The 132,444-nt window shown below is 57.7% G+C and overlaps 11 protein-coding genes and 1 non-coding gene across 18 annotated transcripts in view; 10 read left to right on the forward strand and 2 right to left on the reverse strand.

Annotated features, from left to right (window-relative positions):
* The first annotated feature begins 291 nt into the window (after positions 1–291).
* NONO (non-POU domain containing octamer binding) lies at positions 292–6,406 on the forward strand. Its single transcript, XM_026684261.2, is given in 12 exon segments — positions 292–473; positions 798–969; positions 1,913–2,106; positions 2,572–2,873; positions 3,441–3,536; positions 3,816–4,012; positions 4,099–4,183; positions 4,466–4,568; positions 4,661–4,703; positions 4,911–4,942; positions 4,945–5,019; positions 5,517–6,406. Coding segments are annotated over 11 exon segments (1,410 nt in total). The 5' UTR covers positions 292–473; positions 798–824; the 3' UTR covers positions 5,655–6,406.
* A 634-nt stretch (positions 6,407–7,040) lies between these two features.
* ITGB1BP2 (integrin subunit beta 1 binding protein 2) lies at positions 7,041–11,415 on the forward strand. Of its 2 annotated transcripts, XM_026684262.2 has the most exons (11): positions 7,041–7,220; positions 7,589–7,638; positions 7,933–7,989; positions 8,342–8,475; positions 8,743–8,861; positions 9,218–9,273; positions 9,487–9,557; positions 9,932–10,034; positions 10,536–10,658; positions 10,788–10,850; positions 11,080–11,415. In XM_026684262.2, the coding sequence occupies exons 1-11, from the start codon at positions 7,157–7,159 to the stop codon at positions 11,299–11,301; spliced, it is 1,062 nt and encodes a 353-aa protein (XP_026540047.1). In that variant the 5' UTR covers positions 7,041–7,156; the 3' UTR covers positions 11,302–11,415. The 2 variants fall into 2 exon arrangements, with proteins under 2 accessions (XP_026540047.1, XP_087828433.1); XM_087972307.1 differs by lacking the exon at positions 7,933–7,989 and having other exon boundaries at positions 7,083–7,220.
* Positions 11,416–12,468: 1,053 nt separating this feature from the next.
* LOC113423045 (rho-related GTP-binding protein RhoG-like) lies at positions 12,469–16,721 on the forward strand. The gene is made up of 2 exons (XM_026684263.2): positions 12,469–12,695; positions 14,252–16,721. The coding sequence occupies exon 2, from the start codon at positions 14,273–14,275 to the stop codon at positions 14,846–14,848; it is 576 nt and encodes a 191-aa protein (XP_026540048.1). The 5' UTR covers positions 12,469–12,695; positions 14,252–14,272; the 3' UTR covers positions 14,849–16,721.
* An 877-nt stretch (positions 16,722–17,598) lies between these two features.
* TAF1 (TATA-box binding protein associated factor 1) lies at positions 17,599–36,562 on the forward strand. The gene is given in 41 exon segments (XM_087972309.1): positions 17,599–17,644; positions 17,647–17,747; positions 17,837–17,954; positions 18,300–18,416; positions 18,610–18,729; positions 19,123–19,364; positions 19,616–19,834; positions 19,929–20,126; positions 20,212–20,407; positions 20,490–20,606; positions 21,178–21,342; positions 22,036–22,163; positions 22,257–22,364; positions 22,792–22,965; positions 23,064–23,237; positions 23,317–23,421; positions 23,903–24,103; positions 24,442–24,583; positions 24,659–24,789; positions 25,103–25,183; positions 25,281–25,430; positions 25,608–25,730; positions 25,809–25,984; positions 26,395–26,630; positions 27,029–27,242; positions 27,803–27,968; positions 28,081–28,292; positions 28,461–28,569; positions 29,108–29,206; positions 29,546–29,723; positions 30,558–30,629; positions 31,198–31,316; positions 31,662–31,754; positions 32,044–32,128; positions 32,375–32,442; positions 32,533–32,649; positions 33,425–33,550; positions 34,547–34,645; positions 34,890–35,037; positions 35,794–35,971; positions 36,063–36,562. Coding segments are annotated over 41 exon segments (5,862 nt in total). The 5' UTR covers positions 17,599–17,613; the 3' UTR covers positions 36,289–36,562.
* Positions 36,563–36,854: 292 nt separating this feature from the next.
* On the forward strand, positions 36,855–53,044 carry OGT (O-linked N-acetylglucosamine (GlcNAc) transferase). Of its 2 annotated transcripts, none has more exons than XM_026684301.2 (22): positions 36,855–37,245; positions 39,692–39,872; positions 40,781–41,024; positions 41,685–41,753; positions 44,614–44,730; positions 45,493–45,572; positions 45,710–45,905; positions 46,036–46,176; positions 46,677–46,777; positions 46,878–47,031; positions 47,117–47,218; positions 47,305–47,484; positions 47,609–47,767; positions 48,197–48,286; positions 48,677–48,802; positions 49,293–49,463; positions 50,140–50,256; positions 50,431–50,598; positions 50,696–50,848; positions 50,962–51,214; positions 51,298–51,421; positions 51,595–53,044. In XM_026684301.2, exons 1-22 carry the CDS (start codon positions 37,209–37,211, stop codon positions 51,767–51,769), a joined length of 3,138 nt encoding a protein of 1,045 aa, XP_026540086.1. In that variant the 5' UTR covers positions 36,855–37,208; the 3' UTR covers positions 51,770–53,044. The 2 variants fall into 2 exon arrangements, with proteins under 2 accessions (XP_026540086.1, XP_026540087.1); XM_026684302.2 differs by having other exon boundaries at positions 36,873–37,245; positions 39,722–39,872.
* A 56-nt stretch (positions 53,045–53,100) lies between these two features.
* LOC113423085 (centrin-2-like) lies at positions 53,101–54,850 on the forward strand. 4 transcript variants are annotated; one of them, XM_026684326.2, is made up of 6 exons: positions 53,101–53,175; positions 53,267–53,422; positions 53,502–53,630; positions 53,794–53,931; positions 54,034–54,120; positions 54,438–54,850. In XM_026684326.2, the coding sequence occupies exons 1-5, from the start codon at positions 53,173–53,175 to the stop codon at positions 54,118–54,120; spliced, it is 513 nt and encodes a 170-aa protein (XP_026540111.1). In that variant the 5' UTR covers positions 53,101–53,172; the 3' UTR covers positions 54,438–54,850. The 4 variants fall into 4 exon arrangements, with proteins under 4 accessions (XP_026540111.1, XP_087828439.1, XP_087828437.1 ...); XM_087972311.1 differs by having other exon boundaries at positions 53,135–53,175; positions 54,034–54,116; positions 54,508–54,850; XM_087972313.1 differs by lacking the exon at positions 53,794–53,931 and having other exon boundaries at positions 53,123–53,175; positions 54,034–54,116; positions 54,508–54,850.
* Positions 54,851–56,876: 2,026 nt separating this feature from the next.
* LOC113423073 (BTB/POZ domain-containing protein KCTD12-like) lies at positions 56,877–61,516 on the forward strand. Its single transcript, XM_026684314.2, has 2 exons — positions 56,877–57,518; positions 59,618–61,516. The coding sequence occupies exon 2, from the start codon at positions 59,630–59,632 to the stop codon at positions 60,509–60,511; it is 882 nt and encodes a 293-aa protein (XP_026540099.1). The 5' UTR covers positions 56,877–57,518; positions 59,618–59,629; the 3' UTR covers positions 60,512–61,516.
* A 22,410-nt stretch (positions 61,517–83,926) lies between these two features.
* Positions 83,927–93,950, forward strand: LOC113423084 (Krueppel-like factor 5). The gene is given in 6 exon segments (XM_026684325.2): positions 83,927–84,229; positions 90,206–90,866; positions 90,869–90,922; positions 90,925–91,089; positions 91,505–91,564; positions 92,913–93,950. Coding segments are annotated over 6 exon segments (1,287 nt in total). The 5' UTR covers positions 83,927–84,061; the 3' UTR covers positions 93,092–93,950.
* Positions 93,951–98,209: 4,259 nt separating this feature from the next.
* Positions 98,210–120,321, reverse strand: KLF8 (KLF transcription factor 8). 2 transcript variants are annotated; one of them, XM_026684293.2, is made up of 5 exons: positions 119,754–120,321; positions 101,849–102,380; positions 101,133–101,235; positions 100,857–100,993; positions 98,210–99,365 (listed from the first exon to the last, which is right to left on the reverse strand). In XM_026684293.2, exons 2-5 carry the CDS (start codon positions 102,342–102,344, stop codon positions 99,184–99,186), a joined length of 918 nt encoding a protein of 305 aa, XP_026540078.1. In that variant the 5' UTR covers positions 102,345–102,380; positions 119,754–120,321; the 3' UTR covers positions 98,210–99,183. The 2 variants fall into 2 exon arrangements, with proteins under 2 accessions (XP_026540078.1, XP_087828440.1); XM_087972314.1 differs by lacking the exon at positions 119,754–120,321 and adding an exon at positions 105,501–105,832.
* A 5,861-nt stretch (positions 120,322–126,182) lies between these two features.
* On the reverse strand, positions 126,183–129,996 carry LOC113423056 (ras-related GTP-binding protein A). Its single transcript, XM_026684285.2, has 10 exons — positions 129,783–129,996; positions 129,568–129,604; positions 129,384–129,483; positions 129,162–129,228; positions 128,743–128,965; positions 128,214–128,309; positions 127,768–127,890; positions 127,285–127,376; positions 126,834–126,949; positions 126,183–126,653 (listed from the first exon to the last, which is right to left on the reverse strand). The coding sequence occupies exons 2-10, from the start codon at positions 129,595–129,597 to the stop codon at positions 126,556–126,558; spliced, it is 945 nt and encodes a 314-aa protein (XP_026540070.1). The 5' UTR covers positions 129,598–129,604; positions 129,783–129,996; the 3' UTR covers positions 126,183–126,555.
* A 354-nt stretch (positions 129,997–130,350) lies between these two features.
* Positions 130,351–130,422, forward strand: TRNAE-UUC (transfer RNA glutamic acid (anticodon UUC)). Its single transcript has one exon. It is a non-coding gene; the product is annotated as a tRNA-Glu (tRNA).
* Positions 130,423–130,455: 33 nt separating this feature from the next.
* LOC113423061 (uncharacterized) overlaps positions 130,456–132,444 on the forward strand; it is a 2,371-nt gene continuing 382 nt past the window's right edge. The window contains exons 1-5 of the mRNA XM_026684295.2: positions 130,456–130,661; positions 130,863–131,021; positions 131,375–131,464; positions 131,768–131,830; positions 132,129–132,444. The exon at positions 132,129–132,444 is cut by the window's right edge and continues 382 nt beyond it. Of these exons, the coding sequence (XP_026540080.1) occupies positions 130,640–130,661; positions 130,863–131,021; positions 131,375–131,464; positions 131,768–131,830; positions 132,129–132,136 (342 nt within the window). The 5' untranslated portion in view covers positions 130,456–130,639 and the 3' untranslated portion in view covers positions 132,137–132,444. The remainder of the gene's footprint in view (positions 130,662–130,862; positions 131,022–131,374; positions 131,465–131,767; positions 131,831–132,128) is intronic.

Here is a 132,444-nt window from a genome sequence, read left to right on the forward strand (position 1 = left end):
TACCCTAGCGGCCCCGCCGGCTGACCGCTATGCTTTCGACTCCGCCCGCGGTCCCTTTAAGAAGCGGTACGCTTCCTTGTGCGCCTGCGCGGACCTCGCGGAGCCTCACGTCACTCGCTCTTCGCCCCCTCCCTTTTCCTGCCCCTTTGTCCCTTTTTCACCACTCACTCAAACATGACTGGAAAGCGCCTCGAATGCCGATTGGCTAAGCTTTGCGCGGGCTGGGGGAGCAGAGCGCCTGACCAATCGGAAGCCCCGCCACCCGCTCGGTTTGCCTTCGCCTTTAGATCGGCAGGCATGGCGGCCATTTAGCGGAAGAATTGGAGCGGCCATTCAGCCAATTAGGCCCCCCAATACGCGAGAGGGCGGGACAGGGCCAGCACGCATCAGAGAACGGTTTCCGGCCTCGCGCGCCCCCATTTTTTCCTTCTTCCTTTTCCTCCCCTCCCCGCCTTCTCGTCGGCTCGCCTGAGGTGAGGAGGCCGCGGAAGGCCGGGCGGCGGGGGCGGGCGGGCGTCGCGAAGCGCCTCTTCTGGCGGAGGGGGGGAGCTCGAGGTTCCGACCCCGGCTCTGCCTCGCTCCGTTCGGCCGGCTTCTGGAGAGCGCGGCGGGGCCCGGACGCTCCCCGGGGAGCGTGGGGACTGCGGCTCCGCCGGCCGCGATCGCAGGGCGCGCTGGGAATTGTAGTCCCCCGGAAGCGCCGGGGGGGAGCGGCGGTCCCGGGGGGGTGGGGTTGCGGGGCAAGCATCCCTCCCTGAACGGCGCCCGCGTTCTCTCTCTCGGCTTGTCGCCCGCAGGGAGCCGGCCCTCCGCCCCGGCCAAGCATGCAGGGCAACAAGGGCTTCGCCATGGAGAAGCAGAATCACACTTCGCGGAAGCCGCCGCCGCCGCCGCAGCACCACCAGCCGCCGCCACAGCAGCAGCAGCAGCAGGCCGCCCCCGCCAACGGGCAGCAGCTCAACAGCCAGAGTGAGTGGCCCGCCGGCGTGGATGGGCCAGCCGGCGGCCCCTTTGCAGGGAAGGCGCTCGGCCCCGGGACGCACCCGAAGGCCGGCGAAGCAGCGGGAACGGCCGTTTGGCGGCTGAGCGTCTCCGGCAGCATCTGCACAGTCGAGGCAGGCGCTGCCCGGGCTGCTGGCCGGGCCCAGTGCGGGGAGTCCGAACCGCTGCGGACCAAGGTGGCTTAGATTTCCCTCGCCTCCCACCCCAACAAGAAACCAGAGGCCGGATTGGGAGTCGGTTCCTGCCAGGCGCAGTTTCGCTCCTGTCCCTGAACGCGGCCTGGAGGAGCCGCTGGCTGCAAAAAGAAATCACGCTTCCTTGGCTGCTACTGCAAGTTGCTTTCTCTGGCTCGTCCTTCCCTTGGACTGATTTTGTTTATTGAATTTATATTGCCGCCTTAATAGGCCCATGGCGACTGGAGATGTCTTGGATGCCCCTTTTCTCACATATTAGGATTAGAATCTTTATCTCCATTTCAAGAATATATAGACTCCTTAAAGCTTTTTCTGAATCTAGGGTGGCCCTTCAGATTAGTTTACGAGTCACAGAATGGGTTAGCTAGTTTTTAAGCGATTTTATTATTAAGACATGATCTACAGGAGAGAGCTGGAAAACCTTCTCACTCGCATCCCCTTGTAAATAAACGTAGCTGCTCGAGATCTGATCTTGCAGTTGTTGTGGTCTGCAGTTGTTGCATTTGTAATCTTCCAATACATAACATGAAGGTTGCAATGGGAATTCTCTTTCTGGTTGCATGGAGAAGCAGGCATGGGTAGTTTTGGGTGGCTCTTTCCTGTGGCTGTAACCTGGAGGTGCTGTTAAGGTCCAGCCCATGGTATTCTGCAGTATGTTAATAGTCATCATTTGTTGCTCAATTTTGTAGAATGAATTTATATCTCCTTCTCCTCAGATGAAGGCCTGACGATTGACTTGAAGAATTTCCGAAAACCTGGGGAAAAGACCTTCACCCAAAGGAGTCGCCTCTTTGTGGGAAACCTGCCACCTGATATCACCGAGGAGGAAATGAGAAAGATGTTTGAAAAATATGGGAAAGCCGGTGAAGTCTTCATTCACAAGGACAAAGGCTTTGGCTTCATCAGGCTGGTGAGTGACCAGAGCCATTTCTTCTTGCTTGTCCCGGGGCTTTCGGGGGAGCTAAGCTGAATGAGTTTGAAGAGGATAACTGTTATTCTTTGAGCAGCCTGCAACCCACGTGTCGTGTTTTTGATGCAAGCAAATTTCAGGCTGTTGGCCCTCCAGAAGGTATTTATCGCCTCTGTTGCTGTCATTTATCGCCACTGTTTCTGCACAAAAGGTCTGAAAACGCTGGAGAATAGCCTCGGCGATCTGGCTGCTTGGGTCTTCTTTCTTGTGGGAAGGAGGCATATGTTGGGGCTTTTTCTGCATCTGGTTACTTACAAAGCAAAATCTTACATATTCAATTTGTACCTTACTTTAATCCACCTAACAATTGTTGGCTACAATGCAAATACTCTTGAGACTACCGTAATGCAGTTCTTCCAGAAGCACCTTTTATTTAGCCTGCCTGCACGTCTGTCTTGCCCTCAGGAAACGCGGACCCTGGCTGAGATTGCAAAGGTGGAGCTGGACAACATGCCTCTGCGTGGGAAGCAGCTGCGTGTGCGCTTCGCTTGCCACAGCGCATCACTGACTGTCAGGAACCTGCCACAGTTCGTGTCTAATGAGCTCCTGGAAGAGGCCTTTTCCATGTTTGGCCAAGTCGAGAGGGCTGTGGTCATTGTGGACGACAGAGGCCGGCCTTCCGGGAAAGGCATCGTGGAGTTCTCGGGAAAACCAGCTGCCAGAAAAGCTCTGGACAGATGCAGCGAGGGGTCCTTCTTGCTGACTACGTAAGCACGGGGAGGGACCCTCTGGGTCAGTTGGGTGGGCTTGCGGCCAGAGGGCTGATCTTCTGTGTTTGTGTTCGCAGTTGTAAATGGGATTGTGCAACTTTGGTGGTCCCTGTTGGGGAATTATCTTTGCCTCTGGTGAGTAGGGCTGACAAAGCGGAGAGGACATGCACACAGCAACTGCGTCCTCCTCTTTTAGAGATGCTCGTTTTTGAAAGGCGTTGCGGCCTAGAAGTGTGTGTGTGTATGCTCAGATCAGCTCCCTGGGAAGCTGACTCCTCTTTCCACAGAGGCTGCTTCTGAGATAAACCTCTGAGCAGCTGAAGAGAACGGTTGGCAAAGCAGGATCTTAGGGTCTGTACTGGGTAACTCGATGCTTCGATCCAAAGAATCGATTTTTCTGGTTGCTCCGCTGGCTTCAAGAAGCACCAGTTGCTATTAACTGTCAAAGAAAAAACCCTCCATTCTGGAAAGGGAATCATTAAGGGAATGTCTGATGCTCACGGTTGTTGCTAACTTTCTGGCTTTTGCCCCTGAGGTTGGCCTGTTTTCAAATTGTTCTTCAAGGTTCCCTCGGCCTGTGACAGTGGAGCCCATGGACCAGTATGATGATGAGGAAGGACTGCCGGAAAAGCTGGTCATCAAAAACCAGCAATACCACAAGTAGGTGCTGGGGAGAGACCAAGTGGCACCTTTGTGATGGAAGCAGGTGTCCTTAATGCCCGGCATGCACTCACGGAGGGAAATCCTTTGGGTTACGCTTACATTTGTCAAAGCAAGTGTGGAAATGGAATGATTGTCCACACTGCAGTTCGGGTGCCTTTAGTTGATGATATCAGCAGGTTGGATGCTGTGGAGCTGCAGGCTCTGCCGGCTGAGGAGGCCTCTGCTAGAGGGCTTGCAGTTCCTGAACGAATGGCTCTCGGCCTTCTGTCCCCGCAGGGAGCGTGAGCAGCCTCCCCGCTTTGCACAGCCCGGCTCCTTCGAATACGAGTATGCCATGCGCTGGAAGGCCTTAATCGAAATGGAGAAGCAGCAGCAAGAGCAAGTGGACCGCAACATCAAGGAGGCCCGGGAGAAGCTGGAGATGGAGATGGAGGCGGCTCGTCACGAGCACCAGGTCATGCTCATGCGTCAAGGTGGGTGCTGGAACTTACTGATACTGGCTGTGGGGGTCGCTTCTGGCAGCCCAGCCTGGATCCCAAACTCCTCCTCCTCCTTCCAGATTTGATGAGGCGCCAGGAGGAGCTCAGGCGCATGGAAGAGCTGCACAACCAGGAGGTGCAGAAGCGCAAACAGCTGGAACTCAGGTGAGCAGCGAATTGACAAAGGCCGCTCTGGTACAGCGAGAAGGTTGAAGATGGATTCCTAAAGAGAGCTGAAAAACCACCGTCATTCTTTAGCCAGGGAAGCTTCCCATGGAGCCCTTGGCTAAAGGTCTCCCAGCTAACTGATCTCTTGGTTAATTAATGCCCCCCCATGGTCCTTTGGGGGCTTAGTGGATGCAGCCTGCAAGGCTGAGACGCGGCCGAGGGGCCCAATCCGCAGGGAGGCTGCTGAAGCTGGGAGACCACTCCGGGCTTCTCTGGCAGGCAAGAAGAGGAGCGCCGGCGCCGGGAGGAGGAGATGAGGCGGCAGCAGGAGGAGATGATGAGGCGGCAGCAGGAGGGGTTCAAGGGCGCCTTCCCTGATGGGGTAAGGGAGGCTTTACGGGCAGAAACGGGAGGGAGGGAGGGAGGGAGACTTCAGGGGCAGCCAGTCACCTTGGGCTTGTCTGTCTGTTTCAGAGAGAGCCTCCCGATATGCGCATGGGGCAGATGGGGATGGGAGGTAAGTGGCAGAGATGCCCAGGCACGTGCGCACGCACACACGGTCGAGAGAGGCTGCCGGTCGGGGTCTCTGCCTGTAGCTGAGCTGGTGGGAGATGTGGGCAATGGGGCCGGGCTTGGGGAGACAACTAGGGGGTTGCTATGGTGGATTCTGAAGGGGGAGGGGGCTGAGCTGGGTCTCAGGAGGGGTCCCTGCTTTGCCTTTCAGGTGCAATAGGAATGAACAACAGGGGGGCCATGGGGGCACCAGTGTCCCTGCAGGACCCCCGCCTGCGACTGGCCCTGGACCAATGATCCCTGATGGAGCCATGGGAATGGTGAGGTTAACTGAGCTCTCGTCCGCGGGGCGGGGGGTGCTGAAGAGCTGAGAGGGGACAGAATTATGAGTTCTATTCAAGTCAGCTTTTCTTAGCTGTTGGGGGCGGGAGGGGGGTTGTCTAGCTGCTGCAACATTCAGAGCAAGGTCCCTTTGATAGCTTCCCTTTCTTAAGGGCATTAACTGGCTTTGGGATCCCCTTCGGGCCTTTTGTTCTGACAAACTTAAGGAGGGCTGGCAGCATAAACCTCCGAGCTTGGAGGAGGTTGAATCTCTTTCAGGAGCTGCTACTCTTAGAGGTGGGATGGGTTTTAGGATCCCAGCTGGGTTTTCTGTTTTAGGCAGGTCCTTTGAGAACAGGGATTCCCCTGGGAAGCTTTGAGACCTGCTTGAGGCCCCCTTGTGGGTCTCCATAAAGCAGGAAAGAGACCCCCCCGCCTTGAATCTCTGGGCCTCCGGTTGTTTCTGACCAAGATCTTTCCTTTCTCTCTGCACAAGACCCCTCCACCACCACCCGATCGCTTTGGACAGAGCGGGGCCATGGAAGGCCTGGGCACCATGGGAGGAAGCACACCGGGATTCAACCGGGGGGCTCCTGGGGGAGATTTTGGCCCTAACAAGCGTCGCCGGTATTAAGAGGAAAGGGTCCAGGGCCTGGCTCTCCTCTCAAGAAGACCCCTAGCTCCTTCTTGAGCCCCAGGAGTTTGGCCAAGGCAAGAGGCGTCTGGTCCCGTTTCTAAACGGTGCAGCTGACACCAGGAGGGTTGCATTCCTGCAAGCACGCAATGTGAACCTGGATCCCAGGAGGCTTTGGTAGCTGTGTAGTGTATGGGCCGAGCTAGGACCCCTGGCCCTCTTCCTCCCTTCCCATCCCCAAGCCCCTTGCCACAGGCTGTCCCTGGAGGCCACCAGCTCTCCCCCAGGCCTCGAAAAGGCCCTTCCGAGCACTGGGGCAAGGCCCGTGGTCCTGTACGTGGCTCCTCCACAAACGGCAGATCATGTGGGGTGGGGGGAGGGAATAGTTTTTTTAAACTTGTAGCTTTTTATTTTTTCCTCTGGACCATTTTTTCCCTTTCCTGTAGTCTTCTGGGGCAGCCAAGAGGGCTCAATAGTGGTGATGGTGCTGGGATGAATTATTCAGTGTTGTACCATTCTTTCTTTTTTATTGGTAGAAAAGTACAATCTATTGGACATAGTAAAACGCAAAAGAGTTTCTTGTTAAAAAAAAACCTCAGCTGAAGCAATTGTTTGTATAACCCTAACTTTACCCGTCTTGTGTAGAAGTAAATGTGTGAACCTGAGCTGTAATCGTCCACTAACAGGTTGAGTTTGTCTCAAGATTGTTACAGGAATGCATTATTATTAAAAGCGATTTTAAGACTTTTTCACCTTGTGTCCATCTCTGGTGTCTCCTGGGGTTCTGATTACCGGGTGGGGAATCTGGGAAATGGCCACAGGCTGTTCCTCCTTCCGAGGAGGGTCTCAGTCCCGGGACCCCCAGCCTCTTCCTGCTGCTGCTGCTGGGAAGGTGGTGATGGGCCATTCCTGGAGCTGTGCACCTCCAGATTCCCAGGGTACCTTTGCCCCCGAGGGCAGCTGGGAATTCTGGGAGTTGGCTGTTCTAACACCTGGAGCAGCGTGAGCCAAGAGACGCGGAGACTGAGCTGGGCAGCTAAGGTCACTCACTTTCTGGGGAAACAGCCCCCTGGAAGCCCCTTGGCTGGAGCCCCTTGGAGCAGATGTCTGGGGAGCCCCGTATAAACGGGGGGAGTTGTGCTGCAGTCAAGACATGGAGGAAGAGGCAGGCTCAGCCCTCCCCTCCTTGGACAATGGACTGGCAGGGGATTCCTGGCTGCCCAGAATAAGGAATAAGGAGTCTGCCGGTTGGCTGCTTCTCTTCCTGTTTGTCATGGGGGTGGGGGCTGCACCAGGCAAGGGGGAACAAGTAGCTCCACATCTGAGCGACAGCTGGAGGCAGCTCTACCCAGGCAGAGAGCAGAGGAGCCCCCCGGCCTGCCCCTCCCTCTGGTGAGTGGTGGAGCAGCTGCTGCCCTTTTCTGGGCTGCCTGAGGCCCCCTTCGCGGCCCTCGCTCCTAAAGATAGCTGAGCCGCCTGGTCCCTCCCGCCCAGACTCCGCGATGGCCTTGCTGTGCTACCGGAAAGGCTGCGGGCAGAGCTTTGACCCGGAGAGGAACAGCCAGGGTACGGGGCAGGGAGGGTGGCTGGCCCAGGAACGGCTGCAGCTGGGCCTTGTCTGCTGGGATGCATGGGGGAGGGGGTACACTTGTGGAGGGCTCCCTGACTCCTGCCTGCCAGGCAGTCCCCCCGTTGCTGATGTTCGGGAGGGGAGGGAGCAAATCCCCATGCGGGGGAGAGCTCTAGAAGGGGAAGGAGCTGCAGGCCCACAACTGGGAGTGGGGCTTCCCCCCACCTGCCTTTGAGCCGGGAATTGATCAGGAGCGCCAGTCTTGGAAAAGGGAAGAGCCAGGGAATGGACAAGATGGAAGGATGGGGGGGCAAATGAAGCTGCTTGCTGGAAGAAAACCAACCTCCCTCCCTCCCTCCCTCAGATGCCTGCCTCCACCACCCAGGCTTCCCCATCTTCCATGATGCCTTGAAGGTGAGGGGTCCAACTGCACAGGGCAGGTGGGGGCTCAACCGGGTTTCCCTGCAGTCAGCCATGGATGGAACTGCAGCAGTGGGGCAGGGAGGGTCCAGAAGGACGAGGGCCGTTGTACAGGTTGACCTCCCCATTGAGTGGAGGATCTACTGCTCTGCCCCCCTCCCTCCATGTCAAGGCACCCGTTCTGCCCCTATTGCTCCTGCCCTCCCCCCACCCCCAGGCAGGAAGGCAGTGTGTAGATAGGAGGACGGCAACACCGCTGCGGATGGCACTTGCTCCCTCTTCTTCTAGGGCTGGTCTTGCTGCAAGAAACGGACGACCGACTTCTCTGAATTCCTCTCCATAAAGGTAGCTGGTGCTTAGGTGCTGGGGGGTGCCGGGTGCCCATCCTGTCAGATGGACGAGGGCTGCCATCCTCGTAGCTTTGGCTGCACAGCCACAGTTGCCTTTCTCAGCCGTTCTGCTTCCAGTGGCCTTTTGCCTAACATCACACCCTTCCCCATCTGGGAAAGGTGGAGTAAGGGGGGAGGGTGACAGCAGGGCATGGCAGGAGGGTCCCGTTGCCATCCAAACTCCAGCCTCCGCTAGAGGTCTGCAGTTCAGTGTCTCCCTTGCAAACTGCATCCTCCAAAGGCGCGTTTTGTAAGGCTGGCAGGCCAGGCAGGCCCTTGAAATAACGAAGAACCGTCTCCCTCCAAAGGGCTGCACAAAAGGCTACCACAGCCACGAGAAGCCCCCGGAGCCGGAGGAAGCCCCACCCAAGGCCAAGCCATGCACTGCAGACCTTGTTCCGGAGCCCAAGTCCGCTGAGGTGCTGCAGCGGGAGAGGCCCAGGTGAGGAGGTTCTTATCAAGGTCAGAAGCCTGACGGGGCCAACAGCTTTGGGCTGGGGTAAGGAAGCAGCCAAGACCTCCCTTTCACAGGTATATTTCCTCTGCACGAGGAGGCTCCATTTATCTGCTTCCCTTCCCATCTGTGCATCATGCGCTGTAGGAACTGGTCCATGTGGCGGGCATGGCAGAAGGAGTTACACCCCTTTTGCCTAACTTGACATAAACTGGCTCCTCCGCGCCCACATTCTGCCCTCTCTTTGGCCTCCAGTTCCGACGAGCCCAAGCAGCCATTGCTGGTGAAGGTGGCCCCGGCGCTGCAGCAAGTCCTGGAGAAGCTGGACACATCCACGGCCACGCAGCCTGCCCCGCACGGCTCGGCCAGCCCCGGTGGGAAACCCTATGGGGCTTGCTGGGGGGAAGACGAAGCCAGTGTGGGGGCAGGCAGCTGAGCTGCTAAGTGGCCACTCTCTTCCCACTGACTGGGGAGTACAAGTGCCCCAGGTGGCCCCACTGTGCCTCTGTGCGGCCGTGGGAAGCTGTGCGGGGAACCAGGGGAGACCGCTGGAAGCTGCAGCCCTCCAAACCTGCCTTGGGAAGGTCCCGAGCCTCTGGCCAGTCGGTAGAGGCTGTGGGGCAGGGCAGGGTCCCTCGCAAGCAGGGGTGGTTGATCCTGGGGGCAGCTGCAGTTCTGCGCTCCAGCAGACTTGCAAGGCCCCAATTGCTCTTTTCTGGTTGCCTCGCAGGGGGCAGCTCAGAGACAAGCACCGGCACGGCCTGCAAAAATGCTGGCTGCCATGTGGTGAGTTGCCATTGGGCTGCTTGGCTTCTAACCTCCCCTTTGGGCGCAGCCTTGGCTGGTGCGGAAACAGCCTGCCTGCCCACTGCAGGAGAGAGAGAGAAGTTGGGGAGCGCTGGGCCAAAAGAGCCGGGGGGAGGGGGCTGGCAGCTGCGGGCGGCCTCTTCCTGACCACTTGAACGATCCTTCCTTTCTCCTGCCCGGCTCCCCTTGCAGACTTTCCAGCAGGAGGAGAGCAAGACGGAAACCTGCCTGTTCCACCCAGGGGTGCCCGTCTTCCACGAGGGGTGAGCATCACGGGCCTCTAGGATGCCCTTCCTCCCCAAAGTCCCTGCCTTCGGCTGTGATGGCCACGGGGGTGTCTGCCATGGGACCCAGCCTCTTCCACCACCACCCTCCTGCCCCTCCATGTTGGCCCATCTGGACGGCTCCTCCAGCTGTAGCTCTCCCCCCAAGAGCTGCCTGCGACTCCCAGGGGGCAGAAGAGGCTGCCTGCAGTTCTTGCCGTCTTAATCACTGTCGCCGTCGAGGGGAGGCTTCTCCCGCCTATTGTGAGCCATCTGGAACCGCAGCGGGGGGGGAGGGATTCCTATCCTAACTACTCAAATAAGTAGCTGCCCCAGCTCTCTGCTTCTCTCCCCTCCGGCCGGGATCCATTCAGCATGAAATACTGGAGCTGCTGTGGAATCAAAACCACGGATTTTGCCGCATTCCTGGAGCAGAAGGGCTGCAGCAGAGGGAAGCACACCTGGGTGCCCAGGCAGGTGAGGGTCTTGTGCCCAGCCCCAGCCCTGTCTGTGGCCCGGTCTGCAGCCAGAGGGAAGCGGGAGGCCACTCTGCCCGGACAGCAAGGGGTGGGACCAGCCTTGCTGCCAAGTATGTTTGGCAGACCTGCAAAGTAGGGGCTTTAAAGTGTGTGTGGGGGGTGGGTGGGGACTTCTTGCCAGCAAAGCTCTTTTGGATCCCAGAAAAGCAGCCTCCTTCAGCATCCTCTGCTCTCCCTCCCTTGGCACCACCTTCTAGCAACGGGGTCTCCCTGGAGCAGAGCAGGAGGCACAGAGGAAAGGGGGTGCCCTTGGACAGCCTAGAAGGGGGGAAATGGGCTGATGCTCCCCCTGTCCCATTTGAGGTCCCCGCGGAGGCTTTCTGCCTGCTGGGGGTCCTGCAAGGGGGCTGCAGTCCGGAAGGCCCCCGTCCTCTGAATTGGGGCTTCCTGCACAAGAGGGGGCAGCAATGCTGACTGGCTGGTTTTCTGTGCCACACAGGAGGGCAAGAAGCTGGTCTCTTGTCGGCAGGACTGGCACCAGACCAGCAGCCAAGTGGTGGTGACGCTCTATGCCAGGACCCCCCTGCCCCACCTCAGCTCCATCCAGGCCAACCGCACTGGGGTAAGGAGGGGGGGCGAGGGCACAGCTGCTTCTCAGAGGCGGCCTGCTAGGCGCTGCGATCATCCCCCCTCTTGCAGGACAGGACGGGCAGAGGTCCTGGGGCTGAGGGGGTTTCCTCTTGTCTTGCAGCTGGACATCCAGGTAGCCTTTGAGGGAGAGAAGTTCTTCCAGGCCCAGCTGGATCTCTGGGGGGTAGGTTTGGCTCGCGTGGCTGGCTTTCTTCTTTTGAGAACACCCCCCCCCCCCGGACTCCCACTGATCTCTTCCTTCCATTGCTCGCATGAAAAGGCTGGGCGTGTGTATGAGGTCCTCCATTTGTGAGGCTCCAGGGCCCTTTCCCACCCTCATAGTGCCAGGACAGACATTGGGGGTGGGGGGCTGCCTGATCCAGCTGGCTTTCCTGCTGGCTCTCTCCTTCTAGGTCATCAGCATGGAGAAGAGCTTCGCCAGCCTGTTGCCTTCCAAGGTGGAAATCGCCCTGAGGAAAGCGAGCCCCGTTGCCTGGGCTAGGCTGGAGCAGCCGCAGAGCGGAGCCGAGGCCCTTCGGCCACTGCCCCGGGAGGAGGCCGCCACAGGCAGCTCCCCAGACGACCCCCTGCAGGAGTCAGACGACAGCCTGGGCTGGTCTGAGGACGAGGACTGAGGGGGCCGGGCTGGCTCTGGGCTGCAGGAGCAGGACCACCTTGGAGACCCCCCCGTCTTGTCCTGAAATAAAAGCAGCTTCTTTCAATGGGAGGAAGTCACAGGCCTCCGGCTAGTGAGTGTGCCCATGAGTGGTGTGTGTGTGTGTGTGTGTGTGTGCATGCGCAGGGAGATGTATACTGTGCAGACGCTACCTCCTGTCTTCTCTAGAGCTTTATGCAGCCATGCTCTTCATCAGACTTCTTTCCCAATACAAACTGGTGATGACTGGGGCCACAGCCAGCCATGGGCTGCCCTGCTGTGTGCAAGCCCTCCTCCAATGTGTGCAGCAGCCAGGTGGGAAGGGAACGCTTCCCCATCCCCTGGGCATCCAGGTATGCAAGCAAGGTCTCCACTGTCCATTAAGCCAAAGAACCAGAATAATTCTGCTGGCTGCTTTTCAAAGAAAGGCGTCTTCTGAAAAGGCACCAGCAGCCTGGAAGATGTATGCCCTTCTCTCCAAGTCGGGAAGGAAGAGGCTCAGCTGGAAACCAGCAAATTTCCTCCTCTTTGCAGGAATCTCCCGCTGCTGCTGCTGCTTGGGTACCGCTGGGGTCGCTTGGAACCCCAGCCCCACAGTCTGCCAGCCTCTCCTCGGGCACCAGGGGTTTCTGCCACTTTCCCGGCTCCGGTGCAGACGCTCTCGGAGCGGTCCTTGTGCCAGGAGGGCACAGCTGTCCCTGCTGCAAGGCGACACGAAGCCTGCGGCCGCTCCAGTACCGCTTGCAGGGCTGCCATGAGGGCGAGGAGCGGGGCTCCCTCACTGGGCAAGGGCACCGGGCGCAAATGCAGCCTCCCGGCCGTCTCCTTGGAATTCAACGCGGCCTTTGGGGCTTTGGCTGTCCTTTCGCTCGAACCCTCCTGCCCAAAGCAGCCTCGCCTGACACCCGCGAGAGGAGGGGGCGCCCGTCCGCCCCCGCGAGGCCGGCGATAGGCTCCAATCCGCCGGCGGGCAGGCAGGCAGGGCGACGTTTCTCTCTGCCAGAGGCCAAGGCGGCGGCATCGCAGGGACGCCGGGTCGGAGAGGGCCGCGCACGGAGCCCCCGAGCATCAACGCCGCGTGAGCCCAAACCTTCCGCAGCGGACAGGCCCCGCGGCCACCTGCAGGCGGGGCGCGCGAGCCCAGGAAGGGCAGGCTTAGCGGCCACCGTAGAGGAACTACGCTTCCCGGCAGGCCCGGGCGAGCCGCGCCATTGGCCTTTCCCCTCGAAGGGGCGGGGCGTGAGGCCGCATGCGCAGTGCCTGGGCCGGGAGCGGGGGCGCGGTTTCCCACAGCCGCTTCCAGCTCGACTTTGGCCGGCGGCGGCTGCGCGGGGGTGCCCGGAAGGCAGCGAGGGAGGCGCGCGCGGCACGCAGGTAAGCCCGGCGGGACCCCGGCCCTCCGCCGGCAGCCGCCTCTTCCGGGTCCGCGGCGGCTTTCAGGCAGGCGGCCGGCCGGCCGGAGGGCGCAGCTCGGCCTCGGCTCGCCTGGGACGGAGGGCCCTCCGCCCGCCCGCCTCCCGGAAGCGGCCTCGGCCCGGGCCAGCCTTTCGGGTGCCGGCGCTGCGTGGTGGATGAGCGTCCCGTCCGCGAGAGGGAAGCGGGGCCCCTCCCCGGACTGCGAGGCCCCCGGGGGCGGAAAGGGCGCCGGGCCCGTTGCCGAGAGGAGAAGGGAGGCTGCTTGGCGGAGGCCGGTCCTGCGGGGCTGACCTTCCCCGCCGGCTGCCGCTGGGCGGATGGGCGGCAGCTGCAAAGCGATAAGGAGCCCGGGGACCCGGGCCGGCTTCCTCCTCTAAGGACGCCCTCCTAGCCTCCTCGTCCGCTTGGAACCGGGCTGGGCGTGAGCCGTGGCTTCTGCTTCGGAGCCCCGAGCCGCTATTCGTCCCTCCACGGTTAGCAGAAGGGAGCGGAGTCGCCGCGGGTTTTCTCCGTCCCTCGAGGGGGAAATTAGCATTGGCGGGAGGATTGGGAAGGAAGGTCGCCAAGGGACTCCCTGCCCGGTTGGGCCATCCTGGCTCTTTGGGACCTGAGATCTTCGCCCCCGCTTTTGTGCCTGGCAAGAACCGGAGAGTTGAGAAGCAAGGGGCACCTCCTGAAGAAAGGCCCGGCAAGCCCTTGCTTGTTTGAGCTGCTTTGGCAACCCCCACTTGGAAGCGCAAAGGGGCCGGGTCCCCCTGGCGAGGAGGGAGGGCTTGGCTGTCTGCTGGGAAGAGCTGGGAGTCGGCTCCTTTCAGGGACTACAAGGGCCTCGCAAGGTAGACTTTCTGTCCACAAGCCCAATTGTGCAATAACTTGCGCTTAGCTTTTTGTGCTGGTTCTCTCTTTCTTAGCCGAAGGCCTCTGCGGGTAGCACCAAACGGTTCTGAGCTTCCACCATCCATGCTCTAAACCTTTCTTGCCTCCGGCTGCTGGAATAGATCATGCTGCATCATGCTGGAGCAGCAAACTGTCGAATGCCATCAAGTAGAAGGTTTTCGAGACTAGTTGTCTCTGTACCTCTTGGAAGGAGCCTGACCTGCTGCTCTCTAGTTCTGTAGGCCCAGCCTTCTTCGGGAAGAATTTTCTTTCCGGTGCCCCTGCAAATGCAAATGTTCCCTTTCTGATGGTGATGCTGCTGGCGGGAGACAGGTGAAGCCGCCCTTTTCTCCTGCCCCACAGCAAAGAAGCTGTCCAGCCCCAGTGACCCTTTCTGGCCGTCTCCAGGTGGTTCTTTGTTCAGAAAGGATCTCCTTCCATGAATTGCCTTCCCTCTAATTCAGTGGCCCCCAACCGTTTGGACACCGGGACCGCTTCTGCGGAGAGAGGCTTTTCCATGGACCCCAAGGGGCCTGCATCCCGTGGACAGGGCTTAATTGGTGTGCACGGCCCGGCTTTTGGCATGCCACAGACCAGGCTTTGGGGACCCCTGCTCTAATTTGTATCTCTGTTTGCAGGGGACTCTTGCAAGCCAAAGAATGCAGACCATAAAGTGCGTGGTGGTCGGAGACGGTGCCGTGGGGAAGACTTGCCTGCTCATCAGCTACACCACCAATGCCTTCCCGGAGGAGTACATCCCCACCGTCTTTGATAACTACAGTGCTCAGATGACGGTGGACGGGCGGATGGTCAGCCTTAACCTCTGGGACACGGCTGGACAAGAGGAATATGACCGTCTGCGCACCCTCTCCTACCCACAGACCAACGTCTTTGTGATCTGCTTTTCCATCGGCAGCCCCTCCTCTTATGCCAACGTGCGACACAAATGGCATCCTGAGGTCTCCCACCACTGTCCCAATGTGCCAATCCTTCTGGTGGGCACCAAGAGGGACCTGCGGAGTAATGCAGAGGCCGTGAAAAAGCTGAAGGAGCAAAGCCTGGGCCCTACCACCCCCCAGCAGGGTACTTCGCTAGCCAAACAAATCGGGGCAGTCAAATACTTGGAGTGTTCAGCATTGAACCAGGAAGGGGTAAGGGAAGTATTCGCAGAAGCCGTGCGCGCCGTTCTCTATCCAGTGACCAAGAAGAACTCCAAGAAGTGCCTGCTGTTGTAGTCGGCAAGGCGAGGGCAGCGCAGACTGAAGGCGTGGGGTGTTTGCGGTCCATCTCCTTAACTAATGGCCTCTTGCACTAATGGCTTTAAAGAGAACTTTCTTCCAGCAAGTCCTCTTGCAGTCCAGCTGCCACTTTGAGCCAACAGAAATGAACGTATTGGCTCTAGCCTTAAGAATCGGCCTCCGGGCGAACTCTCCGTGTGTCCCTACGTAACTCTCCTCCTCTTCTGTGGAGGAGTCCAAAGCGAGGGAGTGCCTTCAAAGCCAAGGGTTCTCTGCCCAAGAGAGAGAGTCTTTTCGGAAGGAGGCCTTGATCTGCTTTCCTTTGACACCAGCGTTGCTTCCTTTCCAGCCGCATGGAGAGCAGGGCTGTGCCTTTCCAGTAGCAGAATCGGTCTGTCACAGTTTTCAAAAGCACCATACAATTTTTAAAACCTCTCCATTATTGCAGGCAGGCAGACATGCCAACAGGCCTTGCAAACTGAGCGATGAGCAACCCCCGGAGGGTCTTTATGAAATCAAAGAATCAGGCTGGGTTCTTTGTGGAACAGCTCTGGGATCTGGCATTAGGTATTCGGCTTTCAAGGCTTGGAAAGCTGAGCTTCTGTTTCCACATTGTGCCCTTCCTTACACCCACACACCCACACAGGCCTAGATTAACTGTGCTGGCGGACATCAGGCACTCTGATGGTTTTTCTGCACTGGCATTTTTCTTGGCTTAAATGCCACAATTACCCTTCGGGATTATGATTGAGTTTCAGGGTAAGAAATTGCCTGCTATGCAGGATAAGGTCTTGGCCATCAAACCTTTTAAAAGCTGTGCTGCTTCAAAGCAGCCATTTTGTGTGCCTTCTGTTCTCCTTTTTCCCTTGCAGATAAAACTCAACTACTTTTAAACATTCAGGCGTGAGTGCTAATAAACTGATGCACTAATTTAGTAGAAGCTTAAATCTTTCTAGGCCACCTGGTCCCCATAGAGATGCATATGAGTCTAACATTGCCTGAAATACTAACTGCTTTCTTTAGAATGAATTATGCAACTTTTCTTCTTGAAACACACATTTCTTAGCATCATGCAATTTGTTTCTTTTTGCAACAGTAAGAAACTCTTGATTGTGTCCATCATTGGGCATCTTCAGCTGATTAAGGAAAGCCGGATGCTTGACAGCATCTCCTGGATAAAATGCTTTGAGCAGCCTCTCTTTAGGAAGAATGCTGAGATGTAATACTCTGTTCCCAACCCCTCTTCCAAATAACCACGTTCTTATTCTGCCTGCGATCCTGATCTGCACTGGTGACCAGGAAATTTTGCCTGAATGTGGAATGGTGATACTTGGGAGCTGTCCTCTTTGCATGGATGCTGATGTCGCAGCGAGATTGGTGATTTAGCCCAGGAGCAAATCCGGTGTAGTTCTCATTCTCGTCACGCAAATCTCACTCGATTGCTTTAACGTTGGCCATGCTGCAGTCTCCTTTTTCCCTTTGCCCAGCTGAGATTCTGGGCTGGAACTTTTGCCCTACATCTGACCATCCTCAGGGTATGTAGCAATAACTGTTTCCAACCAGGTTGTGATGTTACATGAGAGTTTGGTCTCCCTGGCACTGCCAAACGTCTTCTGAATGGTGTTCCAAGCTTCCTCCTGCCTGAGCCTGATGATGTGGGACCGGACTCTCCCTGGGGAAAGAGGCTTCTCCAGGCAGAGCTGGGCTGGTTCAAATGACGGTTGAGGTTCAGGGAGTGGACGGCCTCATCGTGGTACTTCCAACATACACTGGCAACTGATTTTATGGTTTAAAGTACATTTGTACGGCAACTAACAGAGTTATTTTTAAATTATGCTGAATGAAATTGTAATAAAGCAGTTTCTTGGTTCTTTTGCTGCTGCTCTTTATTATGGGAGAGGGCAGGATGAGTAGGGGTGCTCTTTTAGCGCAATCCTTCTGGAGCCCCGGGTTCTGGCTGGACTCTCAACCGTGGCTCTCAGCCTCTGGGTTCCGCAGCCGTGCTGGGGGGGGGTGGGGGTGGGGTGCTGGAGGGATCACGTCAGCCCCCATCAGTCCAGTGTGGGGTGTGGCTTACATTCAAGCGGAGGATCACTTGTATATGAGCCAGCCGTGTGCTGCAGCTGCCCCCAAAAGCCAAAGTAATCCTAGGCTGCGTTAACAGAGGGATAGAATCAACATCCTGTGAATTGTTAGTACCGCTTTATAATGCTTTGGAATTTGGTCGCCACAATAGTTGAGACTCTGGAAAGAGTGCAGAGAAGAGCCACAAAGAAGATCAGGGGACTGGAGCAGTGGGGGGATTCAGCCAGTTCGCACCACTTCGGGAGAACCGGTTGTTAACTTTCTGAGCAGTTTGGTGAATTGGTTGTTGGAAGAAATTAAGGCAGAGAACCTGTTGTTAAATTATTTGAATCCCACCACTGGACTGGAGGCTAAAACATGAAGAACGGTTGCGGGAACTGGGGATGTGTGGCTAGAGTTGAATAGAAAAGAACGAGTAGGGGTGACATGACAGCAGCGTTGCAATATTTGAAGGGGGTCAACCGATTCTCCAAAGCAGCAGAAAGCAAAGGAAGCAACGGGTGGAAACCAAGGAGAGAAGAAACAACCAGGGAGAACAATTAACCAGGAGACCGGAAGAGGAGGTGGAGGCGGCGCTTGCCGGCACGGGCCGCTCTAGGGACGTTCTGGGTGGCGGCTCCTGCGCCGGGAGAGAGGCTTCCGCTTCCGGCGGCGGGGCTGTCGGGGCAGCCGCGGCGATGTCGGACTCGGAGAGCGAGGAGGAGGCGGGGGCGGCGGCGGGCGGAGAGCGGCGCCCTTCTCGCTGGCCGGCTTCCTCTTCGGGAACATCAATGAGCAGGGCCAGCTGGAGGGCGAGGGGCTCCTGGACCAGGTGGGCGCCGGGCGGGGGCTCTTTCCCCGGCGGGGCTGCCAGGGAGGGAGGGAGCGGAGCCAACCCGCCTCTCTGCCCGCTTCCTCTAGGAGTCCAAGAAGCACCTGGCCGGGCTCGGGGCGCTGGGCCTGGGCAGCCTCATCACGGAGATCACCGCCAGCGAAGACGACGCTTCCGAGGCTGACGGAGCCCAGCTGGATGAGGAGGGTGAGGAGGAGGCTGCGCTCCACCGGAGGGTCGCGGCGGGAAAGGGCGCTTGATGGGACACGCACACTCCGCCCGCCTGGCCAGGGATTGGTATGAGGGGCACCCCCGGCCTCCGCCTCCGAGGCCCTCGCGGGGGGTCGGGTGGTGGGCTCTGGGGAGATCATCTTTCCCGTCCCTCGATCCTGCCCGCAGGGAGGGAGGCCAGAGGGGCTGCTCGCTCTTGCTTAAAGCGCTGGTGGGCAAAGGGCCCTTTGGGCAAGGGGGTTCGCGTGGGGGATCTTCTTCCACGGGGAAGGCACCAGGAAGAGGAGGGGCCTGTGGCTTCGAGCTCTTTTCCCCTTGCAGGCTGGGTCAAGAGCACGGAGGATGCTGTGGATTATTCTGATATCACTGAGGTGGCTGAAGACGAGAGCCGCAGATACCGGCAGGCCATGGGCAATCTGCACCCCGTTCGGAGAGCAGGTGGTTGATGGCAGCGATTTCATTTGCATGTTTATCTAGCCAGGGCTGAAGATTTTAAAATCCTTCCCCCCCCCCACCACCACCACCACCTACAGTGCTTCTTGCTTCAGAAGCAAGAGGATCACAGCACTTTCAGGATCGTGGGGAGGTGACAGAGGGGCGATCCAGTGACTTCCTTTGTTCTTCTCCTCAGATGACAACGAGGATGACTACGATGCCGACTCAGAAGACATTGATTCCAAGCTGATGCCTCCCCCTCCCCCCCCACCAGTGCCATTGAAGAAGGAAGATGAGAAGGAGGCAGAAGCCTCTGGTGCGTATATACTTTGGGGCAGGCGGGGGAGAGACTGGGCAGTCCAGGAAGGAGACTGTCCGGGAGGAAGCCCTCCCTGGTTTCTGGAGCTCAGGTACTTCTTTGGTGACATGAGCCTAGCAGGGTTGGCGAGGAAGGAACTTCCAAGCTGTAACTTACAAAGGTTTGCTTAAGGTTTGCATGTTTGTCCAGCCAGGGCTGAAGATTTTAAAATCATCCCCCCCGCCCACCTACAGTGCTTCTCTGTTGTGAACCCGCTTTGAGGGTTTCCCCCCATGGATCCCCACGATGTTAAATTCCGTTGGCTGCATGTGTGGCTGGGCTCTTTCAGTCACGGGGGCCTTGGCAAGCAGGGCTCCCTTTGGCTGCGATGGCTGTTCCTTCCCTTCTTAGGGCCAGAAGAGGGGGATGGAATCATCTTGCCCTCCATCATTGCTCCTTCCTCTGCCGCTTTGGAGAAAATGGATTTCAGCAGCTCTTCGGACTCGGAATCGGAGACGGGTTCCCAGGACTCGAGGAAGGCCGACTTGAAGGAAGGGAAGCTCACCCTGCCACTTGCCGGGATCATGCAGCGAGATGCCACCAAGCAGCTGCCCAGCGTGACTGCCCTTTTCCCTGAGTTCCGGCCTGGAAAGGTAGAGCCGGATCATCACCTAGAAAAGCCAGAGGAACTTTTCTTCTGGCAGAGCAACTGATTAAGGCTCTATGGCTGGCACCACCACGGCGCTTTCTCTCCCTGCCTCTGTCATCCAGCATGGTGTCGTGTCCCCACCCCCACCCCCCGAGATTCTGCCAGCCGACTGTCTCCTCTTTGTGTCTTTCCAACAGCTGAACTGCTGGCAGTCAGTTTCTTGCCAGTTCCACCCCTCCCTCCTCTCTCTCTCAGGTGCTTCGCTTTCTACGCCTCTTCGGCCCTGGAAAGAACGTCCCATCCGTCTGGCGAAGTGCACGGCGAAAGCGCAGGAAGAAACACCGGGAGCCAGTTCCTGAGGCACAACTCCCGGAGGGGGAAGCCAATGCTGAGCCGGGCTTGGAAGGCAAATCCCCCTGGGAGTATGAATTTGCCCCTCCCCCTCCCCCGGAGCAGTGTCTGTCAGATGATGAGGTGGGTCCGTGGAAAGGGAGGAGGCCTTCTGGCTGCCCGAGAATGTGCCCACTGGCTCCCTCCCTGAACCCTCTGACACCCACGTATCCTTCAGATCACCATGATGGCTCCTGTGGAGTCCAAGTTCTCCCAGGCGACTGGAGATGCGGACAAAGTAGCTGACACCAGGCCCAAAGTGTCAGAATGGCGCTACGGTCCTGCCCAACTCTGGTACGACATGTTGGGCATCCCTGAAGATGGCAGCGGCTTTGACTATGGCTTCAAGCTGAAGGAAGAGGAGGAGGAAGAGAAGGTGAGTTGCGAGGAAGAGCAGTGCCTCCTCGCTGGCAGCCAGGAGGCGAGTCGCTGCTCAATGAGCCTTTGTTTTCCCTTTGTAGAGCTCAGCAGCTGAGAAGGACGAGCTGCTGGCCGATGAGCACTTCCTGATGGTCACGCAGCTGCAGTGGGAGGACGACGTGATCTGGAATGGAGAGGACATCAAGCACAAAGGGACCAAGACCCAGCGAGCCAGCCTGGCGGGCTGGCTGCCTTCCAGCATGACGAGAAACGCCACGGCCTACAACGCCCAGCAAGGTATGGCAGCCTTCCTCCTGCCTGTCTCCGGCTCTGCTGCCTCCATGCCTGCTGATCCTTTCCTTGCTCCTTCTGTTGGCAGGGCTGAACCGGAGCGGTTCCCTGCTCAACTTGCCGGTTCCCTTGGTGCAGAAGCCCAGTGTGGCAGGAGTCTTGAGCATGGCCAAGGGCAAAGAGAAGCAGCTACCTGAACAGCAAGGTGAGGAGGGAGGGCCTCACGGCAGGAGGGGCTCTGTAGAAATCCGCAGGAGGAACCAGACAAGCCAAGATCTGCAAACAGAGCCTCTTCCCCAATCATCCCTGCCTTGGTTGGGTACTTCGCTTACTCGGGTGTTGAAAAAGCTCCTTTGGGACAACTGTGACTGGATGAGCGAGAGTCTCCGCGGGCGATCGGCTGCCAAGCGGCTTAGCCGGATAGTGGCAGTCTGACCATTCAGGGGTTGGCATGAAGAAGAATTTGGGCAGTGATCAGTCAGTAGGGGGTCTGGTCCTCCCATTGCCCCTCTCCTTTTTCACCATTCTGCTTTGCCCCATAATTGTTATTTGTGTGCTTGAAATGTGGGCAGGGGAGGCAGGAATACCTGCTTTTTCTCTTAAGTCCCAAAGTACCGTGTTGCACTGGGCCTGGAGCGCCCAGGCACTCTCTCTGCTCCAGGCGTCCTAGAGCTCATAAGTGGTAGGGATGGGATGGATGGAGGGTGGGGAGGGATGGAGACATTTGCCAGCATCCACTGTCATGTGTTCATTATCACACTTTGTTGCCCCGGCAGGCCTGGATGAAGACAAGCCATGGTTCTCCATTTTCCCCATTGACAATGAAGAGCTGGTCTATGGCCGCTGGGAAGACAACATCATCTGGGACGACAATGCGATGGACAGGATCTTGATGCCCCCGGTCCTGACCCTGGACCCCAACGATGAGAATATCATTCTAGGTAGCATCTACAAAAGTCCCTTCCTTGCCTTCTGGCTGGGGAGTTGTGGGGGTGCTGCTTTCTGGGGCCTTCTGGTTTCTTAAGGGGAAAGTGGGTAAACTGAGATGGGAGGCAGCCTTGGTCACCTTCCCAGAACATGGTTTTAGTTAACCTGGATCCCTCAAAGGGTTCTGGGAACTGGAGTGAGGGGAAGAGTCAGTGAGCCTCTTAACAGAATTCTCAGAGCAAATGCCAAGGTTCCTTGGTGGGGATGTGACAGTTAAACTGTCTTCGGTCTTTTCCGTAAGAAAACCTTTTCTTTAAGCATCTTGTGAACTGGGGCGACCTGGCAGGTGGCTGATTCTTAGCTTCAGGGCTTCAGGGTCTTCTTCACGTGATGGCCCAAGTGGGCCTTTGCATGGTCCATAAACGGGGGGTAATTGGGAAGCAGACATGATATTTTTCCGATTAAAATTGGAATTCTGATTTTTTTGGGAATCGCCCGGGCGGTGCGAGCAACGGGCGGGCAGCGCGAGCGGCGGGCGGGGCGGGCGGCGCGAGCGGGCGGGCGGCGCGAGCGGCGGGCGGGCGGGCGATTTCTCGGCGCGCGGTGGGGGGTCTCTTTTGGCCGGCCCCGATTTTTTTTTCAGAGGGGAATATCATGCCTGTTGGGAAGAGCGTTTCAGGTCCAGTTTTCTCCTCTGCTCCTCCTAGAAATTCCCGATGAAAAGGAAGAGATGACTCTCAATTCCCCATCCAAGGAGAACAAGAAAGAGTCTTCTCTGAAGAAAAGCCGGATCCTCTTGGGCAAAACAGGAGTTATTAAGGAAGAGCCCCAGCAGGTTCGAGAGGGGCTCCGTTTCCTCTGGATTAGTGAAGAAGAAATAAGAGCAGGAAGGGGAGGGAATTCTGACGTGGGTTTTTCCCCACTCCAGAATATGTCTCAGCCAGAAGTGAAGGATCCCTGGAATCTCTCCAATGATGAGTTTTACTACCCCAAGCAGCAGGGCCTTCGTGGGACCTTTGGCGGCAACATTATCCAGGTTGGAAACTGATGGTGTTGGGCTTTGCTTGTCCACTTTGCTTGGTTTGACGTAACCTAAACCCAGCCGTTGAGGTTACAAACTGGAGCTCTCAGCTTCACCTATTTGGCACACTTGCTAATTTTGATTTACCAAACAACCCGTAATTAAACCATGGGTTTGCACAATACTTTATGCAATCCAATTATTTGCCTTCTTGGGCTTAATGCAAGCCTAGCTTTCTGCCAAGGCTTCACGTGCGGCCACCATGGAGTCGGCTTCCACAACATGCCCGCAAGATTGCTTTGCAGAATTTGAGGCAACCAGAGCAGCTTCGTCCCCCTTTGGGGAGTGGAGGGAGGACCTTCCCTTGGCTGAGGGTGATTGACGGGGGCCCAGCCATTCTTCGGGACATGCCGAAATCGTGCCTCTCTCTGCTCTGGTGCAGCACTCGATCCCTGCGGTGGAGCTGCGCCAGCCCTTCTTCCCCACCCACATGGGCCCCATGAAGCTGCGGCAGTTCCACCGGCCTCCCCTGAAGAAGTACTCCTTTGGCACCTTGTCGCAGCCTGGGCCCCACGCAGTGCAGCCGTTGCTGAAGCACATCAAGAAGAAGGCCAAGGTAAGGGCCCGGTCTCGGTGGCCCTGCCCAGGGCCCACGCTCCTCTCTCTCGCTCGGCCCCCGCGGAGACGGCTGCTTGTGTATTGTGTTGCACCCAGATGAGAGAGCAGGAGCGCCAGGCCTCTGGCGGTGGGGAGATGTTCTTCATGCGCACCCCCCAGGACCTCACGGGCAAAGACGGCGACCTCATCCTGGCTGAGTACAGTGAGGAGAATGGGCCCTTGATGATGCAGGTTGGCATGGCCACCAAGATCAAGAACTACTACAAGCGGGTGAGTGCAGGGCTCGGGCTGCCAGCGCCAGGCTTTCCCGAGGAAGCCCTCACTCACTCAGCCGTCTTGTCCCTGGCAGAAACCGGGCAAGGATCCTGGCGCCCCGGACTGCAAGTACGGAGAGACGGTGTACTGCCACACTTCCCCCTTCCTGGGCTCCCTTCACCCTGGCCAGCTCCTCCAGGTGAGGCCTCTGGGCGGACCTGTGCTTTGAAACAGCAGCCACTGGCCCCATTTCAGCTGCAGCAGCAGCAGCAGCACCAAGCCAGGGGCTCCCGTGGGAAGAGCGCCTAGGAACTTCTAGTTCTTTAGAGACAGATGGCTTAAGGGCAACCAAGGACTGACCCACTTGCCCAATTCTATAGGGTGTGTGTGTGTGTGAGGGAGAGAGAGAGAGAGAGAAGCTGCTTGCTGTGAAATGCTACAACTAGTACACCAGGGTGTAAAGCCCAAGGATATTTGATTGACATAGTAGTCATTGATATGACAGTGTAGCATTCTCAAGTGGACAATTCCTTTACAAAGACCGGCCAAATGCAGCTAAGGAGAGGGAGAGCTTTTGAGTTTCTCCTTGGCAGGAAACTGAAGGAGTCCTGGAGCCACTAGTCTGCAGGGAGCTGCTGTTGCTGTTCTGGGTGGCTTAAACGGCGCCTTTTGTTTGTCAGGCGTTTGAAAACAATCTCTTCCGGGCTCCGATCTACCTCCACAAGATGCCTGAAACAGACTTTCTAATTATTCGGATGCGCCAGGGCTACTACATTCGGGAGCTGGTGGATATCTTTGTGGTGGGCCAGGAGTGCCCCCTCTTTGAAGTCCCCGGCCCCAACTCCAAGCGGGCCAATACGCACATCCGAGACTTCCTGCAGGTTTGTTGCTGGGGGGGGCTGCTAGGCCTCCTCAGCAGCTTTTGGGAGGAGTGGGAAAAATAACTTGGGAAGGGAGCCATGCCGCTAGCCGTGCCTGCAACTCTCACGCAGGCGCTAAAGAAGAAGAAGAGCCGGTAAGCGGACTGAGCCGGTTCTGAGCCGGTTGGCGAGAGGCTCTCCTCTGGCTTGCAGGGTGGCTCTTAGTTTGGGGCTGGATTCTGCCCTGACTCCTGTGGGCACTGGGACCCCCTGGGTGGGAGGGGGAGGTGTACCGCAGCAGGGGAGGGGAGGCCCCTCTCTCTCTGAGCGCTTGGCCACTTCACTGCAACCCTTGCCAGGTTTTCATCTACCGCCTCTTCTGGAAGAGCCGCGACCGGCCCCGGAGAATCCGCATGGAGGATATTAAGAAGGCCTTTCCTTCCCACTCCGAGAGCAGCATCCGGAAGCGGCTGAAGCTGTGTGCAGATTTCAAGCGCACTGGTAGGCAAGGACAGCCCACCCCCCGCCCCCCTCCTCTCTCCCGGCCAGGCTCACGGGGGGCTGTTGCTTCCTCAGGGCTGGACTCCAACTGGTGGGTCCTGAAACCCGACTTCCGGCTGCCAACCGAGGAGGAGATCCGAGCCATGGTGTCTCCGGAGCAGTGCTGTGCCTATTACAGCATGATTTCTGCTGAGCAGCGCCTGAAGGTGAGCCTGGTTCAGGGGTCCGGAGGCTGCCCGCCCTGCCCAGGACTTTGGGGGTCAGGCACCACTTTCATCTTCCCTGTGATTTGTTCCTTTGGCTCGTTTTGGTGTCTGTACTTGCCCATTTACAGTTGGATGCCATGTGTGAGTTTGTGGCTTTCTCCTGGCCTGGCTGCTGTTGGCTGCTTTGGGATGATGGCACCCCTCCCTCAGGGGAGGGGAGGGCAGGCACAGGTGGGGGACAAGGTGGGACCTCCTGGAGCTGCAGCCGCTGCGTGGAGAAAGGATGCATCCCCTTGATGGCTCTCTTTCCCAGGATGCAGGCTACGGAGAGAAATCCTTTTTTGCCCCCGAAGAAGAGAACGAGGAGGATTTCCAGATGAAGATTGATGACGAGGTAGGGCAAAGAACAGCTGGGCCCCCGAGGACTCTTAGAGGGGCCCTTCTTCCCCCTGCCGTGCCAAGCCTCTCTGCCCCGTGTTGGTTACGCTTAGGTGCGCACAGCTCCCTGGAACACCACCCGGGCTTTCATTGCGGCCATGAAAGGGAAATGCCTCCTGGAAGTCACCGGGGTAGCTGACCCGACTGGCTGTGGTGAAGGCTTCTCCTATGTCAAGATCCCGAACAAGCCGACACAGCAGAAGGTAAGGGGAGGGCCCAGGTGGCCGGCTGGGGCTGGCTGCTCCATCTGCCCGCAGGGGAGACCCGGGGTACCTCCTGGCTGGATCCTGAAGCGGCTGGGGTCCTGGTGTGGGGCCAAGTCTGGCGCCCTTGAAATAAAGGGCTGAGACGGGGATGGAAGCTCCTTGTTCCTTTTCCAGCAGGATGACAAGGAGCCACAACCGGTGAAGAAGACGGTCACAGGGACAGACGCCGATCTCCGGCGCTTATCCCTGAAAAATGCCAAGCAACTCTTGCGCAAGTTTGGAGTCCCTGAGGAGGAGGTGGGTGCGGGCAGGGGGCTTGCTCCTCTGGGTTGAGCTTCCGCGGGGCCTCCGCAGCCAACGACTCTCCTTCCTCAGATCAAGAAGCTTTCCCGCTGGGAGGTGATCGACGTCGTGCGGACAATGTCCACCGAGCAGGCCCGCTCAGGCGAGGGTCCCATGAGCAAGTTTGCCCGAGGGTCCCGCTTCTCTGTGGCAGAACACCAGGAGCGCTACAAGGAGGAATGCCAGCGCATCTTTGACTTGCAGAACAAGTGAGCCGTCTTCCTGCATGGTTTCCTTTGCCGGCATATCTGTGGGATTTGCTCAGGGACCCACTTCCACTCACCACCACAGCTGCAGAATTCCTTTCCCGCAGAGGTTCCCGGAAGGGCGAATTGAGGGGTTTAATGGATGGATACACAGATACTTTAGGCGGTTGGGAAGAGCTCTTGGAGGGCGGAGGTTACGGGGGCCGCTTTGTGCCCTGCACACGGGGAGGGGGCTGTTTTTAGGGTTTTCAGCACATGCCTTTCCCTGAACTAAGGGGAGGGTGGGGATCGGGGGGTTGGGCAGGAGTGAAGTTGGGGTGGGGGTGGGAGTCCCTGCCTTCTGTGCTTCTGCACCTGCACTCGGCCGCCTGGGAGCTTCAGGGACTGACCGGGGCAGAGATTTCCCGCTTCAGGGTCCTGGAGTCCACCGAGATCCTGTCGACAGACACAGACAGCAGCTCTGCCGAAGACAGCGACTTTGAGGAGATGGGGAAGAACATCGAGAACATGCTCCAGAACAAGAAGACCAGCTCCCAGCTGTCCCGGGAGAGGGAGGAGCAGGAAAGGAAGGAGCTGCAGCGGATGCTGATGGGGGAAGACAGCGGAAACGACCGGGCCAGGAAGGACCGCAGGGACAAGAAGGGGGCGGGTGAGGATCTGGCCCCCGCAGGGCGAAAGGGAGGCGTCGAGAGGAGACTTGGGGGTGGCGGGAAAGGGGCTTCCTGGCTCGGGCCGAGGGGGGGTCCACAGGAAGCCCCCAGAATTGAGGGACCAGAGTGCTTGCAAGACGCAAACAGGCAGACTTTAGAAATGGTTGTAGTTGTGGCCATAGGTGGGAGGACTTCACCAGAAATAGGATGGGCGTAGCAATTGAAGGGGCTGCTGTTTCTTTTTTTTTTTTTTTGGGGGCATTGCCTTCGGGCTGACCTCCTCGCCTGGGTTAAATGCGATCCTGGCCACTCAGGATCCCCCTCAGTTCAGCCTTCTGCACTGGGAAGGTGGCGAAATCACCATTTTACTCCTCCCCCTCCCTCCCTCCCCCGGCAGCTTCCACGCCTGGCAACCTGGGTGGTTCTCATAAAGACGACGACACGGCCTCCGTGACCAGCCTCAACTCCTCAGCCACCGGTCGCCGCTTGAAAATCTATCGCACTTTCCGTGACGAGGATGGGAAGGAGTACGTGAGGTGTGAAACTGTCCGCAAGGCCTCGGTCATCGACGCCTACAGCCGGATCCGGACCACCAAGGATGACGAGTTCATGTAAGGCCTCTGGAGGAGGGTCCCGACCTATTAGCGGGGCCTACTGATCTCTGGCTGTGGGAAGCAGAGGCTGAGATGGAAATGTTTATTTCAAACACTTCTACTCCGAGGCAGCCATTTTTGAAACAAGGGCCACTCGGAATAGAGGGGGGGAAGCCAGAGCCCTTCAGGGCAGAGAGGTCAACAGGGAGCTGGCTCTAAAGCGAAAAAGGGCCAGGGAAAGAGAAGGGCTGGGACTGAAGCCCGGGGGGAGGGAGGGCGACCAGACCTGCCCCATTTGCAGGGGAGGGCGCTGAGCTGCCACAGCCATGCCATGCCTTGAGGAGGCTCCAAGCTGAGCCTCAGGCCCCTCCAGCTTTGACCAACCAACCCAAAATCAAGCGGGGCCTGGATGCTGCCGGGAGGCGTTCCCTCTTGGGGCCGGACGGGGCCCAAAGGCTTGGCAGAGGGTGCTGGAGTTTGGCTGTGCCCGGGGGGTGGGTGGGAAGCAGACTGCTTCCTTCGGAGGTGTGCCAGGGACCAGCCTGGCCTTCACCCGCCTGCCTTGTTTGGTCCTCCAGCCGGAAGTTTGCGCTCTTCGACGAGCAGCACCGGGAGGAGATGCGGAAGGAGAGGCGCCGGATCCAAGAGCAGCTGCGGCGGCTCAAGCGGAACCAGGAGAAGGAGAAGCTGAAGGGGCCCCCGGAGAAAAAGCCCCGGAAGATGAAGGAGCGCCCAGACCTGAAGGTGAGCCAGGCCACTCCGGGACCAAGCCTGGCCCTTGTTTGCACCCTGCTTGGCCTGCCCTGCCTTCCTCCCTATCCCTGATACAGGGTGGCCTTCTGCTCCTTCGTTGCAGTTGAAATGTGGGGCCTGTGGGGCCATTGGGCACATGAGGACCAACAAGTTCTGCCCTCTGTACTACCAAACGAATGCTCCCCCCTCCAACCCGGTGGCCATGACAGAGGAGCAGGAGGAGGAGCTGGAGAAGACCGTCATCCCCAACGACAACGAGGAGCTGATCAAAGTGGAGGGGACCAAGATCGTCTTGGGGAAGCAGCTGATTGAGAGGTGAGAGTGGCGGGGGTGAAGGCGCCCAGCATCATGGCCGAAGGAGCAGGGTTTGCAGGGTCTGGCACCTGCTGGCTGGGCGGCCAGGATCAGAGCGCTCCAGGGGGGGGCGGAGTCCTTCCAGAGGGCGGAGCTGCAGCTCGCCCCACTCTTGGCATCTCTTCGCAGTGCGGACGAGGTTCGCAGGAAGTCCTTAGTCCTGAAGTTTCCCAAACAGCAGCTTCCCCCCAAAAAGAAGCGGCGGGTTGGGACCACGGTGCATTGCGATTACTTAAACGTAAGCCCTTCTAAGTGCCTCCGGTTTCTTCCTGTATAGACCGTATAGTATAGTATGTCCTCCTATGTAAATATTTAGAGTTGTTTTATGCGGTTTTTTTCAAAAATGCACATTGCCTCGATAGAAGGGGAATATTTGTTGCTCGGGGTTGAACTGTGGGGTCCTTGATGCACTTGGTGGTTTTGTTGCAGACGTTTCATTACCAAACTAGGTAACGTCATCAGTGCCTGTGAGTCCTGTCAGGTGCTTGCAGCACTGATGACGTTACCTAGTTTGGTAATGAAACGTCTGCAACAAAACCACCAAGCCCATGCAGATGACGATTTTGCAGATTTACTCGCTATGTGGGATAAGTTGTAAATGTAGAATAATAATGACAGAAGGAACGACGGAGTTTCAGGTAAATTCGAATCCTTGTGGTGTAGCAGCCAAAAGGAGCAAAAGGTGCAGAGTCAGACCGGAAAAGGAGAGAAGCTGTTTCTCGCGCTCTGCGAAGTCTGCAGCCCCGTTGAGGGTTCTCGCTTCCTCTCTGTTTCAGCGGCCCCACAAGTCCATCCACCGGCGACGCACAGACCCCATGGTGACCTTGTCTTCCGTCCTGGAAAGCATCATCAATGAGATGCGGGATCTTCCCAACGTAAGCGCTCTGAGCCACAGGGGTTGATCTGGCCGGCTGAATTAACAGGGAGGCTTGGCTGGGCTCTCCCTGGAATAGGTTGGCTTTAGCTCTTACAGGCAAAAATAACGTACCAAGTTTCTTATCAAAGGTTTAAATTCTAAGTTCAAACTATGAAGAAGGCAGGTCTGACTAGATGAGGGTTTATTGTGGCTGTTAGCGTGGTAAAGCTGTGTCTCTTGGGGGCTTGGCTGCTGGCTTGGAAGAGTGCGGGCTCCCTTGGGGGAGGGGGGGTAGAATGTCAGTGGGTAGGCCCAGAACAAGCACTCACCTCTTCCTGTTTGCCTCCCCCCCACCCAGACGTACCCCTTTCACCAGCCTGTTAATGGGAAGGTGGTGAAGGATTACTATAAGATCATCACCAAACCGATGGACCTGCAGACCCTCCGAGAGAACGTCCGCAGGCGACTCTACCCGTCTCGCGAAGAGTTTCGAGAACACCTGGAGCTGATTGTGAAGAACAGCGCCACCTACAACGGTCCCTGCACCCTTTTTCCCTAACCTTTACTTACTCACCCTGGGCTTGGGCGAGGAAGGGCCTGCGTTTTCCTGTGATTCTGAGCGGGTGGAGGATGGCAAAGAAAAGGGGATTTGAGAATTAACTCACCAGCGTGTCTGATGCCAACAGCTTCCCTTCTGAAAATTGCTCTTTCTTTGTCTTTACATCTGCTGAAGCGTCTCTCCTCCTCGTAGGATTGGTGTGGAATTGTTCCGGACCAGCCAATTCAGTTCCTGGAATTTTTGCTTTCCCCCTCTTGACCTGAGGGTCTTCCTCTCCTCTTCCCTGGTGTCATTTTGCCATCTGGGTTGTTGAAATCCTTCCCTTCCTTTCCCTGGAGTAATTTTGGCATAGCCACCTGCAGCCTTGAACGGGCAGTTCCCGAATTAAAGCTGATTAGGTTGCTGCTTGGTGGTTCCTGTGACTCTGCTCTTCCAGAGGTTCTGTGAGGGAGGGGGCGATGGAGCAGGGGGATTGCGCTTTACCTCTGTGACCCCCCGGGGAAAACCATCAATGCCCTCCGCACTTCTTGGCCCCAGAGCCGCTCATCTTTCTTGCTATCAGTGGAGTACGAGTATTTATATTTTGCTGACACATTTATAGTTTTCTTTCCTGTGCAATAAGACCCTCACAAAGGAAGTCTTGCTGTTTTACTATCGGGTTTTCATTTGCTTTTCTTTCTGCTACTATGAATACTCTAGACATCGTTGCTATCCATGACAATACTAGAAATGTAACCAAAGCGAAGAGGGTTGGGGCACAGGAAACTGCCCCAGGAGAAGCCTCAGCCTTACGTCGGCTCTATGTTTGCAGGGCCAAAGCACTCCTTGACCCAGATTTCTCAGTCAATGTTGGACCTCTGTGACCAGAAACTGAAAGAGGCAAGTCTCGTGCAAAGGGAGAAAGAATGGACCTCTGAGCCGAAGCCTTAAGCTTCAAAGTGCTATTATGAGGGTTTTAACAAAGACACCTGCAGGTTTGCTCCTTGCTGCCTCCAGATCAGAGGGAATTTCACCTGGTGAACTCTGGGCAAAGAGCTCAGGGTAGTGGGGCAATCCTTGGGGTACCTGTTTGAGATCAGAGGGCACAGACATGGCACATTGAATGCTCCAACTTGATCTTGCTGGAAGTCAGCAAATTTTAATGCCATGCGTTTTGTTTTTCAATTTAAAAGCATCCCCACAATTAAAAATGAAAAGTGTACTGTGTGCCATTGAGAGTGTGTAAAAAAATTCGCTTTTGGGGCATGGAAAAATCAGCCAAAATTTCTGGAAAAGTTGAGCAGCAATTTGGTTCCCATAATGAATGGGACGTTTCAGTGTTTGAAAGCCTACAGGTTGAAAAGCTAGAGCAGAATTAAGAAAATTTGAAGTCTAGATGGTTAAATACATTACAAAAAGTGAAGCTGAATTGGTCTCCATATCTCTTGCCTTCCTGATGTCATTTCAGAAAGAAGATAAGTTGGCTCGTTTGGAGAAGGCCATAAATCCCCTTCTGGACGATGATGACCAAGTAGCCTTCTCCTTTATTCTGGACAACATTGTGACCCAGAAGATGAAGGTGGTTCCTGATGTAGGTGTGCCCATGGCAGGCGGTGGAGGGGGTGAAAGGGAGCTGGGGGTGGGAGGGCTCTTGGAGGTGTCAGGGGGCAGAACTGCTGCTTCCCAGGAGACCCACTTCTGCTTTGGGGTAGTTCAACAGCCTTTTCTCCTGAGCTGCAATGTTAGTTTTTACGAACCTTGATGGGCAGCTAGAAACCACCCTTCTTGCTCTGGAGCTTTCCTCCTCCCTCCCTTTCGGTGAGATTAGCACAGCAGGAACTGGGATTTGTTGGGAAATAGGCATTCCTTTGGCTTTCAGTGGACGCTTTGCAGAAACTCTTCTTAGTTTCTTTGTCGGTGTTCTCTTTGCTTTCAGTCTTGGCCCTTCCATCACCCTGTGAATAAGAAATTTGTGCCAGATTATTACAAAGTCATTGTCAGCCCAATGGATCTGGAGACTATCCGCAAGGTACGTACATGTGCATGGAAGAAGAGCCTTGATGGTGGCTGAAGCCAAGAGCCACCCTGGGTGCCCCTCTGGATCTGAAGTTCAAAAACAGGCGGGGAGGGGATGCGAAGTAGATCAGGAGGAGGTGTGAGGGTTGCTCTCCTGAACATCTGAGAGGCTGTCCTCGACACCTTCCTGGGCGATTTGCCTCTGATGGTGGGAAATGGAACCACAGCAGAGCAATTAAGGAGGCTCCGAGGCCTTTGGACGTGGCGCTTGGGGTCTGGAGCCTTCCACTGATTTCTTCCAGAACATCTCCAAACACAAGTACCAGAACCGAGAAGTCTTCCTGGATGATGTGAACCTGATCCTTGGAAATAGTATCAAATACAATGGTAAGCTTTCTTTGGCCAGAGTATAAGGCCATCCTTGGACCAGGGCTCTAGGCCCACCCGAAGGTTTGCCTGGCTAGACTAGGCTGTTTCCCGATGCCAGGCTCCCCTTTGCCTCCTGGGCCCAGCCCTGAGTTGGAGGAGGCCTTGCTGGCTGGCAGGGGTTGCCTAGCCGCCTCTGCTCCCTGGCCCTGGAAAGTCAGTTCTCCCTCTTGTTTGGAGCTCCCTTGATTGGGCTTTTCAATGCAGGGCCGGACAGCCAGTACACCAAAACAGCCCAGGAGATTGTGAACATCTGCTACCAGACCTTAGCGGAGGTAAGGGCCCCTGCTCTGAACCTGTCGAAGGCTGTTTTCAGTTTGGAAGCCCTGCAAATGTTCCTCTTTCCCTCACCTTCCTTCCTTCAGTATGATGAGCACCTGACTCAGCTTGAAAGAGACATTTCGACTGCCAAAGAGGCAGCTTTGGAGGAGGCTGATCTGGAGAGCTTGGACCCCATGACTCCTGGGCCCTATACGCCGCAGGTGAGCCTGTTTGTGACCAGAGAGGGTGGGGCTGGGGCTGCAGCTATTCTTGATCTGGTGAGGTCTCTGTGTAACAGCTCGACTCGACTCATAGCACAAGAAATGCTCGGTGGAGGGAAAGCCAGGACGGACCTTAAGAGACTTGTGACGGGGGCGGGGGGAGATTGAGCTGGAGGGGGAGGGATCCCGGAGCAGTTTTCCATTCCAAGGAGATCCAGTTCCGTTGGTGGTTCTTCCGGGTGTTTCCCTGCTTCCTTGTCCTGCCTTCAGAGTTCCTGCCAGGGTTGTCCACCCAAACTGTTTCTCAGGCTCTCCCTCATGTAGGAGGCCCATTATATTGGCCCACTGGGGTCTCCCGGGGTCTCCCTGTGCTTTCTCCAGCCAGAAGGGGATCTGAGATGATGCAGCTGCTGAGAGCTTGGCAAGAGACCGAAAGGCTGTCCTGGTTTCAAAGACTCTTCAGCCAAGGCTTCAGAAGCCAAATAGAAAAAGGCCAACAGATCTGTGAAAGATAACCAATAGGAATGAACGCAGAAAGGACCCGCTGGTTGTCCTTTAGTGAGAACGTGGGTCAGTGAGGGAACGTCCTTTCCACTGTTCGTGCCATGAGCCTGAGAGGGAGGAAGCAATGGGAACAATGCGCAGAGGTCTGAGCTTCAGCCTCTCACAGGCAGCATGCTTGATTCAGGATAGCTAAGAGAAGGAAGGGCGGGCTCGCTCCGTATCTCACCTGCACCCCTGTGATGCCCATTTCCTCCTTTCAAACACCCTGCAGCCACCCGATTTGTATGATACCAACACCTCGCTCAGCATGTCCCGGGATGCATCCGTCTACCAAGATGAGAGCAATCTGTCTGCTATGGACACACCCACCACAACACCCGAAAAGCAGTCGGCACAGGTCAGAAACGCACCCAAGGATTCCGCAGGAAAAGAGGGGGGCGCTGGCTGCAAAAAGGAAGCGTAGCTTTCCCACAGGAGCTGCGGATCAAGGGCAGACCTGTTGAAATAGGGCATGGCACAGTAAGAGCAGTGGTTTCCTTCTCCTTCCTGGTCAAAGGTGTGGAACAAGAGCTCTGTATGAAAAGATCCCTGGCAAAAGGCCTTGTTTCATCAGATGATTGTTTCTGGGCATGGCGGATGCAACTATCTCTTTGCTTTGAAAAGCCTTTCGAAGGGATTCCTCTGTTTGGAGCAGCCGGGAAAAGAAATGAGACACAGCCCTGTTGATAAGAGAGGAGAGGAATCCCCATTATTGTTACTTCGTTCATGCCTTGCCTTTGAGCTCCAAGTTCACATTAAGGGAGGAATATTTCTGAACATCCACAAACTTTTGCAATGGCGGATCGTTGCTCCTTTCCTGGTTTCATTTAAGTGTGAAAATACACGTGCCAGAATTGCAGAGGGTCACTTGAATCCTTATAATATAGCCTAGCGAACCCGGGACAAACATGTTTTTCCTGGTATGGTTTTTTTTTTTAATGTGTTGGGCATAACTATGTGATGTAGAGAAAGGAGAGAGAGAAAGTTGAGAAAGAATGGGGAGGACATGTTCCTTGGGAGCTTTAGTGGGAGTCCACTTGGATGGGGGTTTTGTCAGCTGCCGCAAAAGGTTGGTTTCTTCCAGTCCAGGGAGGCAGTTGTGTCTCTAGGCCCCTGCAAGGCTGGGGAGGAGAAAGCTGGTTCCCAGGGTGCCCCGCACTGTGTGCTTTGGGGCTTGGGGCCTGCTGCTCAGCTAGTCTAAAGGATAAAGCCCCACAGAGCACAGGCAGCAGAACAGGGGCAGCCAGGAAGTGGCCCCCACCCTGGTGGCTTGGCTGGCCTTCTTTAAAAGCGTCTGTGTCCCCTCGGTGCCTGCTCCTTCCTCAGTGGCGTTATCTCTGTGTTCCTCACTCAGATGCGGCAGGGCCAAGGTAGGCTGGGCGAGGAAGACTCTGACGTAGATATTGAAGGGTTGGATGAGGATGAGGATGGGAAACCTAAGACTCCAGCCCCAGTGAGTATCTGTGACCCCACCTGTAGCTCACCTGTTGGCTTCTGCTCTCATGGCAGAAGCTGAGGCAGTGCAGGGCCCTCTGGAGTGTTTCTATCAGTAGCGGATGGAATGCTAGCCAAAGCGATCAGTTTTTAGGAAGAGCTGGCATTGCCGGTGCACCGTGTCAGTGGGAAGGAAGCCAGGCGTCCTTTTGCTGGGCTTCGGCTTCTGACCTCCTCTTCTCCTTCCTACTCTCCCACGACAGGAAGTGGAGGACGCTGATGGGGACCTGGCTGATGAGGAGGAAGGCTCGGTTCAGCAGCCTCAGGCCAGTGTGCTCTATGAAGACTTGCTCATGTCAGATGGGGAGGACGACGACGGCAGCGATGAGGAGGGAGATAATCCCTTTTCGTGTGAGTTCTGAAAAGGGCAGGAACGATGGAGCCCTTGTTTGCTGTATATACTCCTAGTTCCAGACAGAAAGACCCAGGAAGGCATCCTCCCTTCCTCTCCGTTTCTCACCAGGGTTGGATCTGAGCCTGGGGTAGAACTGGGGAGGGGAGAGAATGCAGGCTAAGTGCGAGACAGAGAGGGATGCCAATTTGAGTATAAAAAGTTTTCCTTGGGTGAGATCAGTTTGGAGAGAGGCTTCACTGCCCTCCAGGGATTTTTAGGGGAGAGTCTCTGATACTGTGGTGAGAAATGAAGGCACAGAACCTGCGAGTTGGAAGAAGAAGAATAGGACATGGGAGCAATTAGGGAAATGCTTCTGTTTATGTACCATTAATGTTTTTATACCACCCAGTAATTGATACTCTCTGTAAAGTGTATAAAGATAACGATAATATAAACAGTACTTAATGTGAAAAGAACCAAACCTGTTTATTGGAGTGGTTCCAATGATTTACCATCTTTTCCTGATGTTTTTGGTTCAAGTTGATTCAGTGGCAGTGTGCCTGGTCGCCTTTGTGGAAATGCACAACTGTGCTGAGGTCTTTGTTTTCTTTTGGTGGTGGTGTTGTTTAGCCAATTTTGAAGGCCAGTCAATTAGTGAGATGGTGCTGAGGAAGTGAATGTCCCGGAAGCCCTGGGGGAAGCGATGGGGAAGAGGACCTGTTGCTGGCAAACGAGGCACAGCATCGGAGTGACCCTTTGCTTGTGTCTCCTAGCTATTCAGCTCAGTGAGAGCGGGAGCGATTCCGATGTGGAGCCCAGCGCAGTTCGGCCCAAGCAGCCTCATGTCCTCCAAGAGAACACGCGGATGGGCATGGACAACGAGGAGAGCATGATGTTCTATGAGGGAGCTGGAGGAGAGGCCTCTCGCGGCATGGAAGACAGCAACGCCAGGTGAGGAGGCCAGCCCATCCTTCAGCAGCAGAATCCTAACCCGGTGTGGCTTCCTTTGACAGACAAGGGACCCTTCTTGCTTCTTTTCCAGTTACGGTAGCTATGAGGAGCCAGGCCTGAAGTCCAATACGCGAGATGCCAGTTTTAGCAGCCTGGGGGGGTACGAGCTCTCGGAAGAGGAGGAGGAGGAGGAAGAGGAGGAAGAGCAGCGATGTGGCCCCAGCGTGCTAAGCCAGGTTCATCTATCGGAGGACGAGGACGACAGCGAGGACTTCCACTCTATAGCGGGAGACAGCGACCTGGATTATGACGAGTGAGGATGGGCAGCCATGGAGGCAGCAGCCTTGGACTCTTGCTCTCCCTCTGGCCTCTGAAGACCAGGAGACCCCGGCCGGGAAGGGGGGGGACACCCCTGGACTTCTCTGTGTGTGCCCTGCTGGCACCCCTGGCATCACTGGCCTGGGAAGGGGGAGGGGTTGATGGGCTGGCACCACCCAAAGGGGCTTCCCTGGCCCTAAATTATTTGTGGGGGGGATGAGCAGGAGATGGACCTTCTTCCCCAACTGTAAATAAACCTCTGAAACGCCCCAAGGGACCTCCAGTTTTTTGGAAATGACGCTCCCCAGTGCTGGGGATGGAGGAGGGGGCGGGGGGAACCCAGCTACGAAGGAGATGGGGGGGATCAGCACCGTTGCCCCTCCACATCCGTCGAGGAGAGGCAGCAGCCATTTTGCGCTCCATTTGAGGGGTGGGGAGGTAGAGCCCCGCCCTCTTGCGGCGCCCTTCCCCCTCGCTGTGTCGAATTCCCGCCCTTTTCCTTCCCGTCTGCCGATACCCCGCCCCTCGTAAAGGAGGGGGGAAATGCTCGGCGACCAGCTAAGGCGCATGCGCCCTGCGCATTGAAGCGTCCGGCGGAGGAGTACGGAGACGGTTCCGTGAGAACTACGTTTCTACTTGGGCCCGTCGGAAGAGCGAGGGCCAGGAGGCCGCGGATCCCGCAGCGCGCTCCCCATAAATCTCGCCCTTGCGGGAGGGAACGACATTGCCCCCCCACGCCCACTCCGAAGTCCAGGGGCTATTTCGTGGGGAGGCGAAAGAAGATCCGGCGAGGCGCTTGCCTCAGGCGTCGTCTCCTTGCGCGCCGCCGCCGCCGCCATTTCGGGAGCCGCAGGCTGAGGAGGCGCGAGGGAACCGGCAGGGAGCGGGGCCGATTGCCAGCGAGGCGGTTGCCGGAGCCATGGCGGCATCCGTGGGGAACGTGGCCGACAGCACAGGTACCTGTCCCCGCGCCTCCCGCCATTCGCGGGCTTGGGGCGTCGACTGGGCTCCGCAGCGCCAGCGGCGGTTCCGAGGAGGCCTCTGCCCAGGCGGGGGGCGACGAGCGCCGGGGTGGGTCCTTGCCCCGAGAACTGCGGGGGTGCCGAGAGGCCCGGAACGCCGAGCCTGGAGCAGAGGCGGCGTGAGGGGAATGCTTCGGCCGGGGGACAACCCCGGGCGTTTTTCCCGAGGTGCGGCAGGAGCACGTGGGGGCTCTTCGGGCAGCAGCAGCAAGGAAAACCTCCTGGCCGCAGACAATGGCCTCGCGGAAGGACGGGGATGATGGGCCGCCGGCTTTTCCAAAGCGGGGGGCTTCGCTGATGGGCCTCGCGGAGGGGGCAGGTGCGGGACCCCGGGTGCACATGCGCAGTTGGTTCGTGCGGTGTTTTCCCGGCGCTGGACGGGAGGAGCGCTTCCTCTGGCTCTGCGGCCGCCCCGGAGCGGCCCCCGGCAGCCTCTGGGCAGCTAAAAGTGCCTTTGGGGCTCCCTTCCCAAGAAAATGGTGGCTGTGCCTTAGTGGCGGTCGGAGAAGCTTTCTTCTTCCCAGAGGACGGTCAACTGCGAGTCCTCGCGGGGGCTCCCCCTTCTCGTTCCCAATGGCCCCAGGGCTGCCTATCCAGGGCGGCGGCTGTATGGCCCGGGGGCTGGGACCTCCTTAGGGCCCACATGTGGCTCGTAGATAAGGGGACGTGCAAGCTCTCGGGCAAGTTTGGCTTCTTACAAAACAAATTCATGTAGGAATATAGTGCACACAAATGAACGTGATGGAATACTGTATAATTTTTCATGCTTGATCGTTTCAAATAGCATAACTACAATGTAAAGGAAATGTCCTAATTCATGTATAAAGATTAGCGTCACTTTGCGGTGTGGCTCTCTCCCCCCCGCCCCCCCCCCGCCCCCACAGATGATAATCTTTTTTTCTGATAACACTTGTTTTATTTAGCTTGCATAGCAAGGGGATAAAGAATAACCCTTGTGTTTGAGGTGCTGGTATTGAGTTCCTATTTCACTATTGTAGGCAAATGAAATGCTATGGATGTTTTCCTCCTAGGGTTCTGGATGAATTTTTAATGAATAGAATCTTACTGCTGTATTACATAATAGTATGAGGTGGTTCTCAAGTGGCTAAAGAGTTGAAGACAGTTCAAAATTATCCAAGAAATTCTTGCTATTGAATACATTTTGGGCAAATGACTTTTACCTGCCTTTTACAGATATGATTTATATGCTAGGTGGTAGAGGAATAAATCACTTTGGGAAGGTTACAAATTGTTCAGATGAAAAACAGCTAAAAGGAAAAGAATTGGTCTCTGCTGTACAATTTCTCTGTGGGCCCCAGTATTAGGCAGCTTCTAGTCCCTTGAGGTTTATGATAATCAGCTTTTTTTAAAAAAAGTGTTGTTGTTTTTTAAAAAAATAAAGATATTAATGCTGTTGAAATTGCTTTATTTTTAAGTGTGGGCATTCTGATTCCGTGACTTATTTCCTTATTTACCATCTTGATGGAATATTACAGAGAAGTGTTGTGCAAGTTTTTATGAGGCTTTTTGCAAAGCTGGTGCAAATCTTCCTTTTCTTCTCTGAAGATAACATCTTTGAGTTCAGCTTCTCATCAAACTACTAGTTGGCTTATTTACTATTTGTAATACTGTAGTTTGTGATAAATAATTCATTTTAATCCATAACAGTTTATTTGACTTGAATTAATTTTAGGCATTGTTTCATTCAGTGTTTTAATTTTCAAGGGTATTAGAAAAATCTGATTCCTAGTCCAGCAAATGTTGAGTTTCATGATCTCCCCTTTCATGATTTTATTGGGGAGAAAATATTGCTCTGGAGCTGACAACAGACGATGAACACAGGAAAACCAATGGTCTATAGCTTTCTCTGAACAAAGTCTTGGAGGTCTTCTCAGCAATGTTAAGTTTATTTGACAGATAACAATACCTACTGTATGCGATCATTTCATTGCATGGAATCATGTTTTTATTTTCTTACCTGGAACATTTTGATTTTAACATTAAGACTTGTGTTGAATGGTGGTATATTCCTAACATTGGCCTGTTTAAAAAAAGTGTGTCTCTGAAAGATTGCCACGGAGCCTAAAACAGATAGTCTGGGTCACGGCTGAGGTAAAGCTGAAGATGCTAAAATTGGGGGAGGGCAAGTAATTAGTCAAGAAAAAAAATTGACTTCTTTGAAACTTGACAATTACCATCATTCACCATTAAATTAGGAAGTCATATGTCTCTGTCTTTAATCATCAAATACCCCTTAGATGTTGGCATTTCATCTTTAATTTGTATACCATTGTTTATCCATTTTTATTATTCATTGTTTATCCATTTTCTAACTTTTTGTTTTCCTCCCCCCACCCCGAATGTTTTGGTGATTCTTCAGAACCAACGAAACGTATGCTTTCCTTCCAAGGGTTAGCGGAGTTGGCTCACCGGGAGTATCAAGCAGGAGATTTTGAAGCAGCCGAGAGGCACTGCATGCAACTTTGGCGCCAAGAACCTGACAACACGGGGGTGCTCTTACTGCTCTCTTCCATTCACTTCCAGTGCCGCAGACTGGACAGGTAAGGAAGCTGGTGCCTTTCTGCTCATTGCTTAGGGTGCTGCTTGGAAAGACAGGCTCTGGGCACTGGGATGGCACTCTGATGCTCTCCACTCAACTAAAAGTTTTCTGCATTGTTTAAATTTGATGGAACATTTCTGAATATACTAAATAAGCAGGAAGCCCCATTGCAAGAACATCCTATTCTCAACTAAAGTTTCTGGTAACATGACAGAACTTGGGAAACAACAAGAAGTGTTGAACTGAAAGAATGTTTCTGAACCAGCCGCTTCTCAGGAATCCCAAAACAATACAGTATTAAAAAGTGCATCATGTTAGATGGCACATCAGCTTTTGTGTGTGTGTGTGTGTGTGTGAAGAGGTCTCATTGTTCTGAAAAATACCATTTGTGTGACAGAAGTTTTCTGTGTTTGTCTTATTAATTTTTTTGGTATTTGTTATGCAAAACATAACAAAAGATACATCCATGTATCAGCAGTCCCTGGTTCTTCAGGCCGAGATTATGATTGCTGCTGCTGCTACTGCAGTAATTGTTGAGGAGGAGACAAGATAATGTGCTCTAGATTAAGGTAGCTTTTGCTCATTGTTCTCTTAGCAGGATGCTCTAAGTGGAAACCCAGCTTCTCTGCCCATCTCCAGCGCTCACTGGAAGCAATAAGATTAAAATTGGCTTCCGTGGAAGAAGTGAATGTATGCAGCCTGTCACAGCTACCCGATTGGCTCAAAAAAAAACGGGCAGAGGTGCTCTAATGAGTGGCAGTTCGTTGCAGGCATTTTTTTATCCACAATTAAAATGACCTTCCCAAATGTTGAACTTGGATTCTGGTGATAGTTCTTAAACTGTCAAGATCCAGTGAATAATTGCTACTTTGATAAAGGCACCTTAAACCTTTACTTTGTCTTCTCCAGGTCTGCTCACTTCAGCACTTTGGCGATCAAGCAGAATCCCTTGTTGGCAGAAGCTTACTCCAATCTGGGAAATGTGTACAAGGAACGTGGGCAGCTGCAGGAGGCCATCGAACACTACCGGCACGCTCTTCGCCTCAAGCCAGACTTCATTGATGGATACATTAACCTCGCTGCTGCTTTGGTAGCTGCAGGAGACATGGAAGGGGCAGTGCAGGCCTACGTTTCTGCCCTGCAGTACAACCCTGTGAGTAGAGATGGTGCCGATCTCTCGGAACAGCTTTTTTCTCCAAAAGAAGTTTGGAAAGGCCCTTCAAGGTTGCACCTAAAAGCCCTTTATTGCTATGGGGTGACAATAGTGCCCTTAAGGCTTCTCTGGGTGGACCGTTGACCGTTGTGTGAACCAGCATTCCCAGTGTGGTGCCCTTAAGAAGCCCTAGGGTAACAGCTCCTATCCATCCTGTTGGGAAAATTGGTATTCGGATGAGTTTCTGTCACTATCCTGCATTGCTGCTTGCTTAGGCAGCTTGTTTCCATCTTCTGCAAGGACAGGTGCCACCCATTAATTTAGGCATCTCTCCCACTCTTCCCATACTTACAAGTACGGTTCCCAGTATTTTCTCAGTTCCCAGTAAATTCCAGCACGTAGTGCATAAGCTGTGTGGTGAAAGCTATATGAAGGTCTGTTATTCAGCAGGATGATTTTATAGAGATGTGTTGTTTGCAGACTTGCTTTATGATTCCAACTTTACAACTTTAAAGCCCTCCCCTTTACAGAAGATTATTAAAAGTACCCTAGAAACTTAATTGATTAGTTTTTTTTTATTGCAGTAGTCTTATTTTCCATTTCTGATCTGTTGATCTGGATCAGCTGTGCTGGTGGTGACAGAACCCATTTGCTTTTCAGGACTTGTACTGTGTGCGTAGTGACCTGGGGAATCTGCTCAAAGCCCTGGGTCGCTTGGAAGAAGCCAAGGTAGGTGTTCTGTAGAATCAGTCTTTTGAACAATGTGAACGCTTGCACCAAGTCTTCCATTCTCCGCTGACCTCCAAGAGTCCCAAGATGTGGCTGAAAGCTGAAGGCTCTGAATTGCCCCAGAGTAGTGGCAGGGCAAGATATGGCATGCCCGTGTTAACCCTTGCTTTAAGGCGAGAAATTGAACACTGAGTCTTGCTGCAGAACTAGACTATCCATTATGGTGAAGTGACTGGCAGGGGCGCCACTACTCTCTGATCTGGAAATAACATGGGTCCCAAACTGAGGCTTGCCTGCTGATGCCAAGCCAGTGACTTAGTCCGTGCTTCCTGTGAATGCTCTTCTAAAGTCCTTTGTGGCTTGTAAGTGTAGAAGAACCTTATCAAATGTTACCCTATGAATATGGCATTAAAGAGATTCTTTAACCCTTCCCCTCCCCCTGCCCCCACATGGTTCATGGAAGAAAGGCTAGCAAACAGCATTGTTGCAGTTGGGTTCTTGGAATCAATTCTTTTTCCCAAATGTTGAATAAAGGTGTTGGTTTGCTTGGAAAATGACCTGATCAAAGAAAAACTTGCTACATTAAGTGGAAAGGTGGCTTCTAGCAGTCTGGTTTCCAACCAAGAATTTGAATGGGTTTTGAGGCTCTTGGCATGACAAGAACTTAGAATGCAAAAAAAAAAAAGGAAAAGAACAACCGGGAATTGTCTTGTTACAAGCCACCTTACGCATTTGCGCAGCAGGGGTGAGGAGTGTGGAGGAACTAGAAGGACCTCCGCGGCAGTCCTTCGCTTCAAGCCCCGCGCGCATGCTACCAAGTGGAGTGTACGGAGAGTGTAGCTGTCTGGCTGGCTGCTGTGCCTCTGGGTGGGGGAGGGGATTTGGCTTGCCCAAAGGGCTGGCAGTTGGGCCCTGCAAGCTGGGCCGTGTAGCTGCCCTGGAAAACAGGCTGGTGGGAGCGAAGTGTCTTTTTGAGAAGACTAGCCATGCGCAGCCTGCCGGGCGGACAGCTAACGTGAACTGCACTTCACTGCAGCTTTTAGTGTGACTGGTATAGGCCAAGACACTGCGCCTGCCTTAGGTTGCTGACCTCTTTATTTCAGAGCTTGGAGACACCTAGTTTGAAAGTGTGACTCTTGTTTCCGTGAGAATTCCACTAAAAAAGGGCAAGATAACGAAAAGACGTGAAGATAATACATATATACTTGAAATAAATTGCAATGTATTTCTTTGGGTGTCAGTGCATTTATAAGATCAAACCAGCAAGAATATTTGCTATTTCAAGTAAAATGTAAGTTTTGTGGAAATTTCAGAGCCTTTCTTCCAAATGCCCTGCTGTTTGCAGTTTCCCCAATTAACCCCTTCCCATCTGCATGTCTCCCATGTTACAGAAAACTGTCCTGAACCCTTGTATTAGACATATCCAGAGATTTTCAATTGCTTTGTTGAACTTTTTACTAATGATCTTGTTTTATTTTCTCTCTTGTTTTTGGTTTTTCACCATTGATATTGTATTTAGAAGGTTTCAGGTGGGTGAAACCTCCTATGCCATGCGTAAGGTGCCTCGCTGAAGGGAGCTCGAGGCCTGGATCTAGGGCAGACACACTCCTCCTCCTCCTCTTCCAGCAAGGAACGCACCGAAAACTCACATGAGAAATATGGTAACGGGTTTGTAACTGCCACAGCAAAACCATTTGCCTCCATGCCTGAATCTTCTGTCTTGTGGCTTCAGAAACAGTTTAAGTATTTAATGTACAACAAGTAATGTTAGAGAATATTTTATAGTCCTAGCCACAATTCTTTCAAAGATATATTGTAAAAGTAAATTAAAGATGTAAAAAAAAAAAATTGGAGTTACTCTAGTTAAAGCTTCTAACTCTCCCTGGTTGTTCATTTTTTTCCTTTTTCTTCTTTGTTTGGATTGCAGCGTTCTGCTCTTCTGATGATGATGCGCTGTGATCCTGCAGTAGCGCATAGGCTGCGCAGCGGAAATGCGCCTTGCGTGCGATTGCGCCCTTGTGAATGGTTGATCAGATATGATTCATCTCTAACTGCGTGGCTTCCCGAACCCTGTGCTGTAGGATTTTCGATACAATTGGCTTTGCAACTGCATTCAGATTTCAGACATAAATTGAACACTCAACAGTTTTCACAGAGGCCGCTCTGGTAGATGAATCAGTCTGGCTGGCCGTTCACAGTCTCCGGGGCCGTTCTACACAGTGCAGTTTGCAGCGATAGCGCAACGGCGCGCTGTTAGGGAGCGCTTGCGGCGTCTTGCGCTTGCATTGCAGGGACCTGAACCTTTGGGCAAACCTGGTATTTGAGGTTTTGGAAGCTGAAGGCGGCGCTGAGATGTGGAGAAAGGCAGGATCAGGGCAGAGCCTGGCTGGAGTAGAGAGTGGGCTGTCCCCTTCAAGGCACCTGTTGCGTGTGCTGCCTCTTTCTGGAGGCTCCTTTGGAAAGGCCTGGCCAAGCATCATCCAGCTGCTTTGGATACCTTCTACTCCGCTTGCTTTCCAAGCCACAGTGTTAAAAGTTGCTTCGGCAGTTGATCTTGCTTTGGATTTCACAGGGATGCGGTGACCCTGCAGGGAGGGAGGGGGGACTGGGAATTTCCTGGGCTGAGTAAGGGTTGTGATGTGCAGATCAGTCTAACTGAGGATGGTGGGTTTGCCCTCGGGTTTTGGTTTGCGCCAGCGCAGGATCAGCCAGCTGTTTACAACCCTTTAGTTTTGGCGCAAGCAAGCCTATACTGCAGGATCACTTTTGGCGGGTTGGAGAAGGTATACTAACGATGTTTTTCTCAATTTTCTCTGTGCAATTATTCCCTTCCCTTGTATCTACCTTTAACCCTTCCAAGGCCTGTTATTTGAAGGCAATTGAAACGCAACCCAATTTTGCAGTTGCCTGGAGTAACCTTGGCTGTGTGTTCAATGCTCAAGGAGAAATCTGGCTTGCCATTCATCACTTTGAAAAGGTAATAACTGTTTGGGAGTGTTAACATTCCATTTTCAAAACACAACGCGCGGAGTAGAGCCTGGCTACCTGGGACAAAAGCAGGGTGTGGCTTGGTGCCTTTTTTACGTGGTCTGTGTGCCTCAAAACTGATGCCTTATTAGAAGCGATGGGGAAGGAAAATGGCTTTTGGAACTCCTGGATTTTTATTACTTCCAAGCTTTGGGAAGGATGATCATGAAGAGGAGGGGAGGCCTGCAGTGTGATAGTCACAATAGAAATGGATGGTGGCTGTGTAAGTCCTCTTGTTGTTTCGTGTAAAACGTACTATAGGACAAACCTTATTCCCAACCTCTTTGACGTGAGCTTGTGTCTCGGGACATACTGTCCCAAGGAGTGAGCATATGTGTTGTCAACGTCCTTGAAAAACGTGCATCTTTTCCTGGGCTCACATGATAGCCATTTGTTTGGGCACCTCTCAGTGACCCTTAACCAGAGATTCCACGCAACTGTACAAGCCCAGGGAAGATGGAGCTTCCTTAAGGAGGTGCCATGTTTAGCTTACTAACTTTGGATTTCATCCACTGCATATCTTTACTTTCCTATACCTGTGTATGTAGTCATGTAAGTGGGTAAGCGAGAGAGAGAGAGAGAGAGAGGAGATGAGAGAGACTTCCCAGGGACGCGGCCTTCAAATGTGATTTCAGGGTTGCCTTTGCTTCAGTAGGAAGCAGAATCAGCTGGTCTAAAGCAGGCCTCTTATGGTTGTTGTCAATTTTCTAAGGCTGTGACCCTTGACCCAAACTTCTTGGATGCTTACATCAATCTGGGGAATGTCTTGAAGGAAGCCCGGATATTTGACAGGTAATTCAACAAAACCCATCCTCCCCAGGCTAGGGCTTGTCTTGCTCTCCCCCTGGAGAGGGGGGTGGGCCAAGGCAGCCTTTTGTGCAATGTTGCCCGAGGACCATTGGCTTGATTTGCAACCTCTCTCATTCTAGAGCTGTTGCGGCCTACCTGAGAGCCCTGAGCCTGAGTCCAAACCATGCAGTTGTGCACGGCAACCTGGCCTGTGTCTATTATGAACAGGGGCTGATCGACCTGGCCATAGACACCTACAAGCGTGCCATTGAGCTGCAGCCACATTTCCCCGATGCTTACTGCAACCTGGCCAATGCCCTTAAGGAGAAAGGCAGCGTAAGACACTGTTTCTCACTGGCCAGGGTGGGCCTGGTTGCATCGTAGAAGCTTTGGCTCCAATTTTGAAAGGAGTGTGGTCCTTCTCTCTTTTTTAAAATTCTGAATTTAGTGTAATCTGTGTCAACAGGTTGCTGAAGCAGAGGAATGTTACAATACAGCCCTTCGCCTGTGTCCCACTCATGCAGATTCCCTCAATAACCTGGCAAACATCAAGCGGGAACAAGGAAATATCGAGGAGGCTGTTCGCCTCTACCGTAAAGCTCTTGAGGTCAGCTTGTCAATCATTATCCATGACGTTCAGCCTCAGACTTGCACCTAGAAGCCTGGCCCACTTTCCTTTTATTTGGTAGCAATGAATTGTAGAAATAAAGGCTAAGAATGTCAGCTTGGGAAAGGAGGGAGGTTATTATCTACAATCTTGTATATCTCTTGGAAAGGATGACATTTTGCTTCTGTTTCTACGGGGCCTCTGCTGGGAGATTAACAGTCCCTCTCCTCTCCCTGGCCAGTTAATGCAGAAAGAGCAGGAGAGAGAGGAGGGAAGGGCTGTGGGGGGGGAGTATAACTTGGTGAGTCAAGCAGAGAGTGGGATGACCAATTAACAGCACACATTGGTGCTGGGCAACTCCAGGAAGACGTGGGGTATGTCACTCAGTATACATAAATTACTTTTCAATACTTTTTAAATTAAAATGATGCAAAAGTGATTTGGATCCTAGAGACAGTGGGACTTTCTTGGAAGAACTAAGGCCATCTTTTTTCCTGCAGGTTTTCCCAGAATTTGCAGCCGCCCATTCCAATTTGGCAAGTGTTCTTCAGCAGCAGGGAAAGCTGCAGGAGGCACTCATGCATTATAAGGAAGCTATCAGGTAAGGCTTTAAACTTTTGGAATGGCTGGGAATCGACCAGGATTCTTCTGCTATGAACGGTGTCTTCCTCACAACCCACTCCGCCTTTTCTGTGATTTAGAATCAGCCCCACATTTGCCGATGCCTACTCCAACATGGGGAACACCTTAAAGGAGATGCAGGATGTCCAGGGCGCTCTGCAGTGCTACACACGGGCCATCCAGATAAACCCTGCCTTTGCCGATGCCCACAGCAACCTGGCTTCCATCCACAAGGTAGGCCTGGTCTGGTCCCGGTCAGGACTGGTGGCCGCGGTAGCCAGCCGCTGTCCTCACTTAGCGCCTCTTCCTCTGCTTCCAGGATTCAGGGAACATCCCGGAGGCCATTGCTTCATATCGCACTGCTCTGAAACTGAAACCCGACTTCCCGGATGCCTATTGCAATTTGGCCCACTGTTTGCAGGTAAGGAGACTCCGTTGCATTTTTGGAAAATTGGGCAGCTTTTCTGTATCTGCAAGGTGCACAGACAGCTGCTTTTTCTTTTTAAGATTGTTTGTGACTGGACCGATTATGATGAACGAATGAAGAAGCTGGTCACCATAGTTGCTGATCAGCTGGAGAAGAATCGGCTCCCTTCTGTCCACCCTCATCACAGCATGCTCTACCCATTGTCTCATAACTTCCGAAAGGCTATTGCGGAGCGACATGGAAACCTCTGTCTGGACAAGGTGGGTTCACCGCTCAGACCCTTCCCAGCATCCACTCCTTTAGAAGACACAGGCTTGGAAGGAGGCGAGGGGTCCCTTTTTAATGCACTGTAAATAGCTGCTATTTTTTTTTTCTCCTTGCCAGATCAATGTGCTTCACAAGCCCCCATATGAACACCCTAAGGAGTTGAAGGCCAGTGAAGGCCGGCTGCGTGTGGGTTACGTCAGCTCTGACTTTGGGAATCACCCCACGTCGCACCTCATGCAGTCAATCCCAGGCATGCACAACCCGGACAAATTTGAGGTAAGGGGCCTTTCAAGGAAGTTGGCACCTTGCTTGACTCGGATAGGATGTCCTGACCTGGAAGCTGCAGTGGTGGGTTGCGCCCTTTATAAATGCAGCCCTCTTCCAGGAGCTGTCAAAAAATAACTTCATGTCAACATAGTAGAATAGACTTGTGGGGCCGCCGCATTGTGCAATAAGTTGACGTGGTGCAATAAGGTAGTGTGTTAGTAGGATTCACTGGGTATGGGATTTTTCTTTTTTGTCTTCGCTGTGACTTGTGTTGGGTGGGTGGGGTGCATGAAGGAAGACTCAGCCAATCTCACATTGTACACATGTTGTACTCTGACAATAAAGGTTGATTTGACTTTGATTTGATTTGATCACGTGCTGTGGAACGTGGCCTCTGGGATCCCGAGTCCCAAGCATTGCGGTGTTGCTCCTTTCTAGGTGTTTTGCTACGCGCTGAGCCCTGACGATGGCACAAACTTCCGAGTAAAAGTGATGGCTGAAGCAAATCATTTCATTGATTTATCTCAGGTAAGAGCGATTCCCAGGATATAGAAGCTCTGCGTGTGGGCACCTGAGCATGGGAAGCTTCATAGACTAGCACGGGTTTGTGGTAAAGGTGGCAGGGCGTTGTCTTCAGCTGGAGAGGGAAATGACTTTAGTTCCAGTGTTGAGCAGCACAATCTGAAGGACAAATCATGTGTTCTGCTAGTTAACAACAGTGGCAATTAAAGTCCAGACTTTGGCATTCAGAATAATTGGTCCGTGTTTATGCTTGGAGATTTAGAAGTTGTAGCAAAATCTATTTTTGGAAAACAAAGTCAGATGTTGCCCTGATACCTCAGTCCATAAATGTGGGTTGCCATCCTTAAGCCAAGCAGGAAGATGGCTTAGCAGTGTGCTTTAATTTTGGCTCCGTAGGTTCCGTGCAATGGGAAAGCCGCTGATCGTATCCACCAGGATGGCATACATATCCTCATTAACATGAACGGCTACACCAAGGGAGCCCGGAATGAACTGTTTGCCCTCAGGCCAGCGCCAATCCAGGTAACGCAATGGCTTCAGATGCTTCTGGTCAAAGATGATATTGGGCTTCTTTCTGTGAAAATTACCTTCTACTTCCTTCGGATTTCGATTTGTATGAGTGGTGGGCAAATTTTGTCCAGGCTGTTTTGCAAAGGGGTAACAATGCATAATAAAAACTGTTTGTCCTGCTTTGACATTGGGTCACAGGGGAATGGCCCAAATTTCATGTTACAAGTAGGCTGTCTTTAGATAATCTTGCTTGCCATACAGAGATTACAGAGACAATTTATCCAGCATATTTAAGACTATTTAAGCAGGGTTTTGTTTTTGTTTTTAACTTGTGTTCTTAGTTATCCACTAAATATATACATCAGCTCTATGTTGTCTCCTGAAATTTTCTGAACGAGTTTTCATGGCTGGTTGTGATCATTGCTGTTTTGTGAATATAAACCGTAAGTGTTTTCAGGACGCTGTTGGGGTTGTGTGTGACCCATTTTATCTTCACTTCTAGGCTATGTGGCTGGGCTACCCAGGGACGAGCGGCGCCTTATTCATGGATTACATCATCACAGATAGAGAAACTTCACCCATTGAAGTCGCTGAGCAGTACTCCGAGAAGCTGGCTTACATGCCCAATACGTTTTTCATTGGAGATCATGCAAACATGTTCCCACACCTGAAGGTACCATGGGTTTCATCAAGCAAGGCTAGAGTTGGCCAGCTTGTTTCTCTGAAGTTAACAGAAGCCTCAATTCCAGCCTTCTCAAAGCATTTTGTAATGACCCAGGGTGGGATACAAAATAAACACAGTCACAAAAAACAGATGAAGCCCCTTTTTTCCCTTCACTTTGCTTCCAAGCTCCAAATATCCTTGACTGGAGACAAAAAAACTCCCACACAAGCAGTTACAAGGAGGAGGAAATGTCCTTAAATTATAAAGAGTAAAAAACAACACAAACCAGGCAAGATAAGGGCTGGAAGATATCCACAAATATCAGAGCACACACTGGGAAGGATGCCAAACTCAGAGAGGAACCGTAAACTAGAGATATTGCCACGCTTTGTTTCCAGCACTCTCCCATACGCATGTCCATCCTCTTATCCAGTTGTCACAGCTGCAGCCCATGAAGAGGATCAAGGCCCCCTCCTCCCAAGTAGACCATGTCTCTCTCTTGTCCTCTCCTCCCTGCGTGCCCTAGGATGGAGAGGGGATGCGCCTGGGTCCTCTGACTGCCCAGATGGCCTCTGCCCTTCCCCAGCCCCTGGAGCCACACTTCCACTCCCTGTCGGCTGTTCCTCCTCTCCCTCAGAGTCAGTCTCCACCAGGGGCATGACACATTTCATTTCTTTTCTTTCAGAAAAAAGCAGTTATTGACTTTAAATCGAATGGGCATATTTATGATAACCGAATTGTTCTGAATGGCATTGATCTAAAGGCCTTCCTGGACAGCCTGCCTGATGTGAAAATAGTAAAGGTGAGTTCACGCATGAGCCATTTTGTAGAAGGTTGCAAATGGGGAAATGAAAAGGCTTAACCTATCGAGGGAAGAAGGGGAAAGGGATAGGAAGTAGGGCTGGTTAGAGGTTAGGCTTGGCTGCTTCCTCCTCCTGAAGACAAATAAACGGGGTTGGCTTCTCTTGGCTTCTAGATGAAATGTCCCGATGGAGGAGACAACGTAGACAGCAGTGCTGGTCTCAGCATGCCTGTCATCCCCATGAACACGATTGCGGAAGCTGTGATTGATATGATAAACCGTGGGCAAATTCAGATAACCATAAACGGATTCAACATTAGCAATGGATTAGCAACTACCCAGGTGGGTGTCTTGCCTCCTGTTGGGGATTCTGGAGGGAGGCCTGCAGGCAGGAGGCCCGCTGGCTCAACCGCCACCCTGTGTGGATTCTTCCGTTTAGATCAACAACAAAGCGGCAACCGGTGAGGAGGTTCCACGCACCATCATTGTCACCACTCGGTCCCAGTATGGGCTGCCGGAAGACTCCGTGGTCTACTGTAACTTCAATCAGCTTTATAAGATTGACCCAGCCACTCTGCAAATGTGGGCTAATGTGAGTATAATTGGGGGGTGGTCTCTCTGGGTCCTTTCTTAAAACGTGGACTTGAGGGTGGAGGCTACGTTGCCTGTGCCTAAAGCCTCTCATTTTGCCTTCCCTGCCTTTAGATCCTGAAGCGAGTCCCTAACAGTGTTTTGTGGCTGCTGCGATTCCCAGCCGTGGGGGAGCCCAACGTCCAGCAGTATGCTCAGAACATGGGCCTGCCCCAGAACCGCATCATCTTCTCCCCTGTGGCTCCCAAAGAGGAGCACGTGAGGAGGGGCCAGCTGGCCGATGTCTGCCTCGACACTCCCCTTTGCAACGGCCACACCACAGGGATGGATGTGCTCTGGGCTGGGACTCCCATGGTCACGATGCCAGGTGAGGGGCAGGGAGGGGGCCCCTCTCTCAGCCTGTCAGGAAAGCGGCCTGTGGCTGAGCAGCTGTGGGCCTTTTGCTTCCAGGAGAGACGCTGGCCTCCCGGGTGGCAGCCTCCCAGCTGACTTGCCTGGGCTGCCCTGAACTCATCGCAAAGAGTCGGCAGGAGTACGAAGACGTTGCGGTGAAACTGGGGACGGATCTAGAATAGTAAGTGTGTTTCCCAGGGGTGGGAAGGCTGGCGTGGGTTCAGTCCTGGAAGCGCAGGCCCCTCTGCCAAAGGGGCCCGGAGGAGCAACGCCTGGGCCCAGCAGTCGGAACATGAGAGGGGGTGAGTTTCTGAGGGGGCTTCTAACCACTGGCAGCTTGTTCTGCCCCTGCAGCCTGAAGAAGATTCGTGGCAAGGTCTGGAAGCAGAGAATCTCCAGCCCCCTGTTCAACACCAAGCAGTACACAGTGGAGTTGGAGCGGCTTTATCTCCAGATGTGGGAGCAGTGTGCAGCTGGCAACAAGCCGGAGCACATCATCAATTCCCTGGAGAGTGGCGAATCTGCCTAAGCCGCCGCCGCCGGTGTGTGGAAGCTGTCGGGAGGCTCCTGAGCAGAGGGCCCCCCCCTGGCCTCTGCTTCCTCGGCCTGGACCTCCCGGCAGAAAGGATGGATGTAGGGTGGGACCTGGAGAGCACAGCCGGACTTACCTCCTGCATGATGGAAGGGGAGGGGCTGCCTGTCCTGGCCGAAGCGTTTGCCGCTCAGCTCAGCTCTGCCGGGCCCCGGTGTGCGTCTCCGGGCTGGACTTTGCGAGGGGGAAGGGTGTGGGACAGCCAGGCAGCTGCCCTTCCATGGACTGATTCCGTTTTCCTAGAAGTTGTTAGATGGTCCTTCGTGGATTGGAACGGGAGCTTTTTTTAAAGATTGGTTTCCGGGTGTCCCTGTTGGTACACGGGTGGGTCTGACAAGGTTTCCAGCTACCTTGAGTTGCTCCTCCTCCCTGAGAATCTCTCTGCTGGTGAAGCCTTTTTATGGGTTTTATAAACCACCTTGAGCCAACATCAGCCTCCTTCATAAGGTCTCCTCCGATGGGGGCTTTTTTTAGAGCCTCATCAGAACGGCAGCCTTCTCCTCTGTAGCAAAGATCAATTGAACTTAAAACGTGACCCCCTCCTCCCCGAAATGCGTGAGGGAAGCCCAATGTGGTGCCAAATGCTTATTCGACCCTTCAGGAAAAATAATAATGTATGGAGTGGCAGGCAAGGCCTCCTCCTCCTCCTCCTCCGTAGCCCAGGCTTGGAACACAGAGCTCTGCTCTGGCTGGGCTCCGGCCTCTTGGCCTGCCTGGGAGGCTCCCTTGCTCAATGAAGCCCCTCTTGACTCCAGCAGAGATGCAGGTAAGTATGACCCTGACCCTCGGGGTCTGCCTCCAGTCCAGGGTGCTTTCTGCTGCCCACCACCTGCCCAGGAGCCTGCAGGCTGGAAGAAAGGGCTCCTCCCCACTTTGTCGCCCAATGAAGGAATGAGGGTGCTGGGGGGGTAGTCCCACTTAAGTGTGGCTCCGGAGGGGCTTTTGTTTCTGCTGGCAGGGGCTCCCCGTGCAGCCCCAGGAGACCCCCACCCCATGCGGCACCTGTCCTGGTGGAGGCGAGACTCCAAGCCCTGCCTGTGTTGGGGGCACAGAGATGGACATGGCTGCCTGGAGCAGAAGGGTCCCGGATGGAGTAACCTGGTGGAGGGGGGAAAGGGCCCCTCCTGGGGAGGAGTTGGCGGTTGGAGCTCTGCTTGCTCGCCTACCAGCCTTTGTGGCTGCCTGATGAGTGACAAATACAGATGAGATCACTGGTGCGGCCTGTCTCTGCCTCTTTTTGGGGGCGGCGAGGGAGGGTCCCGGGAGGCGGGGCAGGTTCAGGACGGGCGGTTGCCCCTCCCGCGCGTGTCGTCCTGGCAACGCCAGTCGAGGAGCTGCGGATGGTGAGGCGGGCCGCGGGCCGGCTGGGGCAAGACGGGCCGGGGCTGGGGGCGGCGGCGGCGGTGGTGGTCATGGAGGCTCTCGCCCGTCCAGGCCCATAGAGCGAAGGGAGCGGCGGCGGCGGCCTCGCCGCGGAGGAAGCTCGGCGCGAAGCTGGAGCTCAGCGCGGCCCACAAGCAGCAGATGCGGGAGGCCTTCGACCTGCTGGACGCGGACGGGACCGGCACCATCGACGTGCGGGACCTGAAGGCGAGCGGGGCGGGGTCGGGCGCTGGGCGGGGCGATCCCTGCCCCCTTCTCGTTCTCACCGCCTCCCCCGCCCCGCCAGGTGTCCATCCGCGCCCTGGGCTTCGACCCCACCAAGGAGGAGCTGCGCCGGGTGGTGGCCGAGGTGGACAAGGAGGGCGCGGGCAAGATCGGCTTCGACGCCTTCTACTCCGTCATGGCCCAGAAGATGGTAGGGCCGCCAGACCGGAGCCCCCCCACCCCGAGCTTTCCCTTTAACCTCCGTCTTCTGAAGCGGGAGGGGTCGGGTGGGAAGCCCTGGCCGGGTCGGGGGCGGGCAGCAGGCTCCGCGGGGCGAGAGAAAGGAGCTTCCTGCCCCCCTCCATAACCCGCAGTCCGAGATCGATTCCAAAGAGGACATCCTGAAGGCCTTCAAGCTCTTCGTGGACAAGGACAGCGGCAGGATCGCCTTCAAGAACCTCAAGCAGATCGCGGCTGAGATCGGGGAGAAGCTCACCGATGAGGAGCTGCAGGTGGTTCCCCCACCCCGCCCAGGGACCCTGCCAGCCCTGCAAGTCCCGGCTGCCCCCGCGGGGAGGGTCTTCCGGCCCCCAGCCTCCCTCTCTCCCCTGCAGGAAATGATTCAGGAGGCCGACCTGGATGGCGACGGGGAGGTGACCGAGCAGGACTTCCTGAAAGTCATGAAGAGGCGCGATTACTAGGCGAGTCCCTGGAGGCCCGAGTGCCTGGCTTCCCCACAGGGGCCGGCAGGGCCAGCAGCCCCTTTGACCTGGCTAGGGAGATGGGTGGCAGGTACATTTAGCCAGCCAACCAATGCGAGGGGATTCAGAGCCCTCAGGACCAGCCAGCCCCTTTTCCCAGACCTGCTGGACCACAACTGGCTCTCTGCTTCACTGAAGGGGAGGGGGGAGGGGGGAGGGGTAGCAGGAACCGATGAAGCTGTTCCGGCCAATAGACCAGCTCCGCAGGTGTCACGGCAACCCCACCGGTCAAAAGCGCATATTCTTCCCTCCCACAGGTGGGCTTGGAGTTCCTGCCTGCAGAGCAGGACATCTGCCCAGTCATGTGACGGGTTGGGTCTCCTTCACTCAGGCAAGAGGTTGGACTAGCACAGCCACAGCTGAGGAGCACCTGGAGATCTGAAGAGACGCAGAGCCTCCTTCAGCAGGAGAGAACCCACTAAAAATCAAACGCCCAGAAGTCGCCTGAGATTTTGTGAGGCGGCAAAACATCCACAAAACTGGGGCAGGGAGTTGGGGGCGGGGCTAGCTGGTGAGGGTGGTTGGCCTGGCCAGCTTTGCCTCCCCTGCTGAATGGGACGGTTTGTTCCGATGGTTTGCAAAATTTTCCACCGAGTGGGGAAGGGCAGCTCTGTGCACCAGTAACACTTGCCTACCTGGCCAGGAGAAATAAAGTTTGCCTGCGTTGGAATTGCTTCTCCCTGGTGGTTGAGAGACGCAGCAGTGAGTGTGACCTGTGCAGGTGCCAGGAAGGGTGGAAGCAGCCCTGGGTAACGAGGACCAACCTTTGGCCTCACGGAGGGAGAATGAAAAGCAACCGAAGCACCCAGGAAGGAAAAAAGGCCCAGGGTGGTGTTGGTGTTAAAAGCTTCCTGCTGCTCTTCCTCCCTCATGGCAAAGTTGGCCCAGGAGCAGGGGGACACAGGTGGGCTGGAGGGGCTCGTACAGCCAAAGAGAAATCAGTCTCGGCTTGTGTTTCTCCAGCCTTGAATCTTCTGTGACCTCACGGGAGTCCAGCCAATGGCTGAGCTCTTGACCCCCACCAGCACCTGCTGCAGCAGATTCCCTGCAGTTCTGCCACCCCACCTGGAGCCCTCCTGCCAGCCTGGCCTGGCTCTTGGTGAGCGAGCCAGCGAGTGGCTGCCGCAGTCTCGCTCTGCATTCCATATGCGGAGGGAGGGACAGAAGCCCATGCTGATGGTTAGCGAGAGCAGTAAAAATAAGAGGGTTGGACTTGATAGCCATTAATTCAGCCCTCTGGCATTTCACAGCCCTTATCTGCACTGCCTCCTGTGATCCATCACACCCCAACGCTGCTGCTTTAGGGCCCGAGAGCAACTTGGCACCGCACTTCGACTTATGGTTGGCATATATTATGTCATAGGGAGCTGCAGAGGAATGGGAGAGCCCGGTAATTACTTCATAAATATTAATGCCGAGTCCCCTGGAGAAGCGAGAGGCTGAAGCCAAGCTGTTTCTGCAGAGTCAAGGGGGGCCCATCTCCCCAGCTGGAAAGCTCAAGAGGAACAGGCAGGCCTCACCGGTGTCTGGAGCCCGGTCTATTAGTTCCCCTGGCCTTCGTGGGCATTGTGCCCTGGGGACACTTGAGCTGACTTTGCCTCTCCTCAAATCCTGGCTGGTCAGGCCACCTGCTCCCTGAAAAACTTGGATACACAATTAGGGGTACACCTTGGCTTATTTTGTCCTTCCCTCCCTGCCCCCCTTTTTCTCCATCACATGTCTGCTCCAGTTCAAGGTCACCCACTGCTTTGGTGCCCTGGCTGAAAAGCATTTTTAGTCACATAAATGATTATTTCTGAGCAGGCTGCACTGTTCTAGAAGTTTCTACCAAGCAAGAACTTATTCCTAGTGTGGAAAACTGTCCAGATTCTGATGGAAGAGAATATTTGAACCTGGTTTTTTCTAAGTTTGGTTGTTTCCTTGCAGACATCTCATTGCCCAACCAGGGAACATAATCAGTGCTAGAACCAAGGACTCCACTGTCCAGATTAGAACCTGGCAGCTTGGATTCCAAGGTGCCCCACCTGGGCCTGGGGGGGAGGGAGGTTCCAACTGCACCTCCAGCCGTCAAATGCTTTCCTCGAGAGAGGCATCTTCCTTGCAGGCAGCTGAGCTTTCTCCATGATGCCCAGTCCCCAAATTGGGAGGGATGCTTTGCTCTTTTCTTTGCTCAAGTTTCTGCCTTTGGGTGCCCGATGAGGAGCTGGAGCTTCTGCACTGTTTTAATGAAAACGGCAGAATTATTCTGTAAACCACTTTCACAATGAAAGCAGGAGCTGGGGGCTGTAGGGGCAACAGTTCTTTTGGCAGAGTTTGGGGAAGCTGCTTCCTCTCCTTGCTGGCGGCCTTGCTCCAAAGCCTGGAAGCTCCTAAGAGCACCAACTGGAAAGCCCCCGCCCCTAGCACCGGGATGAGCCCAGAGATTGGGGAGGGGGTTGTGCTTTAGGGAGTGTGGTTTTGGAGAGTGGGTTGTGTTGTGGATGCTGTTTGTTTTTATCGCGTTGTGCCACATGAGATGGGCAGCCACACCGGTCTTTGGGTTAATTGTAACGCCCGGACTAAGCATGAAGATTCTGGGATTTCTGCTAAAAGCGAAATGTCCCTGAAGCAGAAGCTCCCTCTGCCCCTGGCGCAACCCGGCGGTGGGGGGGGTGGCGGCGGCGGCTAGATTTCAGAGCATGCGCCGCTCTTTGTCCGAGGCTCTGGGCACACAACCCACGCTTGTCAACAATCTGCGTGGATCCTGGTCGAACGGCCGCCTCGGGAATTCGAAGCACGGCTGATCCCGGGCTCCCCTTGCCCTGCGCTTGCGAGTCGGAGGCGCGGCTCGGTGCCCGGTGCGCCCGAGGCTGTCCGCGTGGAACCCCTGGCCGCCCCCGCCCCCGCTGGTTTTCCGCGGGTTCGAGCCTGTCCTCGCCCCCCTCTCTCCCGGGCCCCTGGGGCCGAACCCACGGCGGGCCAGTCCGCCGAGGAAGGGCAAGAGCGGCTGGGGCTGGGCTGGGCTGGGCTGCCGGAGGAAGGAGGGGAGGAGGCGAGGCGCGTGTCGTCAACCAGCCGGGGAGGGCCTGCCGAGGCTGCCCGCGAATAAAAGCGGCCGGGTCGAGGGGGCGGCGAGGAGAGTGAGGAACCTCCGCGCAAGAGGGCCAGGACGGCGCCGGCCAAGCCGCCTCCGCCCAGCAAGACCCCCGCTCCTCGCCGATCCCGTCCCGCCTGGATGTGCTTGGCGCGGGGGGCGGCGCGGCGCGACGATCGGAGGCGGGCGCTGCCGCCTGCGGCTTGAGCGGCTCGTCCTGGCCTCGGAGACCTCGCGCTTGCCGCCCGGAGCCGCTGCTGGAAAGGTGGGCGCAAGACGGGAGCGCATCTGGCGCAGTGCGTGCGGAAAGGGCCCATCCGAGAGACGGGCAGGCTGCGGGGCGGGCGGGTGCTGACCGGCCGCCAGGTTGCGCCCGGGATTTTTGGGAACGCAGGACGGGGTAAGCCGAAGGCCCGCTGGGCAGCGCCCTTGGCCGGACAACGCGGTTCCGCGCGTGAGCGGGGGCAGACGGCCATCGGCCTGGCTCTGGCATCTAGGTCCGAGGCGCACACGTGTTCTCCAGAGGAACTTTGCAGCGGGGGCGGCTTGCCGTTGGCAGGCCTGTTTCCACGCGCGGAATTCTCCACATTCAGTATTGCCGACCGTGGACAGCGGCGAGGTGCGGCCGGGGGGCCGAACACGCAGGAAAAGGCAGCTTCATCTGAAGGACCGTCAGAATGACGGGATGGGGCAACGCGTGTGTAGGAGGTGGGGGAGCTCTGGAACAAGGAGGGCGTCCTTCCCTCCCGAGGGTTTCTGGAGCGGGGCCTCTGTCACCGGGAGGCCGGGGTGTGCCAGAGCCCCTCGTCCGCTCACCCGCTTCTGTGTGCGCGCGTGGGTGAAGCAGCTGCTTCCTTCCGAAGCCGCGTTTTTAACGGCGCCCTGGCCTCAGCAGGGGAGTCCAACGGCGGCTGGGCCGCTTTTGGCGAGGTCCTTGACCCAGAGGGAGCTGCGCGCCTGGAAATCAATACCCCCCATCCCTGCTCCGAGCCTCCCCCCGCCCCCCCCCCCCTTCTCCCATTCTCTTCTTCCCAGAACCAACACAAAGGCTGCTCCGCTCCGTGTGTGCTGGGGGATTAGGTCATCCCATCCTGCAAGGAAGGAAATAGGGGCCAGACCAGGCCACCCCTTTGGCCGACTTCGGCTTCCAAGTGGGGCCCAGTCCAAAGGGGAAGCAAAGGGGCCCAGAGGGAATACCTTTATGGGGGCCACATGCATCCTTCCCCCTCCCCCCCCCCTCAGGCTTGGGGAGCCCTGGACAGTGCAGGACCAGGAGAAAAGAAACGGCATCCAGTGGGCCACTACAGCCCTTCGCTTTTCCTCAGAAATTCCAACCTTTTGGCCAAAAAGTGTTTGCACAAACAGGAAGGAGGAGACCTGGGATAGAAAAGCCCTTCAGCCCTTTATTTCCCATGTCCTCTGACTCCTCCAGGCTGAGCTGTCCAAAGCAGGAGGGTGGGGGGGAGTCTTGTGACCAGCAGGCCAAGGGAGGGTCCCCCGGGGGGGGGGCAGGGAGGGCCGCGCCCAAAGCCCTGGCCCAGTTCCCTGCTCAGTTGATGGACCGAGAAGGACTCTTCTTCCCAGAGGCATCAGGTGTCTCCTCCAATAAACCTTCGATTCATGGACGTGAGCCAGACTTAGAGGCCGGCCAGCCACCCGGCGGCCTAACTGCTCGAAGGCTGGGGGGAGCGATTCTGCTCACCTGCCATGAACTCCCAGCCCTGCAGGCTCTTGTAAGGGACCCCCAGCAGGTGGGGATTGCCTTTCCTCCCCTCCTCTCACCTGCAGGGATTCTCCCCTGATCCCAGGAGTGGAATGCAAAGACTCTCAACCCAGGACTGCAGCATTGGGGTGGGAGTGGGGGGCAATGCCAGCTGGAGGACTCTGGGACTCTGCTGGGAGAGGCATCCCCGTCCCCAAAGAGCTCAAATGGGATGCTGCATGGATTAAAATGGATCTTGCCATAAATGAGGAGAGGTTCTGCAACCTTTCTTTGGAAATGAGCCGTTTGTCCTCTTTTTACCTGTATCCAAATTAAACTGACCAGCAAACCCCATTCTATCAACTCGCTCTTTTCTTTAATTGATCAAGACTCCCATGTTGGGCATTGCCATTCTCCCACCTGGCACCAGCGTGGCAGGGGCAGTTTTGGGCAGAGGTCAGATTGCTGCCCAAGCACCTCAGCGGTCGTGGGTGTCTGTTTCTGGGGTTCCTTCTGCAACAGGGGTGGCAGCCAAAGGATGGTTGCAGAGTTGAGAGGTGTCCGCATTGGGGCGGCAGGCCGCCTAAAGGCCCGGGAGCAGCACCCCACCCGGGCAGGAAGGGCCTAACCTCCCTGCGCTTCTTTCTCCCTTTCTCTCCCAGAGGGGCCTCAGGATGGCCTTGGCAGACAACACCAGTGGTGCCAGTCTCAGGGAGGGCTCAGCTTTCCCAGAGATCGTGGAGCTGAACGTGGGTGGGCAGGTCTACCTCACCCGCCACAGCACCCTGCTGGGCATGCCCGGCTCCTTCCTCTGCGAGCTCTTCAGCCAGCAGAGTGCCCAGTCCTTGGCCCGGGATAGCAAAGGCCGCTTCTTCGTCGACCGGGACGGCTTCCTCTTCCGCTACATCCTGGACTACCTGAGGGACCGGCAGCTGGTGCTTCCCGAGCGCTTCCCTGAGCGGAGCCGCCTGCAGCGGGAGGCCGAGTTCTTCAAGCTGCCCGAGCTGGCCAAGAGCCTGGCACCCAAGATCAGCCAGCAAGACTCCCTGGGCGAGGAGCCCTGCACCAGCGACCCTGAGGAGCTCTCCCCCAGCACAGAGGCCGCCCGCACCCTGGGGGCAGCTGGCGCGCTCTTGTCCGGCCTCCCTGGCAGCTCCCTGACCGCCACAGCTGGAGCCGGTGGGGGGCAGGAGGCCCGACGGTCCGGCTTCATCACCATCGGCTATCGGGGCTCCTACACTCTGGGGAGAGACAGCCAAACGGACGCCAAGTTCCGGCGGGTGGCGAGAATCATGGTGTGTGGGAAGACCTCCCTGGCGAAGGAGGTCTTTGGGGAGACCCTCAACGAGAGCAGGGACCCTGACCGGCCCCCTGAGCGCTACACCTCCAGGTACTACCTCAAGTTCACCTTCCTGGAGCAGGCCTTTGACCGGCTGGCCGATGCCGGCTTCAACATGGTGGCCTGCAACTCCACTGGGACGTGCGCCTTTGCCCATGAACAGACGGACGACAAGATCTGGACCTCGTACACGGAGTACGTTTTCCACCGCGAGTGAGATCCTCGGGCCCCAGCAAAAGCAAAGCGCCAAAGCCGGTGACCCTCCATGCTCTGCTGATGCCGGTTTCATTCAGTGCCCTCTGACATTGAGTCTCTTCCCTCCACGTGTCCAGCCTGAACCCAGCAGCTGCTGAGGGATGCCAACCCTTCTGCCCCACCACAGCCCCTCCCGGAGCATGGACTCGGTATGGCTGGGGGGGGGGGGCTGGGGCCCCTGCAGGATTGTGCAGCAAGGCTGGTTCCTGCCAAGTAAAGACCGGGGGTGGGGGGCTTCATTGCGGGCCTCGCAGGGGCACTTGGTAGCCTTGCAATGAAGTAAGTTCGGAGTGACCTGACTGGATGCCCTTGCCAGGCGCCCTGCCACCAGCGCCTTCCCCGTCACTCCTCTGAGCAGCTTGGGTACCAGGGCAGCAGAGCAAAAGCACTAAAACCCCTTGCCTCATATGCCCACCTGACATGGCTAAATATACCCATTTCCCTTGATTGAAGTGGGGGTGACTGCGACCTCAGTGCCCAGTTTGAGGAGGTGCCAGGGGTCCCGGGGGCAGAAGCCTCGCTCACTTTCTAAAGTGCCACCTAAACTTTCTGTTAGAAAGAAGGAGGGGGTGGGGAGGGGGTGCAGGGTGGATGCCCCTCGCCCAGCGTACAAGCAGGGCATATTCACCAACCTGGTGGGGGGAGAGTGGGGTTGTCTGGCAGAGCCCCACATTAAGGGGCCATGTTAGGGTTGCAGAAAGCCTGACCTTCAGAGGAGCGTCTTGCTCCTAGCTGGAAGAAAGGCCATCTCAGGTGGGTACCAGCAGAAGCCCCAGGTGCTTAAAGGCTGCCCTTGAGTGTCCTCCTCCCTCCCCCACAGCTGTTTGAGTTACAGAGGTGGGGAGGGGAAGTCTACAGGTGAGCGTTGTCCTAGGTGGAGGCCAGCCAAGCTCTTCACAGTGTATTTTGAGCTGGGTTGCTCCTGTGGCAGGTTCAGGGGCCACACCTAATAAAGGAACAAAATATCTTGGCGCCTGTCTCCTTCCTAACAGATCAGTGGGATAGGATGCTGGTGGCAGCAGGCAGCAGGTGAGGAGTGCCTGTCCTTCCTCCCACCATGGAAATGCTCAAAGTGTTGCCTCTGGAATGGCCCAAGCCTTGGTCTGCAGAGGTCAACCAAGAGCCCTTCACTCTCTCTCTCTCTCCCTGAGGTCAGTGGAAAGCTGGTAGCTCACCTTGAGGAGAAGGGCCAGAACCTCAGGGGGCGGCTCCACCTCTGCTGGGGACAGGGGGAGCCCCCCATTCTGAGATCTCCTTCTCAAGCTCCCTGGCTCGGAAGGGATGGCCAGGTCCCAGGATCAGAAAGCGCAAGAGTTGGGGACCATCACATGTAGAGGACGGGGGTGGGTGGGTGGGTGGGGTAACAAGGCAGCTGCAAGGGCACATTTCGTGCAACTCACACACTCACATGAGATGATGCACATTCAGTATTCCTGCTGCAAGGAAGACGACATTAACCCCAGCTCTGCTGTGCAAAAATGCCAGGCCATGAGAAACAAGGCACACACACACACACACACACACACACACACACACACACACGCCGCCTCTCCCGGTTTGGTCCACCCAAGACGTTTGCTCTTTTTGCGCAACAAAAGCTGCAGCAGTGGAGGTGGGAGGGGGCTGCCCTTTCTTGAGCCCATGGTTGGCCGTGGGGGGTTGGGGGGGGGGGGGGCTTGCAAACCTGTCCTGAACTCTCTGCCCTCCACGTTCATAGGGGGTCTCTCTCCTCGCTTTTCCTAGCAGCAAGCGCAACCTTATCCCCCTTTCAGGGAGAGGAATCCCGAGTCTCCCTTTCCTGAAGCCTCTGCGCCCTTGACAGCAGGAAGGCGGAGCCTCAGTTGGGATAAATCTTTTGCCCAGACATCTCCTTGGCCTGGCCGCCCCCCCCCCCCGCTCTCAAGACAGCTGCTGGGGGGGGAACAAAGATTTGTGGGGGTGGTAGAACGGAAACTGGTGCCCTTAGCCAGCCTCTCCTGACTGACACATGATTAAAGGCCTTGCTGGAGCCATTCAGGGCCTTTGCTGCTCGGCTGCACCGGGCAGCAGGCAGGAGGAGGAGGAGGAGGATGTGGCATGAAGGGTCGGGGGCTCTGGTGGTCCCCAGATGCCTTGCCTGTGCCTTAGCAATCCACAGGGCAGGAGGGATGGCTGCAGCTCCCCACGGCTGCATTTTGTAGAGGAATCTTCATAAAGGAACAGCATATTCCCTGAGATCTAATTCGGAAGGGGGGGGGCCAGCCCGCCAAAGCCCTTCAACTGCTGCAGCCACAGAGGCAGCCCCCTTCCCTTCCACCCAGCTCCAGAGAACTGGCGGCTGACCAGACCCGCCGCAGTTGCTGGGATGTGCAGCCTGACGTCAGGAGACCTCCGGGCCGCTTTGTCTTTGCCTTCCCTGGTAGAGCTCTTGTGGGAATGCGGAAGAGTTGGATTCTGGGGAGGGAGGGAGGGAGGGGAGGCCCCTGTTGCAGGCTGAGCCTTGAATCTGGCCAGGGTGGGAAAATCTCTTGCCCGGCCAGCCAAGAGGCCGCTAAGGAAAGGGCAGAGGGGCCCCAGGGGTTAGCTCCCTGCGGGACAACCATGCCTCCCTGCCCTTTGGAGGAAGAGAAAGAGGCAGAAAGCAGCGGGGTGGCCTCCCCCCCCCCGTGGGAAAGAGGATGCCTGTGTGGGTCTTCCTGCTGAAGAGGCCTCACCAACCCTGTTCCATCGATCTGAGCTGCCCAGGTTGGTGGGATCCAACGCCAACATGTTTCCATGCCCTGGGTGGGCCTCCAGCAAAATGCCGGTCATCCCCTTGGCACGAGAGGGGCTGGCAGGAGCTCCAGGCCGGAGGATCCCACCAGGAGCAGAACTGAGGATGGATCTCCTTTCCACCCAGCTCCTGGACGGGACAAGGCAGGTGTCGGGGTCCTGCCAGCGGTGCCATCTCTGGGCCCCTGATGACTTCTCTCACCTGCTTGCCAGAGCCATGAGCAGAAGGTGGCCGGTTCCCTTCCCGGATCCGGCTACAGCCTCAGCTGGGCCCCTCCTGGCCCTTCTGAGCTTCCCGCTCAAGGATCCTCCTTTGCTTTCAGCCCAAGAGCAGCCCCCGAGCCCCGGTCCTTCTAGTGAGGTCCTCTCCCCAAAGGCCAGGCTGAAGTGTTGCCTCTCGGCTGACAGGAGCATCGGACGAGGCGCAGGGCTTCCGGGGGGCCATTGCTGGCCAGATCCTGCTTCTCGGGGGGTGGGGTGGGGGCAGCCTTCCCTGACCACTGTTTGCATTAAAGGAACAGGAGTCAGCCGAAGTGCTTGTGATGCACGCTCCTCTTCCAGACAGCAAATGTAGCCGCAGGCTCTTGTTTCCTTGGGCCCGGCTGGGCTTCTCCCTTTTCATGGGACCTGGTGGCTCAGAGAAAGGTAACCTTACAGCCCCTTCCCGTAGCCTGCGATTCCTGAGGAGAAATGGCAGAAGGGAAGGGGGCTCAGGAGGGCTGGATGAACACCCAGGGCCTCAAGACGTCTCCTTCAGGGTTGATCCAAACATGGTGTAGAAGAAACCACACAGGTCTTAAATTATCACCAGGTCTCAACTTCCTCCTTGCCAGACAATAATCCAGGAACTGCAGACCAGGGAGAGGGGGGCTGTTTGCTATGGGGCCCAGCTCAGCCCATGGCTCTCAGGCAGGCAGGCGGCTCGCAGGGGAAATATCTTGGTCACTGGCCTTGCACAGCAGCCAAACCTTCCGTGGGTCTAGCAATACCACCTAAGTAAATAAAAAGTCGCACAATCCGAGCTATTTGGATAAAGTGACTTTATCAGAGGGCTCTGCTCAAACTCCAGGCCCCAGCAGAGACACGAAAGCCTGGTTTAGGCTTCCAGGAAAGCGTCGATTTTGCTAGAATGCCAAAATTAAACTTGAGGTTGAACCCAGGCATGTCCAAGTGGTTTGCTTCCTTCCTCTGAAATTATTCCATGGGCGGCTTCCAGAAATTGCCCCGTTCTCTCTCCGTCACGTCCGGTCTCCGAGTCCTAAAATCACCAGTAAAAAGGCAGGAAAAGGGCTGAGAAACGCAGGGGGGATCCGAAGGGGTGCGATGTGCTTCTGGGCTGCCTGTCCAATTCCAAGAATAAAGCCAGACAACTGCACCCCCAAAGCCCCCAAACGCCAGCCCAGGCAACGGAGGACCAGAGATGAGGGGGGGGTTGTGGGAGGGGGCGAGGGATGACTTGGGGTTATAATAACCCTCAAGAGCCCCCCCCCCTTCAATGTCTCACCTTTACCACTCCTCTTGTCACTCCCCGTTTTTAAGGGACTGCGAGGCTGTACAGAGTTCTAGGATGGAGGCAGCCTGGCTGTTGCCCTGCATTGCAGACCTCAGGGGAAGGAGGGCAGCTCAGCAGAAGGCCTCTGCAGGGCTCTTCCCAGATGGAGCCAGGGGGACTCTCACGTTTCCCTGAAGCCAAGATTTAAGGGGAACCAGGGACCCGAAAATGAGGCCAGGAAGGGATTCAACTCTGAAGCCGCTTCTCTGGTCATTGCTGGCCATGAAGAGGAAATCGGGGGGGGGCTTTGGGTTGCTAATAATTGAGCTTCAAAATCAGCAGGTCCCCAGAGCCTCTGACCACCCCCCACTGCAGAGGAACAAACCCCCTGCTGGATCTCAGCTCTCTCCCTTCCGCAGGCAGCTGCTGAGCTGAATAGCTGCCCTTCCCTTCCCTGCTTTTTCTGAGACGCCTGTGGTTTCTGGAAAACCTTCCCCAGAGTTGGGCTCTTTGCCAAACCACAAATGGAATTACTCGAAGGTTACAGGGTGGGGGTGTGCATGTGTGTTTGTGTGGGCGAAGTTGGAGGTGCCAAGGGGAGCTAAAATTAGACATTAAATGCTGAAATCACAGAGGCCCCACTGGAAGGAGGCAGGCAGGACGGCTGACCCCAAGGATGGAGCTTTCCATGGCCTTAGCACAGTGGTTGTGGCTGGGAAGAGACCCCCCTGTTGATTTCAGAAGGCCATTTCAAGATCCAAGGCTCTTCGCCGCTGTTCCTGCAAACAAACCTTGGCAGAAGAAAGCATTTTGGAAGGCCTCTAAATTAGGAAGAATGATTAGAAATCATTCTTCACCTGTCCATCATTTATGGCTCCTGGTGGGGCAGCATCCCAGCTGAGAGGGGCCAGGTGAGGCACAGTCCAACTGACACAGTTTTGAAATAGTTGGTAGGAGAAATTGTTATCTGCAACGGGGACTTTCTGATGTGCCTCCCTGTACGCTACTTGGAATCCAATGGGACTAAAAGGCCATCAGTCAGAATCTTATAAATAAGAAGGAACATTTTGCATTCGATGTCACAAAAGCAGCTGCAGAGAGCTCACCTCCAGATTCACAAAAGTGGGAGAGGGCTGAAAAGCAGGTGGGGCATATGAGGTGGGTGGAGCTTAGACCGGAAATGGGTGGAGTCAGAGTTCTAGCCATGGAGGGTCCTGATTGGGCCCCAGGTGCTTGGCCAAGGGCTGATCCTCCTGGCCTCTCTGGCTTCTTCTCCCTTCGCTGGGATGCTGCACTCACTACCATTTCTCCGCTTCTCCAAGGGCCGGTCCATCTGGAACACAAGACTCGGGCACCCACCTGGCTCAGCTTCGGTGGGGCCAACCCTTTCCTCGCCTGCTGCTCTTCCTGGTCCTCTGAGCAGGTGGCTCCTCTGCCCAAGGCTTGTCTTTAAACCTCTCATCAGCAGTGGCGGCCGCAGGGGAGTGGGCCAGAGGAGGGCCCTTCCCTGGCCTGCTGAGCAGCTGTTCAGGCAAAAGACAAAGTGCCCAGGCCGGCTGGGAGGCAGGAGGGGGGGGCGGCCACCAAGCTGTCTGCAAAGGCTTGTCTGCCTGGAAAGGCCAGCCTTCCCCCTGCCCCCCACCCGGCAGCTCCCCAGGGAGGCTTGGACTGGGGGAGGCTGGCGGCCTTCTGGGTGCAGCTGCTCTCTTCCTGAGAACCAGGGGGCCCCAGGGGCCCCTTGCCAGGAGAGGAACTGCAGAGATTCAGGAAAGGAAGGGGATAAACTCCCCAAAGCTGTATTTTCTTAACTCGCCTTTACCGAATCTATGGCAAAAATGACAGCTGCTCCTGTCAGAGACCTCAAGATCTTCCTGGACCGTTTCTCAGGGGCTTTGGAGGGGCTGCTTTGGCCAGGGCTACTCCCGGGGTGGGAACCTAAAGCAGGGCCCTGCCGTTGCCCGCCCCCTTCCGCCGCCCCCACCCATTTCGGACGATCGAGAGAACAGCCGCCCTTCATTCCGCGCCCCAGTCCCCCTCGGCTCGGGGCGGCTCACGGGAACCAGCCGGGCAGCGGAGGCGGCGGGCGGCGGGGCCTTTCGCCGCCCGGCAGAGCGAGGGGGGTCGCGGGGCAGCAGGGAAGGAGCCGCGCTCATTAGCGGGCCCGTCGGGGGGTCCCTAATTGGCCGCTCGCTGGCTGCGGGCCGGAGGCGCCCTGCCCGGCCAATTAGCGGCCGAGAGAGCCGCTGGCGGAGGAGCCCAGCAGCGAGCGAATTCCAGTCCCGGCCCGGAGCGCTTTTCGGATGGGGGCCCCGCGGCCACCCGGCCCCCTCCCTGCCCCTCCTGAAGCGGCCAAGGCAGGCGCTCTGCTGCAGCCGCGGACTCAGGGCGGGCGGCCAGCTGAGCGCTTTGGCCAACCTTTCTGCGCAGCTGGTCAGCTCGGACGTGCCCGGTCTTCTAAGCGGAGGGGAGGAGGCGCCACAGAAGTCCCTTTCCAGGCCCCCTTGGACAGACCGCGGGCCCATCACCCGCTGGCCCCTGGCAGGCTGCCCACCTCGATGCCAGGGCGCCTTCCTTCACTGAATCCCTTCTTCGGGGGCAGTTTCCCCTTCCTGTCTAGGCTAATGTCTTGCGAAACCCCTTTTAAAGACTTCCCTTGGCTCTTCTTTTCTTGGTCCTTTGCCCAACTGCCAAGGGGCAGTTTGCCCTGGCCAAAGCCGGCCCTGGCCTCCTTCCTCCCCTGCTGATAGAGGCTCTCGGGGCCTTTCCCAGGAGGCCATTTGTGAACCTTGACTTGTAAACCTCCATTCAAGAGGGCAAAGACTCTGTTGTAAGCCTGGTTGCGTCGTCTCCGCCTCACAAGAAGCTGGGAGACTTTTGTTGCACGTAGCAGCATCTTGTTCAAGGATCAACGCTGCTGCAAGGAGGTCCGAGAGAGTCCTGGGGGGGGAGGGGGGGAGGAAGGAGAGACGACGACTTCAGACAAGAGGAAATTCAGCCTGCCTGAAAATCTTGCAGACAAAATACCTCCCACAAATCCGAGTCAAGGATGTTTTTACGTGTGAGCCCCCATCTCCAAGGAAATTCATTAATTAATGCCTGGGGGGAGTCTGAGGTCGTTCACCGGAACACATAACTCTGGAGAGACCTTCCTCTACCAAAGGTTTGTGAAAGAAAGAGGGTTTTTTTTTCTGAGCTCCTAGGAAGCCACTTTCAGTGCCAATGGATTCTGCTCACTGCTACATTGGACAGGAAAGCAAGGCCCTTTCTGCTCCCCTGTTAGCCCCCCTGCCCTCCCCAACACACACAAAGCCTCATTTGCCAGGACTGAATTGATGGGGCTCATCTGGAACCTGACATACATTCTCCGTAGAGAGATCAAACTGAGTGGATGCTTCATTTTGCATTTTAGGTCCCTCCAAAGCATCCTTCGCTTTTGTGAACCTCATGGCAGGGCTGTTTTCTTGTGGTTTCACCAAAAGTGCCGGTCAGTGAGGTGGAGTGGCTGCTGTTGCCCCTGTTTGCAGAGAGCAGGGTGAGCGGTGCCCGCTCTGGGCCCCAAGGGAAGGACCGTGACTGGGGTCCTTCCAGGCCTCACCCCCAGGGGCAGGGACCGGCTGCTCCCTGGGAAGTTGGGGACTCTTTGGCCTCGGCAGCTGCCGTCTTTGTATTCCAGGTCCAACTTCACTTGCTGAAAGGCTGCCACACAAGCTCTTGTGATGCAAACGTCTGGCTGTCGTCTTTGGCACTTATGGCCACGTTGCTTTCTAAGATTCCCCCCAACCCAGAACTCTGGCGGGGTCCCAGCTCTATGGCCATTGTCCTTGTGGCTGGTCTCTCTTTTCAGGTCCTCCAAAGCTGGAGGGGGAGGCCTGGAGAGCCGCAGCAGCATTGAGCCTCCCCCACCTTCTCCTCTGCTTGCCTCGACTCCTGCAGCTGCTTCCTTGGCTGAGCGCAGCTGCTCTGCCATTGATTTTCATCCCAGCCAACTCCAGGCCCTTCCCGGCCCTGAGCGCCCCCTCCCCAACAATGAAGGGCGGCTCCCTGCACGGCCATGTGGAGGAGCCCAGGGCCTCCTGCAGGCTGCTGACTCGCTGGGCACCTCCACCTGCCGGCCTCCCTTGGGGTGCCGGCATTTCAAGCCCTTGGCTGAATCCGTCACAGGAGACTGGGCTGAAGTTCACTGAAAGGCCCAGACAGGAGGGAGCTCCATGGTTGGGTTTGAAACAAAGGCTGCTGGGTTTGCGGGGGGACACGCAGTGGGGCTGCTGGCTGCCAGGAGACGCTGTGGAGCAGAGGGCAGTGGGTGGCCGCAGGGTGGCCGTGAGGCTCCAGCACCCCTGGGACAGAGAACCGCCCGTCACAGCTAGTAGGCAAAGGAGCTGAAGTTTCGGGGGACCCCAGCCGGTCTCTCTTCCCAGCCAGAAGCCCCACTGGCAAGAGGAGCTGCGGAGAAGAGCCTGCTCGGAGGGGGGGAGGGAGGGAGGGCTCTCGGCAGCCTTTGATAACCGCCGGGCCTCCCCGAAGGAAGCGCCTTGGACCCTTTGGTGCTGCGGGAGAAAGTCCTCTAAAGGGTTTGGCCTCCCCAGGTCCTCGGGAGGCCCTGTGGAACCCACCAGAATAAGAGGCAGCGACCAGGGGAGGAGATCAAGCCGCCTTCTGGTGCAGCAACCAGCTCTGGTTGGCCAGAGGAGGCTGGTGAGGGGACCTTCCACTGGCTGCAATTCCCGGCTTTTCCCCTTGAATGAAGCTCTTTTTAGTGGTGCTTCTGGACTGTCTGGACATTGAGACCAAAACACGAATGGTGTTCAACTTGTTCTAGCTAGAAAACCTCCTGACACAAGCTGATGGCGGGGGGGGTACAGGTCCACCCCCTTTGCTTCCCGGAATTGAGCCGTGCTGGGTGGTGGAGAAAAAAAGGCATCCCCTGGGCAGATGGAGGACACAGCCAGAAGGTAACGGGCGCTTGGCCTGGTCAAGGGCACCGAGGCTTTTTTTAATGGCGCCTCTCCTGCGCAGGGCCTCCAGGCAAGGAAACCAAATTAGGATTCATGCTTGCCAAGGGGCAGCCGGGAAGAAGCAGCTGCCACCAAGGCAGGACCCCCTCCCAGCTGCCACCAGGATGATTCCATCTCTTCAAAGGGGTGGGGGAGGGGAGGCCCCAGCACCGTCTTCCGCACCACCTGAAACAGGCGCCCTGCTGGCCTCTGGCTCTGGAGACACCCCTCCCCCCAGCGGGTTGGGCTGGAGGGCTACTGCAGGAGGGGGCCATCCCGTTGGCCTTGGGGGCATTCTGCTCCTGAAGAGAGAGGCGGGGTGGGGCAAGAGGGGCCCTGGGCATTGCCAGCCTTCAGCTGGGGTTGCAAACAAGGGGCGGGCGAGTGGGTGTTGCTCTCTAGAAGGGGGTCGGGTGCCCTCCGTTCAGAAGTACCCTTTCTGCAGAGTTTGAATCCCCTGTGTGTGTGTGTGTGTCTGAATCACACAACTCAGCTCTTTTGCAAGGAAAGCAGCCTTGTCTGTAACTCAGGAAAGGATTATATGCCAAAGCTGGCTTAAAGTTGACCTTGTTCTCTTGGGACATTTGGGGAAGATGTGGCTTGGTCCAGATCCAGTGAATTAGCCTCCCTTCTGCCTTCTCCCTCCCCCCTTTTAATCCATCCCTAGTGTGCTTCCAGTTTCGAGGAGGGGGGGGAGACACATCATCAGGCAGAGCCAATTGTGGGCAACAATAGGAGGGGGAGCTCAGGGGCATGCAGCCCCCTGTCTCCACCCCACTCCCAGACCTCCCAACCCATTTGCCCCCCTTGTGCCTGGAAGGAGCCCCCTTCGGAAGCTCTGCTGGGGCTCTAGGGAGACCCCCGTTTGCCACCGTGCCCCCCTCCAGCCCTGCCAGGAAATGGAGCCCTGCTGAGGTTTGCTCAATGCCTTTTGCAGGCACTTCCTGTCTGCGGAAAACCGCTTTCTTCTCTCCGGGGCCTCTTCAGCAGAAGCCTCATGCTGCCTCCCAGCCTCCTGGCCGCCTCTGGAGAAGGCCTTGCTGGGCTCAGGGGTCTCAACAGCCTCTCGGGGGTCTTTCAGCCACTTCAGGCTGCAGGGCGTGACTGCTGGGGGATTTGCCAGAGCTAAGGAGATGCCCTGAATAGGTTGGGGAGGTAGGATGAGGGGGGTGTCTGTGACTCTCCTGCCCACATGGGGGTCAGAAAGGCTGGTGGCTCCTGAGGGGAGGGTCTCCAGATGACCCTTCATCTTTCCCTGAACTTCCAGAAGCAGAGGTGGTAGCTGGGCTCAACCTGCTTCCTTGGCTTGCTGGACGAACCTTTGGGGGGGAGAAACCCCAGTGGGCAGAAGAAACCATCCGAGTCCGGCTTGGGCCATTCCTTCCTTAGAGCAACTGGGGAGTGTGCAGCCCCTCCAGTTCTTTCCCAGCTCTTTGGTGGTGAAGAAAGGGGGGGTAGTTGAGGCAGGAATGCTGGGGGGAGGGAAGAAGGGAGGACCAGGCCCTAAACCAGATAAGTTTGCTGCCTGCCTGCAGAAGTTCCTCCAGGTGGGGCGCCCTGACAGCCTCCCTGGCCATCTGTCAGCAGCGCTTCAGAGCAGCCCAGCAGCCTGAGGTCTGGCCTCCCCTTCCTCAGAGCTCCTGATGGGGCACCCGGCCACGGAGAAGCAGCCCCCCCCCTGAACTGCCTCCAGGGCTCAGCCTCCCCAGATGCCCCTCAGCACCTCTTGCTCTTTGGCTGCCTTGACCGCCCAGGCGGAGCCAGCGAGAAAGACTCTGTGGGGCCGTGTCTGAGTGGACCCCCCAGGCTCCCTCTTGCTGAGGCTCTGCTGGCCCGGATCAGGGCACCCGGCTCAGCTGCCAAAGGGCCTGTGGGTCACGGTGCCCAGCTCTAGAAATGAGGTGGCAAATGAATGTCAAGCCTCCCTCCGGCCAGGCCGGGAGGTTGGATTGGAGCTTCTCCGTGGGCTCCTTTTTAAACCCGCCTTGCCTCGGCCCACTTGGGCTAGGAAGGCTGGGCCTCCATTATCCTGGAAACCGGTTTTTTTTAAGGCGGAGAAGCCGGGGGGAGGAGGGGGGGCTGCAAGGCAGCCTGCGAGCTCCTGTTTGAAGGCCATGCGCTCCCCCGGGTTGGTTGCAGGCCATGGAGAGGGGACGGACTGGGTTGGACCGCATCCCTTCTGCTGCACAACATCTGGCTAGCGCTCCAGTCACGGACACACCAAGGGCTGCGACATAAGCGGGAGGGGGACGCGGAGGGGGTCTTTGCACACCAGACTGAAGCGATTTTCTCCTCGTGTTTCTTAAACGGCATTCGCACGTCCCCCTTTCTGCCTGAGGCATGGAAGCCACCCGGCTGCGATCTTGAGTCTCAGAAGGGGCTTCCCTGCCCGGTGCCTCCTGGATGGTCCTCGGGGCTGGTCCCTTCCTCTCCCTTCCAAGCCTCGGGGAGCCCTCGCCGTGCCGACGTCCCGCGATTCCCCTCCCTCTCCAGGGCAGCCCCATCCACTGGGAGCAGCAGAGCGCAAAAGCGAGCCGGAGCCGAAACCCCGAAGCCAGCGCCGCGGACGCGGGAGAGGCGGGCAGCCGGAGAAGGGCGACCCCTAGTGGGAGCGGCGTTCAGGCGGTGCTCCGGCTGCCGAGCTGCGGTTCCGCTTCTGTTCGCCCCCAGCCCTGAGAGCCCCCCGGTTTCTGGCCCTCGGGCTGCGCAAGGAGCCTGCTGGGGGTCAGAGGGATCAATAGGAGAACTACAAGCCCATCACCTAAGGAGCTCGTTCAGTCCCCAGTCGTCCCGTCCCGTCCCCCCGTCCCCCCCGCCCAGCCGGGCTTCGTGGGACAGCACAGGAAAGGCGGAGAGTTTGTGCCAGAGGAGCAAGTCTGCTCAGACAGTGTCACCCCCCAGGCCCTCTTGACTGAAGTGACCTCTCGGCTTACACTTTGGGGGGAGGGAGGGAGGGAGGGAGGAAGTTAGCACCCACCCCTCTCTTAGAAAAATGAAATATCCTAGGAAATATTAAAAAGGCAGAATATTTCCCCTAAAAAGAGTAGAAACTCAGAAGCAGAAACTCACCAAAGAGGCAGAAACTCAGCCCCCACCCTTTGCTAATGGGCCATTACTCTGGCCTAGGCCAGTCTATTTTACATAACAAAGATCTCCAGGTAGAGCTATAGGAATTGCCCAAACCCCTTTCATTACATCATCACCCAGCAAGGCTCAACCAAGCTAGGACTCAGGACAGCCTATAGAGTTGCCCCTGCATGGCCCCATGGGAGTCTGACAACCAATCAGAATACAAGCTCAAATTCAAATCCCAACAGAGGGTATAAAACCCAGGAACTCTCAGTATCTCTTCCCTTCCTTCTTTCTTCACCCCAGGCAGGTGATCCTGTCCACCATTAAACCATCTTTCCAAACAGCCTCCATGTTTCCAGTGTCTTTTTCCCCACTTGGAACTGAACCCAGAAGGATATTTCTTCCAACAGATGGAAGGAAGGGAGGAAGGAAGGAAGGAAGGAAGGAAGGAAGGAAGGAAGGAAGGAAGGAAGACAGATGAGAAGAGCAGCAGAGGAGACGGAAGTACAGTAACAGGGATATTTCCATGAAAGCATTCACCACCAGACCAGTATGTGAGAGAGACAGTTTGGTGGTGGAGAAGACGCTGTCTCCTTGGCATACACAAAATCTGTGTCCCCCCCCCCCCGCCCAGAAAAGCCGTGAGACCCCTCCCCATTCCCACAGAGGAGACCTCCCAGTCGATCCAGGGGGCTGACGGAGCAAGGAGAGGGCTTTGCGCTGAAGAGACAGGAACTGGTTGAGCTGCTTGGGGCCTCTTGATGCCCTGGCTGTTCCGGCTTGTGTGGCAGCTGCTGGCATCTCCCTGGCAACGGCTTAGGTGGGATTATGCGTCTCATTGCATGGCCTGCTGGGCTGCTGAGTGTGGGGAGGCCACAGAGAAAGAGAGAGAGAGGCCACGGCAGCTTCTGGTGGACAGAGGAGGTGGTGCCTGTGTCACTCTGGCTGTCGGAAGTGGCGCATCCAGCCTGGGCCCCGAGGCCGAACGATTCGCTTCTCTGGTGCATCAAGGAGAGGTTTGGCCAAGTAGGGCTGGTGCCAGGAGCCTCTTCCTGCAGGGGGCCCGGCCGGCCGGCCTGTGCCTGGTCAACCAGGGCCGCTGAGGGCAGAAGGTCCTGCGGGCTCTGCTGCCCGGGAGCACTTTGGGGCTGCCATGGGCAGGTTCCCTGAAGCGAAGGGCTCCTCCACACACAGTCCCCGTGGCTGGGGGAGCTCAGAGAGGGGCCGGTCTGCTTCTCCCAAGCGGCGCCCCCCCTCTGCCCTCTGGGTGCCTGACGATGGGCGCAGCTCCTTTCTGTGCGCTCAGGCTTAACAGAGGGTAGCAGGCGGCCGGCCAGCCAGAGCCCAACATTTATTTAAATCTTTATATTTACCTTTGTTATTTCTATAAATACTTTAAGGTGGCAAACGTACCTACTACATCTTTCCCCCTCTATTTTCCCCATAACAGCAACCCTGCGAGGTGGACTGGGTTAAGAGGGAGTGACTCTTCAAATGCACCAGCTGCCCTTTGCACCACAGCCGGATTAGAACTTGCCATCTCCTGGTTTCAAGGCCAACACCTGAACCCCCTGGTGCAATAAACCACCCATTCCTTAAACATTAACCCTATTCACTCCAGGAGAAAGGTGAGGCGGCAACAGGGACCAGAGCGGTTGGTGCCTGCAGCTGGCACAAGGGCCAAGTCAGCTTCACACACCCCTTCCCTGGCCCTTTATTGCCCCAATCCAGAAGCCTTAAAAGGTAACCATTAACCTGAGCAGTCCAGCCCTGCCGCCGCTGAGGAAGGGGCCAGTGAGATACTGGGGGGAGGTTTTAAAGTCACAGGCCTCCCCCAGCAAGAAGGGCCTTTCAAGGCACCTGGGGGCATGCTGGCCACAGAGGCTGGTGGTTGGCTGGGCACTGCTTGCCAGCTGCCTAGATGCCTCTGCCTGGGCAGTCAGGCTGGGGCTAGGACAGCCCCCCCCCCCATGCTAGGGCACAAGGTTTCAGACACCCACCTTCCCAGCCTCCCAGAGGACCCAGCCCACACGCCTGGGGGGGGGGAGGCTCCAGCTGCCACGGAGAGCCCCCTTTCCATGGGGGAACATCCAAAGCAGTGGCCCCTGGGAGCTTTGCGGTGATGCCCTTGGACGCCCTGCTGAGTCAGCTGGTCCAGGTGGGGGAGGAGGAGCCTCTGCTGCTCAGTTGCCTCCTGGCATTTGGGAGGTGGGCCAACTTGGGAAACCAGAGGCCCCCCTTCCCTGGGGCTTCCCCAGCTGCCAGCGGGGAGGGCTGAGCTGCCTCCCGAGTAACCCCGCCAGGCCAGGCCATTCAGAGGAGGGGCCGCTTCTCCCTTCTTTCCCTCTGCCAAGGGTTCTCCTTCCTCCGGATTGTTTGAACGAAAGGCAGAGCAGAGCGGGAGGCAGGGTTAGGTTGGGGCTGGGGCTGATTCCGCTTCTGTTCGCCCCCAGCCCTGAGAGCCCCCCCCCCTCTGGGGTTTCTGGCCCTCGGGCTGCGCAAGGAGCCTGCTGGGGGTCAGAGGGATCAATAGGAGAACTACAAGCCCATCACCTAAGGAGGGATTTCAGGGGCGGAGGGGAGGGGGGGGGTCCAAGAAGAGACCCTGCTCAGCAGAGACTTCTGGGAAACCTCCTGCGGTCGTGTGCAGGGAAGAGTCCCACAGAGTCGAGCCCAGCACAGGGTCACGCAAGGCAGGTGCTCGCCTGGAGGCTCCCAGAAGCCGAAGCATCACCAAAAGCGGCGGGGATATTGTGTTATTCTCCATTGTCCGTTAGCCAACAGGGAGCAACGGTGAATGGTGAGGGCCGTTAAAAATAGGCCAAGCAACAGACGGGAATCTAATCTCCTTGAGGCCAAAACACCCGGGAATCTTGCTCTGCTTCGCAAAACCTCTGCAAAGGGGCCCAATCTCGGCCCCTTGGAGCCAGGAAGCCCTGCCCAGCCTCCCCGTGGCTTTCGGGGGAGGGTCAGGGTCCCGAGGTCTCCACCTGCACCAGAGGCAGGGAGGGCGGCTCTCCGGTGATTGGGGGCTGCCCCTCACCTCAGGGGAAGCAGGAGGTCCCGAGCTTTTCTTCCCCAGCTTGAGAGCAGCCGCCTCACCTTGAAGGGCAATCCTGGTTTGCGTTTCCTTTGGCACTTTTGCACCCTGATTTTCATATGTTATTCAAAGTGGAGGGGGTTGGTAGTGTGGGCTCTTCTTTGGAGGGCGGCAGCGACTGCAAATTAGAGGCAGAGATTTGCATTTTACAATTTCTGTTCACTCCACAAGGAACACAGAGGCCCCACACCGGTTGATCTATGGCTCCCGTGTTTCTCTCTCTCTTTCGGGCCCCTCCCCCTCCCCCTCCCCCTCCCCCTTTAAGACCAGTTTCCCTCCTGCCCTGCTTGCCTTTGGCTGCTCCTCCCCCCTGCAGAGAGGCTGAGGGGAAGATGCTCTCCAGCCCCCAGTCAGGCTCTGCTTGGAATACGTACCCCAAATGGCTTGCCCTTAAGGCATTTGATAAGACTTTTTAATTTCCCTGTTCATTGGGAGCCTCTGCTGCCAGCTTTCCAGGCTGCTTCCATTTGAACTTCCAACGGGGAATGGAAGGTAAACCAATGAAAAAGAAATTCTTCTTGGGTAGATTTGTTTAAATCTTTAAAAAACATGGTAATATGTAACTCAGCTTGAACTCTACTGGGGGTGGAATCATCACTGCCTAAAAATACCACCAACCACCGAGGAGAAAGCTTTATGGCCCAGACACCCCCCAGGATCTTGCAGCTGGGAAGCCATTCTGGGCAATGGTTGCTGGATGACCTCGGGAGTGCCCAAATCCTGGGCAGCAGCTTCCCTCCGTTCTGCCTGAGGCCTGGAGGCCTAGAAGCCGGTGAAGGCCTCTCTCAGCCCCCAGGGATCCCAGGGTTGCTGCGTTCACATATCGATCTTTGGAGACCCCAAGAGCTTCAGGGCTACCTGTGGCTTTGACAGAGCTCTCGAAATAGCTTGTAGCAATCTGGCGGAAGGAAAATTGATTTAATTCACAGGGAGTTCTCCTATCAGCTTGTTCAATGTTTGATTCCTTACCTCCCTGGGGGAGGGCAGCCCTCCAGTGGTGCTTCCTCATCACATCAGGATCAGAAAAGACATTCCCCCCGTAAATCAGCCGAAGGAATGAGAACATTGTGTGCAGCAGGAGGGAAGAAGATATAGGCACCTCCCCCACCCCCACCCCCACTCCCGAGAGGGTCTGTGCAGCCCTGCTGCTCTGAGAACCTGTGCACACCCGTCACTCTGTGGGTGGCAACCAAGCAAAAATATTTACCATGGTAACCAATGAAGGGAGCATCCAGCAAGTTGTTGCAAGTCAGAGGAAGGAAGCTCCGCTTCTCCCGCCTGGCATATTGACGAGGGGCCGTTCACTTGGTTCCTCCTGCAGACGGCTGGTCATTGGGCCACCAGTTCTGGACTGGCCAGAGAAGCCCCCCAGAGGTCATCTCCATCCTCCACAGCCCCCCTTGCATGCAAGCAGAGTGGCCTCCCCAAGAGAAGCTCTCCGAGGCCACCGGAATTTCAGCACAGGCATTGCCCAAACCTGTCGGTAGGTTTGCCTCCCCATGTGGCAAACGTTGGCTTCTTGCCACCCGAGTTTGATCTGAAAGGGTCTCTGAGCCAATGACAGGTAGCTTGTACCATGAAATCTGGGTGGTCTTCCCGCAAAGAGGTTCTTAGATGTCCCCCTTGCCCCCGAGGAGAAACCATCGGCAAAAGGAGCTGAGATGCAGGTCTGGGTGTCGGACCGCCCCACTCCAGTGCAGCTCAGGTGGGAAACTGGGGGACGAAGGCATGAATCAGCCCACTTGGCTGCTCAGCACTCCAGCAGTACAGACAAGGTGAAAAAGGAAGGGAGGGGGGAGTTAATCCAAGGAGCAGTTAAGGGAGAGACGGGGTGTTTTGCCAATACGCTTTACCACTAGCAGCAAAAATGAACGTCTGTCAGCCCTTAATCCTGGGATTCACCACACTCACAAATACGTTCCCCTTTCTGAACATCCTTATTGACTTAATATTCACGGCCTGGCTGCTTAGTGTGGGAGGAGCAGATAAGCAGCCATCATGCCCCTTTCAGTAAGGAATGTGTTTGTGGGGGCTTAATCAGTAGTTTACAGCTTCTGATGCCCGGCCGGACTCACCTTGGACAGCTGTTGCAAGCAATAAACTCCACCAGGTGGCAAATGCTGTGGGCAAGAAGGGGGAGCTGCCAACTGCCCGGACATTTCCCCCCCGAAACCTGTGAAGCAGACTTGCTGGGAGCTGCAGGACCTTCTCTTCAGCTACAGTTGACCAGCTGGGCAACACCTCCCCCCGGGACTCCCTTGGTTACCTCTGCTGGGAGCTGCTCACGGCTGCACCAACGTGTTTCTGTGCACCAGTCACTATCTTGGTAAGCAAGAGCAGCAGAGTCCACGGAATGGGCTGCAGGGAAGGGGTTGATCTCACAAATCCCTTGTGGCTTTTGTGCAGTTTTTCCAGCGTGGGCTCTGGCCAGAGCGGCTCTTTGATCTGCCAAATCAACACTTTTCCCAAAGCCAGAAAAAGCAGATGGCACCTAAACAGTTGCGAGTAACAGTGCAAGGATTTCAAAACTTTCCCCTTGAGTTTATCCTGTACACAATCCCCGTTGGTGCTGCTTGTGTGAGGCACCGTCTGCAGTGCCAGAGCACAGCCGGCAACAAAAGGCCCGGAATGGCGACATGCCTGAACCTTCCCTCTCCCAGCCAGGGAATCCGTGATGCCACAGGTGAGTCAGTGGCCCCGAGCAGGAGCAGGTGGAGACGGAAGCAGCCAGCAGCCACCTGGGGGCCTTTGCAGACATGGAGGGGCCCAGGAGGCAGGCAGCAAATTGTGGGTGGGGGGTGCACATTGCCTCCTATCGCTGGGAAGGCGTAAAAAAGTCCACAGTCCTGAGAAGAAAGTGGGCAATCTGTGCCACTGACCACGTCAGTGGGGGGATTTCCCCAGCTGCCTGGTCAGTGGGATGGTTCTCCTCTTGGGCAGCCTCAGTCCAAACCTCCTCTGACATCCTTTGGAAGGGAACACCCTCCTGGGGGCTTTCTCGGGCCATTTCCCAGCGAGACCCCAGGACTCACTGCATGCAGAGAGAGAGAGAGAGAGAGAGAGCTCTGGCACTGCATGGCAGCTCCCTTGGGCCACCCTGGGCAGCCTCTTGGCAGCTCCTCCTTGGCACTAGCCCCGAGCACCCTTTGCAGCAGGCCTGGAAAGGTCCCAGGCCTTGGGTGGACACATTTTCAAACACGTTGAATTGCGTGAAGCTCAGAGGAGGCAGAACGTGTGTGTGTGTGTGTGTGTGTGTGACAGATGATGCACAACAATTTCCCTGCTGAGCAAGGCTGGCCTCAGCCTGGAATGCCAGGGCTCTGCTCCTTCCTTTTGGCGATTTTTGCACAATGCCCTGAAAAGGAAGCAAACACCCACCCCAAACCCAGCACAAGTCTGAGCACGTCCTGCCCAGAGCTGAGAGGCTCCATGCCTTCCAGGGAAGGGGAGACTCAGCAAACTCTGCAGCCGATACTGATGAGTCAGCGATCCCAGCAAGATTTCTACTGGGGGGGGGGGGGAGGCAATGACACACAATTTCCCAGAATGCATTTTCTCCCGGATCCTTCTGATCCCCCGAGGCTTTCCTGGTTCTGAGCAGACTTTGAGTGGGTTCCCCCCCCCACAGCTTTCAAAGGGGGCGGGGGAACCTCCACCCCAGGAAGCATCTTCAGGTCAGGCCCCCTCCCCAGCTGGAAGGGAGGAAGAGGCTGGGGGGGGTCCCCACACAAAGACCTGTCCCCCCAAAGCCATGTTTTCACTTTCCTTCCAGCAAAGGAGGAGGCAGGATTTGGGGAGGACTGCTCTGACACCCCCCGCCCCAGGTGCTGCGCAGGGCTGGCAAGTGGTGAGCGGCAGCAGAGTAGGCGGCAGGAGGGAGCCGGGGTGCTGGCCAGAGCCACTTCCTGCTGCCAGGTGGGCCTTGCCCCCTCCTGGCACCGGGGCTGCTCGGTAAACACTTGGTTCCTGTTGATATCGCAGGGAACATTGAGGTCTGATTGCAAGTGTGGGAAAGGTGACGCTGGCAGTGCGAGGGGAAGTGCCAGGCCCAGCCCGGCTGCCACACAGGTCCACTGTGGGGACGCAGCCTCAGCATGCCAGCACTGCCCTGTGCCCATCTGCTCGGACCAGGAGGCTGGCCGGTTGAGCCCCCTCCCCACGTCCCCCTGCCCAGGGGCTGTGAAGGGGTTTGGGGGCCCAGAGAGCGCCTGAGCTGTGGGTCCCCCCCTCGGTGCTGCTCCTGGCTGCTGTTTCCACCGCGAGGGCCCTTGGGGGTGGGGAGCCAGGGAGGGGTCCGGACTGGGGGCTCTTTTCCTTGTGCCAAAGCCAGTCCGTGGGGCATGTGCTCCAGAGAGGGCTCCTGCCTGGCTCCGGGCCGGGAAAGCCACCCAGTCCAGCCCCAGCCAGTTGTTGTCAAGATGCCCCGCCAAGGTAAATGTTATTAGCCGAGTTTTGAAGCTTCGTTGCTTTTAAAGAATCGTTTCCATGAGAAACCAGCTTTGCAAACACTCCGCACAGAGGAGGCCAGAGGTGAAAGGAATAATAGGCACATTCCTGCAACATGACACACGCACGCACACACCGGCTTAACTCTTTGCCTGCTGCGGCTGCCTTGTTCCCGGCGCTGGGATTCCACTCTGTGGGGCTGGCGCCTCCCCCAACTCGCCTCCCCTGGCTGCTCTCCCTCCTAGCCGGCTCCGCATCCCCCAGGCGGCCATCGGTCCATAGAGGGAGGGAAGGTGCTCTGGCAGGGGCTTCCCACTCATTATTTCAGCCTTAATTTCCTTTTAATTTGTTTTCCCTTGAGTTTAACGGTCTTAAAGCTGTTTAAATAGCCAGCCGTTCTAACAGGCGCCACCGTTGCTCTGCCCTGAAGGGCATTTTGTGCAGAAGCCCGGCTGCCTTCCCTGTCCCTGGCATCCTGGCCCAGGAGAGGGTCCCTGACGGTCAGATGCCCCAAGGCCAATCCGGAGCTGAGGGGAGGAAAGAGGGTGGGTGACCTCACTGGGGGCCAGGTCCCTCTGCCTTCCTCCAGGCAAAATACTTTGCCCCCGATTGAAATGGGGGGGGGGCAGCAGTCCCGCCAGGCCTCCCTCAGCAGACCAACTGCCAGGCCTCCTGGCCCAGAAGGGAGCCACCAGCTCCCAGTCATGCCAAAGAGCCTGGTTCTCCAGCCTTAGCCGGAGGTTGGGAGGAGGGCGAAGGAAAGAGACCCTTGGGGGCCTCAGGGGGGCTGGGGAGGGCCAGCAGAGTGGGAGCGGGGAAAGGAAGGGCAGTGCAAGGCCGGCTCCCGTCTGCGTCCACCCAGAGCCTGGTCGGCAGCTCACAGGCACCCGGTTCCCGGGTCTTCTTTGAGTGGGGGGCAGTGGGCTCACAGGGTGCACAGGCTGGTTTGGCCAGTGTGTGTTTTCACTGAGCACACTTGTTCACGCTCCTCTTCTGACCCTGGTTGTCTGTCCCATGGAAAGGCCACCCGTTCCCCAGAGCAAAGAAGGTGGAGGGTCGCCACCATGCAGGGCCGATGCCAGCCTTGCAGAAAGCATCAGGCCCCGGGGGCTGCTCAAGGGTTGGGCTCCGCGCAGGGCCCAGCAGAGCAGCCTTCCTCCGGGATAGGCGCAAGCAGCCATCCCCCGAGTGGCACCATTGGCTCCTTTCCTGTTCTCCATGGGAATTTCCACCCGTTAGCAGGCTTGGCCCCTCTGCTCACGTGCAGCCCCTTCCCCTCAGCCCCCTGCTGACTCTGTCAATGATTGCTGGGATGAAAGGAGCTCCTCATTTCAGCCATAAAAGCCACGTGTCAATCTCTTATCTTGCCAGCAAAGGTACGGCCTTGATCCTATCAGCAATTCCCTTCTTGGACTGCCAGGAAGAGCCACATACGTGAAGCCATTATCTTCTGCTTGGACCGTTTCTGTTGGCAACGTTGGTAGGCAATTGTGTCTGTGGAAGCTGCCCAACTCTCCCCATCTGAGGGAGACAAAATTGGTCTCCTGAGACACAGACCCGAGCCCAGAGGGAGAAGACCTAGAGATGTGGGGTACGGCAGTAATGGCCAAGAGATCCTGCCGGAGATTGCCAGCAAATCCCCTGCAGTCTAAGAATTGGTTCTTTAAAGTGGGAAGATGGAAACATGGAAAAGACATGAGATGTCCAAGTTGGGATGCACAAGGTCAATGCTGCAAATATCCATGATATTCATTGTAAGAAAATTGTAAGGATGAAGTTTGAACTCAACTTCCACCAGCACTGGAAGTAAGTTCAGATCACTTGATTTAGACCCCGGCCAAAACAAAGCCCCCCTGAGCCCCGTATGAGCCCCGCCCGGCTCTCTGCTCCGACTCCTGTCCTTCTTGTCCAAGACAGGCGTGAAGGTCCAGCCAGCCTCCCCCGCTGAAGAGGCCAGGCAGCCTGGGAGGCGAGAGGCAAAGGCCCAACGGTGCAAGGAAAGGCAAAACCGAGCCAGGAATCCTCGGGAGCTGCCAGAGGCCTTGCGCTTTCCATGCCCCCCAAGGGCAGCCTTTGCTGAGGAGGCCTGAGTTGGGGGCTCTTCCAAGAAATGTTCTTTCTCCTCGAAGGGCTCCAGGGCATCCAGAGAAGCCCCTTGGGCAGGATGGCTCCTCGTCTACCATCAGCCACTGCTGAGAGGACGGGTTTGGTCCAGAGGCCTTGGGAATTTATCCAGATTAACCCTTTTCCCCTTTTCCGAAGGAAAGCTCGGCCTGCTGCCTTCCTCCAGTGTGACTGAGAAATCAGGAAGGTCTGTGAAGAGTTTACAGCCTCACCCCCCATCTCACTTTGATCAGTCTGAAATTCTCTACCGCCTCCCCCAATGGCTGCTCCTCCTCAGGATTTCAAACCGTTTCACGCATATGTGTAAATGTACATGTATTCTTCCCCCACCCCAGACAAGGAATTTAAATTAAATCACAAGGTCTAGGAATCAATCCCAGATTTCACCAAAAAGAAAAAGAAAAACCCACCACGCTCTTGGGGTCCAATTGCACTTTCAGGCCCGTTAATCATAAAATGTCTGTTTTCAATTCCTCTCTTCTCTGGCCTTGCCCATACAATGAGTTTTATCCTTCTGCAAAATAGCCGCTAGATAAGAGCTAAACTCTTGCAACAACCCTGAAATCCACAATTGTTCTCATTTTGAAACGGGGACTTTTTCTGGACTCGGTCAGTGAATTTTGGAATCCGGCAATTCTTGTCCTGGCTGCTGGGCAGCCTTCAGAGCCCAGGGAGCCCCTGACATGGGGAGGTCCCGGGCCAGAGGCACCAAGGGCCACAGGCTGGTTTTCGCAGAGCAAGAACGGGCATTCTTGGTCCGGAAGCAGGGGGAATTGGTCTTGCCCATTGGACTGGGGGTAGGGGAGCCAGGGAGGGAGCTCCGGTTTTGGGGAAGGCCAAGCTCGGCCTCCCCCGGCTGCCTATCTGCCTGCAAGGGACAGGAGGCCTCCTCGCAGGGGCTGTTCCCTGGGGACCCGAGGCTCCACCCTGGGGCTCTCCAGCACTGGGCCTTTTGCCTGAGGACAGAGACCAGAGGGGGCACCTTGGAGAGGCCCAGGGGCCCTTCACCCCAACCCAGAGCTGGCAGGGAGGAGTTGGGCGGGCAGGTGATGGCCAGAGAAGCCAAGGACGAGGACGGCTGGCAAAGATCTTGCCCGCTGCAACTGAGCTGTTCCCTGGGAAGCTCCTGGCAGACCCCCCTCGCCCACTTCCCTCCGTGTAACATGGCTGAGGGCCACAACCTCCGCCATCCGCCTGGCTCGCTTCCTCTCCACTAGGCATTGTGTCTTGTGTTGCCTGAAGGAAGAGGCCGTTGGCTCTGCCATTGGCTGGAGTGGCGCTCGCTTCCTCCCCAATTGGCTGGGGAGGCCTGCCGCAGCCTTTGCCAGGTGGGAGTACCTCCCACTGCAGGACAGGTGAAGATTTTCTGAGGCAGATTGGGATTCTTAAGGCTACAGAGCACCTGGATTCCTCAAGATCAGGAACAGCAGGCATGCCTCGGAACGCCTGATTGTTGCCTTTCCAAAAACTTGTTTTTCCTCTCCGATTTGGGTTTCGCAACTCAGCAAGGGGGGAGAGGGGCACGCAAAGAGGATGAGCGGCAGTGGGCTTGTTGCAAGCTCCCCAATCTCTGAGGAAAGCGTAGCCTTCACGCCCTTGAAGCCCGTTGCGATGGCGAGGGAATGCAGTGACGACATGGCCGTCTTTGAAGACATCAAACCGCCCGTACGAATCTTGGAAAACCAACCGGATTTGGCCCAGGTAAGAGAAGCGTGGAACTTCTGGGCATAAGATGTATTCTTTCGTATTTGTAGAAAAGCATTCTTCTGAAACGTTGCTGATTTAATCCGAAAGGTTGATGAGATCAATTATCAGAAAGTTTCGAAACTGACCGTATTCTTCTTTATCCTCTAATTACGGATTCGGGGTGGCTATGAGGCAGAAAAGTTCCTGGAGATTTTAGGCTGTTGGAAATGACTGTGGGTCACCAACGATCTGGAGTCAGCCTGAAATATAAACCAGCTTTTGTGTTCAAATGGGCAATAGATCAGCTTGGATGGAAACACGCAGCTGAGGAAATGAAAGCTTTTGAGAAAGCACGCACCTGAAATTGGCCTTGTTTTGTTGCGCCTGGGGAAAAGTTTCTGGGGTGCTGCTTTTTATGATGGGAACTTTCCCCAGCAAGGGAGGCTCCCTGAGGCCCTTTGGGCTGTTTTCCCTGGTGGGAAGGGCAGGGGCCTCAGCAGGAGAGAGCCGGGTGCTCCAGCCAGGTGCCTGCAGGGAGCTTCTGAGCCAAAAGGTTCCTGGAAGGAAGAGCTGCCTGGGCTGCTGCCGCCTTGGAAATCACGGGAATTGGATTCTCCTTGAGATTCCCGGCTGTGAGCACCCCCACTTGCCCCTCCCCCCAGGAGACAGGGCTGATTCGAGAGGTGGAGGCAGAGAGCCCGCCTGGCACACCCTGGCGGACTCTCCCACCTGGCCGAAGAGGCTGGTCTTTCCTGCTTCCTTCCAACATGTGAGAGAAACACACAGGCCGCCCCGTGCTTTGCAGGGCCTGGCCCAAGGCAGGGGGAAGGTTGTGCTGTTGCTATGCACGTGGGGAAGCCCCTCTCCCCCCACTGCTGAACTGGTGGCCTGGTGTTTGTGGAAGGGGGGTGGGGTCAAGGAAGCTCTCCTCCGGCCCTCTCTGCAAGCCAGGGGAGGCCAGGCCAAAGCCAGGGGGCCTCACGGGAGGGAGGGGGCTTTCCTCGGGCTTTGCGCACCAGGACTGACCCTCTGCCAGCCCCATCTTGGTCTAGGGCCTCTAGAAAGTGTCAGCAGCAGCAGCAGCAGCAGCAGCAGCAGCAGCAGCAGCAGCAGCAGCAGCAGCAGCTGGCATGATGGAGGGCAGGGCAGGACTTCAGCAGAATACAGCTGACCTCAGGAGGGGCTTCTGGGGCTCAGGCCAGGGCCTTGGTGACCTGCAGGTGACCACAACGGTGGGAAGATTTCCCCAGCCGTCTAGACACACTTCCATGAGGGAGGAACTCTCTTGCCCCACATACCGTCAGCTTGTCATATCAAGTGGAAGCGTATCGTGGGCATCTTGCCCTGGCAGGCCGCCCTGCTTATTCGCCCGGGTTTTGTGACTTGATCCAGGGAGCAGATTCAGCTTCTCAGCCGCTCATCCTAAATTGTTGACCTGGGCGCCACTGGGAGAGAGTCAGCCAACCTCCCTCTTGGAACCAACGGCCCCAACAAAGAACAGAAACGGGCCCGTTCCTCCAACGAGACTGAAAGGAAATGTTGATTTCAAGAGAATCGGCCCTCCACTTTGGTATTTGCAGAGCAATGCCTGTTTCAGAGATACGAAATCCCAACCCTGGGAGAATTCTTTATTTTGTGCCAATCCTCCCTCCATTTTGTCTTGCTCAATCAGTCCAACAAGCGAGGTAATGATTAACCTCAAGTGCAAGGCTTCCTGGCGCCATCTTGTTGGCAGAGAAGACAACGATAGAAAGGGCTGAGGAGATGCCGCAGAGGGGCCCCCTTGGCAGGCAGCTCTGAGAGCGTGAGACCCTTGAATGCGACAGGTTGGCATCCCACCAAACTGTATGGCTTCTGTCTCAACAGTGCTGTAATATCCCAGGCGGCCCACTGAGCCGCCATTCAAAGGACGCTTTCCATAAGGCTCCATTGGACCCGTACTCTTTATTCCTGAAAGAGGAGGGGGGAGGCAGTACAAGGACTCCCCCAGGCCCGTTGGGTGCTCTACCAACAGAATGGTTAGGGTTGGCTCCCTCCGCCTCCTTTCTCCCTGGGGTTTCCTGGAATGCACAATCTGGAGCATCTTTCAGAGTGGAGATTTGGCTCGACTCTTTTGATCCGTGAACCGAAGACTTTGTTTTACTTGCCAAACAAGGTGAGAGTGAGGTTGGCGGCTGCATTTTCCCTCACAAAGGTCATCAAAGCTCAGGATGAACAAACCTCTTTCCAGCCTCAGTTCAACTTCCCATTTCTGAAGGGTAGATGCTCCCCCCTCTTCCTCTCTCTCTCCCTTGGTTCAGTTCGTTCTTCTCTTTTGTAAGGCAAACCAGGCAACTAGAATCGTGGCTCACCAAGCAAGCTGGAGTTGGCCTTCTGTGCTCAGTCCAGGCCTGCAAAGAAACCTGCCTTGGTTGCCTTTCCCCAAGGACTGCCGGGGTGAGGGTGCTCTGATGGGAGGGCTGCTCCTTAGCTGCACATGCTTCCCCCATTCCAGGCGCAGGGAGGTTCGCCAGACACTCTGGGCAGAATCTGCTCTCAATCTGTAACTGCAGCCTGGATGAATGGAGGCCTCACCAGCATGTCCATAGGAGATTGCAAGAGCCTCTCTCAACTCCTGGCTTGTCCCTCCTGCCAGCAAGCACACACTCCATTCCAGAAGAAGCACCCAAGACCAGCTCCTGCACGGTCAGGGGAGACAGCCGTCTAGGGCTTCCAGCCATGGGAAATCATTCGAGCAAACTGTGTGCCTCAGTAAACAAACTTTCAGAATTGGGTCACCAAGAAGCCGCCTCATGAGTCATTGGCCCATTGAAACAGCCTTTTTTGAAGAAATATTATATTCAAAACAAATGTGGCCCATAGCAGAAGAAGTCTATTTTCTTACCTAGACCTAGTAGATATGCTGTATACCCTTGTCATTCTACACATAATATGGTATCCCACAAGATTACTAAGGTTCTCGGGATCTTGAGTTCCAACCAAGCTCCAACCGTCTGCCACGTTCTCTGCAAGGCTGAGTTGACCAGGTAGACACACAGTTAACCAACAAGGAGAGAGCAAGAGAGGGGATGGAGGCCCACAGAGACTCGGAATTTGCTCCTCAAGCTTCCAAATTTATGGTAACTGCGAAATCTCCCTTACTTGGCCTTCCCTACGCAGGGCAACTTTTATTTCTCTGACCAGAAAAGGCCTATCAGAAATGTAGACGTGAGATCAAAACAATGAAGTGTTTTTCGGATTGTTGATCACAAGAAGAAAGGCAACCAGATAAGACAGGAGAAGAGCTTGTATTCTAGATTGCCAAAGGTTATGAAAAGTTCTGCTGTAAAATTCAGGTAATCTAATACAATGATAAATCCAGGGCCATTTTGGCTGCTGACTGAAATGCCACGCAAGCCGAGGAGGCAACTGTGCTTCCTTGTAGGAAGCGATTCAGCAAATGCCAGCCAGCCCTTCCACACACCCCCACCCCAATGCACAGCCCTTCGGGGCCTGCTTCCTGGGTCCTTTGCAGACCCCGTGGGCATGATGTCTTTGGGGCGGGGGGGCGGGGGGGTTCCAGGGAGCTTCTGCCTGTGAAGTGGGCTGGCGGACATGCCGCCACTTGCAACTGGGGTGGGGAGGGCTGGCTTCCTCTGATCCGCTTCACCTTCCCCGGAGGAGCCAGACCTAACCCCATGGACCTCAGCCATCAGCTTCCCCAGGGGAGGGCTCCACCTGGATTTGGGGAGGGCTGATTGTGGCTCATGGCATCCATACCACCCCCCCGGGGCCTGGTTTCTGGCCAGCTGCCAGGTTGTGCCCCAGCCTGGATTGACACTGCTAGGCCCAGCCCCAAAGGAGTGGCACTTCTTCCGAGCACCCTCTGGCGTCATCACACAGCCTGGCACAAGATTTGCTGTGACTTGGATCAATTGTCTCCCTGCCCCCCCAGTCTATTATGGGGGCTTATTTCCTGATCCGTCTGTGAAATGCACGGGGGGGCAGAGCAAACGGTTTCCTCCTCCGAAACAAGCAGAAGGCTGCCGGACATGGTGACACGGCCAGGAGGGGCACCCCTCTTGCCTGCCCCAGACTGCGCCCAGGAGAGTTCCAGGCCAGAGCCGCCCCCCCCCCCCCCCCCGCCCAGCCTGCCTCGGAGGTCAATACCAAGACTGACGGATCAGAGAAGCAACTATTGACTCTGGTCAATTTTTTACTAGAGAGACAATAAAGGCTGGCTCTGAGCCAAACAAAAGTAGAAGTGCTTTCTATTGAAATCCAGCCTCTTTTGAAGGAATGCAGACCAAGGGAGGGAGGGGCGTTTTTTTACTTGGGCTTTTCCTCCAAATCTGTTTAATTGCCATTTTTAGAGATTGAAAGGCCACTTTTGCAGAGGGGAGGGAGGTTCTCCCTCCCCCACCCTCTCCTGCCTCTGGGAGCCGTACCTTGCTCCGTCGGTATCTGCTGGGCCGAGATCTCCTATTCTGTGGGATAATCGCCAGGAATGTTTGGCCAGGGAGGGTGCTGGGTGCAAAGTGAGAAACCCCCTCAGCCCCCCGCCCAGCAGCAACACGGCGGTCCCCCAGAGCCCCCGGAACCGTCTGCAGGGCCTGAACTGCTTCCCAGAAAGTGGGGTGAGGCTACCTGTTCCTGTGTCTTCCGCTTCAGCTTAGCGGCCGAAAAACGGGTGGGGATGTCTTTGCACAGAGACAGTCTGGCACTATGGAACAACTGTGGAATTTGATTTTTATCAATGGGTTTCTTTTAAAGATAGCCATATTGTTTCTGTTTAATGGGTTGTTTTTCTGCTTTTTGGGGGGGGGGGCGGGTAGAGATTGATCTAGTTTCCTTTTTGTTTTTTACTTACCTTTGCTTTTTCTAAGTGTAACATTTTTCCTAAAAGTGCTATGGTAGCCATCTGTAACTGTTTAGGAAGGTTTGTAGGACAATTGGGTTTTTTTAAAAAAGAAAGTCAATAGAAAGCATATATTAAGCATACATCAACCCAGACAGAAGAATGAAAGCCAAATGTCAGCTGATGGAGATCACGGGGTATCAGGAGCCCGGCTTCCTTTGGGAAACAGGCGCCGTTTTCTCCTGCTGACCAGCGGAAGGTGAAAGGAGCCTTTCTGGCCGAACCCAGGAGACTCTTCGGATTCGCCCTCCCCAGGAGGGCTTGGGGCTTGCAGGGCCCTGGGCAGCCTCTGTGATCCAGCCCCAGTCTAGCCAGGAAGGCTCAGGCACAGGCCACCTCCTCCGTGGCTGGACGTGGCTGATGGGAGAGAGAGAGAGTGCAGAACCAGAGGGGGTGGCAGCCTCCCTCCCCCTGGTGCCCCCCAGCTCCCCTTGCGCTAGGGGTGTCTGGAGGTGGCGGCAGCTGAGCCCTCATCTCAACACTGCCATCTCTGAGCAAGCGAGCCATGCCTTCATCCAGATGTGTTTGGCATTCAGGCCTCTGGGTAGTTTCCTGGCAGTGCCCCGCGGGTGTTTGCTCCTGATCGAAAAATAACTGCCTGGAAGGGAGGTGACACTGGAGAGGCTGTTCCAAGGAAGGGGCCAGAGGGGAGGAAGCTGGCAACAGAGGCAGACATCGCACCCACACACCTGTCTTCCACTCGCCTAACTTAACTCTCTTTCCTGAGCTGGCAAGCAGGGAAGGAGAGGGAGGGCAGCCACCAGCTAGGGAGGCAGCCGTCTATTGGGAGGCTGCCCTGGCTCCAAATTGGGGATTTGGGGCCTCCAAGATGCTTCCTTGAAGCTGGATGGAGGTCTTCTCTGCAGGGACCTGATGGCCAACTTTGCCCGTGGGGGGGGGGGGGGCTTTAAGTGCAGGGGGGAGCCTGTGAGTGGCTGGCCTGCTCAGGAGTAGCAACCATTAACAGCAGGAATGAACAGCAACGGGATGGGGGCGGCCATCAGGCACCTGACCTGGGTGGGGGGGTGCCAGCCCACGGAGACCTCGGGCCTTTCCCTCCTCACTGTTCCTTCCTCTTCTGGGCTTCCACTCAGGCGCAGACCGAGATGGACAAGTACCTCTCTGGCCAAATGCCCCCTGCACCGATGGCAACAGACAAGAAGTATCGCCGGGAAAGCGCCTCTGTGGTGGACGAGTATTTCTCCACTGAAAAGCCTCCGTCGGCACCCTACAGCGTCAACATCAACGTGATCCTTCCGGACACCACACACTTACGCACGGGGATCTACCGGCCAGCTAAGGGCCCCGTGCCCTTTCCCCAGATCAAAATGGAGCCCGGCCCCTGTTTTGCCCAGCCCTGCCCTGCCAGCAGTGGGCCGATCCAGACCCTGCCGGACTTCACCAGCGTTTTTAGCGTGCCGCAGTCCGTGGCCGCCAGCAGCATCTTTGTCAAGCAAGAGCTGCCCTGCCCCGAACCCCCGCATTGCCTCAGCCCGCAGCCAGGCCTGCTCTACCAGCTCTCGGGGGAGATGGCCCCTGCGTCCCCCTCGACCTGTGGCCCCACAGCCGCCGGCAGCCTCCACGGGGTGGCCATTCCTAGTGGCAGCTCCATGCTGGACTCCAGGCCCCTCACCCGGCCCCTGCGGCCAGCAGGGCAGCTGAAGCCCTTCCCAGCGGCCCCCCAAGGCCTCAGTGGCTTCAGTGTGCTGGAGGAGTTCTACCCCGTGCCAGCAGTGAGCCTGCCCCCTTCACCCCCAACTCACAGCCCGGCAGCCCCGAGAGCGAGCCTGAGCCCATCAACGCCATTTCGCCTCCCCCTACGAGGCCACGTTTGGACTGAAACTGTCCCCCGGACCCATCGCCTCCAGCGCCCTCAAGCGCATCACGCAGGGACACCTCATCCTGCCGACCCCCAAGTACAACCGGCGGAACAATCCGGAACTGGAGAAGAGGAGGATCCACCACTGCGGCTATCCTGGTAGGGGACTGGCAACCTTTCAGTCTGGCTAGACCCCACCCCACCCCTCCCCCACGCACAACATCAAGGTTGTATCCCTCAACCTGGAATACAGTTCTTGTAGGGATGAGATTTTAGGGGGCCAGGTGGGGTGGGGGGCAAATGCAGGCTCCCCCCCACTAAAGCCACAGAAATTCTGACCAATCTGCACAGCAGGAGAGTTTTCATGCAAAGGAGGGAGGGGCCTCCTGGTATTCTCAGACAAAGCCCCCACTGCCAGCACCCCAATTACACCTTTAGCAAGGAGGAAGAGGGGGGGGGGAGGAGGAGCTCTCGGCCCCGCCATCCATTCACCTTCCGGTTCCTCCCACCTTGGCCCCGTGCCAGCAGCCCCCCTGGGCTCAGGGACTGATTCTTCTTCTGTTTTTTCCCCCAGGGTGCACCAAGGTTTACACCAAAAGTTCACACTTGAAGGCTCACCAGAGGACTCACACTGGTAGGTTGACGTGGGAAGAGGCTGATCTTTTCTCGTCTTTTGAGTCTTCAAACGGAGAATGTTTGTTTGGCGGGCAGGGCGTTTCCTTTCCCAAAAGCTGCTGCTGTTCTGAAAATGGGCAGCCTTGGAAAAACCTGCCGCAAAGGGCAGAGCTGGGCACCAGGCAGCGTGGGCTCTGATGTCAGAGATGGGTGAGAGGTGTCCAGGAAAGGCAAATCCAGAGCACCCAGCCCTTCCCTCCCAGCCCCAGAGCCTGAGCCCTATTTGGGGGTTGAAGGGAGAGCTCGGAAGGGCTTCCTCTTCCCCTCCGACTGGTAAGGTTGAAAAGCCAGCGGAGAGTAGTTCCAAAGGGCCCTGCAGTTCACCCTGAAGACCTTCCACAGCTGAGCAGGCCCAGGGGTTGCCACGAGGCCAAGCAGAGGAAGGCATGGGGGCTGCTGGCAAAGCCCCTTCCCAGCCTCCCGGTCTCTGGAGGAGGAGCTCAGCCGCCCTCTGGAAGGGGAGAGAAATGCCCAGGAAGGTCCCAAGAGAGCCCCGGGCAGGCTGCAGCTCCCCCACCCCACCCCACCTGAGATGGTGACCTTACGGCAGGGCAGAAGACCTGGGGGGGGGATAAGGAATCCCTCACTGCCCGCAACCGCAGGGGGGTCTTTCTTGCTCCATCAGGCCTGGGAGACGGCATCCGCCCTCGGCTGCCCCCGCTCTCCAGGGCCCATTATTTGTGGCTGCCCTGCCAGGCTGCCCCGGTAAGGACAATAGCAAGCCTTTGGTTCCGGTCCCGGAAACTCACTCGGCTATTGTGTGAGGCAGAGGGTGACTTCCCTGGGACAATGGCCTTGAGTCACAAAGCCTGGAAAACAGCCTGCCCATGCGGTTAGCACGAGCCCTGCCCAGGGAAGCGGTACAAAAAGAAAATACCCCTCGCTCACACTTGGGAGTCGCTCACACGTGGTGGCTGCCAAATGCGCCCTGTTGCCTGGGACAAGGGAGCCGCGAAGCCTCTTCCCTCGGCTGGATTGGCTGTGGGAGTTGTGGGCATCCACCGGGCTCAGCAGCCCCACTCCAGCCACCAATGGATCTGCACCCACCCGGGGCCTCCCTTGGCCAGCCCCCATTTCAGAACGGATCAGCTTTTGCAGAGGGCAAGCCGAAAGGTGCCCTTTCCTGGCTTCTTTCCTAGCCGCTCCTGGCGTCTCCTCCCCTCTCTGCCACTTTTCAGCAGGCGAGTGGCCTTGGAGCCCTGCAGGGTGAGGGGGTGCAGCGCCTGCCCAGGCCGTCCGGGGAAGCAGGGTGGGCAGCGATCAGCCTTCCCCGGTGTGTGACAGGCTCCCGTTTCCTTTGGTTCCAGGTGAGAAGCCCTACCGCTGCACCTGGGACGGCTGCGACTGGCGCTTTGCCCGCTCAGATGAGCTCACCCGACACTACCGCAAGCACACCGGAGCCAAGCCCTTCAAGTGCCTGGCCTGCGGACGCTGCTTCTCTCGCTCGGACCACCTGGCTCTGCACATGAAAAGGCACCAGAACTAGGCCTGAGGCACAGCCTCCCTGCGGCCCCCGCCCCACCCAGACCGCGATCAGAGGCCAGGCGCCCGGCTGCCACCCCCGCCTTGGAGGCCTGGCGATGCCCAGGAAGGCAGGCTGGGGGTGGGGGGGGTTCTCCAGGAGACGCCTATTTATTTCTGCCTCCGTGAGACCAGCGTGTCAAGTCCTGACCAACTGACTTCTCTTGAAATCCGAGGCTGTAGAACCGCAGCAGGAGGAGGAGGAGGTTGGCTGTGGGGGCCGCTGTCCAAAATTAACTTCTCAGCTCTTGCAAGTCGCGTGGAACAGCTCTGGCCTTGGCTCACTTGGAGGATCAAAGCAGCACGAATTAAATGGTGGCTTAAATTGCTATGTTTCTGCAGCTGAGGGGGGAAGAGATCCTAACATTTTGCACCCAGAGCTTCCTTATCAGCATCCACCCGCTTCTGGCCCGCCTGGGGGTTGAATGTTAAAGGCCCACCCCAGGGAAGGCAATCGCTCTCCTTGGGGGGGGGGAACCTCAGCCTCGCAACCCACCCTGATCACCTGCCCTCGGCCTCGGCCTGGACAGAAAGCAGCTGCAACCGCAGGCTTTTTCTCCCTCTCCTCTTTTGCTGCACCAAAATGGACAGCAGGGACGGCTCCTCCTCCGGCAGCTGTGGGAATGCTTCCCAGGCAGGCTCCCTCCCCTGCCCTCCCTCTCACAGCCGTGGCAAACTCTGCTGGACAAATCCTCCCAGGAATCTCTTGGGGGAGGGACCCCGTTCTGTCCCAGGGTCCCGTCCCCCCCCGCAAAGCCTGCGCTTGTGGAAGCCGAGGACGTCTTGGTGGGCCTGGGCTCCCGCTGGAGAAAGCTGAGTCGCACCTCCTTTCCTTTCAAGACCTGCCTTGGATCCGGCTTAGAAGGCAGCCAGCAGGAACATTAAAGGCTGCCCTGATTCCAAGGTTGGCACCTCCCTCTTGGCCTAGATTTTGCCCATTGGGGCACTTGGGCTTCCATGGTCTCATCTGCACACCCCACATCCCACCAGCCTGGAGCCTCTTGCCAACCATGGCAGTAAGAGGCCATGGGTGGCAGCTGGCACATGGGTGGTGAGCTTAGTGCCAAATCTTCTTCTGCAAGAGACCGTTGAAGCAGGGCAGCCCCAGTCTCGAGGCTGCTAAAGTTGCTTACACATTGGAGCGCATATCTGTATCTGGAGTCAGAAGGCCTCCCCAATTCACCCTCTGGTACCCCCCCTTCCTCCTCCTGCAAGTGGCGCAACCGCTTCTCTGGTGGCATCCAGGCCCCTCCCCGAGCCAAAGGCGGCTGAAGACTGGTTTCACCTTCCAATCCTGGATCCTTGCAGTTTACAAGGAAAGGGTCATCTTTTCATAGAAGAGGTTAATCTGGATCAGGATTGCCTCAAAAGTGCTTCATTTGTCGAGATTTTGTCTTTCCACCTAAATGTTTCGTTGTTTCAGTGAACTGAAGACATACTAAATGTGGAACTAAAACCAATGGGATTTTATTTTGGATTAGAGCGATGACTGCTTGGTTTGGTTGGCATCCTGCAAAATTGAGACTTGGAGTTTTCTTTTTCTTTTTTCAACTTTTTCACAAGTTTCAAGCAAGCTTGTGCAAACATTTGCCTTAATTCTTAGCACTTTTTTCAATCACGTTCTCTAAAAGAGCCACTGAACCTCATTTCCTCTCCTTAATCACACACACCTTTTGACGATGCAGAGCAACCCTTTCTGAGGCCTATTGATTAGCCATCTGTAAGTGGAATTTGGGAGGCACCTTGAACTAGTTGCTGCTTTGAAAAAACCCCTTTTTGCTTCTGTTCCCAAATGTTTCTTCACAGCACCTCCTGCACCGAGTGATTTCCAGTTCACTTTTTGAATTCTCAACCATGCAACCCCTGCCCACCTCTTCTCTGTGTTCACCTGACCAAGCAGGGCCTGCCTTAACCAATCCCTCCCCCAGATCACACACCCACTTCCACCAGACCAGCTGTCCATGCTGGGGAGCTCAGGCAAAGAGCCTCTCGAGAGTGACCAGAGCTGCTTCTGGCCGGGCATGAGAGCAGCGGCTCCAGGGAGCCGACGGGGCTGGGAGGTCAGCAGGGGAGGGGAGGAAACGGCTGGAGGCAGCTGGCACAGAAAAGGCTTCTATGGCTTTGCTTGCCAACTTCCTCCCACCCACCCCCAGGCGGGGCGTCTATGTATAGGAAAGACAGTTGTACATATTTTTGTATACGCAACCTTTAAGGATGGAATTCCTTTTTTTTACGTATGTAAATTGAATCTGAGCATGTGAACTCCAGCAGATGGACAAGAGCTGTTGTCATCATAACACGCTTTTGCAAACACCCTGTGGTGACGATGAGGCAACGCTCAGGCTCCCAAGCCCAGACCCCACTTCCGGCCCACTTGCCTCAGAGCCCTCCCTGCCTCCTCTGCCTGCTGTGGGCTCCTTCCCCCGTCCCCCAACTGGGCAGATGAGCCAAACAACGACTTGCCGCCGCCTCTTTTGTTTCAAGAATAAATAAAAAGAAGCAAGCACGAATGGCTTCCTTGGCTCCTGTGGGAATTACGCCCGGGTGTCCGGCGGGCCTCCCCACTTCCCCGCAAGCGCTCCCAGGGGTGAAGCGGTGAGTTTAGGCTGCCACTTCGCTCCTTCGGCCTTGGCTCAAGCCGGCTGTGGGCAGCAGGTGCCGCTTGTCCCTTGTTGCGAACACAGGCCTCAGCCCCATCGGTCGTGGGGAGTCCAAAGGTCAGGGCAAGCCGGGCACGGGATGGCCTGGCACGTTGGGCAGACATTGATAGGCCAGCTGTGGCACTGATGGCTCTAGGTTTGTGCAGCGCTCATGTGCTTCTGCAGTGCGCCTAACTTTGTGAAATCAAGCAGCCCTCCTGGACAGGGTGTTTTGCGCTGGCGCCTCCCAGTGGTCGGGTTTCCAGCAGAGGCGCCTTTGAAGTGTCTCTGAAAGTTTCCTCTGGCCTCCAGGGGAGCGTTTTCCAGCAGGGAACACCTGTTCTCGACCTGCTCCGCTCAGCCCTGCTGTGTGCGGGGGGGCAGACACGCTCCAGAGAACTTTGGGGTCCCGTCATTGATCTGCCATTGGACGCTCGATATTCTGCAAGGACAAGTCAGGCGGAACCGGCTGAGCCTTCTTCCGGGTCTCGCAGGCTTGCAGAAGGGCAGGCGGTCCCAGGGCTCCGTGGAGCTTCAATTTCATGGCTGGACTGACCCCTCAACATTTCCTGACCAGTGCAGTGCAGCTGACCGAAAGCAGGTGGCTTGATTGCTTGGCTTCAGCCCCAGGGACCCCTCCTCAGGATGGGCTGAAGCCAGGGGGGCTTGAATTGATCCGCGGCCTGAAGTCCCCCTCCCCCCTCTGATCGTGCTTTGGAGTTCAGCATCTGGTACATGAGGAGCAGGCTGGACCATGATCTCCTCTGTCTTTTGAACCCTGATAGCAAGTCCAAAGCTGTCAAAAGCTGGAGAGAATTTTGCCAGGCTGACTTCCATCTCTGGCTCTGAGCCAGCATTCAGAGCTGGGATCCATTTCCTTGGATGTCCACCTTTGGTCAAGGGCAAGGAAGGGAACACCCCCAATGGGGGGCTGGAGCTTATCTGGCAGCAGCGCATTTGCTGTGTCATTTATATCTCAGTGCAGTTCAAAGCCTGATTTCCCCACCACAAAAACATTGTGCGAAGGGCCCAAGTTCACCCCTGCACCTCCACAACTGAGGGCAGATCAGAACCTCAGAGTCCCTGGCCTTCCTGGCGCACTTTGGGCCAAGCATTTCGATCACCGGGGAGCTGCGGCTCTGTCTTGGGGCAGCAGGCTGCACAGCTACAATAAAGCTGATCTCACTAACGCTGCTGCTTTTCCATTTAATTACAGTCTGCCTGGGATCAAAGGGACGTCTTCACCAACCAGGCATTCTGAGCACCCGCAATATTGCATGGGGTTCAAAAATCAAGCAGGCTTTCCACCCCCGTAGACCTTGCCCCCCAACCCAGAAGTAGTCAAATACTCTTCCAAGGCAGGGCGCAGTAGAACATCTCAAACCCCACTTATGAAAATGCCCTTTGTTAAAGCTGCCAGCTTGTCCTACTGGAGGGACAGAGCAAAAGGGCTCTCTTGCACACTCCCTGTTTCCCTTGGGGGGTGGGAGGGAGGGGGCGGACACCAGGCAGGAACTGAGACGCCCCCAATGAGGGGAGGGCACAAGTCACAAGGCACCTTCAGCCAACGTGAGAAGCCAACAAGCCAACAGCACCCTCTGCTGGTAGGAAAGGGGCACCACCTTGCCCCAACAAAGCAAGCGGAGCCTTCCTTGCCAGGCCCTGAAGGGAGACCCGGATTTCCAGCCCTGGGAAGCCCAGGGTGCCCCAAGAGGCCCAAGGAAATTGAGGGGGGGGGCTTCCTCTGGACAGCAAGAGGAGGCCCCTTTGCAATCAGCTGACCAGAGCGCGGCCAGAACCAGGCTGAGGAGGGCTTTGGCCAGAGCAGCAGCAGCAGCAGCAGGAAGGCTGTTGGAGGAGACAGACCCACCCAGGACCACGTCACAGGGAGGAGGAGAAGCCAGGCCGCCCAGAAGGGCAGCTGATGTGGGTGTCCCATTCAGTCCCATTGGAGGCATGTGCAGCCAGCTGCAGAGAAGCGGCTTTGGGAGGGGGAGAACCAGAGTTCAAAGCAGCTCCCCATCCCAGCGGCAATTAAACCTGCCCCCTCCCCTTGGCAGGCCCCACCCTTTGCCCTGGGAAAGGCCCCCCCAAAGGCCAGCAGATGCAGGAATGCAACACTGGGTGGCCCTCTCCCCTTGCTCCTCCTCCCCCCGCCTGGCCCCTCCACTCCTGACTCCCAGGTGAACATCAGCCCCAACAGGTGGGGGAGCTCTTCCTCCTCCTCGCCCTCCCCAAACCCGTTCAGTTCACCCTGGGGAGGCCAAAAGTCACAGCAGCCTCCCTCACATACGCACACCTGCACAGGCACGCCATTCGGAAGGCCGCCTCCAGACCTGACCAAAGTGACAGAAAGGAAAGCAAAATCTCAGCAGAGGGACCACCCCAGCCCACCCCACAGCGCCCCCTGCTGCACTATATACAGAAATGCATCCAGCTGCAGGTTGCCAGGTTCAAAATTTATCTGCCTTATTTGCCCTTCCTGTCCTTGTAGGCAGGATTAGGAACCAGCCAGCTCTCCTCCCCCCCCCTCCCGTCCACCTGAGGGGGGGTGTCACAGTTCTGCGTTCTGCAACTTCTTCCTCTGCGAGCCCCTCTGTCTCCTCCCCCGCCAAGCCAGGATCTCTTCCGAGTGGGGCTCTGGGTGGGCAGGAGGGACTCCGCTCTGCCACACTTGGATCGGAGTGGCCCCTCTCCCTTTCCCCCTCCCCAAATGCAATAAAGTTTTAAAATTCAGAAAAAGTTGGTCTTGGATTCAAAGTCTCTTGAGATGAGAGCCGCAGTCCTGAGCAGGAGGGTGGGGGTGCGGGCGATGCAAAGGGACAGCTGGGCGCAATCCGCCCCACCCTCCTGCAGCCCCGCCTGGGGGGGCCTTGGGGTGGGGGATTCCACGCCAGAATTCAGACACAGACTTTGTTTCAGTGCTCATAAAAGTGTACTTAGAAGCAATCAACCCCCAGCCCAGCACATCCACGTTGCTTCCTAGTGGGGAGGCACATTTATTCTTGTGCTGTGAGCGAGAAGTGCAGGCCGAGATCTTGGAGCCGCCCGGCCACGTAGAGAAGGTCCCCTTGGCTGGGCATGGCACGCAAGGAACCCCCCACAGGTGGCCGTCTCCTGGCCTGGGTCCAGCTGCGGAAGCCCCTCTGCCCGACGGCCCATCTCTTCCCGCCGACCCCCCCCCCGCCCCGTGTCCCTTGTTCGGCTCATCGGTCCGGATTCTCTCAAGACCCTGAAGCTTCCCAGCCCCGGAGACCAAAGGCCCATCTCAGGGGGGGCGCAGGCGGCACGAAGGCTCCTTCTGTGCAAATCGCTGGGTTGGGGGCTCTTGCCCGGCGGCGAGCCCTGCAGGGCCCAGCTGACCAAGGGAAGCCGCTTCAGGGATGGTGGGACACGGGCTGCGCAGCCCCTGCCCTGCTCACATCATGATGTGCCTCCGGCGGTGCAGAGCCAGGTGGTCAGAGCGCGAGAAGCTGCGGTCGCAGTCCGAGCAGCGGAAGGGCTTGATGCCTGTGTGCTTGCGGAAATGCCTGGTCAGCTCGTCGGAGCGAGCAAACTTCCAGGTGCAGCCCTCCCAGGTACATCGGTAGGGCTTCTCACCTGCAGGGAGAAAGGGGAGGGGTCGGCGCTGGGTGCAGCACATCCGGAGGGAGGGGGCAGAGGGAGAGGCGGACAGGAGGGCCACTCTCTCCCCACCAGCCCCCAGCCTTCCCAGGGGACCCACAGCGGGGCCAGAGGATCACTGGGCTCTTCTGGGGGAAGGGAAGCTCCATCGTGCCCAGGATGTAGATCTGGCCAGCCGGCAGACCCCTCCCCACCTGGGCAGAAGGCCAGAGCCCTGGGCGACCAAATGCGGCCCCTCTGCAAATCAAGGTAAGGTAAAAGTCAAGAAAGGAGCAGACCAGCTAAGTGAAAGATGCCAGGAGGGAGGCAGCTGCCTGGGTGCGGCCCCCTGGAGCCCACAGGCCATGGGTGTGGGTGCCAGCTCAGCCGGCCTGGCATTCCAGGAGCGACAGAGGGTTGCAGAGAGTTGCCAAAGGATGTGCTTTGGGAGAGAGAGCAGGTGGGATTGTGTGGGGAGGGGGTTGCTAGGAGACCCGGCTAAAAGGATTCCAGCCTGAAAGATGGAGCTGGTTGCTAGGAAACGTATGTGGGAGGATCTGGGGACCGAATCCGTTGCTAGGATCTGGGCAAGAACTAGCAATCCCAGCCCCACAGGAGCAGAGCAGGCGGAAGGAGGGCCAGAAAAGCCACCCTCCGTTTTAGCAGGAGGGGGAGTTTTGGGGGTGGGCACCCACAGGGAAACCCCCCCCCCACAGTCGAGAGGGAATCGCTGCAGCCCCTGTTCCCAGGTCACCACTTGGGTTGGGGGAGGAAAGAATGCCTGGGAGGGCCTCCACCACTCTGTGTGGAAGAAGAAGCCAAAGAGCGGCAGATCTCTCCTGCCCCTTCCAGAGGCACCTGGGTGCAGCGGCTTCTCTTCCATGCCACTCCCGCCCAGCGATGGGAGCAGCTGCCCCTCAGCTTTCCCAAGACTCTCCTGGGCTCTACTGAGCCCCCCTCCCCCTTCTGTCTGCGCCAGCAGGATTCTAGGCTGTGGGTTGCCTTGCCCCCGTCTAAGCTACAAAGCCCCCCCCCCTTTGGACGGCCCTTCCAAACCCCGCCCAGCTCCAAAATGCCTTTCCAGGATGCAGGGCTGACCAGTGGGCCCTCCTGGGCAGAAAAGGGGCAGTGCCAGGTGGGAGGCAAGGGGCTCGCAAGGTCCAGGAGATCCCAGAAAGGAAGGGGAGGCAGAAAGCTCAGGCCCAGTTCAGCTCCTGTGCCGCTGGGCTTGGCAGTCAGTCAACACTGAGGGAAGAGGGCAGCCCTGCCAGCCAGCCATTCTTGCCCAGCCTCCAAAGGGACCCGGTGGGGTCAAAAGGGGCAGGAGGCTTTGGGCACAAGGGTGCGTCTTAATGGTGGGTGAACCCCTCCTCCTGGGGGGGTGGGGGTTTCTCTGGAATGTAATGGTGACGGAGGAATCCAGGGGAGATCCTGAGAAGGGTGGGCCTACAGGGTGGGGCCCTGACCCCCCCTCCCCCAAGCACCCACCAGTGTGTATCCTCCGGTGTGCCTTCAAGTGGGAACTCTTGGTGTAAACCTTGTTGCACCCCTCGAAGTCGCACTGGTGGATCCGTCTCTTCTTCAGGTCGGGCGAGTCCATGTGGGGCAGCCTGCCCCCCGAGGGCCTGGCAAAGACAGTCAGAGAGCCACAGCTGGGGTTCAGAAGGGGCCCTGGAAGCGCCACGTTTCCCGCGTCTCCAGCAGGATCAGGCCCCTGGTACGAGCAGTCCCCCCTCCTCCCGCCCCGCCCGGGCCGTGACTCACTCTTTCTGTGGGTCGGGGAAGGAGGCCGGCCCGCTCTCCGAGGCGCTGTCCTCACTCTCGCTCTGCAGCTCCACGGGACACATGGAGCTCGGGTCGACTTTCACTGCCGGAGAGAGAGAGACCCTGTCAGAATCCAGGCTGGCAGCTGCTCAAGGAACCCAAGACCGCCAACAGCAGCGGGCACGAGTGCCAGGGCGAAGGACTCCGATTACAACCCCACCCCACTCAGCTCCTCCCCCTGGAAACTTCTGCCATGGAGGCGCCGCGTGGCCCCTTCTCCTTGGCGCAGGGGGCACTCCGCTTGCAGTGCACGTGGCAGGGCTATCCTATTTATCTTCCTTCTCCCCACCACTGCCAAGCAAGGCCGGGCCTGCTCAGCCCCCGAGGGAGGCCTGCAAGCTGTATCGACTCGAGCCCAGCAGTTCTCTTCCACTCAGCCGTCCCCCCCCCCCCCCACCCCAGGAAGGCAACTCCATCCTGGACTGCACGGCCTCAGATGCCCACCTGGCAGCCATGTCCAGAGACCACCTCCGGCCTTGCAGCCGCTGCCCCCTCCCCCACATGACCAGGGAGGGGGCAGGGAGGGAAGAGAACCCTTCAGGGGCTCCGGCGGTGCAGCCGGAACAGGGAGGATCCCGCTGGAGGCAGCAGGAGGGAGGCCGATGCCCACCCATCCCAGGCCTGGGGGCAGTGGGGAGACAGCGGGCACAGCTCACCAGATCCGGCGTTCTTGCCGTCTCCCCCGATGAGTGGCACCGTGATGGCGGCTGTGACGCTGTCGCTGGGCATGGTGGTGTAGACCACAGGCAGGGACTGCACCACCAGTGGGATGGTCTGGAGGCTGCCCATCTTGCTGGGCAGGTTGACCGAAGGGATGGTGTGGATGACATGCAGGATCTGCTGCCCGCCACTGCCCTGTGTGGACGCCAGAATGGAGCCGGGCGAGAGCACGGCAGGGATGGCTGAAGAGGAGCCCAGCCCGGCGGGGGACATGGAAACCACGGGGGCCGGGGGGCCAGCTGGCATGGGCGCCGTGCGGATGGCGGGAGGCTGGAGGGAGCCCTTGGGCTTGTGGAGGGACAGGTCCACCGGCTCAGCCTGTGGCTGGTTGCCGTCGGTGGCCAGCAGCTCTTCGGGGGGCTCCGTCTTGATGTCGCTCAGCAGCACTGGGGGCTCGAGGGAGCCCTCCCCCAGCAGGGAGGAGGAGCTCATCCTGGGCTTGGCCTTGCCAGGGGCCAGCCCGGCCAACTGCAAGGGCGAAAGGAGAGGAGCGTGAGAGGCCCCCAAGCCAGAGGCGGGCCCAGCCCCTCCCCACCTGCAAAAAACCCAGACAGACTCCAAGGGGCTCCCTGGCTGCAAGAGAGACCCCAAGCAGAATCTGAAGGGGGAGCCCCTGGGGCCGAGGGACTTGGGAAGGGAACCCCCAAAACCGACTGATCCAAAGGCCAGGGGGAGGGCCAAGCAAGCTGAAGGGGTTCATGCAAAGCTGGGGTGTGGCAGAGACTGAGGAGGCCCACTGCCCACCTTCTCACTCCTTCTGCAGCTGGTGGGGGGGTGTTGGAGGCTGTCCAGCTGGGCATTGGCCATGGATCTGGGCTGGCCCAGGCAGGGTGGAGAGCAGCCCTGCTCCCACTGGCCAGGGGCGAGGGCAAGGGCAGCGGGGTGCTTTCCAGGGGCTCTGAATGCAAAGCTCCAAAAGGAGAGGCCTCCCTGTGGGGCTGCGAGACCCTCCCAGGAGTGGTCAAGCCCCACACAAGCCCCTCCTCTGGCAGGGCGAGGCAGGTGTCCTTCCCCCAAACATTCTGGGGGGGCCCAGGCTGCTGCTTCCTCCTGCAGCCTTTCAGAATCTGGGACATGCAGCATCCCTCCCCCGCTTTGCTTGGAGCAGAGGACAAGCAGGCTGAGCCCAGGCTTTTCTGGGGGAGCAGCCAACTCCCGTTTGCCCTCCCCCGTCCCGCTCCTTGGGGCACAGGCTGCTGGAGACCCCTCTGACAGGGCCGCAGCGCTGCTGCTAAACCCAAGGGCTCCTAGACTGAGGGTGAGACGAAGCCATTTGTGTGTATGGGGGGAGCCAGGGTTTGGTGCGTCCCCCTTGAGGTCTAAAAGGGGCTGCCAGGATGGCCGGGGGCATCTGCAGAGCTGAGTCACTGCAACCTCCGTGAGGTCTCTCAGGGACAGCCGTGGGGCAGAGAGCCCCACTCTGCTCCCCCAGGCAGCTCCTGCCTCTCCACCCCCGGCCTCAAGGGGTTAAATCGGATTGTCAAGCCTGGCCCACAAGTGTCCCCGTTACACCAGATGCCCTCTGCGGAGGAGCTGGCAGAGGGGGCCTGGCCGCCCGGCCTGCTTCTATTTGCAGTTTAAGGCATTGGGGGGGGGGGAGGGAGGTGCCATCTCAGAGAATTTTTTACCAGGGAAAGCTCAGCCTTTTACGTAATGATCCATATATATTTTCTGTCCATAAAACCCAAAAGGATTATTGCTTTTCCACCAGGCTCCTCGAGACAAGAAATTCTGCAAGATGCAGCATCTTTCCAAGGGGACCACCACCCTGCCAGCCCCTCCCCTGCACGCCTGCCAAGCCTCCAGCAGCACCTGCTGCTCTGCCCCTCCCCCTGCTTTAATCCGCAGCCTGCCCGCCCACTGCCCCTCCCTCCCCTCGGCCACCAGCTTCTCCTCGGACATACACCCTGCCTGGAAACCCTCAGATGAGTTGGTTGCCAACACCACAGAACCTCCCGCCCGTCTTGGGTCAGATTCTGGACACCCTCGGCCCAGAGAGGAAGAGAGTTATGGCCTCCCAGCTCCTTTGCAGATGCTGGTTTCTCCTGCAGAGAATCAGAACCTCAGCAGGAGCATTAAAGGACCCCTGGCGGCAGACCGTCCCCCCCCGCCATACTCCCCACGGGCAGCGGGAATTGCAGTCCCTGGTTCCACTCCTCCCCCTGCCCAGGGCTTGCGTGGCCCCAGCAGCCTCTCACAGCAGCCTCCGTGGCTGTTTGGCTCCCTGGGTCAGCCCCTCCACCACCACAGGTCAGCCTGGATGGCCCGGAGAAGGAGAGTCCAGGGAGGCAGCCCCACCTCACCCCACCCCCGCTGGGCTGCAACTGAACCACAGGATCCCCGTCACCAGTGCCAGGGAAGTGAGGAGAGGGGCTGTTGGGGGCAGCGCTCTTCCTTCTGGTCAGGGAGGGGCAGGTGTGGGGAAGCAAAGCTGGACCCCTGAACACCACCCCACCCCATTTCTATAAAAAACAGGCTCCCCCTCCAGAGCCTGGCCTCTTCTGGGGAGCCAAGGCAAACCTTCCAGCTGCTGGAAAATACCTGGTGGAGGGCAGAGGCCCCCACCAGGCAGCAAGTCAAGTGGGGGGGAATGTAGCCCCAGCAGTGTCTCTCAGGCCAGTCCAAGGAGGGGCTCAGCCCAGAGCAGGAGGAGGGAGAGGCGGAAGGGAGAGGAACCAGGCAAAAGCTTTTGAGGAGCAGCCAAGAAGCCACACAGGGGATGGGGGGGGCTAATGAAACAGCTGCACAATCCATGAGCCTCCATCTTCCAGCAGGGAGGGGGCATTACTGCTCCTGAGCCAGGATGGGTGGAGTTGACCCCCCAGCAGCCCTTTCCCGCTGTTAGCCAGAGGAGGAGGGACCTTCGGCTTCCACAGGGCAGAAGTAAACCTGGGTCGAAGTGTGGAGGGGCTGCAACTCCCCCCAGCCTCCTGTGCCCAGAACAGCCAAGCTGCCAGTCACCTGAGAAGGGCCTGCGGGTCTGCCCCCAGGTGGCCTCTGCCCTTTACTCCTTTGCCTTATGGGGAGGGGGGACGGACAGGAAGAAGCCCCCCCCCCGCCAGGAGTTTAGGCACCTGCCTCCAAAGGGTCCTTGCGGGCCCCCAAACCATGCAAGGGGTGCTGAGAGCCGGGGAGGGGGAGAGCGCAGGCGGGTGGCTCGCTGGCCCAAGGAAAAGCGCACCCCTCACCCAGACCCCCTTCCCGGCCCAGAACGCCGCGACCCACGGAGGTCCAGCCAGTTGCCTCCGAGGCTCTCAACCCGTCGGCTCTTCTCCGGAAATGCGGGGAGGCTGCGGGGGGGTCTGGACCCTGAAAGCGAGGGGCAACCCGGCAGCCACTCGAGCGGAGGCCTCCAGCCTGCAACTGGGGCTCGGGGGTGGGTGTGGCTGCCGAGCCCCTCCGCTCCCGCCTGCCCACACTTTTGGGGCGCCAGAAACCCCCAGCCCGGTGCCCGCGCTCTGCCCCGGCCAGCCTGGCGAGCGCGTGGCAGCCCAACAGAACCGGACTGCTCCGCTGGGGCGGCAGCGGGCGGCGTCCCCCTCGCCCAGGTGGGCCCAGCGCTCCCCTCCCCTCGGCCTCGCGACCTGCCTCCCGAGCGCGCCGCTTCCTGCCGCCGGGACGGGGAGGGCGCTCCGCCTCGGCCCGCGGCGCACTCACCCCCAGGCCCTCTGCGCGGCGCTCGGCCTCTCCGCGGGCAGGATCATCCCGAGCCGGCAAGCGGCGGGCTGGCAGACCGGCGGCGGGGGCTTCGGCAGGTCCGGTGGCGGCGCCCCCCTCCTCGCTCTGCAGCGGGCTGCGCTCTCTGGCTCCGGCGCCTGCCGGATGGGCGGGTGGGTGTGCCCTCATGGCAGCCCCACCCTGGGGAGGGGTCCGGGCAAAGAGGCGGCGGCGGCGTTTTGGGAGCTCCGCCCGGAGCTCGCCGTGGCGAGCTGTCTGGGGCTCCCCCCATCTGCGCGACTCCGGCCGAGCTTCTCGTACCTCTGCGGGCCCGCCCAGGGTTGCGGAGGACGGCCGAGCTCGAGGATAGCTCAGTCCCGTTGGCCGAGCCCCTGCAGGTGGACGGACCCGCCCCGCGTGCGGATGTGGGTCACCGCCGGGAGCGCGTGCCAAAACTTGCTTCGCACTCCGCCTTCACTCGCGAAGGAGGTTAGCACCGCTCAGCCCCGGGCCAGGGAAGACCCAGAGGCCCGCCCGCCAACCGTTTCCCTCCCGGGCCACAGGGACCCTAACTGACCCCCGAGAGCTGTTCCCGCTTGAAGGGGCGGCCCCACTTCGCGCTCAGTGCGCCGCCCCCCAATGTTGCTCGACCTGGAAGGCTATCGCCCCCTGCCTGCCCCTCCCCCACCCTGTTGGTGTCACCAAGAGGCCTATCGCACAAAAACACCCGCCCCACCCACCCTCCCTCCCTCCCTCCCTGCCTTCTGGTGTGGCAGGTGGGGTGGAGAGGCCTGGGGAAGGGAGCCTCCCCTCTGCTTTGACCTGAGCAAAGAAAAGCTTGAAGAGGCCCTGCCTGGGAGTGGGCTATGGGTCCAGTTTACAGCTGGGAGTGGCTTCTGGGTGATAGAATAGGTTTAATGGACTTTGAAGTCCCAGCATGCCATTGGTCCAGCTAACACCATCAACACCATGTTCTTCTCCAGGCAAACAGCAGCCCCCAACTCCCCGGGTGAAGCAACCTGGCCAAAGGTCTTTGCCCCGTGAGACTCCGCTGGTCACCCTCTCTGCGGGCAACTTGGGGTCCCTGCAGGGGCTCTGCGGCAAGAGGCCCTGCTTTCCAGGCTCTGCTTTCAGGAGCCACTTGGCCCGGCAATCTCCCCCCCTCCCCCCAAAAAGGCACCCAATGGAAAGATTCTCTTCCACCTGAACAAGTTCCCAAAGAACCAAGTGTAGCCCCCTCCCCCATTATCCCTGCTCTTCAAATGGCTGCAAAAGGGGGGGGGCTTGGCAGAGCCAGAGAAGAGTTAATCTTTTAACTGGCTGAGAGGTGAAAGCAGACAAGAAATGGAGTCCTGTCTTTTAGGAAAGGGCTGTGGTTAGAGCCCCACAGGGACACTGTTCCCGAGGGTTTGGTACCCCACTGGGCAGGATCCCCCCTTTTCTATCTGCTTAAAGGGTGCGAAGGGAACCTGGTCTGTCTTCTGGGGGGGGAGGGGGGGGAGAATGCCCTGATCCCCCAGAAGAGGAACATTCAACATAGCTTGTGCCCACAGGTGGCTCTGGGAGTGCTGTACCGAGACCTCCCTGGCAGCTGGTCCACCACAAAGGTCACACACCCCCTCCCCAAGGATCCAGGACTTCCCTTCCACCTGTGAGCCCCACCTGAAATAAGCTGTGCTGATAGAGCCAGCCTCTGGCTGGAACCCTGGTTATAGCTTTATCCAGGCAGGAAATGCTGCCCAGCAGGGCCTGTCCCCTTGCCCTCTCCTGCTCTGGCGGTAGGCAACTGCACTGCTGCACCATTGGCGCAACTGCCAAGCCGTGCCTGATTCTGGAGGCCAGGCCGCTCTTCCAAGGACAGCCAACACTGAGGGAACAGGAGAGCAGGGAGGGAGGGGGGCAGGCCAGCTGGCGGCTGGGCAAGAGCCCTGCCGGGATCCCCTCCCCCAACCGGCCTCCGCCAGGCTGGACAGGCAATTCCTGCCTGTTTGGGTGAAGCTGCACACCAGCCCCCGCCCTGCCCCAGGCCAATCACTGGAGGAGCAGCCCCACCCCTCGCAGCAGCAGCAGCAGCAGGCAGCCTCCTCCCCAGAGAGCAGAGGGCGTGGGGAGGGAGGCAGCTGAATGGGCTGGAGCACATTCTTCCAGCCCTGAAGTCAAGCAGTTCCAATTAAGGGGGGGGGGCTCTCCTTCATGGTGGGAGGGGCTCTGGGCAGGATTCCCACCTTCCTGTGCCAAGAGGACACCCTGCCTCCCAGTCCCCAAAGGGCAGGACTCCCACCTGCAGCGCCACGCCCAGCCAAGGGTTCCTCACCTCTGGGGGTGGGGCTGTCACAGAGACTGTAGACTCCAATACAGGCTCAGCCCTGCGTCGAAAGAGGGCCCCTCCGGCCACAAAGGTTGGCCTCCCCTACTGGGGGAGACCCCAACTCCCACCTCTCTTCGGCTGCGCCTCCCGAAGGCCAAGGAGTCCACCCCCTCGGAAAGGGTCAGGATCCCAGGGGCGCATTGGGTGGCCCCACCCTCTCTCCCACAGCCCCTGTGCCAGAAGAAGGGGGGGGTTCTAGGCTGCTGCTCTCCGGCAAGCGGAAACGCCCCTCCCCCAGCCCACTTCTGGGGCAAAGCAGCTTCCCTGCTGCTCACACTCGCTTTCACGGCTGTGCTTGTGTTCAGGAGGGGCTCAGAAACCAGCTCGGCCACTCCTGCCTTTGCAGCAGATTTCCCGCCCTGGCCAGGGGGCCTCTTCCCCACAGGGCTGTCACAGGCACTTGAGGGGTCCCCCTCCCTTTTTTCCCTTTGAACTAGGAAGAAGCAATTGTCGGGGTACATGTGCAAAAGCCAGCGCAGAGTAGCAGAAAAGGCCTGGAACAACTTAGTGCCGCAACCATCGGAAGCCAAAGGGAAGGAACGCTGCAGACTCCAGCACAGGAGAGGCAAAGGGGGTCTGGGTGGCCTGGCAGCGCCCAGGGCTGATCTAGGCCTCCCCAGAGGGGCCTTTCTCTCCACAACTGGGAAGGGGGCTGCACCCTCTGCGTACCCCTTCCATGGCCTGCAAGCTGGTGGGCCAGGAGGAGGAGGAGGCCGGAGCCGGCCACCCCCACCAGCCCCCTTCCAGTGGCGGAGCAGTGCCAAGGAGGCTCCGGTGAGGCCCAGAGCCACCAGGACACAACAGGGGCTGCCCCCGCCCAGAGCAGCTCCTCTCCAGCACCAGAAGCCTTTCTGAGCTGAGCTCCCCCCAAGCCAGGCCCAGGTTTCCCTTTCTGCCGTGAAAACTCTCCCCCTGCCCCCCTTGCGAAGCAGCAGGAATGGTCTGCTAGGAACCAAACCGGCTGAACTTCCGGGACTCAAAGGAAGGTCCAGGGCGGCACAAGAAGCTTCTGGGGACTCAACTTTTGCTATGCCCCCCATCACCCCCCACCCCCACCCAGATTGAAACAAAAGGGGCTGAAAGAGCTTGCAGACTGAAAGTCAGGCCAACCCTCTTCCCACAAAGGCCGGCCTAGAGAAAGGGAGGAGGGAGGGAGGGAGGGAGGGAGGGAGGGAGGGAGGGAGGGAGGGAGGGAGAAAGAAAGAAAGAAAGAAAGAAAGAAAGAAAGAAAGAAAGAAAGAAAGAGGACAGGGATCCCCCCCCTCTCCTTCTCTCTTCCTACCCTAGGCTAGTGATAGACTACTTCCTGATATGAAGGGGTTTCACTTTCACTTTCAATCCCTGTTGTTGTGCAATGGTAAAAGAAAACAAAGCCCCCACCTTCTTTCGAGAGCCCCTCCGTGTTGTGCAACAGGGAGTTTCAGTTCTCGCCTGCAGAGATCTCCCCCCGCATTGCCCAGAAGAAGAGCTCCTGCTTCCCCTTTTCCCTTATAGCAAGAAGACCCATGCTGCACTTCCATGTCTGACACTGAGAGCTTGGTCCCCTCCCCCGTCAGGATCACCTGGCCTGCTCCCTTCCATGAACAAGGAACGCCTGGGCAGCCACTGGTCACCCCTCCAAAGGACACTGCAGGGCCTCCCTAGGCTATTTCATAAGCAGTAGCAGGGATTCCCACCCCCCCCAAAGTCTTACGGGGAGGGGCAAGCCTTCTTGGCTGGGGCTAGCACGTCCCTTGTGGTCTCTCCCACTGGAGCACAGACCTGACCCCTCCAACGACTATGGCTGCCCATAAGGGAGCCGCCTAACAAGTCAGGAGCTTTCCAGATTAGTTGCAAGCCAGGATTTTGCCTGTAGGGGCTGAACAAGCACGAAATGCTCGGATTTCGACAAACAAAGCAGGCCAGGCTACCCGGACCCAGCCGTTTGGCTGGAGGGGAACTAGCAGGGTTTGCAGAGGCCCCAACCCTGCAATCCTGGCTGGAGTCCCGCCCCAGGCCAGTTGCACATTAACCTCCACCACCAGGGCTCCTTTCTCCCACGGAGGGCCTGTCTCTTGGCTTCAGGGCCAGGAAGGGGTCTGGAAGGGTGGGGGGGCAAGGCAGGTATGGAGATCAAAGCCCCCAACTTCAGGCACCTTGCACTGTGGAGCCCTTCAACATTCCACGGGGGGAAAAGCCCTCCCCGAGCTGAGGAACCACCAGCCTCCCCGGACACCCATTTCTGCCTCTCACCCAGCCCAGAGCGAAATGCCAGGGACCCGGGGCAGGGCAGAGCCCTGCGGACAGGCAGGATGCCAGCAAGCGGGCAGGCTAACCCGAAGGTGGGAGGGCCCCCGGCAGAGCGAGGGACACTCGGGTGCCCCCCAGAGTTCCTTGCCTGCTGCAGAGCAGGTGGAGGCTTGACCCTCCTAGCCTGAGAAGCCCAGAGAGCCCCTGCCCTTCTCTTGAAGGGGGGATAAAGCCCAGAAGAGGTGTTTCCAGGGCCCCCACCCTTCACCAAATCCTGAGCAGGAGGAAGGACACAGAGACACACCCCTCCCAAGGCAGAAGAGCAGTCCCCTCACGTCCCACGCCAGGGGTGTCCGGAAGGAGCCCAGGTCCTTTTTTGCCAAGCAGACCCCATCCCCACGGAGTGCTCCCCCCACTGCTGATCTCCTGCCGCTGTGAAAGGGGCCCCTCAGCCCAGCTCCCTCCCCAAGGGAAGGCTCCACTCGGCAGAGGCCCCGCACAAGGGGCTGCTCCTGAAAAGCTGCCTTCCGCAGCAGAGCCCATGTTCCCCCCGTGGGTTTCCGCAGCAGACAGAGGAGCCCCCTTAACCGGGGGAGGTGGGAGGAAAGGAAGGCTGCTCCACTGCACCTCTACCGGCGAGAACTAGTCCGGAGGGAGCAAGCCCTGGGCAGCCGCTTGTCGGGCCAGGATGAATGGAAGGGGAGCCGCCCTGCCCCACCCAGGGCCGAGGGACCGTCTGCCGCGCCAGCCAGGCTCGCAGCAGATGGAGGAGGGCGGCACCCCCTCCTGAGCCCGGCGAGGCGGAGCCGCAGATACCGCCTGGCTGCGAGGGACACACCCAGCCGCTCCGCTGTCCACACCTCCTGCAGGAATTTCCTCCCGGCCCAGCCTTGCCCTGCTCCTCCGCCAAAGGCGACGCTGGCAGGCAGGCAGGCGCAGATGGCACAGAGAGGCAGGGAAGAGGCAGGTGGCCAAGCCTGTCGGCACGGTTGCCTAGAGAACTCACACGCCCGGCGGGGCCGGGCCCTGCTCGGCATCCCCTCCTCTGCCATGGGGAGGGGCCAGGTGGGCACTTGGCAGATGAGCTCTGGGCCCGGCGACCCCTGGCGAGAAAGGGATCCCATGGCAGAGGAAGGGGGGCAGAGAAGGCGGAGCTTGGAAGTGGGCAACCCCCCCACCTTCTGTTTTTAATGCTAGGCTGCTTGCAGGGACGAGCTGCTCTGGTTTATTGTTCGGCTCAACTGGCTGCATTTCAGAACAGCTGGAGAGGAATTCAGGACGCGCAAGTGGACGGAGAGATTGGAGGGTCTCTTATCCCAACCCCTTAAGACGGAGGAGAGTGAACACCGAGCGGCAAGAGCAGCCTCCCCCTCAGATCTCTGGGAGAGGTGGGAGATCCCCACGGTCTGAGTGGGAGGGTTTGCGATCCAAGAGACCCTCAGGATCTCCCTCTTTGCCCCCAGGGACAGAAAGGAGACCCTTTGCAAGCAGGCAGCCAATGGGGCTGGGGGTGGGGTCGGGCTCCCCGTGGGGGGTCACTGGTTGCATTCAGAAAGCAGGGATCAAAGGGGGAAAATGAAACTGGCTAACAGGACGGAGCGCAACGGAGAGAACCAATCTCCTCTCAGGAAGGGAATGCAATGGAAAACGTGCCCAGGGGCCTCCAGGGCTGCTTCCAGCGGCAGTTCCTGGGCAGGCTGGGTTGGTGGGGGGCGTGAGAAGTGCCAGGAGCCGCTCAGCTGCAAGGCTTCCCCAGCAGCTCTGGGCAGAGGCAGATGTGCCAACTCTCCTGGCATGCTCGGTCATGCCAGGGCACTTTTGCACCCGGGGCCAAGGCTCCTGCCACCGTCCCGCTCTTCTGCCCAATGACGGCCTCCCCCACCCCCAGCACCCCTCCTGCCTATCCATGCTCAGAAGTGTAAGCAAGGGGCAGAATGCCCATGGGGGCTTCTAGAGCAACACCCGTGAAAAGCCAACACCCCCACCCTGTGTGTGTGTGTGTGTAGGGGGCTTGTCTCGACCTGCTCCGGGCTAACTGCACTCATTCCCAAATGAAGGGGGTGGGGAAGTGGGGGGTCTTTGGAGGGAGGGCCCTGGGGCAGCCCTGCTGATCACCTCCTGTCTAGCCAGGCAGAGTTTTCTTGGCTTTATAGGCAAGGTGTGTGGAGGAGCCGTTGCTAAGCAACTACAGGACACCTCCAGGGATGGGGGGGTGGGGGGTGGCAGAAAAGATTCAGAGGCTACAACTGCTGCAGTGGTTGCTGCCACCCTCCCGGAGGGGGTGCCAAGCCAATCCCCAGCCCTCCCTTCCCTGCCACACCCCCTCCTGCCTGCAGCTTCTCAAGCTATCCAAAGCTGGGGGGGAGGCAGGGGGATGGGGGAGGCAAGCCCTGGACCTGGTTGCCAAGCAACCCTCCCAGCCACATTCCAAAGCCTGCAGGGTGGTGGCCCCAGCTGCCCGCCCACCCTGGACCACGGAGAACTTCTGCAGGCCCAGCCCCGTGTGGGAGAGGGAGGGTGGGGCGCTGTCAGGAGATAAAAGGGAAGAGCCAGGTTGCTGCTGTGGTGGGAGAGGCCAGACCAGCTCACCTGAAGCACAGACTTACCCAAACACCCTTGCTAAACAAAGAAGGTTTTGTGCTGGCCAGCAGTGCTGTTCTCCCTCCCCCACCCCAGTTGGCTTTTGTGCCCCCAAAAGCTGACTGGCCAGCCGGAAAATGTTCCCCTAACTCCTGTGAGGGGGGGGGGGAGATCAGAGGCCAGCCCCCTCCACCTTCCATGCATCTGTCGGCAGCTTCAGCTGGCAGGGGGCTGGAGGGCCGGAGGAATCGGCACAGCCCACCCCTGGAAATTTGAGAGGGGCAGCAGTAGGAGTGCCAGCCCAGCCCCACCGCCTGCCACATGCTCCCCATTGGAAGCCCCTCAACTCATGGCCTCCAGCGTCAACCTTGAGTGGGCGCCTTCTCTGCCTTCCCTGGGCGATTACCACCTCGCGGGGGAGGGGGGCTTCAGCCACTCCCCCCCCCCACCTTGAGCAGCAAATCAAGAAGTTGCTGCAAGTGACAAACAGAGCAGCTTTTGTTTTAAAGTCTGCATTTATTATTTTCAAGCATTGGTTCTGCTGATGGTTGTGCTAGAAACTGACTGAGATTCTGCAGGAGAAATCAAACCCCCAACGACAAAGGCTGCTGGGGCGGCACAGGAGGCCCCAAGGACGGCTGTTCTGAGCAGGGGATGCCCCCCCCATCCCCAGATGTGCACCCCAGAGAGCCATTCCAGCAGCGGGGCTGCCCACCTGCTCCCCAACAGCCCTTGCTCCACTCCAGGACGGCAGTGGGGAGCCCGTGCCCTTCCTGGAGAATGGCTCGCCCAACGGGGCACCCCACTTTCCCGCAACCTCTCCATAACCTGCTGCCAGCCTTGCCAAGTGTGGAAAAACACAGAGTCCCACTCTGCCCAGCTGCTCAGGGCTGCCTCTGCACGCCAGGCCTTGTGCTACTCTGGGCTGGCCCCATATGGGGCACATGGAAGACTATGTGGGCAGAGCCCTCCAGCTGGCATTGCCATCTGCAGAGGAGGGAGGGGAGGAAATGCACTGCCCTCCACAGGAGACCTTCTGCCACCCCTCAGATGGCACCCCCTTGCAGCAGGCCCCTCTTTTCCCAGGGCACCTTTGTTTGGCTGCAGGCAGCACCTTCTGAGGATGTCCCCCCCACCCAGTGCCATTTGGCCTCAGCAGGTGGCCTCACCGGCGCCGGCGGCAGCAGCAGCAGCAGCAGTGCACTTCCTGCCACACTGATGCAGCAACCAAGGCGGAAGAGGGCTGAGGGCGGGTGTCCCTCATTCAGACCGAAGGCAGCTGCACTGAGGAGGAGGAGGAGGAAAGGGGGGTCCCTGGGAAAATGTCCTGCTTCTAAAGCTGCCCTGACTTGCGTGTGTGTGGGGGTTCAGGCAGGGCTTGGCTGGGAGAGCTGCAGCTCCGTCCCGGGGGTGGCAGGCAAGCGCGTCCAGAGGGCAGCCATTGGCAAGGCTTGTTCTCAATTGTCCTCCTTGTGCCAAGAGGAGGGGGCGCTGAATGGAGGGAGGCACCTCCCCTGGCAGATTCCTTCTGGGTGGCCCCGGAGCTCCCAGCAACTCAGAGCCTCTGCTGAGCCTCTGCGAGGCTGACCGCCCCCACCACAGGTGGCCAGGCTGGGCCTATGGCCAGGCTGGGAGGTCCCCCAATGCCCCCCCATTCATAAGGCCGAGGGTGGAGCCTTCCCTTCCTTTCTCCCAGTTGCAAGAAACAGCAGGCCTGGTGGGTGGGGAGGGAAGGGGGGCACTCAGAAGGAAAAAAATGGCCCCAAAGGCCCCCCCAGCCTCGAGAAGCAGCACCAGAAGCTCCCAGAAGTCACTCAGGCCACAAGAAGACCAGGCTCCCTGGAGGAGCTGCCAGCCCTGGGGGGAGGTGGACGGGCAGCCTGCCTCAGCTGAGGAGCCACTTCCAGCAGGCCCCCATCTCTGGGGAAATGACCCTGGGGACCCTCCCCCGCGGGAAGAAGGATCCTATGCACACCCCGCATGGCAGCTTAGGCTCCCCCACCCTCAAATCTTCTTGTTCCTGAAATCCCCCTGCTCTGCATGAGTGGCCCCCTCCCGGCTTCCCCTTCTGCAAAAGGCAAGTGGGAGGGCTTCACTAGCAGGACCACGCTCCTTGGGATCAGGAGGACGCCCCCCAATGCCCAGATTGTGCCCACCCCCTGGAATAGTCACAGCTGAAGAGCAGCCCCTTGGCAAGAGAGCTGCTCCTGTGCGCTGGCCCACTGCTTATGCGAGGCACTGGGGGCACCAAAGGGGGCAAGGGAGGCTGTGGAGGAGGTTGGGGTGCATTCCTGCTGTACAGGGAGCCATCAGGTGACCCCCAAAGCAGGAGTAGCAGCAGGAACCTCTGCCCAGGTCCAGACCTCAGGAATCTGGCAGGGGGAGGCCAGAGCAGCCCTTGGAACCCCTGCCCAGATCCGGCCAACCTGCCACTTTCTTCCATGGTTGGGTGAGATGCTCAGAGAGGACCCGCCAGTCTTGAGCCAGAGCAGCGTGCCAGCCACGTTTTCCCCACCCTGCCTGCAAAACAGGTTCCGGGCCCGGCGCTCCCGAGGTGGCCCAGCCCCGCAGAAGAATGAGGCAGCCCCCACCCCACCCCCAAGAACTGAGCTGGCCCAGGTCAGGGACTGTCAGCTGCTGCCAGCCCAGAGCAGCTGAGCCTGGCCCTGCACCCAAGCCCTGCAGCCGCCTTTGGGGCACCTAAAGCTCAGCTTCTGCAGAGATGCCGTGGCCAGCAGCTCTGGGCAGCCTCCACGTGAAGGTCCAGGCAGCCAAGGGGTGCAAAGGGAGCCCCCATAGCTGGGGGGGGGGGGGGCAACACTCCTTCTATTTTACTTCCCCATTGCCTGTTCATGAGCGCTAAAACGGAAGCAGGGAACAGAAAAGAACAAAATAAGAGGAATTACAGCTTTTCCTCCTGGAAAGGCTTCCGCTGCCAGGCAGCTGTGCAGCAGAGGTGCCCCTTCCCACTGGCACAGCACATGGGGTGCATCAGTCAACCAAGGAGGGAGCCGAGAGCCCTCCCCTGCTCGGGCACAGAAGCCCAAGTGTCAGCCAGGTACCATCCTGGGACAGCGGGGTGTGTGGTCTTCCCCTCCCCCTCTCCAGGCAGACCACCTGTGGGGCGGGCGGCTCCCCCTGCCTGCCCCCCCGCACGTCCTTCCTGCTCACAGCTGTGACCTTCTAAGCATATCAGCGGCTCTAGCTTCCCAGCGCCAGAGGGAAGCAAGGCCCAGGAGGGGCAGCTTTGAATGTGCCCACCACAGGCTGTCCCTGCAGTTCCCCCTGCACAGCTAGGTGGGGTAGAAAGGGTCCCCTATGGGGGGGGGGGGGGGGGGGAGGTTGCATCTCTGCTGCGTCCTGTGAGAAAGTCCCTCCCCCCAGGCAGTCCAAGCAAGCAAGCAAGCAAGCAAGCAGGGGAAGGAAAGGGGCTTTCGCTGCGACATGTGAGATCCGCTGCCAGAACTGCCAGGGTAGGGCGGAGGAACTTGTTCCCACAACCGCTGAGGCTCTGCTCTGGCCCCAAGCGATGGCCGGGTGGCTTCTCGCAAAACCTGGTTCTGCCAACAGGCCTGGAGACCTCAGAGTGGGATGGAGACCCTCGTGGCTCATTTCACTGTGTGTTGTGGCTGGGGGCTTGTTTAGTTTTTATACTGGGTTTTTACTGTTTGCAAGCCGCCCAGAGTTGCTCTAAGTGGGCGACCATATAAATCTCCCAAATAAATAAATAACCAGATGGAATTCTTGGAGACTCTACCGTAGAACAGGCATTCCTTCCTGGTCCCTTCACTCCAGAATGCTCCAACACACCTCTTTGCAAAAGAACTCACTTTTCCAAAAGTAAAAAAAACACAACAACATTAGAATAAAGGGACATTAACCCTTTTTCATTTAGAGAAAGCCACAGGGAGAAGGAAGAGGCGACAGCACAAAAATCGTGCAAAATACTTTAGAATCTCCCCTGCAATTTTAGGCCACGCACAAGAATTCAGCTCAGATTAGTATACTGGAAAATTCCTGGGGCTTTGCCAGGCAAGCGGGCACAAGGCACAGTGAACCTGGGTGCTGGGCACAAACCCCAGCTTAGAAACAATCCTGCATGCAGGCAGCCTCTGGGCTCTTCCAATGGCCCAGTGGGGATAGGCCACCGAGGCTGCAGATACGGCCTGGCATGCTGCACCTTCTGTTTCTCAGCCTTGGCACTATGGACTTCAATTCCCAGAATTCCCCAGCTAGCACAGCTGCTACCGGTGCTGAGAATTCTGGGAGTTGGAAGTTCATACTGTGAGGGTCACCAGCTTGGTCCTTTCAAAGGGCCTGAACTTTGCTCTCTGCTGGGATGGTCCCCGCCCACTCCAAGCCACACTGCCCGCTGGGTCAGCTGCAAGACGAGACAAGCCCTCTTTCTCTCCTCTGGACAAGCTGCCAGAAGGGAGGTCGACTTCTCCTGCCAGCCAGCCGCTGCTGAAAGGGCAGAGTTCACTAAAAAAGGGAGCAGCCAGAGGAGGCCGCAGGACCACTTAGCCATTGGGGGGGGTGAGGCAGCTTTTCTGTTGTCCAGACAGGGCAGGTGCTGGGCTCAGCCGAGGGAGGAAGTGGGGGCGGATTGCATCCATGGCAGGCAGGAGCAACATCCACAGGCTTCCTGGCCCTTCCCCCAAAGCAGGAGCTGGCCTCCCCCTCGGAATGGGTCTGCAAGTCCCAAACCTCCAGGCGCCAGCAATGCCTGAGCCCATAAGGCCGCACCCCGCAGATCCCAAGACAGACGGAAAGCCTCCAGATTCAAGGATGATGTTTGCCCGCAAGCAAGAACAGGCAGAGGGATGATGGAGGAGGAGGAGGAGGAGGAGGAGGGAGCAGAGCGGGGCAGGTGAGCTGCCTTCCCAGATTCAATTACTGGGGAACCAGCTCATCTCAGGCGTTCTCCAGCCAAAGCCCAGAGGCCCCCTGAGGACCCACAACTTCAGCCCGCAAAGAAGCCTCTCTCAAGGCTTCCATCCCTTGTTCTGAGGCCAAGGAAGGACAGGAGAGTCTCGTCTGGGGCGAAGTGGTCACAAATGATACCGAAAGGCTGCGGAGAGGCCATAAATGGGACAACAAGTCAGTCAGGTTTCCTCTGTTGGGACTGTGGGCTCCTGCCTGTGCCAAGAGAGACCCACCCTTAATGGTAGCCAAAGACCTCTGGAACTCATGGCCCCCTCAAAGTGCCAGTCTGGAGAAGGCCCACCCCTTCCTAGGACAAAGCCACCCCAGAGGACCTCAGGAGGAGAAAGGCAGTGCAGTACAGCAGGTAGAGGGACTGGATCTGGGGACGAGCCCCTAGCCAACCACAGGACTGCCCAGGCACGCTGGACTGCTCTCCCTCCCTCACAGAGGGGTGGTAGTGGGGCTCACGGAAGGAGAAGCCTCCCCGCATTGTTGACCTCTCAAAAGCTGCCCTGGGTGGCTTCCCCAAAGGATGCTTCATGGGCCCCAAAACTGATGCCCCACCCTAAACCGCCCCCTGTCAAAAACTCAGCCTCATGACTAGTCCCACCAGCTTAGGAGCCCCCTGGGCTGTTCTGCCCCTCCAGGAAGGCCCAAGGCCGTCTGACCCAGAGCTTTGAAGACGGGTGGCCAAGCGGCCCAGGCAAAGGCCTCACTGCACTGGGGAGCTCAGATCCAGAGATGCAGCTGGTTTTGTGGAGACCTTTCTGCTTGGGGGTGTCGGGGAAAGCCCCCAAAACTCACCACTTCACTCACTTCAGTTATCGCTCAGGGAAAACCCTCCCAGATCACACAGCTCCTCCCCATAGCCTCCCAGGATTGGGGGTGGGGGGAGGCAGGGAATCGGAGAGCCCAGAGGGGCACCAAGGCCCAGAGAAAGAGCAGTGCTGCCCAGGGTGTCGGGTGGGGGGAAGGAGGACCCTGAAAACCAATCCCAGGAAAGGGAGCAGGCGATGGAGGGCCCCCACCCCCCTGCCCACCGCCCACTTGGCAGCCTGTGCCAAGGCCCAGCCCTCCGCGGAGCCTGCTCTGCTGGGCTCCCACAAAGGGAGAAAGGCCTCCAGCCCCCACCTCCAAGTCCAAGAGCGAATCACCCACCAACCAGGGCTGGGGGGAGCCGGACGGGCAAAGAGGCAGGGCAGCCAGCAGGAAAAAGCCGGGCAAACTTTCTAGTCACAACCCGACCCCGCCACACTCCGCGGCCCTGGCAACTCTTCGGGGGCTTTGGGGAGGCTCCCGAATGTGTGTGCAGCCCCTCCCCGCCCTCTCGCGCGGGGAGGGAACGGGCGGCGCGGAGGAGCCTTCCGAGCTGCTCCCTTCGCAGCCAGGGCCGCGCAAGAGCGCTCCGAGGCGGGTGCAGAATGCTCCGCGGGGTGGGAAGGCCCTCCCCGCCCTGGACCGCCCAGCCGGCGTCATCCCGAACCGCTGGGTTGACCTCCCTCCGGCCGCCGCCGCCGCCCCGCCCGTGGGGCCCGCGAGCAGCCCGCCCCGCCAGCCGGGCACCGGGAGGGGCCGAAGGGGACGCCCCTTCCAGCCCGGCCCCGCCCACCTGCTGCTCGGCCCCACCCCCTCGGCCCAGCGAGCCCGGGTCCTCCCCTCTTCTGCCTTCGGGGACCCGACGCCCGCGGCGCCGGAGGGGCGTCGGGGGCGCGCCCAGCCCCTCCAGCTGTCAGCTCCGCAGCAGCCCGCGCCCAGCAGGCAGCGCAAGTGCGGCGGCGGCGGCGGCCCGAAGAGGCTCCTCCGGCCGGGAACAGCCCTCCGCCTCTGTCGACCGCCGCCCGCCAGCCTGACCCGCGCTCCGGGGCAGCAGCGCCCGCCAGCCTCGCCCAGTTGGAGACGGTCGCCGGCTGGGGAAGGGCCGCCTGTCCGCTCGGGGCTCTCGGCGGAGCTGCCGCCGCTGCCTCCTCCGCCCGCCGGTGCCAGGCGCGCTCTGCCGCCGCCGCCGCTTCCTGGGGTGGCGCCGCTTCCTCTTCCTCCCCCACCCTCCGCCCGGCCCGCCTCTCCGCCTCGCTCCCACTTACTTTGCGTCTGCTCTGCCGCGCGGCCGCCGGTCGAGGCCCGGAGAGCGCGGCGGCGGACTGCTGAGCGGCTTGGGCGCCGGTAGCCGTCCGTCCGCTGGGCTGGCAGGCTCCGCTCTCGTCTCTCTCCTCCCGGCGCGCTCGGCTCCCCACCCAGCCGCCAGCCCTGACCCCACCCAGGGCTCCACCCAGCCGTGCTGCACGCGCTGTCAATCACCAGCCCCTCGCAGGCGGCCGCGGCCAACTTGCTCCCGGCGGCTCCGGAGGAGGCTCGGCGCGCGGGTGGGGCAACCACGCCCCGCAGTCTCCGCAGAGCCGGGCGGGCGGGCCGGCCGCCGCCTCCACCATCCGGAGCACCGGCGGCCGTGGCTGGGAGGGGCCGGCCGCTCCGCCCTGCCTGGCTCCGCCTCTGCCTCCCGCTGCCAGGGAGGGAAGGGCCGGGCGGCCAGCCAGGTGAGCGCGGGCTGGGGGCGCCGCTGCCTCCTCCGCGCTCCGGCCCTGCTCGGGAAGCCGTGCCCCCCGCCCCCGCTGAACAAAGGGCCGGCCGGGCAGGCTGAGCCAGGACCGGGAGGCCTTCCCAGGATGCTCGTGGCACCCGAGCGGATAGGTTGCCTCGGCGGAAAATCTCCGGTAGGGCGAGCCGAAAGTACTTCGGCCAGGTGGCTGGAAGCCAAGGAGGCAGCTGCGAACGCGCGCCCAAGTGAAGGAGTGGCGCCTGGGCTGGTGGGAGCCTTTTGCCCTTTGCCCCCACCCTCCCTCCCTTGGCAGAGGCTGCATCGATCTGCTGCCAGTCTGGCCAAGGTCAGGAGCTCAGTTTCCAAGTCGCTCATTCGGGTTCCCTTAGGAGACATACAGCCCCCAGCCCCACCCCACCCCAGCTCCAAGGCTGCCCCTGGATCTGGCTTGGAATTAGCCCCTCACTTGAGACTAGACGGGAGTATTACTTATTGGGGGGGGGGGGCTCCCCAGAACTCTGCAGGCAGGAGGCCAATCGGCACCCTGCATTTCCAGGCACCAGAGCCAGCGAGAGTGCAGGCTCTTCAAAGGCAAAGGAAAGCAGCTTGCTGGTTGCCCTGCCAGATGGACGGTGTGCGAAGGGTCCCAGGTGAACCTCTGGCATTGCCCACCTTGACGGAATATGGCAGCTTCTTAGGGTACCCTTTGCCTGCGAGACTGGCTGTGCCAAGGCTATCCTTTGGGTGCTCTCTGGCTGAGGGGCCCCGGGCAAGAGCCCCTGCTGGCCTCCCTGAGCCAAAGAGCCCTCCCCTCCTGGGGTCCAGGGATGGCTACTGCATTTCCTGCTGACGTTCCGGAGGACCATTGGGGGCTAAGGGACAGCTCCCTTGGAGGTCCTGGAAGGGCTGGCTGGGGACACAGGAAACTGGAGGCAGCAGCCACAGAGCCAGTAGGTGCTGCAACAAGCAGCTTTGCGTGGAAGAGTTGGCCCCCATTTCCCACATGCTGGTCCTTGCCCCCTTCTGAGTGGCTTGGGAACACCTGCTAGTCCAGGATCGTCCAGCACCAGATTCCCTCCAATCCTGCCAGCTTCTCCATGGCAACCCCAGCAAGTTACACTGGAGGCAGCAGTTTCCATGAGTCTTTCCCATGGAAACAAGCTCCCCCAGCCCAGCCCAGCCCAGCCCAGCCAGGCTCTCATCCTGGGCTGAACCACAAGCAACCCTGGAGAGGCTTCCAGAGAGGTGAGAAAGAAGGAGCATCAGGGATAGGGTGGACCTGGAAGAGAGAGGAAGACGAGGATACTGTGACCAAGACGACACTGCCATTGGGCTAATTTGCCAACAGACACACACACACACACACACAGAGTGCCACAGCCTGGGATTTCCATTTTCTCAAGATGAAGCATCATCTCAAAATGGCCAGGTGAGGGAGGCAAAGAAGAGAGTCGCCAGATTGGCAGTCAACCCTGAAAGGCAGAATCAAGCCCAAGGACACTTTGGGGAAGGGGTACAATGCAGTGGATGCCCCACTATCGGAGGTTTTGGCCAGTGGGAGTCTTAATGAGCTGCCCTTACCGAAAATGGGTGTCCCCCACCTGGGGAGCAGAGCAGGGTCCCCTTCACCTCGTCCCAACTGGTGCCAGAGCTGGGGAATGGCTGGCTGGCTACAGACACAAAGACCACCTTCCTCACTTTTACTGACCTCCATCCAGGGAGGGCCAGAAGGCAGGCCAGTGTCCTCTGGATGGGAGTGTGAAACCCATGGTGCACAGCACACCGAAGAACCAAGTTCCCTTTGCTCAGAGCCCCCCCTCCTGGACACGACCCTCCCTTGCCTTGCACTTGGAGGGCTGCCGCAGAGGCCGCTTGGAACTGAACCCCCCCTGCAAAGCCGGTCATCTGCTGGGCCAAAGGGCTTCCAGGCCTCACTTCCTGCTTATTCAGCTGCTGTTCTGAGGAAGTTTGCCGAAAGGAGCGGGTGGCCACAAACTCTTATTGGTTGACCGCCATTCTTTTACTCTAGAAGCAGGACGGATCCAGCCCTTGGAGGTCAGCCCCAAACCTCACCATGGGCAATGCAGAGCTAGCCCTGTCCTCCTCTTGGGCAGGGCCTCCTTGGCAGAGGCCTTGCATTCTGCAGGAGAGGCCGCTTCTCAGCCAAGGCTCAGGGCCTGAACAGGCAGCTTGATTTCAGTCTTGGGGGAGGGGGGGGGCTTGCTGACTTTGGCCCCTTGCTCTGAAGAACTTGCAGCTGCCCCCCAGTTAGAGAAACCTTTGGTCAATGTACCAAATGTGCTTTCATCACACAGCTGCCTACGAGATGTTCCCTGTTTATTTCAGTTTGCCCCGTAAGTTCCCTGATTAAATTACAGCAATGAAAACCCACACAACACTCCAGCAAGAGGCACAAGAGTCGACATCAATGTGGGAGCACAATGCGCAGAGCCTACAAGCACCTGGTCTCATGTGTTACATGCTGCGGGGATTTCTGGGCACAGGCCAAGGAGGAGGGCCTTCCGTGGGGCACTCCGCAGATGGGGTGTGGCTGCGGATGGGGCTCTCTTCATTTAGGGCAGGGGTCCCCAACCACCGGTCCGGGGACCGGTACCGGTCCGCAGAACAAGTCCTACCGGGCCGCTGGTTGCTGGGCGCCGCCATCTTTTTTTGATGAAAAAGTGCTTCCGGTGAGCTTTTCCGGTAGAAAGCTCACCGGAAGCACTTTTCATCAAAAAGATGGCAGCGCCAGCGCTTCGGTGAGCTTTTCCGGGTAGAAATGGCTTTCTACCCGGAAAAGCTCACCGGAAGCGCTGGCGCCGCCATCTTTTTTTGATGAAAAAGTGCTTCCGGTGAGGTCACCGGAAGCACTTTTTCATCAAAAAAAGATGGCGGCGCCCAGCTGATGCCGGTACCGGGCCGCGGCATAAAAAAGGTTGGGGATCACTGATTTAGGGGACGACTAAAGAGGCTCCAGATAAGCAGATTGGAGCAACTTGATTCTTTTGGTACCAACATCAACTGGAGAGGCTCCAAGAGGTCATCCAATCCAACCTCTTCTGTCCCACTGATAGAAACTTTTTGGAGCTCTAGAGGACAACAGGTTGGGGAAAACCAATTTAAACAACTCTTCTGAGTGTGACCCATCGGATCTGCCCAGAAGAGGAGGCACATCCAAGAGCTGGTGGGGCTTCTCGAGAACTCCAGGGCCAGCCAAGCTAGGCATTGTGCCGAAAAGCCGAACGACAATGCTGACAGCCTCCGTGGGGAAGCTTCCCCCCAGGTGCTTTTTATAATGAAGCTGCATCTTTGGAGAGCAGCACCTCAGAAGCCTGACTGCAGCCAGTATGGACATTTGCGGGGACACAGAGATGCAAACAGGAACTCCCTTAATTCTGGTGGTCCAGCAGGACCAAGAGGTGACATCACCAGCAGCCAATCCTATGCCTCGAAGTCTATCCAGGGTTGCCATAGCAACAGATGTGCCCTTCCAAGTTCTGTTCTGCTGGATCCTCTCTTGTGCGAACTGGAGCTGGGTAAGGAAGCAGAGAAGGGCACAGGCTATGTGGGCAAGGAGCAGCCGGACCCTGGAAGGCAGCGCCAGGGAGCCCGGCCTCTGTGCCTTGGACGCAAAGAACCTGGTGGTGTAGCTTTTGCCCCCAGCCCTCCATTGCTCTCACCGAGAAGGACAGCAAGTCAGGGCCCCCTCTGCACTCTCGCCAAGTCAGAGGGCTTCGCTCTTCCCTCTCCAGAGTCCAGTGTGCCACACGCTCCTTTGTCAGCAATTTCCCCATGGCATTTATGTGCCCTGCTGCTTTCTGGGGCATCCTGCTGTTTTAAGAGAGGGGAGATGAGACTTGGCACCACACCTGTACTTCCAGGAGAGGGAAGTGTGCATGCAGCATAGAGAGATGCTTCCTTGTGGAGGTGATGGCTCAGTGGACTTCTGACAGCCCATCAACCTGGTAATTGGTTCCGGTCCATTCAGGTTGTAGTTACTGCAGTTACAACAGATGGAAAGTAGTTGTGTGTACAAATGATCCCAGAGCCATTGTTGTCCTCAAATGTGCCACGTTTTGTGGTTCGATCCTGAAGATCCTAAGGCAGAGTTTGCACAGTATTCCGCAAGGAAGGTTTAAACTGGGCTTCTAGGAAGCCACAAAGCACTTCTGGCAACCCCAGCGGCTGAGGTTATGTTGCCAGCCAGAGGGGCTCAGACCAATTTTGGCTTATCCTATTTTGTCCTCCAGGCAGTGAAGCGTCCTGGTTCATCAGGAGGTCCCTCCCCAACTGTTCTCTCCTCTCCTCCTTTTGCGGGGAAGGTGGCTGCTGCCTTGTTTCAGGGAAGGAGGAGGGCGGGCTGGATGTGAAGAAGCAGTTTTGCAATTGCAGCTCAGCCATCTCCCTTTGCAAGCACCACCTCTGCCAGGGAACCGTTTCCCACAGGGAGGGGGGACCTTCCCTGCTGGCTCAAGAGCTCTTGCTGACTCCTGGAAATCCTTGGAAGGAGCCGTAAAGCTGGCCATGCCACGGGGTGGCAGTGCAGGCTATGAAGCCGCTTCCAAGCCTGAATGGCACTCGTGAAGGCTCCACGCAGATCCTCCACCTTCCCAAAGGGCGAAAGTGAGAGGCCCCCCAGAAACCGAGCGTCTGCAGAGGGCAAATGACAAAATGATCTTGTGACATCACACACACACACATCCCGCCTTGGGTGTGTGCTGTGCGGGACATAAGAGGAAGGATTTGTGCTGCCAGACTGTGATGCTTATCTGGTCTTTCCGATGCAATGGCTGGATTCTGCAGGTGCCTCTGAGGTAGCCCAGTTCCTCTTTCCAGAGGAAATTAGACCAACCGGGAGTTGCATCACCTCCTCCTCCGTCTTGCTTGGTTTACTCTTTTGCACCTCTTAACCTGCAGACCTGGAAGGACCCAGGCAGGCCTCCTGTCCTCAGGTGGGAATGCAAGAGGGGCCCAGCTCAGCAGGCCTTGGCGGGAGGCAGTCCGGAACAGGATCCTGAGGGGCTTGGGGTCTCGCAGAACCTCCTCCCCTTCTGGGGACCTTCCTCGGCCTCCCTTTCCCCTTGTGAGGAAGGACAACTCAGCCTGGGGAAGTTCTCCCCACTCAACTTTTGGGGAAATTCCAGACCTTTCCAGACCATCAGCCAAGAGAGGGTGGCCAAAGCTTTGCAGTTCCTGCTGTGGAAATCAAAGGGGGGAGGGGGACCTGCCCAAACTCTCTCTTCTCAATCACAAAGGCCTCTGGTCATCCTCCCCCGCAGCAGGTTGAGGCTCAGCCGGTTGGTGAGCTGCTCAGCCCCTTTCAGGAGAAGCCTGCCCCAAATCTTAGGATGGCAGAGCCCCGGAAGTCACCTGGATTGGGGGGGGGGGCAGCAGTGAGCTTCTCACGGCGATCTCTTTGCAGATGAGAGTTTCTGGGTTCTTGGCAGCTGCAAGTGGGGCTGATCCCCCTGGCTGGGTGAGAGGAGCAGCGCTGGGCCTCTTGTATCAGCTGATGGGAACCCCCCCCCGCCCCCCAATTCTCCTGCACAGACGGAATTCCAGGGAATCAAGCCCACCAACATAGGGGGGGTGGAGGGGAGCAAGTGGGCGGTGATCCTCAGCATAAGAGGGAAATCTAAATTCACACACGTCACCTTGGATTATTGTGGTTTCTAACCCTAGTTTAGGGCTATATTTGGACATAACCACCTGGTTATGTGACACGTTGCCACTTGCTGACGTTGGAATCGCCACCAGAGCTGTCTGAAGACGAAAGTGCAGAGGAAGGAAGTGGTTGAAATACGTTGCCTAACATGGCTTCTTCAGCTCTCTGGAGGTTCAATACAAACACACATCAAGCTGTGATCTTCCAGCAGAGGCCCCCCCCACCTCAGGTGGGGCAGAAGGGGGCAGAGGTTCATGCCCTGCAGCACACAACAGGCAGGAGAAGGCAGAGAGAGGAAATGACACCCAGGCACCCTTGGTAACAAAATTTATTGTCATGATTGAAGACAAGATTTATAAACGTACTCTAGCAACTTGTTGATAAAATAGCAAGTATCCCAACTTCATAGTTTGTTGTCATTTGGAACAGAATGGAAACCAGGAAAGGGTTATGATGTCCGTGACACTTGGACCTTCCGCGCCACAGCGGCAGCAGCAGCAGCAGCGCGAGGTCCAGAGGGTCCTCCGTGTGCCCAACACCGCCAGGGAGACCAGCATCCAGGATGAAAAGAAGGGGAGAGCAGTGGAAAGCAGCGCACGCATTTCAAAGCCCACAAAACACCCACCATGGTTGAGGTCTCTGAGGAAGAGAGCAGCCTCTCCTCTGGCCGGACCCAGAGAGCAGCTCAGCGCACCAGCAAGCTGTGCTTGGGCCCGTCCACCCTTTCCAGCTTCTCAAAGTGTTTCCTGGCATTTCGGATGTTGATCAGCGTTGCTGCAGAAGCTGGAAGACAGGAGGACCGAGGTGAGGCCCTCCGCGTGGCCGAGCAGGCTGGGCGACAAGGGGGTGGTAGAGGGGCAGGAAGGGCAGGCTCCCCTCCGCACTGCAAACCAACATTCCCTGGATTGTGACTGCCACCTGGAGCCCCCAAAGGCCTAACCCTAACCCTGCTCTCCCACTTACGTATGGAAGGGTCTGACATGACGACCATCACGTAGGTGTTTGAGGTGAAGATGTCAATGAAATCAGCAAAGTTGGAATTCCTCACTTCCATGCTCTGGAATGAGGCAGCCAACTTACTGGAGGGGGGGGGGGAGAGAAAGGCGGGGGGGAAATGTCAATTGCTCCACCCCAAACAGGCTCCTTACTCTTCAGGCCTTCCCCCCGCACCACATTGCTCTGATGACCCAGAGCGCTTCGCTTGTCCGTGACCTCCAGAGAAAGGCAGCCCCACTCATTGGAAAGGCCTCCTTCTGCCAGAGATAAAAGGGCCTGGGTGGGCTCCAGGACAGGCATCCGTGGTACCCAGGTGCCACTGGCCACCTCAGAGGAAGCTGTCGTGGAACTGAACCCCCTGCCAGGCGAGCATCTGCTGGCAATCGAGGCTCCCCCAGGGAGCCATTCCGGGTCTCACCTGCAGCTCAGCTTGAACTGCTTAATGATGTTGCTGATTTTCTCGAACCGGTGAATGTCCCGCTGCTCTTTGCACTGGTAGTGGGAAATGACCTGCGAGAGGAGACACGGAAGGCCGGCCGGCTTTGAGCCACGAGAAAGGCAGAGGCGCCTGAAGCATGCTGGGCCCCCGTTCCCAGACACAATCCACGCGCACCCACCGTCATGGCAGAGCCACGGAGGAGAAAGGAGTGGACTCCTCACAAAAGCCTGGATGGAAGAGCTTTGCCACTCAGTAAAGCTGTGCACCATGGTTCTCAGAGTGGCCACAGAGAACCAGAGTTCAAGTCGTGCCCGCCACAAGACTATCAGAGTGGGGCGCCAATGGAATGGATGGAGGCCTATTTCACAAGGGATCTGACTTTGCAAATCACAGCAAGACACGTGTGGGGCTTGGCGGACCCCTCCCCAAGCCTTCCCCAGGACGGTCCATCTTCTCACTCACCAAAAATGTGGCTCTTTCAAACAGAAGAACTTCATCAGCTTCAATGATCTGAGCAAAATTCCTGAGGTTCGTTTCCAGCTGCTGGACGTTGGGAATAAGCTGGTAGACTATGCTGGACCATGCCTGCCAAAGAGGAAGCCCAGAAGGCAGCTGAGCTCTTGGCCCATCCTGAGACTGACCCAGGGTGAAGGGGGCAGCAGGACCCTCCTCTTGGCAGTCAAGCACCCTTGAGAGGGAAGGGACAAGGGCCCACTTTGTGTCCCTGCTCCCCCACAGCCCAGAGGATGGGGCAGAAGTGGGAGCTGCTGTAAAACTTGCTGCTCACAAGCGGAAGGCTCCCCTTTTGCAGTCTATGGGTAAGCAAGGATCTGAACCCAGGGCTTCCTCCAGCTGGTGGCTTGTAACTCGCTCACGCTTAGCCACCATGGTGGCAGAGAAGCACAAACCTTGTAGAGCGTCTCATCCCAGATGGACGTCCTGAAGCAAGAGCATTCCAACGGGCGGGACAACCGCTTCAAATCCTCTTCCCGCTCCTTGAAAATCTAACAGAAGGAAATGGAAGGAGACCAATTCCCCCAATCAAGGGAAGCCTCACCAACGAAGCTGCCCTCTTGGAGAGACAGGCTCACAATCATCTCGGCAAGGCCAGCACTGCTGGGGAAAGGGGACCAGCCGGAAAGGCCTCGGCAAGGAATCTGCAGAGAAAACGGGGGTGGGGGCGGGGATTGCTGCCCGTGCGCCCGGAGCTGCTTGCCAGGCTCAGGGGGTTCTGCGGTTGGAGCGCCACCTGCAGACCCTCTCGGGTGTTGGTAGAGGCGGCAGGCATTTTGGCAAAGCCTGCCGTGAAAAGGAGCAGATGGAACTACAGGAGCCCCACCAGGGCAGACCCAGCACGGAAGCCGGGAGGGAGGGTGGCCTTGTGACCTCCAAGGGCTACCCTTCCTGCCAGAGGCCTCTCTGGAGGCCGACCCTCACCAGGTCGCGCTGGTCCTCCTGTACTAAATCCATTTTGTGGACAAGGCAGAAAATCTTGGCATCGGGAGAGTTCTGGAGAATGGCCTCCAGGCAGGACTGATAGTAGTGCATGTCTTTCTCCAGCTCTCTGCTCTCCACATCAAAGACATAAATAAGGACCTCCACGTTGCGAAAGATGTTGTCGCGCTGACTGGTGAAGTAGTTCTCCATGAAGGTGTCCTGGCTGGAAGGAGGAGGAGAGCCACCCTCATCGGACAGGAAGGGGAAGGGGAAGAGCGCTCAGCTGGGGAGGGGGGTTCCTTCCCCATTTCCCCAGGTAAGGGAGCGGCTTCTGCTCGGACCTCCCAACTGCCTGGGGCCCTCGACACCCCTCCTCCTCCTCCTCCTGCAACTAGCAAAAGGGCAGACGAAATAATTACCCGCCACAGTCCCACAGGTTTAACACCAGGTTGCCCAGAAATCGCACATGCGAATGCTCCACGTCAACTGGGGAAAAGACGAGATGGATGGCAGGGACGGGAAACGAAGGAACCTGGGGGGTTAAGCCGGAGCCTTCCCCCTCCCTTCGCCCAACGCTCCTCCAATAAGCCAGCCAAGCGCTGGGCTGACGGGGGGATGCCCGGGGTCTCCGCCCCCCTTACTTGTGGCTCCCAGGCGTCGCGTGTCCCGCGCGATGTAGTTGGCGAAGATGATGGAGCGCATGCTGGTCTTGCCGGAGCCGCTCTTGCCCATCAGCAGCACCTGGGCGGCGGGAGAAGAGCCGACGTTGCCGCTGCGGAGCCGCCCCCGCCGCCCGCCCGAGCCGCCCCCGCCCGCCCGCCTTACCTTCTTCTTCATGGCTGCTGCGTTCGGCATCCCACGCCTGCAAAGACACGCCGGGCGTCAGCGGGCTACAAGGGAAGGGCAGCCCGCGCCCCTCCTCGCCCGCCCCGCTTGGCGCTCGGGCCCCGCGGCCTATCCCGATCGCCGGGAGGCTCCCCACGGCCCTCCCCGGATGGCTCGGCGACCTCTTCCGTGGGCGAGCGGGCGGGGGACCCCACCTGTGCTCCGGACTAGCCCTGCGGCCGAGGGGCGCGGGGGCAGCAGCCGCTCCGCGTCGTCGTCCTGTTCCCCGTAGGCCTCACAGCCCCAGCCTCGCGTAGGTCGCTCGCCCGGCCTCACCCGGCTCCGGACAGCCCAACCCACCGTGGCACCTCGGGACAGTCACGTGAACCGCGCCGCCGACCCGGAGACTCCGCCCTCCTTCGGTCAGGTGACGTGACGCGACGCGCCGATCACCGAGGCAGCGGCGCCTAGACTGACCCTCCCCTAAGAAGCCGCGGAAGCCATGCTTCTTGAGGGAGCCGCGCTCTCCGGAGCTCTGCAAGGGGGAAGGCGGCTGTGCGCGATGGGAGTGGCGGTTTCTCACGGCAGCAAAGCCGGGCTTGCTGTTCGCGTACGAAGGACATTTCGGGAGGGCCCCGGAACGTGGAAGCCCAGATAGGGTTTTGTCTGCACCCCGCAGGCGGCGGCTATAGATACGTTGCCCCTGCGAGGGAGGCTTCAGTAGGGGCAGAACTGCCCAGTCCGCGCCAGATGGGGCGATCTGGCCCAGTTTTTCTCATAGCTTCCCATATGGTCTAGCGGTTAGGATTCCTGGTTTTCACCCAGGCGGCCCGGGTTCGACTCCCGGTATGGGAAGAAACAGTGTTTTTTTTTTTTTTGCTCTACCGCCGGGGACGGAGGGCGGGGAGAAGCGGGGCCGGGTGCCAGCGCGCCTCTTCACCAGGGTCTCGCCCCTTGGCCGTGGGGATCAGCTGTTCGCAGCCCTCGCCCCTTTCCGCGATTGGACGGGCCAGTTCCGCGGGGCGGGGCCTTGGGGAGAAAAGGCACCTGCGGGGATCGCGGGCGGAGGGCGATGGAGGCGGCGGCAGAGACAGGTGGGCGCTGCCTGCGGGGTGGGCTGCCCTGGACCCGGCTGCGTCTGCCGGGGGCTGCGGACCTTCCTCCCGCGGGGAAGGCGGCGTCTATGGGATGCTTGGCGGACGCTCGGCTGACCCTCCCGGAGGAAGCGAAGCTGAGCCGGCCAAGCGACCGGGCGAGACCCCCGGGCTGCCCTAACGCCGCCTTTTCCCCGGCAGGGCTGGCGGGCGACTCCCTGGAGGTTTTCTTGCTGGCGTTTGACCAGGCGGTCCGGGACTTCGAGCAGCGGGGCTCTGCTCGGCCCCCGCCGCCCCAGGAGGCTTGGAAGGCGGCGCTCGGGGGCAGCCTCTACGAGAGCGGCACCGACGACTCGGGAAGTGAGCGCCGTTTCTTCCTTCCAGGGAGGAACGGGGGGTCCTCTCGCCTCGCCTCCGGTTTGGGGGTGCTGCGCCTGGGACTCTGGAAAGCGCCCCGCTCGGCTTCCCGCTTCGCTGCCCTGGAGAAGCGCAGCCCTCCCGCCCGCCCCCCCTTCAGAAGCGGCTTCTCTCTGAAGTCGGCAACCCTCGGAGAGCCCCAGAAAGGATGGCCGGGGCTTCCTTTCACTTCCCCGACTGTCTCGGCTGGAGCTGCTGCCTCTTCGGCTTCCCTCCCAGCGCTTGCTGAAGAGAGCCGCCCTGGGGGAGCAAAGGGCCGCCAACTGAGGGAGTATTTCTCTTTGCTTGCCCTACAGGCAAAAGCATCTCGCCCGGCAGCAGCCTGAACAGCAGCGAGGAGGATCTCAGAGCTGGTGGGGCTTCTTCACAGACTCCTTCCTCCACGGGTACAAGGCGGGACCCCATTTGTGGACTAGAGACAACAATTTAGGGCTCTCTTATTGTCCTTGGAGGGGCCAAATCCCCCTTTGTTCCCTTCTCTCTCCCTCCCTCCCTCCTAATTCTCCAGTTCCACCAGCCTGTGTGGCCCTTCATGACTAAGAGAGAATAAACCCCGTGGCTGAAGATTTCATCTGGCTCCCCCTTTTTTTTTTTGTATTTGCTGAGATCCCATTATTCCAATCTTTTATTTGCTCTTTGGTTCAATCAAGATTTGTGACTGTGACAAGTTGACCCATCTTATCTTGTAGCTAAGCTCGGAGACACCCGCGAACTGGAAGCGTTCATTGCAGACCTGGACCAAATCCTGACAGGTAAATGTGGGGTCTGGGCCCTGGAGGAAGCCCAAAGGGGGAACCGGGCTTCTGCCTTTGTCTGCGGGGAGGGGGGCTTCTGGAGAGCCCCTTGGGGCAGAAATGGGGCCGCAGATGCATTTGTAGGATCTCGGGACTTTCCGAGAGATGCTGACACGGCGGGGTCGGTGACGGGGGAAGCCTTCCAATCCTCTTGGGCGGTTCTCCTGGGTCTCTGCGGTCTCTGACTGATGCCGAGGAGGCTGAGAAGGGCCGCCCGAGGCAGGAGGTCTGGAGGGTCCGTCTTCCTTTCTTGTAGAAATGTGACCAGCTTCGCTCTTCAAGACGAAAATCTGCCTGCTGACGTCTTGCTGAATGGAACCAGCCTTTTTTTCCCTGGGAGAAGCCCCCCACCCAAACTCCTGACACATCAGCTATGACTGCCCCGAAAGCCAGCCTACCTCGCAACTGGCTTCTCCGCAGGGAAGGGATCGCAACTGTTTCCCAATACTCTGTTGGTCTAGAATAGAAGTCAAAGCAGAAATCCAGGAAGTCTGGATCCCAAAGGTGTTCTGCCAGTGGATTTATTTTTGAAATTCCATTTTGAGGAGAAAGCCGGATTGCTTTTTGAAACC

Source organism: Notechis scutatus, chromosome 10 (genome assembly GCF_049901735.1).
Source record: "Notechis scutatus isolate UNSWTSFEM ecotype Mainland chromosome 10, rNotScu1.2, whole genome shotgun sequence".
NCBI lineage: Eukaryota > Metazoa > Chordata > Lepidosauria > Squamata > Elapidae > Notechis > Notechis scutatus.

Coding starts and splice junctions, on each gene's coding strand:
- ITGB1BP2 (XM_026684262.2), top strand. CDS start 7,157: ATGGCCTTGCTGTGCTACCGGAAAGGCTGCGGGCAGAGCTTTGACCCG. Junction 7,221..7,588: donor CCCGGAGAGGAACAGCCAGG/GTACGGGGCAGG, acceptor TCCCTCCCTCAG/ATGCCTGCCTCCACCACCCA. Junction 9,558..9,931: donor GTGCCCGTCTTCCACGAGGG/GTGAGCATCACG, acceptor GGATCCATTCAG/CATGAAATACTGGAGCTGCT.
- LOC113423073 (XM_026684314.2), top strand. CDS start 59,630: ATGGCCTTGGCAGACAACACCAGTGGTGCCAGTCTCAGGGAGGGCTCA.
- OGT (XM_026684301.2), top strand. CDS start 37,209: ATGGCGGCATCCGTGGGGAACGTGGCCGACAGCACAG. Junction 39,873..40,780: donor CAGTGCCGCAGACTGGACAG/GTAAGGAAGCTG, acceptor TGTCTTCTCCAG/GTCTGCTCACTTCAGCACTT. Junction 50,257..50,430: donor CTGATGTGAAAATAGTAAAG/GTGAGTTCACGC, acceptor CTTGGCTTCTAG/ATGAAATGTCCCGATGGAGG.
- KLF8 (XM_087972314.1), bottom strand. CDS start 105,758: ATGAGGGCACACCCACCCGCCCATCCGGCAGGCGCCGGAGCCAGAGAG. Junction 100,994..101,132: donor TTCCCCGACCCACAGAAAGA/GTGAGTCACGGC, acceptor TGTCTTTGCCAG/GCCCTCGGGGGGCAGGCTGC. Junction 99,366..100,856: donor ACACCGGAGGATACACACTG/GTGGGTGCTTGG, acceptor TTCTCCCTGCAG/GTGAGAAGCCCTACCGATGT.
- LOC113423056 (XM_026684285.2), bottom strand. CDS start 129,597: ATGCCGAACGCAGCAGCCATGAAGAAGAAG. Junction 128,310..128,742: donor AGGAGGACCAGCGCGACCTG/GTGAGGGTCGGC, acceptor TCCTTCTGTTAG/ATTTTCAAGGAGCGGGAAGA. Junction 126,950..127,284: donor CAGTTCAAGCTGAGCTGCAG/GTGAGACCCGGA, acceptor CCCCCCCTCCAG/TAAGTTGGCTGCCTCATTCC.
- LOC113423045 (XM_026684263.2), top strand. CDS start 14,273: ATGCAGACCATAAAGTGCGTGGTGGTCGGAGACGGTGCCGTGGGGAAG.
- LOC113423085 (XM_087972311.1), top strand. Junction 53,932..54,033: donor TCACCGATGAGGAGCTGCAG/GTGGTTCCCCCA, acceptor TCTCCCCTGCAG/GAAATGATTCAGGAGGCCGA. Junction 54,117..54,507: donor GTCATGAAGAGGCGCGATTA/CTAGGCGAGTCC, acceptor GGTCTCCTTCAC/TCAGGCAAGAGGTTGGACTA.